At 36.8% G+C, this 144,179-nt stretch overlaps 4 protein-coding genes across 5 annotated transcripts; 3 read left to right on the top strand and 1 right to left on the bottom strand.

Annotated features, from left to right (window-relative positions):
- The first annotated feature begins 25,132 nt into the window (after positions 1 to 25,132).
- On the top strand, positions 25,133 to 29,598 carry LOC311089055 (potassium/sodium hyperpolarization-activated cyclic nucleotide-gated channel 1-like). The gene is made up of 5 exons (XM_084123491.1): positions 25,133 to 25,160; positions 25,277 to 25,408; positions 25,544 to 25,775; positions 27,324 to 27,491; positions 29,544 to 29,598. The coding sequence occupies exons 1-5, from the start codon at positions 25,140 to 25,142 to the stop codon at positions 29,588 to 29,590; spliced, it is 600 nt and encodes a 199-aa protein (XP_083979617.1). The 5' UTR covers positions 25,133 to 25,139; the 3' UTR covers positions 29,591 to 29,598.
- Positions 29,599 to 35,213: 5,615 nt separating this feature from the next.
- Positions 35,214 to 54,837, top strand: plin1 (perilipin 1). 2 transcript variants are annotated; one of them, XM_084124486.1, is made up of 8 exons: positions 35,214 to 35,440; positions 35,739 to 35,934; positions 38,828 to 38,910; positions 39,010 to 39,274; positions 42,587 to 42,777; positions 43,160 to 43,300; positions 44,985 to 45,176; positions 53,340 to 54,837. In XM_084124486.1, the coding sequence occupies exons 1-8, from the start codon at positions 35,408 to 35,410 to the stop codon at positions 53,538 to 53,540; spliced, it is 1,302 nt and encodes a 433-aa protein (XP_083980612.1). In that variant the 5' UTR covers positions 35,214 to 35,407; the 3' UTR covers positions 53,541 to 54,837. The 2 variants fall into 2 exon arrangements, with proteins under 2 accessions (XP_083980612.1, XP_083980613.1); XM_084124487.1 differs by lacking the exon at positions 44,985 to 45,176 and having other exon boundaries at positions 35,262 to 35,440.
- LOC311089629 (ras-related and estrogen-regulated growth inhibitor-like protein) lies at positions 54,826 to 57,398 on the bottom strand. The gene is made up of 4 exons (XM_084124492.1): positions 57,255 to 57,398; positions 57,074 to 57,127; positions 56,921 to 56,997; positions 54,826 to 56,097 (listed from the first exon to the last, which is right to left on the bottom strand). The coding sequence occupies exons 1-4, from the start codon at positions 57,325 to 57,327 to the stop codon at positions 55,672 to 55,674; spliced, it is 630 nt and encodes a 209-aa protein (XP_083980618.1). The 5' UTR covers positions 57,328 to 57,398; the 3' UTR covers positions 54,826 to 55,671.
- A 27,586-nt stretch (positions 57,399 to 84,984) lies between these two features.
- On the top strand, positions 84,985 to 143,526 carry slco3a1a (solute carrier organic anion transporter family member 3A1a). Its single transcript, XM_084124436.1, has 10 exons — positions 84,985 to 85,536; positions 97,132 to 97,570; positions 130,125 to 130,223; positions 130,887 to 131,162; positions 133,899 to 134,063; positions 135,952 to 136,150; positions 137,670 to 137,841; positions 138,489 to 138,661; positions 139,734 to 139,798; positions 141,230 to 143,526. Exons 1-10 carry the CDS (start codon positions 85,399 to 85,401, stop codon positions 141,604 to 141,606), a joined length of 2,103 nt encoding a protein of 700 aa, XP_083980562.1. The 5' UTR covers positions 84,985 to 85,398; the 3' UTR covers positions 141,607 to 143,526.
- Positions 143,527 to 144,179: the final 653 nt, after the last annotated feature.

Here is a 144,179-nt window from a genome sequence, read left to right as displayed (position 1 = left end):
ACAATTGTGAGTTTACATCTCGCAATTCAGACTTGCGTGATATAAAGTTGCAATTGCGAGTTATAAAGTCAGAATTGCATGATATAAAGTCACAACTGTGTGTTATAAACTCGCAATTGCGAGAAATAAACTCGAAATTCTGACTTTTTTTCTCAGAATTGCATGTTTATATCTCACAATTCTCGCAATTGGGAGAAGTCAGAATTACATGATATAAAGTCGCAATTGCGTGTTATGAAGTCAGAATTGTGAGATATAAACTCTGGAGTCTTTGTTTCCTTAGAATTAGACTTTCACAATTCTGAGGAAAGGTGTCAGAATTGCAAGATATAAACTCGCAATTGCGTATTATAGTCAAAATTGCGAGATACAAACTCGTAATTGAAAGAAATAAAGTCAGAATTGCGAGATGTAAACTCGCAATTGTGAGATAAAAAGCCGCAATTATCTTTTAAAATGTTTTATTCTGTGGTGGAAACAAGCTTCCATAAATGAATCAGCTTACTAAAATGAGCTTACTTCCATGTTGCAAAATAAGGTGGATAATATAATTACATATAAACACACATACGTAACTGGTCCTACACGACCTGCTCCGAGCAGCATTCGGACCGGGGTCTCCGGTGTTGGAGGCGGACACACTAAAAAAGGGCACTAAAGGCCGCAGTCTCTAGCGTCAGTCACTAGCACGCCTCTTGAGGCCAGGGGAGTGAGGTTTACACGCACAGCTCTTACTGGCTTACGTCCGTTACACGTGTATATGTGCTTACTATAGCCTCTGTGTTCACAAATCTGCACGTCCGTAGGGTGTCCCTTCCCTTGTAGTTTTAGGTTTCAGAAAGGTAATCAAAGGTAATCGACTCCTTTGTGGCCGAAGTGGCTTGTTTCACAATCACTGTGATGACAAAACATCACTTTATCTCTGTCGCTGGGGGACCATTCATCAAAAGCAGGACTCTTTTTCCAATGTTGTCCTGGCTTTCTGATGTCTCCATGTATCTCATTCAACTCTTCCTTACAAAAATACTGCAGCGTGAGCATAATATACTGTGCACATGTTTGAACAGACACACTCACACATATTTTGAATCAAAGGCTTCTGTCAGATCTTATACAGCAACATCAGTAAAATACAAATGTGTTTTTTTTTTCTTTCTTTTTTTTTTCTTCACCTACAATTTACTGTCGTTATTTTTCCTTGAGAGATCTGAAATTATGTTGTTGAAAAGTGGAAAATTGCTTTGTATACAATAGAAAGTGTAATTATATAAGTTTTCCTGGTCAGTAAATGATTCATCACAACAGGATATGAGCTTCTTTATGTTCGTTTTCACACATATGTGTTTTTATTTTTTTTATTTTTGCTTCAGTCAGTGCTGGTCTTTTATGCCAAGCAGCACATGCCCTACAATATTTTTTTATATATTATATTATAGTCACGTAACATAGTAATTAGAAACTCTCATGACGAGGAATACTTCAAGTAGACAGGCTTTAATATCAAATACTCAAGAAACAGGATAAAAGCAGGGGAAAAAACACATTTACGAGAACAGACCAACACTGAGGGAGAACACAGGGACTAAATACATGGAGCTAATAATGGAGCTTGATGGAATAATTAATGAACACAGGTGAGACGAATTAACTAATCAACAACAGGGAAACAACGTCACAGAGGGCAGAACTAAAAACACAATAAAAACACAGGAAAGACCTGGGGCCCGTTCTTCGTATGTCGCTAACTCAGTTAGCTGGATTTGATTGTTGACGATTTGGCCTGATCTTGGATTGTTTGGTTCTTCGAAGCTCATCCTGGACTTGCTGTCATAGCAACAGGTGCGCAAGCTTAAACCTGCTCGGGAGCAGGCTTATTTCATGTAAACAGGATTAGGACTGCGGCTTCATAAACGGAGCTGATACGGGAAGTCCAGCGCAGCGCGATAGTGCACTTTCTGAGATATATATTTTTTCTCGTGACTCGTGAGATTGTCATTTACATTATTAATTTGTTGGAAACGCACATTTATTTTTGACTTGTCGGAGTCTGGCTTTAACTACAGCACAAACTGTTTGCATTGCCCTAAGATTATTTGCGAGTGGCTCTTTCCTTTACACTATTGGAAATGTGGAGAACTTGATGGAAAGTGCTGTCTGTCGTGTCATTCGGAGTTTACCTGGCGCTTTTAGGTTTAAAAAACAGTTTTAGTTTTTTTGTGGCATTTCCAAGCCACTGAAGACCCAATGTTGTAAAGCAGTTTTTTTAAAGCAGTTTTTTTTATTTATTTTTTTTAGGCTATCATCATTTTTTATGAAGATCATGCAATCATGACCATGCCGATTACAGTATGTGTCACTCAGGCTTCACTAACGTGATTGGTACCATAGACTATAGGCTACCATAGACTGTCATCAAGGCCTCAATGAAGGGGATTATGTGAACAGAAAGGGGGTTCACAATGTAAATGTGCAGCCCATTTACTATTGGGATTCTTAATATTCCAGATTAATAATATTATATCAAATTTAAAAAAAGGCAGTTGACTAAAATCTTCCATATCACAAATGTGAAAGCAAATTGGCCAGGATCTGTGCATGACTTAAGAATTTTCAGAGATTCACATTTATGCACATTATTTGAAAGTGGTAAGAAAAGTTCCACAATTAAATATCAAGTTCACTGTATTACATACACTTATGCTGCTAATCCTAACAGAAGTGCATTTTTGCATAGGTGATTATGACACGTTCCTGCCTGCAGACAGGTGTTTTATGACCCCATTCCCTGACCCAAACCAGTTACAGTGCAGCTCTAGCCAGGACAAGGGCACACAATGAAATTAACTTTGGCTAACTAAAGGGAAGATTTCAGTGTCTGAAAAGTCTGAGGGGTTGCACACCTGACAGGGCCTGTGACATTGTTGCATGTGCCATATTACACAACACTGCCAAAAAAAAACAAAAAAAAAACTTTTCATTAAATGTTTAATAAAAGACAAATATGCTTAGTTCCTTGAGTTTTATTTCAATTGTTCTTTGTAAAGAAAAGCCAGTGGTCAAGTGCCTGCAACAAGAGATATTATACACATGCCTCATTCAACAAATAAAAAGGAAAAGTTGGCTATACACTGCCCAGCTGTAGGCCTATGTCTCCTCTGTCTGTGCAGACTCTTCTGTAGGCCTTTCTGTAGATGTGGAATCCTGCAACTTATATTGCAGCCATAAAGCATACAAGTATAAATTAAGTAAAGTTATTTATGCACTTGCAGTTAGGCTAGTTCCTCCATATGACAGTTATCTGAGAGGGTTTATTCACAGTCCAGTGCAATTGAAACAAATAGACATTACAAAGTCTTATACTTTCTTTCCTTTGGAAAGTTAGAAAATGTCCACTTACTGCACATGTTTCAGCAACCACTTTCTTGGGAACAGATACAAGTGTTGGTGTATTATGTAAAAGTGCACAAAAGAGGAAAACACAATGTCATTACAATGAACTACACTCTGGAAAAATGTGATCAATAACTCATGGCAAAATATTTTTACATTAACATAAGTTTATCAGTTTTCACTTTCACAAGTCAAAGCAATTCATCATTACTCAAGATTTAACAGTTGAAATGACTATACAGCCTTAATTTAATGCAGCAAAAATTATTTGACAGTGTAGGCTACTAAGATCTTTTCTTTTTTTTCAGCCTTTTTCTTGGTTGCTTTTATAAACAGACAACCATTTATTTAACAGTGCCTTTTATAGAAGAGAAGAGACTATAATATAACTAAAAATTACCATTATGTAGAATATTTTTGTACTTCACTTTTATTTGTTCCCATGTTCTAGTGTGGTGACTGACATTACAATGAACAAAGTAATTATGCAATTATTAAAATACAAATAAGGCTAATAAGTGATAAAAACATCTAACATGGCCACTTCTAACGGATTTTAATTGTCTGCTACTTTTTGCCAGCCCTCTCTCCTGGCTTTTGCAGACTTTGAGGTGTTCCCTGGCGTTTTGATTAAACATTAAAATTCCGAATAAACTTCGACTATTAGTTCTTGCTCTGCTGAGGAGAAAAACTGAGCGCGCTCTTTGGCCACACTGAGCGCGCTCTTTGGCCACGCTGAGCAGCCAATAGCAGCGTTGCTGATCAATGTTTCTACTATCGATACATATCCCCTTTTCAACCAGCGCATGAACGCGCAGTTATCTCAGATAACTCAATCCAGCGATACTAATCATAAACAACAGGTGTGTTCGAAGAACCCAATTAGCCGGATCATGATTAGCACGATGATATCATCTTGGATGTGTCATTTGATCTCGGATGTAATAAGCAACGTACGAAGAACGAGCCCCAGACATACAATATTATATTATATTATATTATTTTCCGTTCCATTCTGTCTGAGTACTCGATTCTGATTGGATGGAATCTGATTGGTGTGTGTTCAAACCGTGCACAGGTAGTCTATCAGGTAGAGTTGTAGCTGATACAAATAAAAATAATCATCATTTTAACACTTTCAGTCAAATTTTGTGTTGCTAACATTAATCCTAGCTTTAACTTTTCAGTGTTGGCAAGTGACCATGGTATAAGCAGGATAATCCATGGCTAGGTGTGAATTTCACGATTTTAATGCACAACTTGGAGGCAAAGAACCACTTGACATAAAGTGCATTAAAATCGTGAAATGCACACCTAGCCATGGATTATTATACCTTCATTATTTTATTCTTGTGATTATTAAATGGAGTATGTCCTGTAATAGATTGTTTTATTCGTAATATTTTTTACATTAACATTTTTAATTGACTCCACAAAGATGATTTCCAAAAACGTTTAGCCACTGACAGGTGGAGACTGCATTTTGCTTTATTATTATTATTTTGATTATTTAAAGGGTAACTCTCACAAAATTGCAACCTAGGCTATTTTTGTTAATCTACCGAGTCAAACATTCGTGTAAAAGCATAATTAGAATGGAAACGCCACTTTTAAGATTGACCGTATTTTCGGTTTCTGTCAAATTGCCTTTTGAATGGGAGTGCTTGCGGCACTACAATGATAGCATCAAAATCGCTATTTTTAAAACGCTAAGAAGGCTCGACACAACATGAAACTGTGCTTGAAGTATCACCAGGGGCTCTACACATGAACTTGAGCATTGACAACATTGTTTGTGTACACAAAGTTTACTAAAAAGAAAGGTTTTGTACGACTCGCTTTATCAGTTAGTGTTTCCGGTGGCTGGAATTTTGTCAGTCAAAAGTAGTCGATCTCCGAATGCAACGTAATGAACTGAGCTTTCCATCTTAACTCTCCTCATGTTACGTTGCATTCGTAGATCAACTACTTTTGACTGACACTAACTGATAAAGTGAGTCGTACAAAACCTTTCTTTTTAGTAAACTTCTGCGTTTTGACTGAAAACGAAAATACGGTCAATCTTAAAAGTGCCGTTTCCATTCTAATTATGCTTTTACACGAATGTTTGATTCGGATAGATTAACAAAAAATAGCCTAGGTCGCAATTTGGCGAGAGTTACCCTTTAAAGGAGGTCAGCACCATGGTCTTAGTAGGTAGCACACAAACTTTGGCATATTCCGCGTGTACACAAGTTCATATCCAGTTTGCATCACTTGCTGATCTTATTCTTTTCTAATTCCCTTCTCCATTGTCTTATCAATAACAAATAAAGGGATGGAGAGAGAAATAAAGAGAACAACCTTTACAGAATATTTATAGTGTTATCAACAGCCTTAAAAGGTGCATGGATGTATTTAAAAAAATAATAATAATAATTTTCCTATATGACTGTTTTTATCGTTTCTGCAAAGATTTAAAGACCACCTGTGGTGAAAATCAAATTTTTAATGTTGTTTATATGTCTATGTGGTGTTTTTAATATGCTTTAAGACAAACCATGTGCAAATTCATAAGTCAACACCATTGCTTAGTATTTTCTCCTAAAACTGCTTTGGAAAGAAAGACTGTTGATATGAAAAATCAGGTACTTTTAGCAATTTAGTGGGTGAATTATGCTATATGATGTATATTATGTTGTTATGATGAACTATATGCCTTTCTTCACTAACGTTCTAAGCTGTTCACAGTGTTTCTAAAGATGCTGAATTTTTAGAAGGAAGCTGTCTGACTCTGAGATGGTGAGCGGGAACATGCTTTGTGTAACATTAGCTGTTTGATCACGTAGTCAAGCAAAAGGCTAATCATATTTACTACCGGTATGTGTCCGATGTTGTAGAGAGCGATACATAAAACGCATTACCATTCTGATACATCGACATAGACGAGCCCATATGAGTGGAAGCGGGGCTCATTTGCATATGTATGGGTCTGCGTATACTAAATGAAGCAAGTGTGTAGAGTTACATTCAAGCTATTTTTAGGCATGAATAAAAAAAAACATTTCACAGGGTTGATCAAAGAGGAGTTTTAAGGGTATAAAATTATTGACTACAGGGGCACTTTAAATGAAAAGAAAGAACTGTTAACATTGTATTACAGTCAAATGAGCGCAACAAATGCAAATATAACTCATTATAATCAGTGATGCTGTCTACACTGGATGCAGTGCAACACGACACGACACGACACGACAAATCCCCAACAGTAAACTGATGCAGTCAGCCTCAAGCTGTTGTGGCAGTAGCGTTCGGTGTAGAAAGGGTGCAAAAATATATGATATAAATAAACAGCCCAGGGTTTAGCAAAAAGTGTGCACCTAAGCTAAACTGTCATGACAAATAACTGTGTATAAACTAGCAAGACATTCATTTGAAGATTTAGCAGAGTTGCAGTACAGTTTAAGTGTTTCTGGATAATGGAGTGGGTTAAAGGTCTTTTCAGAAAGCAGTAAAATATATTGAAAGCATCTTCCCTTGGAGCATGAGTGGTTTTGATGCACTAAATTGCTGTGAGGTACAAGATGTTCCATTATAATCAATGCAGACCCAAGTTGCAGTCATAAGTCTAAGCCTTTTAAGAGCTGGAAAACCAAAAAGAGTTTTTTTGTTTTACTGTATTCTGGATGTATGCCAGAGAAGATCATGAATAAAAGTTAGAGTAGAGACCTGAAGAGGGGATTTAGGAGGGATTTTAAATAGGACCATTTGGTATTAGAAACGTGAAAGAATTAAAAAATATACAGTATTTAAATTTGGATGACAAGGAGTACAGCATAAAAAACATTGTTAGAAGACCTGGTTTTCTACCCTGCACATCATATTGCTGTTTAGATCCAGTTTAAGAGACTCGCCTGAACTGCTGATGTTGCTGGTTTTAGGACAAAAGGGCAAAAAAAGTGCAGACACTATAGCAGAGGCATTAGACAGGCATCACAAAGAGTCAGTGTGGAAGTCAAGCAAGGTAAAGGTTAGATACAAATCAAGTGACATTAGGACAGAGGGACAGACATGGAGAGAAAAAGAAAAGGGACACAGATCTTGACTCAGATATCGGGGAAAAAATCTATGTGCTGGCTTCAGGAAAAATTGCATGCAAGCTACAATAACCTTGAGCTATTGGAAACCCAGCTTGATTTTGTTGCAAATAAACACTGTTTTTGTCAAACCTTCCGTCGTAGAATGAATTTCATTAAAGAATCCTCAGAAATGACAGCTTTGCCGACTTTAGGCATATAAGTCAGTTTATTATTCTTTTAAAAGGAAGATTCATGCATGTCTTCTCACTATCACTTCCCAATGACATGTCACCAATCCCCCTGCCATCGCCAATTTTACATTGAATTCATACCAAAAGAGTGATTTTTATTTCACATTTGTCAGTTCTGTGGTATTAAAAGACGAGATAATTACAGGTGTAGCAAATTAGCTCAAAGGGAAATATGAATAATTAATCATAACTTGTTAATTAATTATAAATATTTAGATCAGTTAATCGAATTAACTTCATGTAGCTGAATTAATATTACCATCAATTAATCTGTGTGTTCGTCCAGCGAACAGTAAGTATTGATCGTCTATCAACTCTTCAGAAAGGATATTTTCCGTGGCCATATAATTAATTAATTAATTAATTATAAATATTTGGATCTGTTAATCGAATTAACTTCATGTTGCTGAATTAATATTACCATCAATTAATCTATTCATCGAGCGAACACTCCGTATGATCGTCTATAAGCTCTTCGGAAAGGATATTTTCCATGGCCACAGAAAAATAACTTTCTTAGCATATAGCTGTGATCATAATCGTAAAATTGACATTGATTTATAAGCCGACCAGAATCAACTGGCGTGAATGTGCACAAAAGTTTTATTTAACTAAATCACGAACACATATCTAATCTAAACAAACACATACACACAATCATGCACACGTGATTAGAATGGAAAGTGAAAGGCACTGACAAACCAGAACAGAACAGAGGAATGAAGCTATGTAAAGAGTCATTTAACAACCTGGAAGAACCATCAGTTCCTTACTACAAAGCTCCTTTGTTAACAAAGGGGTTCACAACTTTAGCTAAACAGTGATTTAGCATATTGCACGATACTTGCAGTTGCCTTAACTGTAGAAGAGCGTCCGGACATAGAGTCGCAAGGAAAAAGTCTTGATAGTTCGGTCCGATAGTGCTGAAGTTGCAATCGATTTCTTCCGTGTTGAATGAAGAAGCGATGGTGAACTTGTGGAGTTAGTTCACTCTGTTATGGTTGAGGAAGGTACACATGGCTCGATGTGTGTGGAGCCTGTCGGCCATTGTGAAATTTGGTGTACCACAAGGCTCAGTACTAGGACCGTTGCTGTTCACTCTGTACATGCTACCCTTGGGAGATATCATTAGGAAGCACGGCATTAGTTTTCACTGTTATGCTGATGATACGCAGCTCTATATTTCTTGACACCCTGACGAAACTTACCAATTCACAAAATTAACGGAATGCATAGCTGATATAAAAAACTGGAACCGGGAACACTTCCCATAAATCCTGATGTACTTGTTACATCATAAGAAGGATGCCGTCTACGCTAATATTATTCTCTCTGTTTATCCAAGGTTTACCGCTGTCCGCCGGATCCAGGCCGTATCCAGATCTGATGAAGGACCTGCGCCTGGACGCGATGACAACGCAGTCCTGATGTGTCAACCAGTCCCTCCCCTGTGAAGGCTTCCTTCCCTTCCCTTTACCTCAGTACAGATAAAATGTTGTCGGGATAATTCCGGTTTGTGTGGCTACGCAGACGTGACAAAAAATTCTGTATTTTTAAGGCCAGACAAGTAGTTTATTGAGGGTTGATTTGTAAAGAAGGACTACATGCCTGCGCACTTAATATATTCAAACGCGCATACCTTTGGACTAAACACGTAATGCGCATGTGCGCGACGTCTGCATTTTCGCTGGTTTGCGTTTGACTTTGAGCAGAGCGCATTAAGGATTTTCCTGTTAGAATGGTGTTGTGTTTGCGGCCCCTATGCTAATAACTAATGATCTTCGCAACGGAAGTGAATCAATCAATCAAAACTAACTTTAGCTGGATGATAACTTTATCCTAGAGCTGTTGTAAAGCCTAAACAATCTGTTATGGTAATTTCCTATTATCACTGTAAAGCTGCTTTGAAACAATCCATATTGTTAAAAGTGCTATATAAATGAAGGTGACTTGACTTGACTAGGCTTTTTTTTATGTTCCACAGAGTTTTGGCTTGACCAATGAGAAAAGTTCAAATTTTTTGGTTTGAAAAGCTGACTCATTTGCATAATTGGCGTAAGATGGCAGTTTGTGTCCATTTATACTCTGATAAATACAACAAACACACACAGCATTATGAGAAGGTGAGTTCCACCAAAGTATGAGTCATTAAACAAGGGATAATTTGATAGGAGACACCACCTATATGGGGCTACATTAACTAGTAGTCCTATCATCAGGCATGCATAGCACTAGACAATTTAAAAAGACAATATACAAACAGTAATAATACACAAAATGTACTGGGGAAATGCATGTTCATTCATTAGACAGATTTGTCAGAATTCCATTTCTAGGAATTCCAGAGAATTCCATTTCTATGGGACTGCATGTCAGTTTCCTGTAGCCTGTACTGTTCTCTCATTGAGAACAATCAATGTCCCAAGTGTCTTTGAAGTGTATGAGTGGAGCAAAAGGGTGATAATTCACAGCGGGGGAATCAGACATCATGTAGCCTGCCTGGGTGAGGGGTTTGAAGATTAAGTGAAACAATAGTGTGTTTGATCGGTCCAGTCGTTACACAAGGCATGGAATGACAGTTAGCATTGTTTCCATGACAACATTTATAACATCAAGCAAGGTAGTTTTCATGTAGTATATGGATGATTATTGGTTACATATTTCTTTTTCAGCTTTATCTTTTTGTGTTTTTTGGCAATAAAGAATTGTCAGCTAAGTCCTATAACAATGTTTGTTATTATTGCTAATTTTCAGACAACAGCTATGGAACAATAGGATAGCCATTTGTTTCATAGACAGACAGACAGACAGACAGACAGATAGATATACAGTAGATACTGTAGATAAAATGTGTTACGCTGCACAATAAACGCAGCAACATAGGACTTTGCTTTGTGTGTGTACTGTGGATGTACTGTAAATGTGTGTAGATAGATAGATAGATAGATAGATAGATGGATAGATAGATAGATAGATAGATAGATAGATAGATAGATAGATAGATAGATAGATAGATAGATAGATAGATAGATAGATAAATAGATAGATAGATAGATAAGTGTAATTCTTTAAAGCATGACATGTTTTTATAATATAACAAATACTTTTTAAAAATGTGTTAAGAAACATATTCATGAACGTACTCTTTTCAAGTACAATTAAGTGGCATTTTATTTCATTCACATTATTTTATCTGCAAGTACAGTTTTTATATACCTTTAAGATTTGAAGACTACTAGTGCACATTCAATAAAATTAAGCACACATATTTTTCACAAGAGAAATTACAGTTTCCTTAAAGTTTGTGCTCCTTATTGCAGGTTATGTGAATGTTATGTTGTTTAGTGTGTACTGATTCTGCCTACTGACGACCTGACGCATTTTTCATACTAGAGACTCTGTTGTTCTTGTCTCTTCTTGTTTGGCATCTGGGCCGTCCACTTCTCTCTCTGTCCTGATGTCTGATCCAGTTTGATCTTCTCTCAAGACAGAAGCGCACACCCATGCCTGGAATGGAAACGCTAGTGTAATCAAATAATATTTTGTAATTTCCACACTTTATTAAGTAGAAGTGAACCGTTCAACTCTGCAAAGGCGATAAGAAAGGTGTTTCTAGCACATTGCAGCAATTTTAAAAGATGTGGTGATGGAGTCTTTCAATGGTGGACTGGAGTAACTGTCACGTTTAGTCTGAGTTTGAGTTTTGTTTGAGCTGTATTCTTGGGGCCTATAACATGAAGCCGGTTTAGGTGGATAGCCAGATATGTTTCAGCTTAGTGAATGCCAACCCTAGGGTTTAGACACCATGAAAGTGGCTCAGCTTTTAGTGGTGTTCATCGCCATTGTTACATGTTCAAGTCTCCTTATACCTACATTTAACTATATAAGCTAACTTCACAACTTTCACTTGCACAATATATTTCGTCTTGCTGTGCAAGTGCATTTATATATACTGCTCAAAAAAATTAAAGGAACACTTTGAAAACACATCAGATCTCAATGGGGAAAAATATCATGCTGGATATCTATACTAATATGGACTGGGTAATGTGTTATGAACGAAAGGATGCCACATCGTTTGATGGAAATGAAAATGATCAACCTACAGAGGATTGAATTCAAAGACACCCCGAAAATCTAAGTGAAAAAATGATGCAGCAGGCTTGTCAATTTTGCTGAAATTTCATTGCAGCAACTCAAAATGGTACAACGTGATGTCAGATGGACCGAAACACAATGTCCCAGAGGTGTTCTATTGGATGTAGGTCAGGTGAGCGTGGTGGCCCTTCAATGGTATCATTCCTTCATCCTCCAGGAACTGCCTGCATGCTCTCGCCACATGAGGCCGGGCATTGTTGTGCACCAGGAGGAACCCAGGACCCACTGCACCAGCATAGGGTCTGACAATGTATCCAAGGATTTCATCCCGATACCTAATGGCAGTCAGGGTGCCATTGTTTAGCCTGCAGACCCAGGTGAAAAAGACTTCCTATTAAATATATAAAAAATGTACTTGAGTATGTTTTTAGTACAATACAAATATACTTTAATGCATTTTTAATACATTTAACAGTACGTCTTTTTCACCTGGGGAGGTCTGTGCGTCCCTCCATGGATATGCCTCCCCAGACCATCACTGACCCACCACCAAACCGGTCATGCTGAACGATGTTACAGGCAGCATAACATTCTCCACGGCTTCTCCAGACCCTTTCCTGTCTGTCACGTGCTCAGGGTGAACCTGCTCTCATTTGTGAAAACCACAGGGCACCAGTGGCGGACCTGCCAATTCTGGTGTTCAATGGGAAATGCCAATCGAGCTCCCTGGTGCTGGGCAGTGAGCACAGGGCCCACTAGAGGACGTCAGGCCCTCAGGCCACCCTCATGAAGTCTGTTTCTGATTGTTTGGTCAGAGACATTCACACCAGTGGCCTGCTGGAGGTCATTTTGTAGGGCTCTGGCAGTGCTCATCATGTTCCTCCTCGCACAAAAGAGCAGATACCGGTCCTGCTGATGGGTTAAGGACCTTCTATGGCCCTGTCCAGCTCTCCTAGAGTAGTTGTTTGTCTTCCTGGAATCTCCTCCATGCTCTTGAGACTGTGCTGGGAGACACAGCAAACCTTCTGGCAATGGCACGTATTGATGAGCCATCCTGAAGGAGCTGGACTGCCTGCGCAACCTCTGTAGGGTCCAGGTATCGCCTCATGCTACCAGTAGTGACACTGACCCTAGCCAAATGCAAAACTGGTGAAAAACAGTCCGAAAAGATGAGTATGGAAAAAATGTCAGTGGCCTCCACCTGTAAAACCATTCCTGTTTTGGGGGTTGTCTCACTGTTGCCCATCTAGTGCACCTGCTGTTAATTTAATTAACACTAAAGCAGCTGAAACTGATTACCAACCCCCTCTGTTACTTAACTGACCAGATCAATATCCCAGGAGTTTAACTTGACTTGATGCTATTCTCTGATTAACAAGTGTTCCCTTTATTTTTTTGAGCAGTGTATTTTATATTCTTCAATCTTTGGCAGAATAGAGAATTGAATCATGCGGACTGTCGCAAAAAAATGAATTGCATCTTTCAAGGCATTTGATAGGCTGTTTTCTACTGATGTCACACTTTCATGTGCGCACACTCCGGATCAAAGCCTGAGTCGACAGAAAAAGCTGATGATTAAAGTCATGGTACCAACGAAGCTTGATTGGATTGGTTTGGTTTTATCAACTTGAAACTAATCCTGTAACCCCGAGTTTGCCCCCAAACTACCATCAATGGTATGAGCAGCAGATTTTATTCTTTCCTGTTTTGTTTCCTGTGCTAGTATTTGTTACCAAGGTTATTCATTGTTTGATTAATGCACTGCACCTGTTTCTCATTTCTTTTCATTGGTCTACGTTTGTATATATAGCCTTGTGTTTGTAGTGTCCTTCGTCTGATCTTCAAAGTTAAGAGGTTGTTCTTTTTGCTGAGTTTTTGTATTTTGAGATTCTGAGTTTGTCTTTATCTCAACTGTTGCGACTAGATCCAGCCTTTATTTTGAAACTCAATATCTTATTTTTATCTTCAACCAGCTGTGACAGTAACAGTAAAATAGGACTTTTCTTTGTGTATGTGTGTATACATGAATATAGATAGACAGGGTCACCATGATTTTGCCAAGAAAGACATGTTCCTTTGTCAACATATTGTAGCCGGGCTTGGGGAAAAAGGAGAGAAAACACGCAAGTGGAGGGTGCACTTTATTTCTTGTGCAAAAGTGAGGATTGAAGAAGTATTGGTGCTCTTGTGCTTCTGTTGTGAGAGTGCTGGAGAAAGTGGAGTGAAGACCGCAAACTTCAGCCAGACAGCAGGGAGTTAGCTTGACCAGCAGAGAGTTCTATCAAGGCTTCTAGGTTCCTTCTCATTAATCACTCTCTGAAAGACATTAGTGAATGTCTGGGAGAGCATAAAGGCTCTACTGGCCTTTCTTCACTGGTGTTTATATGGCCGCAGTGATGAGTTGGTCGATGGCCGTCAGGTGTGTGCATTGATTGCTGGTCAGCTGCTCTGTATGTGTTGCCTGGGTGACTGATGTCAGGATGAAGGGAGATAGCTGTCAGGTGTGTGTGTTGATTGCTGGTCAGCTGCTCTGTGTGTGTTGCCAGGGGCGACTGATGTCGGAACGATGGTAGTCCGCCACATTATATTGTAATTATTTAGTCCTAACCATATCCCTACCCATAATTTATCCCTAAAATCAGTGAGAAATGATAGGTGAATAACACTGATGTTGAAGCACTAACCTGATGGTAAGCCTAAACTTGACATAAACTGTAAACCTTTCCCTCAAATCTGATTGGTTGTTTGGAATGTTAGTCCAGGATCAAGAAAGATGTTGATCCAGGAACATGTTGAACTTGGTGAAATCACAACAGACAGAAAGACAATTTGTACAAAACAAACATAGAGGGCAGAGGTCATGATGAGATGGGATGTTTGGAATAGAGACTGAGTAGTACTTACCTGGTGATTGTAATCTCTGGGGAAATTGGTTTTTATACCCATAAAAAAAAAAATATATATATATATATTGAAATATATTTTAAAGTGTCAAAAATATATGTGGCATATATTCCAAATACATTGAAATATATTTGCATTGTTGTTCACTTATATTTATCATTTTGAAATATATTCTGAAATATAACAAAAATATATGATGTTAAGTGTGAAATATATTTACATTTATAACATGTAATGTAAAATATATGACAAAATATATTCTGAAAATATATTTCAAATATATTTCTTTTGTGTATGGGTAAGAAGATATTACCACAGAATACAATGCCCTCTTTATGTCCGTCTATTATTTCCATCATCAGAACTTTCTCACCCACTCACACTGTCCTCCTGTCTCCCTCTCAATGTAGTTTGTCTTTTTTTATTTAAAGCTCTCAGAGAGTTCACTGCAATCCACCCTCCAAGAAGGTGTTCACTATTCTTTGGTGAAAACTAGGAAACAAGCAAATGACACAATATCAATTAGGTTTAGTGTATGTGGAGGTGGGCGATGTATTCATGTTCACCTCAGCTAAACATTTAGTCTTGTGTGATGCACAGAGGTTTGTGAAAAAATAGCTTTAATGATGAGAAAAAAATGCCTAGAATTCCTGATTAGTTCCTCTGACCATGAAATGAACTACAAATGAAAAAATTCCCGTTATATTTTTTTGCTCATTATCACCAAGGAGTGGGTTTCAACCTGCGGCAAATATGAATTGTGAATTTTTTCCGGTAAACACGGCCATTTGTAATTTGAATGTGTCTAGCTTCCGGTGTCATTCGCTTCCAGTTATTTTTAGCAGTACAAAACAGCTCGTTATGCTGCTTGATATTGCAAACTGGTATTTCTTACCATTTTATTTAAATGTATTGTCTAAATTATAAAACACGCTTGTTTGTAGCACAAACAGTTTTCTGCACTTTGATGCATTCTTCTCGTTATTTATCTACACTCTCAGAAAAAAAGGTACAAAAGCTGTCACTGTGGCGGTACCTTTTCAAAAGGTACACCTTTGTACCTAAAGAGTGAATTTAAGTCCCTCAAAGGTACATATTGGTACCAAACATGTACATATTAGTACCTAAATGGTACATTTAGAACCCTTTTGAAGGGTACTGTCCCAGTGACAGCTTTTGTACCTTTTTTTCCTGAGAGTGTATAGCGGCTAATAAATTGGAAGTCTCGCACATTCACAGAATACACCACGTCGGTGTATGAATGAGTGAATGTGAGACAATATGTAAAGCGCTTTGGTGGCCATGGGTCTGTTGAAAGCGCTATATAAATGCAGTCCATTTACTTTCGCATTGAAAAATAAGGTGGATTGGTGACTCTTTTTTCAGAGAGGTTTTTTGTTGTTTAAAGGAATAATTATAACTGTACATCATCTGACAGCTGCTACTCAAGGTTGATAATTTGCACAAGCTGGATCCTTTGTGGCAAATGCCATCCTCCCATTTCCAGCACCTGCCTGCCATTAATGCATAAAACTGCCGAACAGTCATAAGCAGTGAAATTACTATTTTCAAAATCTATTACTTGTGAATTTCCAGCTTTGAAAGTTGCACTTTTCCTCACATCCAACACATAGCAGTAATTGTCAGGATACAGGCAAGGAGACAGAGGTAAGTGAATCCAAACACAGCTTTATTCAAGTTGACAATAGTGCAAGGTGAGTATTCAGTGAGTTCAAATGCAGATTCAGTGAAGATCACTTGGTGCAGGGCAGACAGCAGGTAAGCATGTTCACTTCAGGTTTGTAGATACCAAACAGTCACAGTTCATAAATACTTGTCTTTTCTCTTTCAGATGCAGTCAATAGCAAGCTCGGAGGAAACACTGGAAGCTCGGGAGAATAACGGATCACAGGCAATAGGAAATCGAACAGGATTCCTGGAGTTAGCAGAACAATGACACAGAGGTTAGTGTTTCACAGGTGAGTATACGTTACATCTTGGACACATCAGATGTTCAGGAGACAACGGATCATGGTCTGTTCCTGTTGGAGGCTTGACAAAGAACTACTTCTTCTTCTTCTTCTTCTTCTTCTTCTTCTTGTTGTTGAGTTTTTTGGCGGTTGGCACACAACGTAATGGTGCATTACTGCCACCGACTGGTATGGAGTGTGGATCTGAATGTCTATTATTTACTTTATTCTAAACAAAAATAAATAAATAAATGATAACAATTGACAAAGAACTGGGGCTATGGTGAGTGTTTTATAGTGCTGGATAATGACTGTGCTGATTGGGAACAGGTGCGAGTGATTAGTAATCCGGAGAAAGTGAGTGCAGGTGCGCCAAAGAGGATCCTGGGTATTGTAGTGTATGACAGAGCCAGGGAGAACCAGGGAAACCGTGACAGTAATTTTGTGATATATTATTATAATTTTAAACAACTGTTTTATGTTTCAATATATTTTAAAGTTTTATTCTTGTGATGGTAAGCTGAATTTTCAGCATCATTACTCCAGTTTTCAGTCATCACCCCACAAAGAAAAGGCAATGAAATCTGAACAAAACCTTTTCTTTTTTTTCTGTTACAATACAGGTTTCTCTTAGTGTAGGAAACCAATTATGAGCAGAGAATCAAGACTGTATGGGTTTATATTTACATTAAATTGGCAGCACTAAAAAACTAATTACATTCACACAGTGAAAGAATTACATTTAAATTGTTAACATTGTTACAATTTTTTTTTTTTTTTTTTTTTTTTTGGAAATGTTCCACTGGCCTTGGTTAACACCTAAAATCATGTCATCTTTTTATATAGCTCCAAGCATCAACAATGGCCCTAGCTGAAATATATATATTATTCAGCATCTAACAAAACTCTCCTGTACTGTTTTTTTTTTTTAAACAGAGTAAGATATTTCTTTAAATACGCTGAAAGATCACTCAGTGTGATTGAGTCAGCACCAAAAATGAGAAAAGACAGTTATGTTTATGTATACAAATAGTATCAAATTGAAGACGACTCAAAATAATGATCCACGTCATGACATTATCTGGGTGCATTGGTGCATATGTTATTTGACATATCTTATTTGCATATGTGAGTGAATATACACAAACAGTGGGAACAAGCCTGGGAAATCCTGACTTAAAGCTACACTGTGTAAGATTTTCTCCCATCTAGCGGTGAAATTGTTTATGACTACCAACTGAATATTACTTTCTAGCCCCTCCCATTCCGAGGGCGTTTTAACTCCTACGGTGGCCGTATTATTTCAAATCTGCCGGCAGTCATGAGTAATCTCCCCCTTGCATTCGTCACGGTGCCACTGAGTGTAAAAACGCAAAAGACGAAGCTTGAATTTCCAGGTATGTCCCTCTTTGGCTAATGTATTTTCAAGATGGAGGCGCAACATGGCTGCCGCCATTCGAGCGACTCGCTCATATATTCTAAATGGCAGATTCTACGCTTACGAGAATACTTGATTAGTTGGTAGAAGTAATTACACTTTAATGAGCACATATAATTTTGAAAGAACAAAGTGTTTTTTTCTAAGAATCAACTTAAAAAACACTTCATGTTGTTGATAACAAAGAATGGAATATATTTTCTTTCTCTTTTATATCATTATGATATAAGATTATATCCTATTCAAATCAATGTGCTAAACGAGTTTGGTCAAAAGTAATCTAAAAGTAATCAAAATAGCTAGATTATTAACTGAAGTGTGTAATGTAATGGATTACGTTATTAACTACAATATTTGTCATGTAATTTGGCATCAGTAATGGACAACAATTTGTAAGAAATCTACCCAGCACTGTAGTGTATTTACTGGGAAATAAATGTCCCAAGTATCCTGAATTAAAGAATGAGAAGAAGTTTAATGAAAATCTTGTCAATCATGTAAGATTTGGGCCAAATTTTTCATCCGTATCTCAGTTTATATATAATGACAGACTTATTTTTGATGCTCTGGGGGGATGTTTTCCCTGCATGCCAACAGCCTGCATGCCTCAGGACTTACTGATAAAAGTGCAGATCTTAAGCTCTCCGGTATCAAGTAAAAAAAGATATTCAACAGCTAGATTGAAGGAGAGGGAATGGCAGGCCAGGAAGGTAATTTGTGTGAGGTGAACCTCTCATATATGATGACTACATGGTGAGGGCAGATATGATCCCATAGGGAGTGTGGTCTGGAGTACTGTGTTGTGTCTCTAGTGGTAGGAATAAAAGGTCATGAATTTCAGAAGGAGAGAAGTGTCATTTATGGGCTTCTTGTGATATAGCGTTGACGGATCCCCTGCTGACTGACATGAGCTGTTCCGCTTGTTAGGCTATGTGTTATTTCTAAGAACACATCATCATTTGCCAATACCATTTGCCAGTGACAATTTCACCTTCACCGTTTTCACTGTGGGGCTTATCCTCAATGATGCTCTAAAATCTGTAAAAGAACATCTAAGAAAATGTTTTTTGTTGTTGTTGGTATTTTGTTTATAAACAGTTACCCATATACTGTATATGAAGGATTTAGATGGACAGATTTCCCCTGGCTTCACATTGAAAATTCTGTGTAGATGCACATTGCTAGATATGGTCTATATATGGCTTCTGTGGTACGTTGCTGTCATTTGGTGTAATCTCTCGCATCAAGGGTTCAGAACTGGTTACATAAAAAAAAAAAAAAGTTTTTGTTGTGTGGTTCCGTTCCATCTTTCTGTCCTTTTAAATGTCCATGTTAAAAATGCACATGCAAAATCAACTGTTGGTAACAGTCAAATCACTAGCCAATTTGGCGTGATACTTACTATGTTTACTCACTTTGCTGGGGAAGTTTGTGTAAGCCAAATCTGCGCAGATTTAGTGCAAATATCATGATATATGAAATACAGCGTATTGCGCAGAATCTGCGCATATCTGGTTAACTTGAACATCCCCGTCACTACGCAACAAATAACGGGGCGCTTGTACATTTGCACTGAAACAATAGCAAAGATTAAAAAGCATTTGGTTAATAGGAAAGACATTGTTATTTTCCTGCATTCTACATTTGTTTTATGTTCTTTGTACTGTATTGATCTTTCCACCTAAAATACATTTTTGGTAAAAAATTATGGATCTTGTTTGAATAAGAAATGAATGTATGAAATCCAATTTTATAATATAAACTGTGACGTAGTTAATCTAGTTTATCTTTTTTTTCCTTTTGTGGATATATGTTCTGAATGGCCAGTATCTTAAAAATTTAGTAGCCAAATTGGCAGTTAATTTCAAACCCTGCACCTAATGTACGTCTCTACGATGATTGGTTGATATATACCAAGGGAGGCTAGGATGAAAGCGAAATACTCGATGGTGATTGGCTAATTTTTTTTAACCAAAAGTATCCAGCTATGGATTTGCCTTCAGACTCGCCCCTCAGCACAGTTTTTATATTGGCACATTCAAGGAAGAGTTCTGATGGTGAAATTACATAAAGAAAATACAAATTCTGTGACATGACATGAAATTAATAACTGGAAATTTGATTTACTTTAGTCAGTACTACTAGCCAATTTTATGAGGGGAAAAAAAGGATTTCACCTGTTTGTTTAAAACCATTACTTATTAAGGGCAATCATTGGATCACATTTATGCCATTAAAAACTTCCTTAAATGTACTAAAAGAATCACTAATGAAAGGGTTATAAATTCAATTAAATGATTCTCATCCCTAGTCAGACTAAATGATTTTCGCAGTGCAGTGGACCCATAAAAAAGCAATAATTCAGATATGTCAATTGAAATGAGTTTGTGCATCAATCACACCACACTTTCTGGTAGACTTTCTCCTGTGGCTGTTGTAGATGTGAGATAGAAGCAAGATGGCCCCTCTTAACCCCTGCTTTGTTCACTTCACAAGAGTCTCGAATGATGGTATACAGGAGTTTAGTGAGTCACATCAGCTTTCTGTGCCCGTGGGAAGCAAGCTCAGAGGTGGGTTTGTATTAGCTTCATTATTATTCAATGACAAAGTACTGCTCTGTTAATAGGCTTGCAGTCATCAGATGACCTCTCTTTGACGGCAGCTGGGACTTATATATTCCAGGAAAAGTTGTTGTTTTTTTTGTTCTATGTTCATATATGTTCGTGGAATTGATAATTGCATTCAGGGCCGTTTGAAGGAATTTGGGGGTCCCAAGCAAAATGGACATTGAGGCCCCACGCACGCACGCAAAGCCTACAGGAACCACAGCATAGCCATACAGTTCACCCACACTTTATATAAATAATTTTTTACAGTGCAAATACTGCTGTTGCATATACTGTGCATGAAATTTTAACATTTTCAACAATTGAACATTTGCAGTAACCTTGAAGTAACTGTTCAAGATCCATTGGTAACTTATAAAAATAATGTCATATTTGCATAAACTGTCACTACCGTATATCCCGACACTAGCACATTAAGATGAAAAAATCATGTTCCTCTGCCTCTTTCTGGTTAAATAATGTTTATAGATGGGTTACAAAGTATTTATTAAGTAAAAAGACTGTTTGCTAACAGTTAAATGACAACTAACTAAAGATTAAATAACAATTTACCATCTATTAATGATGGTTATTATAAAGTGTTACCGAAAAGATATGTTAGCATTTCCATATTTTGATATTAGAAGGGAAGGGATGCAGCTGCTTTCACAACTACCAATGCTTAAAAACATCCCGAGCTAATGTTTGATATGCACGGAATTTATTGTGTGGTTTTCCTAACCCCCATTTGGTAAATAGATTATCACGGTGGAATAGTTAGTATAGCATGCTATGCCACTTTCATCAAAACCTATTACAAAGCTATAGCAATGTCATGTCATTAAATACGATAAACAGTGATTCTGGAACAGATCTGCGTCTTCCTTATCCCGTTAAAAAAAAAACATATTACAGTATGTAACCATATTCCGTCCGTTCGAAAAAAAAGTTGCACTAAAGGCTGATTTATACTTCTGCGTCGGACCTACGCCGGAGCCTCTATGCTGTAGGCAACGCGTTGGTTTTCATTTATACTTCTGCGTCGTTGTCCACGTTGCGCAGAGGGAGCATGTGAAACCCGAGGGAGCGGTCCTAGCAGACCAATCACAGCGCTTGCGTCCGCGTAGAGTTGACGCGCTGTTACATTTTTGGAGAGGTGCACGTCAGGGTACGCCGAAGGGTACGCGCGCTACACACAGCCTACGACGTACCTACGGCGTAAGTTCGACGCAGAAGTATAAATTGGGCTTAACTGTTCGTTACAGCAGCATTTGCCGTCAGGCAGGTAGCTAACATAAACATATTTTTGCTAGCCTACATGCTGCAAAATTACACCATTTGTACAAGACAAGTAGAGCTATTTTATCCAGTGTAATTTATCACTTACCACTATCTTGTTTTACTTGCATAATTCCGCTTCATGATTACTGCCGAGGAGGTTTTGTATTTTGCCGGCAGCAGAGACGCGTGGTTGGCTGGCTGCTGTCAGCGACTACTGAGGGGGGATCCCGATAACAGTGTCATTGCACTTTACTGCATTGACTATCAAAGGGGCGCTCACACAGTTTGTCGTTGCATTTTATTCTTAACCAGTCGTTGTCTTGGCCCCAGGCCAGCTTGGTTTGCTTGCCTTGTCGCGACGGGCCTGATTGCATTGATAGGCAATCACTAAATACAAATACTCTCACTGCGATCAGATCCTGGATTACATTTTTATTCTATTTTTATTATTTTAGTTATCAGTTCTGCACATTTAGGTGTTTCATGTTACATTTTATGTAACATTGAGTATACAGGCCCCAAAATGCCATCTTGTAATGCCTTAAAAAGGTAACTGCAACAGTTAATGTAACAGCATGTTTTTAATAAACATTCCGTGTTTGGTGTTGGAGGTTACGATGTTCAAATAGCTAAAGATAAAGAAAACTGGCTTTTGCAACCTTAATGACTAGAAGGAGAAGTCTCCTTGACAGGTTGTCCCGCTCTTGTACCAGTAAACACATCATCAGAGAAGAGATGTCACTGCAAGCAGGAGGGGAGTTATTTTGATTAAAGAGGTACAGATGAATCATTTATAATAAACACTGCAATATTCAATTAAAAAAAATGTAATTATCCATTTTGATTTCATGGTGACTTTAAATTAGTTTTCCCCAAAATCATCTCTGTTTTAACTCTAAGCTAATGCTATTTTGTATCTCCAAAATCAGGCTTGCACAAAAAAACATTTCTGCATGTTTTTAGACTTTAACTGTGACCTAATTTACTAATTAGTAGGCATTAGTTGAATTCCTCATTGATGGGGACCGTATAGAATGCTCTCCACAATGCAACTGATTTCAGGTTGTAATGTCCTTTGTGGGAATATTTGAAGAGTTCAGATGCAAAAGCCTCTAAGTGCCATCTGAATTTTTTTTCTAGGATGATCATTTTTATCAAGCTTGTATATTTAAGTTCAGTAATTTCACTTAAAGGACAATTAATAGGTCATTTTCATTGCCATTTAAGTGAAATTACTGAAATTAAATGTATACGAGCTTGATAAAAAAAAAAGCTTGAAAGAAAATTTCAGATGGCACTTAGAGGCTTTTGCATCTGAACTCTTCATTTGATCATACGATACAGGCAAAACCTGACCACACCACGGCTCAACCCTTCATTAGTGACACATTTACTGCTCATTCATGTAAAAGCATTTTCATTTAGGACCTACATTACAATCCAAAACAATCCTTCTGCATTTGCATTTGCAACCATTTAGAGACTGACAATGGGATAAGGTTAATTAATTTTTTCCCCTTTTGGAACCAAAAAAGCAGATATCAGGCTCTCTGGATATCTGTTCATGGTGTTTTTAATGCAATTTTTTTTATTTATTTTTTTATATCAATGTCAGTCATACATGTTAGGAAGTTTAAAAGACATCTAATTTTTTTCACTCATTGTTAATGCTGAAAAAATGTCTAACAATTTCAGGATAATTTCTTAATATATTGCAACACATCAATCAGTCCAATGAAAGCAATCCAGTGAACGAACGAGGTTTTAAAAAAGTGTAATTTGCCATCACTGCTCGACTGTCACGCGCCGGTTCGCAATATCGCAGCATTCTAAAATTAATAAATGAAAGAAGGCACAATTTGTTATGAAACTTAAAAAAGGAACTTCCAAATGATCACATATGGAATTTAAGATATTATTTATGTACAGTAGCACTTTACTGCAAATAAAGGCTCCAATAAAAAGGCTGTCATATTAAATGTTATACCAAGAAGGACTTTTCAGAAAACTATCTATGATCGGATCATTTAAAGGTCACCCATAAAGGAAAACTTTGTCATAATTTACTCACCCTCATGTTGTTCCATAGTATTATTTTCCTACTATTGAAGTCAATGGGTGCCGTCAATGGGTGTCTGGTTACCAACATTCTAAAATATAAAAATAATATAGCAACTCAAGGACCCCAAACTGCCTAAAATAGTATTTAATAATACGATTTAAAAAAAAGAAAAAAAGATGAAAGGATTTTTTATATAATTTTTGTAGTATTTTCTCACATTTTTCCTCCTGTGTCATAACACAATAAACCAGCAAGCAACAGGACATTTTTGGTTGGATTTTGTACACCCTTACTGTTCTATGGATAGTACTTTATGTTTTATTATCTATCATTTTAGATGTCTGATGTACAGCTTGAAGAAGTCAAGAATTTATTCAGGGTTGTCTTAGCTTTCCTGATGATGGTCCTCATTTGGCACTGGAACACTTGCGTACAGTACTTCATATCTGCAATGGAAGAGTTTCCCCAAGACTGCTGGGTTATAAAAGAGAAAATTGAGGTATGTCTCATTTTTTATTGCTTATGCAGGCATTTGTTTGACATGATGTGTTCAACATGTCTTCCTTTTTTTCTGTTACATTTTGCAGAATACCTCGATCGGGGAAAAATACTTCTTTGCTTCCAGCTTTCTCTCAAATGGTCTGGAGATCAACTGACTTTTCAACACATATGCCGCACAATATTCTTTCCACATTAATTATTTTTTGAGAAATTATAATCAATCTGATAATCAGTCTTTGGTGCAGAAAAATGTCTCCTGAAATCTTTTTAAAACCTGTGATACAAAGTTAGTTAATCTATGATGTGCTGTTACTTTTAAGTGATCAGACATATGATTTCCATCTGCCAGACGAAAACAAAAAGGCAATGCCTTGGCACCCTAGCATTGTGGCATAAGGTTTTGCATGAGCTAACACCACTGAAGAACTGAAAAGAAAAAAAAGTAGTTTACATTGAACTAAAGTGATTCCCTTTTTTTTTTTTTTTTTTGGATGAACGGTGGATAGCTATTGCAAGTATGGTGATTGGATATGTAATGTGTTGTGCATTTATTTCTTGGGTGATCACAGCATTTGGGAGCATGTCTGTGAATCCATACAAGGTAAAGATGAATTTTAAGAGTTAAAATTAAAGCTGTTTGTATTTAAGTTTGTTTATTCAACAAATAAATACAAGGCGGCTCTGATGATATTATGCCATGATATATAAATATTTCAGATAAACCAGGTACAATCCTCCGCAATGTTCCAAAAGCTGACCAGAGTGTTGCGCCAGCGCACCACTGCCGAGTACAAGTGGCACTGGGATAAGGAGAACATCCTCAACATCGTGTCAGAACAGCTCAGAAAGGTTTCTAAGTGATTCATAAATATAAACTTCAGATAACACACAATATGTTTTTCTGCTGTTCAAACAATCATTTGGCTCAGACGGTATTTTTTTATAGAAATAATTCTTAATAGTGCTATGTTTTCTGTTTCAAAGGATATCATGGCAGAAATATGCTCCAACCTGTTGAACAAGGGCATGTTTTTGTCGCTTAAAGAGTTCACCGAAGCCATCTTGATGAAATTGAATAAAGAGTTCTTCAGTGCTGGTGATATTATCATTCATCAGAATGCTCAACCGGACAATATGTTCTTCATTGACTGTGGACGGGTACTTGTGAAGAACGAGGCTTTCCAGGTGGAGCTGTGTGATGGAGATTACTTTGGAGGTGATGTATGAGAAACTTGAAACTTACTGTTGTGTGATTCAGTTGAGAAGTAGTCTTGTGTAGAGTAACGGCATGAAGTCTGGTCCACATTGCAGTGCTAGTCAAGTCAAATTTAGCGCTTTTCAAATACACATTGTTTCAAAGCAGCTTTACAGAAAATCATGTTAAAGGACAAGTTCGGTATTTTACACTTAAAGCCCTGTTTTCAGATCGTTTCTGATGAAATAGAACGGTTAAGATTGAAATTTGGACACATGCTGCTGGCCCGAGAATTTTCGGTTTTTGTGGTAGCACCCCCCCACCTCCACAATGGCTGCATAGGTGCACTGGAACAATCCTTCCTAAAATGCATTAAACTTTTGTTTACAAAGACGTGAAACTCACAGAGTGGTGAGTGTTCACTGATATGCTTACACAAAAATCGCTGCAAAAGATGCTTTCCAACAGGTGTTTTACCATTCGTTGTAAAACTGTGGACCTATTTTTCCAAACGCCTCACACCCGTACATTCTTCCGTTGAGAGCTTGAATAATAGACAGTAATACCGTACCTCACAGCACATCCAATACAAGTCAATGGAGTTGGACAAAAACTACGATAAAACCTGTTGAAAAGCATCTTTTGCAGCGATTTTTGTGTGAGCATATCAGTGAACACCCCTGACCACTCGGACCACCCTAACCCTAACCCTAACCCATTGTGGAGGTGGGGGGGTGCTACCACAAAAACCGAAAATTCTCGGGCCAGCAGCATGTGTCCAAATTTCAATCTTAACCGTTCTATTTCATCAGAAACGATCTGAAAACAGGGCTTTAAGTGTAAAATACCGAACTTGTCCTTTAATGTTTAAAATATCTGAATTTCTGCATGCCTCTGATAGTCACATTTATCAGATAATATAGGCGATAATATAGTTTACATTTTGCAACAATACAAGCAATCAAGCAGTTGAGATCTGCTGTATACATTATGCTGATACTGTATGAATGCGAATAAAGTTGGACATGATTAAATATCCAACCTTTTGCAATGAAATAAAAAATCAGGCACCTGAGACTATTTAATTAGTTTCAGCTGCCCGATTTTTATATATATACATACACACACATAATAGATATATATATAATATACTATATACATGTTAATATATATTTTATATGTTTAAAAACAAGAACATTTGGACATCAAAACATGCACACTTAGAGCGGGTGTTTAAACTTTTGCCTTAAATGCAATTTGTTTCATATCAAAAGGAACCTCTTATCTGTCGCTACGTTGTCAGTGTCCTCTTTACTCCGCAATGTTTTTCACTGCATGAGAAAACAGACGTGTGGTGTGAGAGCGTGAGAACAGCGTCAATTACATGAGTTTCACACTCAGAAATGCTCAAAATTAGATTACAGAGCTTGCCAGATCAAGAAAATGTTTTCCCAGTTTTGTGTGCAGTATTGATCAGATGTTCAGTCAGATAATCTTTGCTGTGAAACTCCAGTGTGTTTTAGACAACCAGCCTCATACTCACCATTTTAAGTTTTTGTGTTTCTGCAGAGATCAGCTTCCTGATTGGTGGAAGGCAGTCGGCCACAGTTTCTGCGCTGACCACCTGCAGCCTTTTCACCCTGTCATTACGAGAGTTTCAGGAGATTGAGGAAGAGTTCCCACATGTTGTGAACGAACTGAGGGGAGCAGTTCAACAGCATAAAAATGATCTAGAAAGTAAGTCTTGCATTATCAGTTGCTTTCAGAGCCGGCCCAAGGCATAAGCGAACTAAGCGGCTGCTTAGGGCCCAATCGAGTTTTTTTTTTTTTTTTTTTTAACATATTAATTAACTTAAACAAGTGACATAAATGAATGATTTAATGACAAAATCAAGACAAGAAAATTCTGATTTCATGATCAATATACCTGCCTACAACTGCTGCTGTGTCTGCCAGTGTTTGAGTCATGCGCATAACCTCGCGTGCATAGACAATTCGTGCGCAAAGTCACGGTAATGTTAAGCCATATCACAAAAATTTGATTTGATCAGTGATTGATGATTGACATTTAAATCAATGATTTATTCTTTAAATGTAATAATATTCAGAACAGAACAAGAATAAAAAATAACTATAAACAAGCCAAAACAAAATAATTTAAAGTGAAAGTAAGCGGCGTTGGGCTCACGTATCTCTCTCATTAGAATCAAAATGTTTCAACATTCGCGATGTATTTGGATGGTAAACTATTCTTTATTATAGGCTTTGTACTTCACTCACGTTCCAATATCGACGGAAAAAATCATCCTCTTCACACGCGCAAAAATGTGCTTGGAAACATCACAGTGGAGAGGTGCTTACGCTGAATGTACGAAGTGTATTACTGACTATTTAAACAGAGCAGTGTAATTTTTATATGTTAGGTTGACTGCCGCGACGGCGACACGCGACGTTTCTATTTTTTTGCGACGTCGCACTGGAACAACAAACACAAAGTGTGGCAATGATAATCACAGGTAGGCTACTATTTATGTGCTTAATTTAATGTTAAAAGCATACAATGTGACTTTGAATACCATTTAGTGCTCCCAGCTTTGTAGCTGTAAAAGCAACAATGGATTCACCTCAGATCTCGAAATTAAACAAGTGGAAACAAGAACGTTCAAACTGTGAACAAACAAGTATATTCTTTGTTACGGCATAAGCCTTATGAGTGTTGTATTTGTATTTTGTGTATCTGTTTCTGTGCTCTGATTAGTTTCTTTCTCTTGTTCGGCTCCGCCCCTGCGCACCTGTGCCCCGTTGCTCTAAAGGCTCCTGTTGAGAATACAAGCGAAGTGTGAATGAGGCACACAGCACGGCTGTAATTAGTCGTATAATAACTGTTTAAACTGCACTTTGCCTCATGTCCTTTTGTTGCTTACCCCTTTTCCAACGAGCATTTTAAAAACAGGGGTTCGTAACATCTTTGACAGAGATTGTTTTAGTAACTCAGCCTATGTATTTTTTTATAATGTTTAAATGGTGTAATATTTGTGAAAAATGTTGTTCTCTCAACATAGGATCTCGAAGCCACGACATAAGGATGTCGTGGCTTCGAGATCCTATGTTGAGAGAACAACATTTTTGAACAATATGAGAACAATATGACGTTCCCACAAATTAATATCTCACGGCCAGGACAAAACTAATGGCGCTTTTCCATTGCATGGTACGGCTTGGTACGGTTCGCTTAAATAGTGCCACGTCAGTTGAGGATCCAAGTGAGCCGTACCGATACTAAAATGTGATGTGTAAAACACTGATTGGTCAGAGAGAATCGTCACTACCAGCATCATTGGATTTGCGACACGAGACACCAAACCCTCTAGAAACAAACTTGCATCCATCCACATGCCGAGAATCGATATGCTCCATTGCTTCTGCGTTGTGGGTTTATTTGTGTCGAGTTTGCAATGATGTCATGCAACTATAACAATCAGTCTATAATCCCACCCACTTTGAAGCGGTACTAAACTGCAGACTGGAAAAAGCAAACCATGCCAAAGTAAAGCTAGCCGAGTCGTACTACGCAGTGGAAAAGCGCCATATGTCCCCTCCCGGTCACCGTAGCTTTAATATACACGATAGAATCTTGACTTCTGTAATGTTACATATTTCCTTTCATAGAAATTTATTTCATAGAGAAAAAAAGTAGGATGTGACGAAATGACGAAGACTAATAACTGAAGCAAATCTAGAACATTTCGATGTCAGAATGATTTTAAGGCTTATGTTTGTTTATTAAAGGTGATGCGCTGTGTCTCCAAGTTACAGCAACAACGAGCAGTGTGTGAGAAGACAGACCAGCACACAGTGTTTTTGTTTATCATTTAATATTTGTTGAATTAGATTATTTTATTGTTTCATAATTTATTTATTTTTTAATAATATTTAAACTGCGTTTATAATTTTAGTTCTGTATCATTAAACAACATTATCTGTGCGCTTTTGGGATCTCTATTATATTCACACAGTCCTTTGGACACAAAGATGTCCGTTGAGAGATGTTGATAGAATATTTAACCCAAAATGAAACCACACTTGTCTCTGTCAAGCTCCAAAAAGGACAACAAGGCACCCTAAAAGTAGTTCTTACAACTAATCTACTGAAAATATAAAAGTATTTGAGATTTGCTTGCTACAGTACAGAGCTGTGTAACTATCTCTGAGTAAGGTTGATTAATTCATTCATCAAGTTATTAATTTGTTTTGTGATGATATCGCAAATTATGAAACCTGCAAGGTTTTGTTCAGTTTCTAACAATTTGGTGTGGCAAGCCGAATTACTTTTTGGCCATGAACCGTTTCACAGACAGGAAAAGGAATGTGAAGTGACCGTGTTATGTGCAATTTAGGGAAGGTTTTATCTGAAAGAGATAGAGCCACAATATTAGAACAGTAAGAAGAATAAAAAATGAAATAATTCAGATAACGGTGATCAGAAATTCAGAGAAACAAAGTGAACACTGCACCTGATTTTGGCAACGATTTTACCATCTGAGGAAAAACAATCTCGATGGCTCTGAACTCACCCTTTGGTTGTCAGCTGATCAAGGTGTTTGCAATCACAGCATTCTGATTGGTTGTGCTGTTGGAAGCAGCATCGTTGATGCTACATGAATGCTTGAATATTTGTTTATAGGCCTACACACACACACGTGTATAATAATTCGCATTTCGGGGTGCGGGTCCCTCTTGGTGTAAAAACTTGAAAAAAGAAAACTTGAAAAAAAAGCTTGAAAAAAACTGGAATGGTATCGAGTGACTTGATTGGAAATAGCAAATAGAGGTGAGCACATTTGCACTAATGGATTTGAAACACCACTTAGATTACTGGAGAAAAGCTTTCTGCTCTCAATAGTGTTAATTATAGTCAATGATGAGCACCTTTTAGAAGAGGGATAATGACGGAGGTTTCTGTATTTGAGAGTGTGTGAAGATTTCTCTATTATGTGCATTTTACAATAAAGGTTACAAAAAAGTATAGGACACGCTCATTCAGTTGATAAAGATGAAACAAAAAGCTACTGTTTATTATGTTCTCAATGTTCAAATGACCAATCATTTCAGCAATATGTATTATTTTCATAACAGGAATAAATATAGCTGCATTCGATTCTGCCGTATTTATACACACACATTACTGTTCAAAATGTTGAGTTTTTTTATGTTTTGAAACGAGTCTCTTATGTAATTTAAGTAATTAAAAAAAATAATAATAATCTATCTATTTTAATATATTTAAAAATATAATTTATTCCTGTTGTCAAAGCTGAATTTTCAGCATCATTACTCCAGTCTTCACATGATCCTTCCGAAATCATTCTAATATGCTGATTTGGTGCTCAAGAAAAGGTCACTTTTTAATTTTTTATTTCATGCCACTTTAAAAATCTCTTGCGGTACAACAGATCAGCATAAGAGTTGACTAAGATGCAGTACACAGCATTTTCTGGATACCTTTGAAATGATCATCCTGCTCTTAATTCTTGTCTTGCAATCTATTTTTCATCTCTGCGGTATGATGATAATTTGTTTCTTCCTTTGATCTCCCACTTCTTCTTTGGTTTTTGTGTTTTGTGTACCTTGTTAAGCTCCTTAGTGAGTGTTGTTTCATTTCAAGTTGTTTTGTTGGCCTATCCTTTGGTGTTGTTTCTAATTTTATCAGCATTGGTATCACTATTGATAATATCGGCCTTAATGGTATCAGACTCTTTATATACAGTCTTCCATATCTGTGTTTATTGGCAAAAAACACTTTGCTTTTCTCACCATCAGCTCCCAATGTGGCTGCTCCAGGGACTGTCAACACATTTCAGATGCTATTAGAAACAGATGGATCCACATCATTGAGAGAGACACAGTCACACACAGAGTGTGTGTATCAGCACAATCACTCCTGTTCACCTCTGTCACGATGTGTCCCTGAAATGCAAATCATAATTACTTAGTTGGCATAATGGACAAAGTCTTTTTGCCTGGATCTATACCCATTTAGATTGGATTGACACATGTATTACAGGCAATCGAGCAAAGTCTAAACTAATAAAAGTGTTCTGTGGATAAGCTAATCCTAGGAGTCGATCCCAATTGAAATAACTAATTCAAGGTGTTTTCCTTTCATATATGCAATGCAGTGAGTCATAATTTCCAAGCTGAATCACATTGAGGGTTTTTTGTATGGCTGTATTCATCATTCAACACATTTGAATATTATTGAGCTGAACTATTAGGAAGGTAAAGTTTTGATAACCTCCTCTACAGCAATGAAATATGAAGGTTTTCATACTAATAGAGCACTTTAATATAATGCAAATTAGCTACTGCTTTTTTTTATTGGAAAAACTATAAACATGGTTATTATATAAAAAAAAATATTAAACTAAAACCATAAAAACAGTTTTGATACTTTAAACAAAAAAAGTAAACTGAAATAAAATCAATTATAAAAAAATCTTGAAAGGCCTAAGAATTTGCATGTATTAATGTTTTTTTTTTTTTTTTGCCAATGTGTTAACAGCTTGTAACGAAACTTAAAAAAAACTAAACCAAGACCTTCCCCCACTTCCTTTGCATATTTTAGTATCATTGATATAGTATCACTGATATGGTTTTTGTTAGTATTTTTTTTTCTTCTGTTTTCAGTTTTTATTAGTGTTTCTAATATTTTTCAATATAGATTTTATTAACATTTTAAGCTTATTTGGTTTTAGTTATTTTAGTATTTAAACAAAAATGAGAAATGTTGTCTTTGCATCTAGATGAAATAAAATAACTTTAAAAGGGCTATATGTTTACTGAACAAAATTATAAACGCAACACTTTTGTTTTTGCCCCCATTTTTCATGAGCTGAACTCAAAGATCTAAGACTTTTTCTATGTACACAAAAGGCCTATATCTCTCAAATATTGTTCACAAATCTGTCTAAATCTGTGTTAGGGAGCACCTCTCCTCTGCCGAGATAATCCATCCACCTCACAGGTGTGGCATATCAAGATGCTGATTAGACAGTGTGATTATTGCACAGGTGTGCCTTAGGCTGGCCACAATAAAAGGTCACTCTTAAATGTGCAGTTTTATCACACAGCACAATGCCACAGATGTCGCAAATTTTGAGGGAGCGTGTAATTGGCATGCTGACTGCAGGAATGTCCACCAGAGCTGTTGCCCGTGAATTGAATGTTCATTTCTCTACCATAAGCGGCGTTTCAGAGAATTTGGCAACAATCAGTTTGCATAACCAAAGAATTTCTGCACAAACTGTCAGAAACCATCTCAGGGAAGCTCATCTGCATGCTCGTAGTCCTCATCGGGGTCTCGACCTGACTGCAGTTCGTCATCGTAACCGACTTGAGTGGGCAAATGCTCACATTCGATGACGTCTGGCACTTTGGAGAGGTGTTCTCTTCACGGATGAATCACGGTTTTCACTGTACAGGGCAGATGGCAGACAGCGTGTGGGTGAGCGGTTTGCTGATGTCAGTGTTGTGGATCGAGTGGCCCATGGTGGCGGTGGGGTTATGGTATGGGCAGGCGTATGTAATGGACAACGAACACAGGTGCATTTTATTGATGGCATCTTGAATGCACAGAGATACCATGACGAGATCCTGAGGCCCATTGTTGTGCCATTCATCCACGACCATCACCTCATGTTGCAGCATGATAATGCACGGCCCCATGTTGCAAGGATCTGTACACAATTCCTGGAAGCTGAAAACATCCCAGTTCTTGCATGGCCAGCATACTCACCGGACATGTCACCCATTGAGCATGTTTGGGATGCTCTGGATCGGCGTATACGACAGCGTGTTCCAGGTCCTGCCAATATCCAGCAACTTCGCACAGCCATTGAAGAGGAGTGGACCAGCATTCCACAGGCCACAATCAACAACCTGACCAACTCTATAGGAAGGAGATGTGTTGACAGATGAGGTCATTAAAATTACACTGTGATGACAGTTTGATAAAGTAAATTTGAGACTATAGATCTGGCTATGTAAGACTATAGTTTGAATTAATCTCTTTGCATAGCTACACATTAAAGGGATTGTTCACCCAAAAATGAAAATTAGCCCATGATTTACTCACCCTCAAGCCATCCTAGGTGTAGCAATGAGACATTCTTCTTTCAGACGAATACAATAAGAATTATAATAATAAAAAAGGTCCTGGCTCTTCCAAGCTTTATAATGGAAATGAATGGCCGTTTATGTTTTGAAGTCCATAAAAGTGCATCCATCCATGATTTAAAAAAAAAAAAGCCATTCACTCCCATTATCAAGCTTGGAAGAGCCAGGACAATTAATATAACTCTGATTGTATTCGTCTGAAAGAAGAATGCCATATACTCATAGGATGGCTTCAGGGTGAGTAAATCATGGGCTAATTTTCATTTTTGGGTGAACTATCCCTACAATACAGTACAGAATAGCTCTTTCAGCATTATCCTGAACAACAAGCAATTTCATGTGTCAAAGAATGGAAGAGAGGTTCTCAGGAGTGCGCGTAAAGGTCACATCCTTTTCATCCTTTTCCCGGCAAAAACGTCCCGAGTCCGTCACATGAAAAATCAGTCTACAACAAGCTTTCCACTGCTATGAATACACCAATACATCAATCACTCATACTTATGTGAATCTGTTTGGCAAAACTTTATTTTTAAGACAATTTACACTCACAACTGTCAGCCTCTATAAACATTTCTCTTTGTGAAAACATTTCAAATCCTAGAAAGCTAATATAGAAAACATTCCTTTCATGTGCAAAAACTTTCAACCATCGTTTTATAGTTTGCGCCATTGTCTGAAAAGTATAATTGGCTCATTATCAGGGTGAATGTTGTAGAAGCTGGAGAAATTCTGACATCTAGTGGCAAAAATTATATAGCGAAAGTAACAGGTGCTTGTGGAACACTGACATCTAGTGGTTCTAGATGTTAGTACATCACAGAACATACTAGCGGAAAATGTGCAACATGAGTAAAAAACAAGCAAAAATAACGGTGAGTAGTTAGTGTTAACATGACCTTAATATTTAGGCTTAATATGCTGCATATTTCCATGAAATGTAGCCCTGTGGTGGTCACATTTCAGCCATCTTTGACTTTGCAACCCACTATCAAATAGTTGACCACTGCATTTACCCTGCTAAAAAACAACAACAACATCCGAAACCAGTTTAAGATGGTCTGGTCTTAGTTAGCCTTGTTAGGCTGGTTTCTCTTCAAACAGTTTTCATGGTAAGGCTAGGAGACCAGGTTTTTTTAGACAGGTGGGGTTTTTTTTTTTTTTTTGGTCTGTTGCAGGCCTAAATTGAGTTCAGTTTATCATGGTAAATACAGACTTTGGGATTTAGCAATAAACAACACATTTGCATAATTTCGGGAGAGATTTTGAAATCATGACAGGGTTGCCAGTGTTCAGTGGGTGTAGTTCATTTCAGACTCGGAGTAGAACTGTGATTTGTTCTTATATACTGAGCTTTACTCTGAGACATACACATACTCATGATCTAATAATTCTGTCACGAGATTGTTGTGTACATGTGGGATTAGGCCAGCTAAAGTTTCTCTCCACATATTTCACCAGCTCATTGAAGACTATTGGAGATGGCGTCTGAAAAAAAGGACACCGGTGATCAGGTACTGTTTCAAATTTGTGACAGGTGGTGTCCTCCTGCTGATAGCTCAGTTTTTCTTTTTTAAGGTTATTGTCTTTCACTTTTTTATATGAATGCATGTGTTCTTTTTGAGGGTCACTGCTGTTTATCAGCAGTTGTGTAGGCTATGAAAAGGTAGGGCTAAAAAAGTTCAACTGGATTAAAAACTGTGAAAGCTAAATAAGAAACTATCGTTTATATGCATGATTGTACTGTTGTAATGCACTTTTTCAAGTGAGAGTACAAAAGTGAACAAGAAGCATGACAAGTTTTCCTTACAGAATGTATTTCTTCGAATCCTCAATCTTCGATCTGTCAATGCTGCTCTCGAATCCATCGAGAAGACCTACATCAGTACGAAACAGTCTCATTCCATCATAAGTTGTGTGTGTGGGCTGTATGAGAAAGGTGTGAGTAAGGCTGGCAGCTTGGCTGTATGGAGTTTGCAACCTGCCCTCGATTTACTGGAGCCCCAGCGTAAGTCTTCAAATCTTCTGTAATATTATTAAAAGTCATTATGCTATTAAACTGGTTTAATCCTCCTAAAGCATTACAAACTTTATACACCTTTTGCATTCCAGGGTCTGTTTGGACCCGGTGGAACGTAAGCTTATAAAACAGTCTTTCTTTCTTTCTTTCTTTCTTTATTTATATAGCACAAGTAAACACAACCAACGTTGACCACTGTGCTTTACATAAAATACACAGAAAACAGAAAGACAGAAACATAATATAATATAATATAAAACCTCGTCAAAAAAAAAATCAAGGAAATGCCTGTTCGAGAAGATATAACTTTAGTTTGTGTTTAAACTCAAGTAAGGAGGTCAGTGTTCTCAGGGAAATTGGGAGGGTATTCCACAGCCTAGGACCCACAACAGCAAAAGCACGATCACCTCGCGACTTCAATCGAGAGAGGCTGGGACAGATTTCGACTGCTGGAGGAACGTAAACACCTAACAGACACGTTTGCTGTCAAAAGTTCAGATAAATATGAAGGGGCGATACCATTTAAGGTTTTAAAAACAAACAGCAATATTTTAAAATCGACCCTATAACGCACCGGCAGCCAGTTTAGCGACCGTAAAATTGGCGTGATGTGTTCACGTTTGCGGAGCCCGGTTAAGAATCTGGCAGCAGCGTTTTGGACCATTTGCAGTCTAGTAATAGAAAACTGCGGCAATCCCACATATAAGGAATTGCAATAATCAAGGCGGGATAGCACGAAGGCATTTAGTACTCTTTCAAGCTCGTTCGACGATAGAAAAGACTTGGCCCTGGATAACAACTTTAGGTGGTAAAAACAGGATTTAACCACTGTGTTAATATGTTTATCAAGCTTAAGGGCGGAATCTAGGGTAATTCCTAAACTCTTAACAGTAGGTTTGATCTCAAAATAAATATTTTCCGCATTAAGCAATGTTTTCTCATTTTCTACTGGAGGCCCAAATACAATAGCTTCCGTTTTACTAGCATTTAAGAGTAGAAAATTAGTAGACATCCAGGACTTTATCTCATTTAAGCACAAATAAAGGTTTTCTAGACCCTTTGTGTCAGTACGTTTAAAAGGCAGATAGATTTGAGTGTCGTCTGCATATAGATGAAAAGACACTCCGTGTTTCCTAAAAATAGAGCCAAGTGGCAACATGTATAATGAGAACAGAGTAGAGAGTCAATGCAAGAAAATATATTTTATTTTAATAATATATTAGCCTACATGAAATTTATCAGAACATATAGTAACATTATAGTTATAGTAATATTAGTAACCAAACATTATTACTCTGACATATTTTCAAACAAAATATATTCATTTTACTTGCATACTCTTTTGCATTCATATAAAATGTAATGAATATAATGAATGAATGATGATGAAAAACAGTTTGAATTTATTGTTTTAAAACAACATTTTATTTATATATATATATATATATATATATATATATATATATATATATATATATATATATATATATATATATATATATATATATATAAATAAAATGTTGTTACAGGCCAGCGCACATATGTCCAATACAAATGATTTAAAGGAATGGAGTCTGCAGTTCAGATTCTAGTTTGGCAATAAATCAGTCAGAATATATGAAGAACAAAACAAATTGAGCAGGATAATATCTTATTTTTGTATTGCAATCAAGTCTGTTTTAGTGAGACCCAGCAAAATAAGTAATCTGGTGAGTCTATAATGGTCTTTAAAAAAATGTGGATATTGATGCTCCGGTGGGGGAGAGTCTGTCTTCTGTCATGTCCACTATAGTGGATGCTGTGCTTTCAGGTCAATGCTAAATCTATCAGTTTAGTGACCTGTTTATTGCACTGCATGGATGTCCCTTACTTGACAAATTCATTTACATTTAATAGTGATCTTAATTGATATTAAAAGATAACAGTAACAGATCATTTAACTTGAACAGTAGGCTACTAATACATTTTTTCCTGTTTTTTCCTCCTGTGTATTTTGAACAAATATATTTATTACATGAATTCAAATACAAGTTGAGAAATGCAATGCAGCCAGGGTTATAGTCTGGAATTGCAAAACTGAACTCTGGTTTGTGATCAGATCAATAATTGGGCAATCATGTTAAATATTTGAACCCTTCAAGGACCAACTTCAGCATTACACAAGACTAATCTGCCGAGAGACGTAATTACATGTTACTAGCACTCTGACTCACCAGTGATTTCCTTTTTGCAATGAGCTAATGATTTGATATTCTGTAGCCTGTGTATGGCATAATACACTTTCAGTATATGTAACTGCAGCATTATCAAAAATTTGTATGTTATATATAGGCCTACAGTATTTAAACTAAATATGTTAGTTTTGTTGAGAGTAACAAAAAAAATCATAGACACCATAAATGAAATCACACACTACTGTTCAAAAGTTTGGGGTCATTAATACTGTTATTCAGCAATGATGCATTCAATTGATCAATAATGAATTTTATGAAGAATTGAAGAATTCATGAAGAATTAATTCACAGGAATGAATTATGTTCTGAAAACACTGAAAACAGTTACTGGAAATCGTACAAATATTTCACAATATTTACTGTATTTGTAAATAAATGCAGCCTTGGTGAGCATAAAAGCCTATATCAAGTTCCAGATCAGTTCAGCATTGATTTCAGAAATGAAAGGTCAACCTCATGATTTCTGGAGGAGTTGGGAAGGCTTAGTATTATCTAGGGAAACATTCTGAAAGAGCCATTTTCATCAAATGAATCAGCATATGCTTGCAATAATGAAAGATGTGTTAGTAGCCTATGTTTGAGTGTTTCACTCTCAAGTTATAAAACGTAAAACACATTTTTCTTTTTAATTTTTTTATTATTCATAGTTGTAGCAGCCAATTCAATGGCCTGCAGAGGACTGGACCGCCTGGAGGAGAAGGTACCGGCCTTGCAGTCTCAGCCAACTGAGGTAATGTGGTTAAAACTGCTCACTAAGTTGTTAACTAGATTCCCTTTCTGTTGGCAGACATTTAAAATGCAGGTACTTTGTTTGCTTGTCCCACAACAGCTGGCAGCAAATATCAAGGAACTGATGTCTTCAACTTTGGAAACCGCCAAAGATGGTATCGCCTGTCCGATCAAACAAACCTCTATCGTTGTGTTGGGCAAGGTATCTTCTGGGTACCAGCAGAGCAAGAATGCCATAAGGGACGGCATACAGTATGTCCTTAACAGCAAGCTTGTGTACCTGGCCGAGCAGAGAGCCAACAGGGCTCTAAGTCTGACGGAGAACCTGGTCGAATATGTCCTTCCTGAATCTTCAGCTGAGACAGGTATTCAAATAATGTTATATGCTTATTAAAAGAAAATCATATATAAAATAATTTCAAAGCAGCAAAGTGCATGTGCTTTTATAGCTAGACACTAGATGTCGCCGAAACGTTATTGTTAAAGTCCCCGAACATGACTTTGTATGTGCATTATCATTTGGACTACATTGCTTTCACTCTATTTTTCTCTCTATTATTGAACCATGTCTATATGGAAGGTCATTACTGTTTTGGTAAATTATGATTATGAAACGATGACAAAATGACAAGAAGTTCTTAAAGTGACAAGAAGTGATTCTAACATAAAAAGTAAAAAAAAAAAAAAAAAAAAAAAATGTATGCCATAATTATGACTTCTTATCTCATAATTTTTACTTTGATGACATAATTTCGATTCTCCAAAGCATTGTTCTCTTATGTGGCAGAAATATGCTTCCATACTAGTTAAACCATGCATTTAGCAATTGTATCTATTCTGTTAAATGTAAACATTGTCTTTGCAATTCTATTTTTCCTATCAACTATAGTCATATAAAAATGTTTTATTGTGTTGTGGACTCTATTGTTGTGTTTCAAGTCATAGAGCCACAGATAAAGTTAATATAGAGCTCTGGATTGAATAAGTGTTGATCTATAGTGACTCATTGCCTGGAAGAACTACTATATAGTAGTGTTGTTTCCTCTTTGCTCTCTATTTATTGTAATATTTCATCTTTAAGTGTCCACCGTGTGTCTGTTCCTCTACAGAGATGTGTCCGGACTGGAGGCACGTGTTCGCATTTATGGCTTCAAATTGCATAATTTGTCTAATATATATATATATATATATATATATATATATATATATATATATATATATATATATATATATACAGACACACACACACACACACACACACACACACACACATATATACACATATATAGATATATTAAAAAATTACTGAAAAATATAACAATAAAAGCTGTTTCAAAATATAATAGTATGTACATAATTTTAAAATTACACTAAAAAGGAGAACCGTCACCTCTCTAAAGACAAAGTGTGCATTACATGTGCTCCTGACCAGTGTTAAGGGATGTTACTTTTAAAAGTAATGCGTTATAATAATGTATTTCTTTCTGAAAAAAGCAAGCCATTGCGTCTTAATGGAAAATATTGTATTCCATTATTTTGCTTTACTTTTTCTCACCTATGCTTGGCTTGCTTGCTTGTTTTTTAAAGCTTTTGGCACATTTAAATGACCTTTCACACCAAAAGCGTGAAAGACTTCAGATTTTGGCCCAGGATCAGAGAAATCTTTTAGGATTTTCAAAATTTGTCTCAGATGGCCGAATCGTGGCCAAAATCGAACAGTGTGAACCCGACTTTAGACACCTTTCTGCTCAGAGGCAATGATTCCTTTAATTCCTTAGAAACAGAAACGTTTCCTGTGAGCTCTTTTTGGTTATCCTTTGTTTATCAGTGTCTGTAAAAGTGTGTCGAATGTGCTAATTCCTTCCTCACGAGGCCCTAAAGAAGAAGCACGTTGCCGGTTATTTCTATCCCAATATAGTTTTCATGGTTATGTCTTTCTGGGGCCATGTTTAATGGTACATTCAGCAGAGGGAATCTGTTTAGTGTGTGTTTTGTCTGCCTTTGTAAATTGAATTGGATTGCATTTAATGTTGGTTATTGAGCGAGAAGGCCTGAATGCTTCTGTAGCCTGGAGCTTACTGGTTATGTGTGTCATTATTACATTGGGTGATGTTTGTTTTGTTTATATAGAGGAAGTGCTTCCTGAGGAATTTCTCTTTTTAACCCTTACATCATCTATGACCTGAAGATTTAGTGCTACCGCCATCTTTTTGTTTTTGTAATTTTCTAGCCCGGAGGAATTCATTTCCCCCACTATATCGGAAACTGGTGCCAGTTATTACAGTGTTGTCACCATAGACTTTAAAAAAATAGGTTGTCACATACCGGGTAAAATGTCACAGTGAAGCCTGCACAAAACAATTCATGGGAAAGCAACAGTGTAAAAGAAAATATGGAAAAAATATGGAGAAAAAAAAAAGAATAAAATCAAAGCATTGTTATAGACCTTATGCGCCAGAGAAACGAGGGCGCCGCCATCTTTAGAATATTGTCTTTGAACTTCCGTTTTTGCGGTCGCTCTGTATATTTCTATGGCATTGCTGTCCAGGGGTAATTAGCTTTTGAAGTGGATTTAATTAATGTAAAGTTAACGAAAGTTATCATGAGGATTGTAATGTTTAAAGCCGATGTCTCAACAAATGTCAGTAGACCGGGAAGATTTTAAAACGAGCCGTTCATTCATAAATACGCAAGATCGCTGTGAAAATACAGACCGGAAGTCAAAAGACAACGAGCGCAGCGCTGAAAAGGGGCGGGGCTACATAAGGTCTATAGTTGACAAAAATTAAGTTATTAGTAATTATAGATATTTATTTAAAATACAGTAAAAACAGTAACAATGTGAAATATTATTACAATTAGAAATAACAGTTTAATATATTTTAAAATGTAATTTATTCCTGTGATCAAAGCTGAATTTTGAGCATCATTACTCCAGTCTTCAGTGTCACATGATCCTTCAGAAATCATTCTAATATGCTGATTTGATGTTCAATTATTAATAATTGTTATATTATTAAATAATATATATAATATTATTTCATACAGTAATAATATTATATCAAATGTTTTATTAGGATTATTTGATAAATAGAAAGATCAATGAACAACCTGTATTTGAAACAGAAATCTTTTGTAACATTATAAATGTCTTTACCCACATTTTGATCAATTTAATGCATTCTTACTTTTCTTTTACTAACCCCAAACTTTTAAATGGTATCAAGGTTTCCACAAAAATATTAAACAGCACATCCATTCTCAACATTGATAATAAGAACTGTTTCTTGAGGAAATCAGCATATTCAGCTTTGCCATCACAGAAATTAATTACATTTTAAAATAAAAAAGTCATTTTAAATTTACATCATGTTTTTACTGTAGTTTAGATCAAAAATAAATACAGCCTTGGTGAGCATAAGAGACTTCTTTCAAAAACATTTAAAATCTTGCTGACCCCAAACCTTTTCAATATCTTATTCTGTCTATTCATTCCATTGTTGTTTTTTATTTCTGCTGCATAAAGGAATTGTAATCCTTTTCGCAGTCTATTGTCACAGAGAGTGAGCGAATAAGATGTGTGTGTTTGAATCTCTATAAAAGAACATGAAAGCAATATAAATACCACCCTTCCGCTTATTATGTCCTCACATAAGATTTTATTTAATTTTTTGCAGAGGATGATGGGAGTATGAGAGAGAAGGAGCCTGATGTTGGATCCTCTGGCCAGAATCCCAGTTTCAGCAGGCTGAGAGCGCTGGCCGACACCATCTGCAGACGTGCCTTTGAGAAGACCGCGGCACAGCTCCAGCGCTCCAAACGTCAAGGTCAGGAACTGGTCACACAGATCCCTGGCGTGAGTCCCCTGGTAAGCAGCAAACAGTATTCAAGTGTTAGTTTGTCCTTCCAACAAGTACAAAATGTGGCTTCAGTGTTGAGCACATGTTTCCTTTTGAAGTGTTTGAAGTGTACAACTCTTCACAGAGCCCACAGCAAATTAAGGGCCCTCGTTTTGGAAACCACAGTTGTGCATACAGCTCGCTCAATTAGCACACTTAGTACGCCAAATTACTACACACTGCCAATCCAGTAGACTCAAACAGAGAGCCCAGTAAATCGGGCACATGCATTTTATTTGCATTAAAGTATATACAAAATCTATCGTCTTTACTAAAACTAAAAAATGTATAAGCAATAAACAAACCAAAAAAGATGTCTGTGGTGTAAATGTTGATTTTGTGTTCTTTAAGGTTGAATATACCATGAAGACAATGAAGACTATAGGCGGTGTGATACTAGGACTCCCGAGCTCTATAGCAGCATTTCTGAAAGATGGCCAACAGCACGGTCCTCATGTGGAGATGACCAATAATGAGCATGAGAAGCTCCAGGTGAGTGGATCTTTTCAGCATCACTAGTTCTAGTAATGTAAGACCATTGTAAATATTTGCCACTTACATAAACTTAAAGGAACACTCCACCCATTTGCATTAAGCTTTGCATTGTTAGAAACCCAGTCATACTATTGAATGGTCGTGCAACACTCTCTCATTTTCCCCTGAGATGGGAGAAATCCGTATTTACCTCTTAACACTTCCTCCCACAATGACGCAAAAATCGTCATTTTGCGTCATTGTCGGAGGAAGTGTAAGAGGGGGGGATTTCTGTTGAGACTACAAGCACTAGTTCCCACCCTTTCAAACCCGCCCATAGGGGGTTGGACCTAATGCGCTAACAGACCTATCACAGATCAGTGCCAGTGCGTTTGATTTCCAATGCCATCCTCTTTTTTCCGGACATGTCCAGCCGTCGAGATCGTCCAAAATGTCCGGGATTCGGCTTTTGCTTTCTGCAGTCGCCATTCATTGTTTACATGCACACCTTTTGTTTCTATCTAGCTGAATTCATTCCGATTCGTGAATCTGAATGTAGTGTTTACATGAACGCTAAACAAGTGATCGGTTGATGTGCGTTTTAACATTGCTAAGAAAATTCCCGCTCCTCCGTGAGAGATGCGAGACCGGTGCGTCTCAGTAATGACGCCACCGGCCTCGCGCCGTTCTCCTGCGCCCCTCAGCCTCGTCCTGCTCGCCACAGTAAACATGATGAATGGCGACTGTAGAACGCAAAAGCCGAATCCCGGACATTTTGAGCGATCTCGAAATCCAGGGCAAACTCATCACGGAGACTCGCTAGTAGCTTAGCTTTGTTGTTGTCAATTGCCCTCTCTTACCGGTAGGCGTGGCTTGGGAGTGGCCTCCTAGGGCAGCGAAGCAAGTGCATTCTGGGAGTTGTTGTCTTTCATCCACATAAGCCAAAAATACATTTTCTGGCTTTTCTTAGTCTATTTCACATTTCTTCTACATAAATGACCTATTTTAAATACACATTCATCTTTCCAGAGGTAAAGTGTCCCTTTAAAATATTGACCTTTTATTGACCAAATATTTTCTGGCTAGCTATTTATGTCCCGCGATTTACTGTAATACCATAAACATTCATACGCCCCATTGAACTTCCCAATTTCACTATTTGACCTAGATTGTTTGTTTGAGTGTGTAGGCATTTATAGTCTTAAGGTGCGGTCACATTTACCATTGTAAATGTTGGGGGTGAAACCTAGTCATTTTAACAGGAATCTGTGCAATCAGGAGTTTCATGTAAGGGCAAAAAAGTTCCCCACGCAGTTCAAGTTGCTCACTATTCGAGTGCATTGACCAACAGAAAGCTGCATGGTTTTAAAGTGACTTCTGTTTGCGCAGTGCTTCATACACGCTACACTATTGACAATAGACTGTGGACCTTTTTTTTTTACCAATGTCACCACACCTTTAAAAATGCACCAGAAAAATTACATTGTCAATGGTCATTTTTATTGATGGGCATGGAGATTTAAGCAATATTACACAACACTTTAATTTGCAGTCCTGGCAGGATACCATTCTGTATAGTATTTTTACTACACATTTGGAGAGTAATAAACAGATCTCCATAAAAGCGTAAGAAAAATGTTGGATTGTTTGTTTGCTTAATCATTTTAGCACACTTATATTAAGATGCTATTTTTTCTTGCAGAGTAATGGGCTGCTGAGTCTGGTCAGTGGATTAGGGCAGCAGTTACTTAAAGTCAATGAATCTGTACTGGGTAATGTAAAGAAAACCCCTCAAACCAGTTTCAACCTGGCTAAGGATGGAGTCAACATGGTCCTGGGTTCCTTTGGTGCAGTCAGGGAGCGAGCGCTGCACAACCTTTCTTATTATGGGCTGGTGAGTGAGTCCTCAGGTTTGATTTGATTTGGCTCCTCACGTGCTTTGACGCGTCTGACATCTAGTTCACGTGGACTCTTCGCATGTGAATGGACCTTCAATACATACAGACACAAACAAACTCACACACCTCAACCTCATCACCAACGCCTGCTGTGATCACACACACAGCTCTGCATAGCAGGGGAATATTTCCTTCATGGATTCTGTCTAGACTGAGAGCGACATTGAATTATTTTAATAGTGTTTAATGTTCACAAATGTTTTAAATCACCTTGGATACATCACTTTAGAAAATGGTTAATTAAAGAGGTTCATAATTTAAGAAGTTAGTCGTTTTACTTCACAGAGCCGAATTTAAGCATAGTTCCAGTTCTCAGATTTGATTAGTCGAGTAGCTGAAATACAGTACAATATTGTACGTGGATTATTCAGTTATCTGGATTTTACGGTTGATGGTTTTACATGATTCCGGATTGTTAGGCTCTTCGAAGCTCATCCCGGAGTTGCTGTCATGGCAACAGGTCCATAAGCTTAGGATTAGATTGCTTCTTTTTTAAGCGGAGGTGACACTTAAAGTCTGTCCCAGCCACTGCTACTTAAGTACAACTTAAGTAGCCTACTACAAGAGTAGCCTACCCTATTCCCTATTGAACTACGGACAATAGACACAGCCAAATTTACTCATTGAGAGATTTATTAGTGAGGGAATAATCACCTAATCATTTTATTTGAGTCTTCCACACATGAAGTACAGTTAGTGTAAGCCGTGCATTAATTTAAACAGCTATTATGGGAGTGGCTTGATGCTGCACAGGAGATGCAGATAACTTGCTGTCTGTAATAAAAATGATGTCTGCATTGCCATTAGAAAAATGTTCTTGACCCTTAAGAAACTTTAATGCTGTCACTCAAATCTGCTTCACAGGTCAAATTAAATGAATTGCTAATTACAAAATTGAAATAAAAATGTAAAGCTTTTACAAACAGGCTACTAGAAATCGTGAAATAATGGAAATAATTGTAATCTTAAAGCCACACTAAGTAGAATTTGTGTTTTTGTCAAACAGCGACCCCTAGAGTCGCTGTGGAGTACTTGCACTGTCGTAAATATATAAGCCTATATTATAACGTTATTACATGATTGCAGCTAAATCACAAGTAAATAGTCTATAGTCTAGGCCTACTGTATAATTTAATTTCTGTTGTTTTTATTGGAATGTAAACATTACAAAATGCCAGATAACATCAATTAAGTTAAATGTAAGTCGCATTATTTCATAACATTGGCCGTTATGATGTCATTAGACATGATTATTGCAATTTATCATAATACAGTAGTTTGCAAATTGTGCTCGTTTATACTATTTACAACCTCTACGTTAGGCTTATTTATGTCCTGATAATTATGTGAGATATTGAAAGCTGTTCTCATGATAATCGCAGGAATCAACGTCAACAGCATCGTCTGATATCCCTCAGGACTACGTGATAAATACACCTCACAACACCTGTTAAGCTGGCAAACTAATTTGTGAGGCATATCTATCTGATTTATCAAAACGATTACATTTACACCTGGTCACATAAATGTATTTTTGCGAAACGGATTTAAATACGATCTTCAATTCTCGCGCTATATGCAGAGTGCACGTCACCGAAAGCAACAGATATGAGCTGCATTTTGTAGATCATCAGCTAAAATTTCAAAATCAAAGACCGCAATAAGAGAGAGCAGTAAGCCTCGTAAGATCATTTTGTTTCTTTACTTTTAATGATGAAGATTGTGTGTTAAGCGTCTGTGACTTACTTTCACTTTGATTTGCGATAGTTTGCACGTTGGCTTGATGCAGTTGCTCATCTGTGGTGATGCGTGTTCCAGCGCGTCGTCATATCTGGATATAACATATAGCCTATAACACGCTCTCACACGTTTTTATTTATTATTTTTTTAGTATTTTTTGGAAGAAGTACAATTTGGTTTCTTTCAACAACTATATGCATTTACACTTGTCCAGTTTCGTCTGGAATGCGTCTCAGATCTCCTGAAGTGGTTTGAGGGATCGGATTCAAATCCGTCTCGAATGCATTTCGGAGGGCATTTACACCTGGTCTTTTCACGATCGGATAGCTATCAGATCTGAGAAAACGCATGAAGTGGCATAAACAGCCCCCATGACAAAAACATACGCACGAAAGCCGAAAACAAACGCTGGTTGGCCGCTCACGTCCAAATTTGACGAAGTGGTGGGGGAAGTGACGTCGTAAAGCAGTCGAATTTTGTAGTTCTTTTTGTGCTCTGGTCACTACCCGAACCCTGAAGTTACATAGTGCCAGTAAAAGCGATACAGACCCCGTCAGGCTCTGGCAGACGTGTCATTCAACCTATTGTAAGTCGATGTACCATCACAAGGATCTTGGAAATATATTATGAAGGTTGAAAAGTTCCATGTTGTTGCTTTAAAGCTACACTGTGTAATTTTTTTAAGTTGATTCTTAGCAAAAAACACTTTGTTCTTTCAAAATGATATGTGCTCATTAATGTGTAATTACTTCTACCAACTAATCAAGTATTCTCGTAAGCGTAGAATCTGCCATTTAGAATACATACGAGCGAGTCGCTCGAATGGCGGCAGCCATGTTGCGCCTCCATCTTGAAAGTACATTAGCCAAAGAGGGACATACCTGGAAATTCAAGCTTCGCCTTTTGCGTTTTTACACTCAGTGGCACCGTGAAGAATGCGAGGGGGAGATTACTCGCGACTGCCGGCAGATTTGAAATAATACGGCCACCGTAGGAGTTAAAAGGCCATCGGAATGGGAGGGGCTAGAAAGTAATATTCAGTTGGTAGTCATAAACAATTTCACCGCTAGATGGGAGAAAATCCTACACAGTGTAGCTTTAATAATTGTAATTATAATCTATAACTTTTATGTTGTTTTGGTCGCTTGGCTGTTTCCTTATAAAGCTCCAGAAATGTTTTCGTCAGGTGTGTGATGTTCTTTTTAAATAATGTCATTATGTTGCTGTCTTACCGCCAGCCAATTAATTGCTGCTGAAATTACTGACAACTCATTTCGCAGTTCAGAATCGGTTCTTTCTTTCAGGAGACATGCACTTTGAATTTTGCAGACATTTTACATTTGCAAACAGCTATGTAACTCACTGCATGAAAGATAATATCTGAAAAAGCATAATAGGAGCACTTTAAGTCTATAATTCAACAATTGGTGAAATTTAATTGAAATACATTTTAATCCTGCTTGTATTTTATAGTTTATTGTCAAGCAGGTTAAGTTTTACTTTCTTTGAGAAGACAGGGCACCCGGCGCAGCACAAGCACGTGTGCAGACATGTTTTCGACCCATTTGTGAAGTATTGTGTGAAGAGGAGATGCACACATAAGGATTTAATCAAAAACAGATGAGTCTAGATTATAGAGCTGATCTGACTATTTTTGCAGGCAGACGAGGGGCTACTGTTCCTGTCTGGGTTTAACAACTTTTAATAATGCTTTAAACTTAAGTAGTAATTGAATAACAGTTTATTTATTTTAGTTTCTTTCTATTTTTTATTGTTTTATTAATACTATATTCAAAATAGGGTCAGTAATTTTTTTTAAAGAAATGCATACTTTTATTCAGCAAGAATGTATTAAATGGATCAATTTCAGTTTCTCAGTTTTCAACATTGATAATAATCAGAAATGTTTCTTGAGCACCATATCAGAATGATTTCTGAAGGATCATGTGACACTGAAGACTGGAGTAATGATGCTGAAAATTCAGCTTTTCCATCACAGGAATAAATTACATTTTAAAATAGAAAACACTTATAATAATATTACTGTGGCTGTGGTGTACTCAGGAACAGGCTGAAGATGAAATAATAATAACACTCAAGAATCATCTAACAAGCAGGGAAACACTTAACACTACAGTGTAGATATTACAGTGACCGGACAAGGAGTGCAGGAGAAGGAACAACTCAAGTAGCGAACACTACGAGGATAATTACTAAACACAGCTGTGCGTACATTATTCATATTCAATTATATTCAATTAATATATATATACACACACACACACACACACACACACACACACATATATATATATATATATATAATTTTTTTTTTATATATATTTTTTTATATATATTTTTATTTAAACAATAGTGTTTGTATATTTGACAAAGCTTGACAAAGTCTTTATGTGAAAATCAATGTAAGATTGTCACAGTGTGCCCTCAATGGTATTTAATATTTTATCATGAGGGCACCCTGTGAAAATTGTATATACTGACTTTCATATTGACTTATTTACTTTAAAATTAGACTTTCTGTGGTCTGGTAAATAGTAATATTCAAAATGTTTTTGCTTTTATAACAAGCAAATCTCTTTTGTTGACCGTTATCTTCAATGTTATCCATTCATCAGTTATTTGGTTTTTCTTTTTCTTCAATGCACAAAGAGAGTCAGTGGCAAACATGTAGGTAATGACAATGCCACACAACCACATATCCGAGAAGTCAGTTGACATGGAGACACATCATTTAAATCGTGACTAATCAGTGCGTTCTTGGATGTTCTTTTGGTGACTTGTCAAACGTGGACGGATGTTATTCAGGGAATCGGGGTGTATGAATGACGGTCTGGCATTGTCTAATTGTCCTCAGTCTAACCATAAGTCAAGTTTATGCTTATGCTTTCATTTAAATATTAACAGCAGCTCAACTATTTTTAACATTGATAACAATAATAAATGTTTCTTGACCAAATCAGCATGTATTAGAATGAATTTTGAAGGATCATGCGACACTGAAGACTGGAGTAATGATGCTGAAAATTCAGCTTTGCATCACAGGAATAAATTACATTTTATAAAATATTAAGATATCAAACAGGTATTTAAATTTTAATAATATTTCATAATATAACTGTTTTTACTGTACTTCTAATCAAATAAATACAGCATTTGTGCACATAAGAGACTTTAAAAAAAATCCTCATTAAGAAAATAATACAAATAAAAAGAATATAGAATTAATAGAACGAATTTGATTTTAGTGTCAAGCTTCTCTGAGCTTAAGTAGAATTGATTTTATTTTTGATTTTATTTTGACGGTATGAAGTATTTTTTATGTTTATGTAACTGCTCTTATGCAGGTCAAACTGAAATGTTCAAATTAATTCAGCCATAAAATAATACATTCTCATTCTTTATCATTCATATTTTGAATAATTGCACAGTTTGACACTTGGCTTTGTGTCACTGCAAAATATATTATACAAAGACTCTAATCCCTAGTTTCACAGACAAGGTTTAAGGCTAGTCACTGACTAAAACTCATGTTTGATCTGTTTTAACTAAAAGCAACTCGCACTGACATCAAAATATGTGACAATGTGTATACCAGATGAGATCAGAGAGAAACGTAATGAATCATTCAAAGTTCCCCATCGCTCTTCTTGCCATATTGGTCTGGGATTCCTTGAAAAACAGCAGGCGAGTCTTGTTGGAAGATGTCCACCAGTACAAACCCTACTGGTTGCTTCTGGGAAACAAGGTCTGATATTGTAATTAGCCACAGACCATTTGCACAAACACGTGAAGTGAAAGGACTGGGCACAGAGGTGTTGACGATTACATCACAATACCCAGAAAGCAGCTGGAAGATGACGTCTGTCATACAGCGAATTGCATAAAAGCAATTTGACTCAATGCTTGTGAGTGCAGTTGCATAATGTCAGGATTCTATCACTTCAGTCTGGTTTATTCTTAGATTGGTAACTTAGCGTGCGGTTCAGAGTTAGCTTGAACCATGCGCTCTTTTGTCTGTATGATACGTTGTATGTTCGGATCCTGACACTTCTATCTAGCTCGGGTTCGGTTCAGTGTTGGGGTTCGGACATTCATGCTCCATGTTTTGTCTCTTGTTGCGAGGCACGGATTGAGTGTTCATTCACTCGCTGTGCGCTCTTGTCTTGTGTGTGCTCTTGTCTTGAGTGCCTGGTTTATGTTTTCATTGGCCAGGCATTCTTGTGTTGTCATTTTCTACGTAGCTTGTGTAACGGAGGCCAGCTAGTGAGAGTTGTGCGAGTAAACCTCACTCCCCTGATCTCAAGAGGTGCTGTAGTGACTGATGTTAGAGACTGTGGTCTTTAGCCTCTTTGTTAGGGTGCCCGCCTACCATGTCGGAGACCCGGGTTCGAGGCCCGCACAAAGAGGTGCAAAACAAGTGCTTTGTTTGAAAATTTTATTTTGACAAAATAATACTATCCAAAGCGTATTCACGTAACAATTTCCGGTCTCGAGTCAACACAACACGCATGCGTTGTTGTGCTCCCCCTACTGGATTGCAGGTCAATATTTTCATAAATAAAGTGGTAAATTATGTTTTTTTTGTGCGAACAGAACACTTGTTTTGCTTCCTAAAATTGAGGTTAAACCACTGGAGGCACATGGATTACCTTAATTATATCTTTCCTATCGTCTGGACCTTGGAGGTCTGATGGAGGGACTGAAAGCTCTCGGATTTCATCAAAAATATATTCATTTGTGTTCTAAAGATGAACGAAGGTCTTACAGGTGTGGAACGACATGAGGATGAGTAATTAATATCCCTTATCACTTACCTGAAACAAGACAGGAATTCAGGTTTATTAATCCTTTCCCCAGCAATTAACTCGCAAAATGCATTGATTTTGCTTTAGCGTTGTATTAAAACACATTTAGAGAGTTTTGGGAACACTTTACTACCTTGGTATCTTTGTTAAACATTATGTTGTTTAAAAATGTGTGTAGACTGAGAAGTGAGTCACGTCTCACAGATGATCTTATCATTCTAAAGAGATCTGGGTTGTTTTGTCTGTTGTTGTTTTTGTTCATGAGCTTATCTGTAGAAGTGAGAGGGAGAGATACGTTGACGCTTGCGTCTGCGTGTTTTATAAGGATCTGGGTGAGTTTAACTGAGTAGAAAGTCTGGAGTGGAAGATTTCTGATAGCACCACAGTGTTAAGAGCGCAGAGGCCACACGTTACTTCACGTTCTAGCAGTAGATATAGGTGCTCTTCTCTGCCTGGCTACAGAACATTTCACAAAAACTTTCTTTGGCCTTTCTTTTCCAATTTTTGTGCCAGAACCACTCATTTAGGCGCTGTGCCATAAACCTTTGCCTAGTGTACGATTTTGTTGTTTTTGTGTTTTGTTTGGTTTTTTTTTGTTTGTTTGCTGTTCCAATTTCTTTACCAGAAACTTGCCAATTAGGCCCCTGTGCCATAATACCTTTTCTTTCCTTTTTCTTTTTGCAATTTCTTTTTGTTTATATTTGGCTGTGTTATCTTTTGTTATTATGTTTTCCAATATCTCTTTACACAAGTAGAAACGAGAAGAAAGTCCTACAGGTTTGGAACAACTTGAAGGTGAATAAATAATGACAGAAGTTTCATTTTTGGGTGAACTATTCCTTTAATGAGGTGGATCTTAAGCCTTCACTGTTGCTCAGAGCTCAGTCACTTAGACTTTGGAGGCAATGGAGGTCAGGGAACGTGACAAAGAGTTGTAATTGGCCACAGACAGACCCATCCCTCCCTAATTAACCCCTGGCCTGGGACTGTTTGGGATCCCATAAAATAGCTAGACAAAAAGAGGAGACTCCAATAGGTCTGGCACCAAAGTTACTCTGCCCTATAGCAGCTGGCTGTCAGTCCACATATGGGGAGATGTTGTGTGACTTGTTCCTTCCTGATGGTATTTTCAGGGACTTTTTGTATTTTAGAGAATCGTTATTCCCCAAATACTAGGTTTACAGTGTTGTAGTCAAAAATGATTTTGTGTTTGAAACTAGTAAAAGAGACATTCCAACCGCATTTAGGCCTAGCCATTGAAAACAAAGCTATTATTCCACAATATTCCACATACAAGTCCTCATTGTGAAGTAGCACTCTTTGGCTTTCATTATCATTAATGTCTGACAAAGAATACTTGATGGTTTTCATTTCAGCTATACAGCTCTAGTATAGGACATTTGCCAGTTTTTACTACTCATGCGTTCATGTGAATGAACAATACTTGACTGCCAAATTCCATAATCTCTGCTACCTTTGAGATCCTTCACATGCGGAAAACTAAAGAATGGCTTTTGTTTTCTTTCATAACAGATACCTAGGCGATCTTCCAAGCCAGGAGGTTCCCAATTGGCTGGGAAAGATGGAGCAGAAGAATGTCTGAGTGGCTCCCTGGTGCTGGAGTCTAGTTTAGGAGACCACATGCACAGTCCCAGTGACATTTCTGAAAAGCCACCTCTTAAGACTAAAGAGCCCAAAGAGATATCGGAGGAAACCCGTCAGCTGAAGAAGTAGTTAGTAAAGCAGATTCCTATGCAGCAGAAAGTAGTTCTTGGGGGTAGTAGCAACAAGAAATCCTCCAACCACTGATCCTCTAGGAAGAGTCTGACAGATTACACCAAGATCTCCTCCTCCTCTTCTAACATTCACACAGTGCCAAACGGCAGGAACGGCGAACGAAAACAAAAAAACGTACTTCGTTTTTGCATTTCTTTTTTATAATAAAGCAAATGTATTTTGTTGTGCACATAAATCATTCTGGAGAACTAATATACAGTACTATTGTTTAAAAGTTTGCGGTCAGTAATATTTTACTATACTATGATCTAATATGCTGATTTGCTCAGAAAACTTTTTTTTATTATCAATGTTGAACAGTTGTTCTGCTTAAGATTTCTGTAGAAACCGTGCTTTTGTTCAGGAGTCTTTAACTGATGTTCAATAGAATAGCGTTTAATTTAAAATGACAGTATTTTAAAACATTATATAAGCCTTTACTGTAACTTCTGACCATTTTAATGCATCCTTGCTAGATTAAAATATTGATTTTTCAATAACAAAAAATCTTCCTGAGCTCAAACTTTTAGCTATAGCTGTAGCTAAGAAAAATATCTTTAGTAATAATAAAATGTGTGTTGTAAGGAATATACAAATATCTTGTGTTATTTGTGACTGATTATATAATACTAACTGTAATTGCAGAGATGGTGCAGATATCATTAATGACACAGGGCAAATCCAGACTAATTTACAATGATATTTTATTGTAACAGTCACAGCAATTGGTGATCATACACTTTTTCCAAAAGATTCCCTTGCAAAACCAAGATGTGAGGAATGAGATTTTATCATTACACAACAGGTTCATTAAACAAAAACTGCACAGTTGTGACTCATTAAGTACCAGTATAAATTATTTACGTCATAATAATTTTTTGTTGTTGTTGTTGCCATGTCACTGCCTCTATTAAGTTTTTGAGTGGACAATGTGCTTGATGAAAAAGTCCTCAGTTTTTTATGTAATGACAGTTACAGCAAACCATTACAGCAAAGGTTATTCAGTTCTTTTAGATGATTTATGCAACACATACAGCATAATAATTGAAGAAAATAGCCTGTGACTGTTTTGAGCCTGAATTTTTCCATATTTTAATATGAATAACAGGAATAATTACAACATTTGCTGAGCTAATCCTCTTTAGTCATTATATCAGAATGAAAGCGCAGATCAAAATGTTTACATGCATACTTGTGATGTCTGTGTGGTCTTTGAATATATGACAAATAAATACACATTTATCTGTCAGCTGCACACCATGTATTCACTCCATTTGTTTCACTTCAGATTTCTATTGGCAATCTTTCATCAACTGAAGTTAACATACTTTGAAATCGAATACATGATTTTGGTGTAACAATGTATTCAATACAAAAACAGCATAACATTGCACTGTGCGTTGGCATTCAGGGGAAGTCTTTATGTGATTTATTATATTTTGTAGCACAATTACACAGTGTGGTCTGTTCTTCATAAAGCACTTGACCAGCCTCAGAAAAGAAGCTGGCAAAAAACACATTGTGCTGTTATCTGAATGCATATAGACGTCCATTGTGATTAAACTGCAAGACGGCCTTGAGCTGACGACAACTCCTCGGTATGATAATACTGTGGGAGACTTTTGTATTTGATAAATGTAGCAGAAGACATTGTCGTCTTGCGTCTGCTTATATTTTTAGAACACAGCACTGAATCATGAATGACTCCCACGGCCGTCATCACCAGAGTGTTTTTACCTGTTGCCAACACTCGTCATGATTATTTGCAGAAGCACTGAAATCTTTCCTGCTTAAAGTAAGCAAATGAGATCATGCTATGGAATATTAACTCCACTTTTTGATTGCTATAATCTGCTACCACATAGCATCTTAAGCATTGTATTGAGAACCCTCCACCTTCAACACATTCTCAATGGATGAGAATGCAGACAAACTAAGACAATCTCATTGAGGAAGGTCCAGCTGTAGTCATGTGAGAGATCCCGGACTCTCATAGGAGCCACAGCAATAGTTCGTCCCTCTCGATGGTTCAAAATAGGTCATATCAGACCACATACAGTAAGCTTTATTTCCAGAGCTCTCACCAGCTTCACAACGAATCCGTTCGCTTGCGGGCGAACACTGCAGACATGCTCTTCACAATGCCCTTGATGCCTGCTAACTTTTTCACAGACACCCTGGACTCCCTGATGCGATCCACCAGCCCGTGGAAAACCATGAGGACGCTGTGGTAGTTCTCAGCAGCCGAGACCTCATAAAACTGACAGTCGGCAGAGAGCGCCAGCAGCCTGCCCTCCTCGCTGAGGACTGTGCGGCGATGGTGCAGGTCTCTCTTGTTTCCCACAATAACTATGGGCATCTTCTCAAAGCCCAGAAAGTCCTTAGTGGTTTTGATTGTTTGGATGAGTCTGGAGACTGCGTTGAAACTGGCTCGGTCACAGATGCTGTAGATCAGCACAAAGCCATCTGCCCACTGGACTCTTTTCTCACACATCAAGGACTCGAAGGACAGGTCCTGATGAGAAGACAACCACCGCACATTTATTCAACATTTCAGATGGTTTATTTATGATTTTTTTATTGACTAACAGTAGAACAGTTGATAAAAGTAGAAACCAGCCTAATCTGAATTGATGGTCTTAGCTGGTTTAAAATGGTTTCCCTAGCCTGACAAGGTCCTAACTACTTCTAAGAGTGTGTTCACACTTGTAGTTTGGTTCGCTTGGTTAATTTGCTCCGGATCAAGAAATAAATAAATTTAGTCCTGGCCCGCTTAGCATTCAGATTGGCGTTTTTATCACCAAACCTAAAGACAAAGGGATGCGTTCACAACCTGATAGGTCAGCTTTTATGACGTATTGCCTATTTTGAGATGGAATTTACCGAACATCCAAAACAATGCTGTGTTCTGGGCTAAATGCGCTTCTTGTATGTGTCTAGCCTACATATGATGGTATTTTGACCATGCTAAGAACTTGTGAAGAGCTTATAAAATGTGTAAAGGAGTCAGAACAGCAGCTGGAATCCCTCCATCACACACACACAAATGAAGATCTGCTGCGAGGAGATTCGGTTCTGATGCCTACACCCTTGACGAGTTCTCAGCTGGTTAAATACCATCATATGCACGCTGTATGTTAAAATGCCAATGTGAGCACTAAGCAGACCAGGACTAAATTTATTTATTTTTTGGTCCGGACCAAACTAGGCCAGCTAAGACCAGCACGTCATCTAAGAGGTTTATGCTGTTTTCTTCACTGGGGATAATTGAAAAGATTAAATAGTTGACAAAAAAGTTAACTTGAATGTTTACAACAGTTTCTGAAACACTGAATCACCTGTGAATATGGTGCATCCCATATATTCAGAGTTTGCTCTCGTCCATCCACAACGACATTGTGAGTGTAAAGGGACTCTGTAGAGAAAGCATAGAAGTTAGTAAAAATGTAAAAAATATTAAAAGTAACGTATTAGTGAATAGGGTAACATACCAATATCCCCATATTCCCCGATGAATCTACGAGTCAGGAATCGGACGATAAGTGCTACAAAACAAACTTGTATGAGCATTTGCTTATATGGCTGTTAAAAAAGTTACAAAAGATGACTAAAGAAAATGAAATGCATTTTATGGATGTATATTATAGTATATAATAATAATAAAAAACGTACCAGATTTTCCAACATTGTCTGTGCCGAGTACCACGACGTTTGCATCCATTCTCTGTCCGTTTAGTCTAGTCATGTCCTTCGGAAAGATGCTGCGAGTCGAGTGATCCGATCTGGCGCGCGTCCGCAGAGACAACAAAGTTGAGGAGAAGGCGGAGCTTAGACGTGCTCGCTCCCGTGACGCTGATGTTCCCGACGGTGAGTTTGTTTCATGAACTGAAAAGTCTCAAAACAAACACAACATCAAATATCCTATTGCATGACCGTTGGCTTGAATGATATAAAAGAGATGAGTGACGATAACTGGAATTTACATACTTTGCTTAAACGGAACTGTCAATATTTTTTGCTGTCATTTTGTTTACATCGTTCAGAAATTGAACCTGTTTAAGGCCACAAGGTGGTGCGAGTAGGCTATTGAAAACAATTGCTTTTACTTTTATGTGAAAACACCTGGTAGGTTTTTGTATATAAACTGTATTAGAGTTCTGAGTCAAAAGTCTCAGGCCTATAATAATGTTTGTGTATTCTACAAATTAAATCTAAAATAGCATCATATTTTTGTTATAGCTTGCTATAGTAGGCCTACTTTAATATCCTCCTGGGACCCAGGAATAGACTTTTGTCCACTGTAGTGGACATTATATTTGAGTGAATTTCTCTGACACCATACATGTCACATGTCACAAGCTGGGTGTCCTGTAATGAGCACATTCAGGACTTTTCAGAGATACCAAATGTTTGGAGGTTTCACCATGAAAACAACTTATCCTTGGTCTTTAAAAATGTCTGACATTAATTTAGTGATCAAATGTAGCACTCTAATGGAAATATGATAATATATTGTAATAATAATTTAAATCGGACTACTTTTCAAATTGTATTTCATAAACCAACATCTCAGGAAAACGTTATGGGGTTTCAAATCAAAAATTACTTTCTGTTACAGAACAGGGCATTGATTTCATGCATGTCCACTGTAGAGGACATCAGGACATAAATCATGTTTATCAGACATTTTGGGAGACACAACAACTGAATATGGATATAAGTTATACATCAATATTCCTATGAAATATTAGATATTATTATTAAAATGATGCTAATTATTACTCCAATTATTACACTTCTTTTTTCATTAAATGATGCTCCAAGAAAACATTAATGTGCAAATTAGATACAGTGTATAGATACATTGCATTCAATGGGAATATTAATTTATGGCCATTTTACCCACATATTGCATAAAGTAAAATGGTGTATCAATTCATTCCGTTATATCTTTCATAACATAGTTGAGAATCATCTTTATACAAATTTTAGTTAAAATAAATTCTGAAACCCCAACATTTATTGGTGATTGAAAAAAAATCCCATTGTTTTTGCCTATACATATAATTTCATGTCATTTTATTTTTTAAACAACTGAGTCCTGGTGTCCACTACAGAGGACATAGCATAACATATGAATAAAACATATTTTTACCATTTGTTTCTTATGCTCTAAACAATGTGATGACATGGAAAAAAACTAAATTCAAAAAAAAAAATTTTCTGGGTCTCAGGAGGATATTACTGTGGATAAAAAGGGAATACAATAAAAAAAAAACTTTTCTCCTGGGTAATATGATTGAAATGTTCAATATTAGTTATTATAATTAATTATAGCCAAGGCAGGAAACAGAAGTTGTGTTGTGTGACGTATATCCGGGTGAAATGGCGTCTTGAACAAGAAAAAAATATAGGGCGGGACTTGATTCTGATTTCAGGAATTGATTGGATGGTCATGGTTTGCTATTGGTGGATCTCGTGATTGACAGGTTGTCCCGCCCTCACGCCAGTAAATAGGTCATCAGAGAAGAGATTTCGCTGCAAGAGGGAGGGGAAGTTATTTTGATTAAAGATTACGATTGCATGTAAATTTAATTTAAAAAAATATGCATGGATAAATAATTTATAATAAACATTATAATAATATTCCATTAAAAAAATAAGAATTGTCATTTTTATTTCATGGTGAATTTAAGGCCCATTCACAACAAGAACGATAACCATAACTTATTTTTTAATCTTTGAAAAGAAAATAGTATAGTCCACACCATAACTATAACAATAACAACACAGAGGACCAAAATCGTTGGATTCATTTTCAGAACTTTTTTTTTTTTTTTTTTTTTGGCTGATGAATGACAAAAACATTGAAGGCTAATCAGAACCCCAACATTAACAAGATCAAGCATTTAAAGTGGCAGAGACATAACATCAGTGTGCACTTATAATAAACAGAACGTCATTGCACATTGGCATAAACACTAATATAGTTATTGTTGTTAGCATTATTGTCTTTATTCTTGGTGTGAACTGGTCTTAAAGTCACCATGAAATCAAAATGGACAATTCTTATATTTTTATGGAATATTGCTGTGCTTATTATGATTTATCCATGCACATCATTTAAAATGAATGTTCCCTTGTAATCTTTAATCAAAATAACTTCTCCTCTCACTTCCAACAAAATCTCTCCTCTTCTCTGATGACGTGTTTACTGTTGTGAGGGTGAGACAACCTGTCACTCACATGAGATCACAGCAATAGCAAACCACAATGATCCAATGAATTCCTGTTGGACCTGGTATGTTTCATGATACTTAAATTATCTGTGGATCACCACTGACATTTTTTTAGTTTGATAAAATCATTATGGAAAGGTAAAAATGAAATGCAAAATAAAATGTATTGTCCATATCTGACCACTAGAGTTCAGTATGATCAAAACAATTTGACAGTCACCATGACAGAATTGGCATAGGACGAAAAAAGTCTACAGAATTTAGATAAAATTAGTTAAAACAGTGCAGCTCTAAGGAGTGAAGTGCGTGAGGTCATCTCATATGTGTTTGAGTGTTTTTGTGTCATTTTTTCTGTGTACAAGACAATAGAAAAAAAATCTCTCCATCAATTTCATCAATATACACTCACCTAAAGGATTATTAGGAACACCATACTAATACTGTGTTTGACCCCCTTTCGCCTTCAGAACTGCCTTAATTCTACGTGGCATTGATTCAACAAGGTGCTGAAAGCATTCTTTAGAAATGTTGGCCCATATTGATAGGATAGCATCTTGCAGTTGATGGAGATTTGTGGGATGCACATCCAGGGCACAAAGCTCCCGTTCCACCACATCCCAAAGATGCTCTATTGGGTTGAGATCTGGTGACTGTGGGGGCCATTTTAGTACAGTGAACTCATTGTCATGTTCAAGAAACCAATTTGAAATGATTCGAGCTTTGTGACATGGTGCATTATCCTGCTGGAAGTAGCCATCAGAGGATGGGTACATGGTGGTCATAAAGGGATGGACATGGTCAGAAACAATGCTCAGGTAGGCCGTGGCATTTAAACGATGCCCAATTGGCACTAAGGGGCCTAAAGTGTGCCAAGAACACATCCCCTACACCATTACACCACCACCACCAGCACCAGCCTGCACAGTGGTAACAAGGCATGATGGATCCATGTTCTCATTCTGTTTACGCCAAATTCTGACTCTACCATCTGAATGTCTCAACAGAAATCGAGACTCATCAGACCAGGCAACATTTTTCCAGTCTTCAACTGTCCAATTTTGGTGAGCTCGTGCAAATTGTTGCCTCTTTTTCCTATTTGTAGTGGAGATGAGTGGTACACGGTGGGGTCTTCTGCTGTTGTAGCCCATCCGCCTCAAGGTTGTGCGTGTTGTGGCTCCACAAATGCTTTGCTGCATACCTCGGTTGTAACGAGTGGTTATTTCAGTCAAAGTTGCTCTTCTATCAGCTTGAATCAGTCGGCCCATTCTCCTCTGACCTCTAGCATCAACAAGGCATTTTCGCCCACAGGACTGCCGCATACTGGATGTTTTTCCCTTTTCACACCATTCTTTGTAAACCCTAGAAATGGTTGTGCGTGAAAATCCCAGTAACTGGGCAGATTGTAAAATACTCAGACCGGCCCGTCTGGCACCAACAACCATGCCACACTCAAAATTGCTTAAATCACCTTTCTTTCCCATTCTGACATTCAGTTTGGAGTTCAGGAGATTGTCTTGACCAGGACCACACCCCTAAATGCATTGAAGCAACTGCCATGTGATTGGTTGATTAGATAATTGCATTAATGAGAAATTGAACAGGTGTTCCTAATAATCCTTTAGGTGAGTGTATGTCCCTAAATAATATTACCAAAAATCAATTAAAATACAAAATTGATAATAATGATACATTATATTTATTCTAAAATAGCACACTGAATCTGTTCTGTCTAAATTGCGCAGGGATAAATATATGCAAACAAAATTTTGAATGAATAATAATAAGCATTTGTATGCTAAGCAGTGGCATACTGATGAAGGTGCTCATCGAGTTTATAGTTTGTGTGTGGCAGCCGTGCTGTGTCCTCAATAAAGATATGAGTGGCCTGAAGGAAGCAGATCAACGATTGATTTATTGACCCTAAAGATGTGGTACAGCAGTAGAACAGGCTATTGTTTGAGTGGCTGGGATCCTTAACAATGATCTTATGCTTACAAAGGCTGCGTTTATTTGATCAAAAATACAGTAAAAACAATAATATTGTGAAATATTATTACAATTTGAAATAACAGTTTTTTATTTGAATATATATTTTAAGTATAATTTATTTCTGTGATGCAAAGCTGAATTTTCTCCAGCATGATACTGATTTGGTGCTCAGTTATTAACAATTATTATTGGTGCTCAGATAAATATTATTATCAATGTTGGAAAGGTTTCTACACAGGCACTATTTAAAGCATCCCATCAGGTTACAGCCTGGCATGGAAGCAGAAGAACTCAGGACAGCAGAGACGTGCAGCTGTTTCATATGCTCGCCCAGGCTGAATTTATATGTGAAATAGTAATAGTGCTGGCAGAGGTGTACTGTACGTCAACAACTTCACCAATATGAAACTCAACAGTCAGCGATTTACAAATAGTTATACATATGGAGTCTCTAAATGGTGTTTTTGCATTTATTGTCTATAGTAAAGCATAGTTATTTTGATGTGCATATCATTCTGGAGGACTATTTTTGAGAAGTTCGGGGTCGGTAAGATTTAATAAAAATGTTTTTTAAAAGAAGACTGTAAAACGTAATTTATTCCAGTGATGCAAAGCTGAATTTTCAGCATCATTACTCCAGTCTTCAGTGTCACATGATCCTTCAGGAATCATTCTAATATGCTGATTCGGTTCAAGAAATGTTTCTTTTTGCTGTATTCCAAACGTGTCACACAAACACTCAGCTGATCATCTGCACACATACGTGTCACACATACACTCATCTGATCATCTGCACACATACGTGTCACACATACACTCAGCTGATCATCTGCACGTCTCTGCCGTCCCGAGTTCTTCTGCTCTCATGCCAGTGATCCGACTTGATAGGATGTACTGATAGTGCCTGTGTAGAAACTTTTCATTAGGGGGTCCTCATAAACTTCCCCTGATCCTGAAGCTGTACCACCCTGACTGAGCTGTGTGTGTGATTCATGTCATCCATGTGTGAAGTTTCTCACATGTACCAGAAATGAATATTATATGTTGATTAATATTACTCAGTAATGACACCTTAAAATAAAGCGAAGCCAAATTTTCCATTAAGGGTACATCAGCTTGTCACTGGGACAGTCCCCTTGGACAACTTTGTACCTTATATCTTCCCCTAAAAGGTGCATATTAGTACCTTATAGTAAGGTACTATAAACTAAATAGGCAATAGGCAGTGATTACATGTAATCTGTTTCATTTTAAAATGCTCATAGTCAGATTACAGTTGCTTTTTTATGGATTACATATTATTCACACCATGGCGGTAAACTATTTACAATTTATTGATTCTCCAGAATTCTTCTAAAAAATCCTATGTTGGATGTCATGCCGTTTAGCTTTGACTATATTCACAATACAGAATGGCCATGTAAATAATTTGTGATGCTTCTAAATTTGGGGACAAAAGCATCTCTCAATTAATCCAGTGACCTTCACTAATTATTGATCTGGAGCTGCTTTAAAAAGTTCATGCCACATCACATGTTTCATGTTTTTAAACCATGAATGGATTATAGTTATGAGTAATTAAGGCTAACATATGGAATCGGTCAAAACATGGTATGGCTTGTTAATTATTCATCATAGCTAATTAGCAATTTATTATTAACATCCCTTCATTTTGTTTTTTATACATAATTATTATTTGGGGATTTTTAAAGCTATTTATTTGTGATTTTTTGTTTCATGCAATTGTAACTTTTTAATCTAAAAGAGAAATGTTATCTCAAATTATATACTTACTCATGTTATTAACTCCATAACTGACCTCATAAAAAAACATTATCAACCTAATTTGAGTGATCCACAGCTTAGTCTCACCTGAATTGTTGAATGTTTCCATTTTTAGCCATCTATATTTTAAAACAAATCTGGAAAAGTCAAAGCAATGTCAAGAAATGGGCCATATGAGCACATAGACAATGTGACAGCTCATTACATGCTTGACAGACAGTAAAATGTGGTTCTCTGTTCTGCCCTCTCGCTGCAGGGTTAGAAGAGCACAGCACGGAAGGCCATTACCATTCTCTTAGGACAATGTTTTAATGTCTTATGAAATGAAATAGAGATATTGTATGCTGGTGGCACCAAAGGGAATATAGATAATATTATATGTACCCTAGGGTCAGTTCCTCAATTTCTGAGCTGTCAGGGGTTATATTTGCTATAATTGCCACACACATGTGAAATACTGCAGGAGTGTCTTAGAAACATCATCCTGCACATGTGAGCTAGTGTAATTTACTTTTACTCTTTATGAAATACAGTATGTGTGCATCTATGAATCAACTTTAGGTGAAGGCTGAACTTAACACTTATAATGCAGTTATATACATAGTGTGTTAATATTATTATGATCATTATTATTATATTGTTCATCGTTAATATTAATGTGATATATCTATGCATTTTATTAAAAATATATATTTAAGGAAATTAATAAACAATATATATTATTTAAATATAAATATTGTAGTTCAGCCCTCATATATGCTATAGACGTTGGAGTAACACAATTCGGAGTTACAAATCTTTATTAATAATCCAAAAGGCACACGCAGGATATCACTGGGAGGATAACGCAAACATGCTTAAATGAGAACCGACAAAGAAGAACTAAAACACAGGGCTACAAATACTGGGTTAGAACAAAGGAAACCAAAATAGACACAGGTGAAACTTATATGTAACCAAGGAAACCGAAACTAAACAGAGCAAGTAAACAGGAACTAAAGGAAGCAAAACAGATAAGAGTACCTAGAACGAAACATAAACCTGACAATAGTTATTTAATCTTAAGTTCTACCTTGTGTGCCCCACATGTCCTGAAAAGTGCAGCCAAAGCATTTCTATCGCCCCCTGGTGGCTGGCTGCAGTATCGGTCATGAACCCTGCCCTCTCCATGTAATCGAATGGGACGCGAGCCAAACTAAAAAATCAACTACAAATACTTTTTTTTTCCAAAGATGGTTCCTCAGTCTATGCGTTATACACAAGATTTTTATTTAATTTTCTTTACAAAGTCTCATGCATGCAAACTCAAACACCTAAAAAAAATGATTTGTCCATTTTATATTTCATGTCATTTTACTTGAGAGCATCAGTTGTAATAAAACAACATTTGAGAAAATGTTGGGCATTGAATTTTATAACAGACATCAGACTAATGATTCACAGTGGGTGGATTTTCATATCTAGTTACAAACCCAATACTTCTAAACCTCCGCTTATTGTGCATTTATTCATGTAAAGTACAGCAGCTGAGTCTCTGTGTGTGTTTATGCAAATTAACCTCTTCATGGACTAATAATCTAAACCCTCTTCCATGTTTGATAATTCCAGTCTTTCCTGATTCAAGCTTATAGCATACTGTGTGAGCAAAGGTGTGGGATTAGACCATTCTTGCTGAAGGCCTGTCTGAAATTTACATTGGATTTGCAATTCCTCATTCAGATGAACTGTCCAAAAGAGCGACTTTAATTACTTACAGCTTCTTGTATACATGAAACATTATTATGTTCAATTTATTTAAAGTCACACAATCGGAGAGAATCAGTTTTGCAATATCCAAATGTGAGGGAAACACAAGAAATACTAAAATTGCCATCAGTAATTGATGATTTTACATTTTGAATTTATTTAATGTGTCTAACAAATTGATAAAAAATGTTTTTTTTTTAAAAATCATTAGAATTGCTTTTAAACACATGCTTTTAAATATTTTTGCATATTAAACTAATCAAATAGGTCAACATGCTGGATAAAACTGCTGCATGCTTATTACAAGCAGTGGCACACATATATTCACATTCAATTCAATTTATATTTATTTGTATAGCGCTTTTCACAATATATATCGTTTCAAAGCAACTTTACAGAAAATGCATGTTTCTACTTTACAATTAAAGTAATTGGTTATCAGAGTTGACTGTGTCCAAGTACGTCCATATGTCCAGAAATGTACAGTTCTAAGATAATGCGTAATAAGTCATTGAGTTAGCTAACATCATGTATTCATTTAGGCAGAAACAATGATCTCATTAAAGCAGTTTATTACAAGTTGATCATAATGATTACAATATATAGAAAATTTAGCAGTTGTGTATGTTGAATCATAGTTGGCTTCATCTGAAGTCCTCGATATCTTGCAATCAGCCTTAGCACATTAAACTTGATTCGATTTTATTTCATTTCAGTAATACCCTTCATGGTGAGGCAGAGGTCTTCAGCGCTCTACAATGAGTGTTTCTTCCTCTGCAACCCAGATGTGCTGTTGAATCCCAGAGGAGGCCGGAGGAAGAGAGAGGTTGAGACACTTTGATTCCCTTCTTGCATATTCATGGATGGTTTTCAGACACGTCAATTATTCAGCTGGATGGATTTTCTTAAGGAACCTCCCACTGAACTGCTCACCTTGAACTGTGAGTGATTTAATGCCACTTCAGTAGCCAATAGGATAATCTTCAAAGGAATGTGTTTGGCTCTTTCTGAACAAAGGCCACTGAATCTCTCTTTTTTCTCATCTCTCTTTTTTTTTTCTTCAAACCATTCTGCTATTTTACAGTTGGTTCATGGTTGTCTCGCAGACATGCCATGTGGAAATATGAGTTAATACCTGTTTGTTATTGCCGTGTGATATCATGTCAAGCTTAAGGCAAAATTCAGTATGCAAAAGATCGTCGTTAAAAAATATATTAATTATTTTCAATTAGCCCTACCCAGCAAACGTGGCTCAACCAATGGTGTTGGGGCTATCCTACAGTTTTTACTCTAAGGAGCTATACTTAATAAAAAATAAACGTTTTTCGAAGTTGTAAATAAAACAAAGATTATTGGAGTATGTTTTTACAAGAAAATACTACTTCCGTATTCAATATTTCATAGTTTGATTCAGTGATTTTAAATAATATTTTTGACTTAAATACTGTAAATCAATTTTTTTCAGTGCATAATTGTATGACTATTGAACACTTGTCACTGCAGTGCAAAAACATTCTAAATTTCTAAGTTTAGTAAACTTGAAATGTGAAGTTATATTAAAGTGACATTATTTTGATATTTGAGTTATCTCAGCAAATGAAATCTGGGAGAGTTATTCTATTGCGAAATTTTAAGTTGTGATAGCTAATTGAAAAAAAAAAAGTTTTTACAGGCAGTAACTTTAAGGGACAACTTTGTATGTACCATTAATAAAAGACAAAGCTATTCCTAAATGTACACATTTTTTTGCATTTATAGAGTGGTGCAGGTATGACATATTTTTGTAGGCCACCCGTTAGCATCACCCTGGTTCCCTTGACAAAAACCCAGTTTTTTTTTTAATAATTATTATTATTTATTTATTTTTCACAATCTATCACAAATTACCACACATGAATTTTAAGCATAAATACAATTGACAAAAAACCCCATTTTTTTATATAATTATTATTATTTTTTTCTTTCACAATCGATCACAAATTACCACAACTTGAATTTTAAACATAAATACAATTGACAAAAAATACAATTAAGTAAAAAGCGAAGCGCAGTCTATAAACAAACTACACCACGATCAAATGACTTCAACGTCGCCATATCTAAGCTTCCGTCAAGCACCAGCGGACTAGTTTTCCTTTTACCTGTTCGGTCGGATGGTCCCTGCAACTTCTGTAGTTCTATTTAGCCACTTGTTAGAAACTGCCATTTACAAGACCAGTAAAAGCTTTAGCAGTAAAGCTTCACAAGAGATGTATTTTTGATCGTAGAATAAATCATTATTTCAAGCATTTAACCAAAAACCCATAAAAACCCCATGACTTCAGGACGATGGAACAAAGTGCTATTAATGCTAACTGGTTTCCTGGTTTCGGCCTACAAAAATACGTCATCCCTGCACCACTCTATTATGACAGTGAATAGACGTGCGTTTAGCAATCTGTCTTGAGATGGTATAACCACTGTCCTTTGTGAGACCCAGCTTTCATTAGACATCATTAGACATCTGCGGAGGAACCGTTACAAAAGGGAAAGATGAGACCATTACTTTTTCATATTCCCTTCAGGAAGGAAACGCTTGAGCTACTTTGCTGTAGAGCCACAAGCTGTGCAGCGAGAAGGCAGAATCAAACTCCCCAGCCTTTCACAAACAGCTGCTTGTAGTGCCACTAGATGATTTTTGGTGGGAAGGGGGTGGAAACTGCTCCTTGCATTTCTCAATGTGCTTGAAAATGTTATCAGTTCAGCGTTAATGCATGTGTCTCACTTTCCATTACCCGTCCCTTTATCGCTGTGTGTATATCAACGAGAAACCGCCGCTGAATTTAAATGAGACGTCCTGTTGCTTGTTGCTTATGTCTGTTAGTGGGAATTTTCTGAAAGGGTAATCTGTACTTTTCATCCCTTGTTTGGAAGGGATGAACCTTTTTTTCTCTCATGACTGAATCGTAAAAAAAAGAAATATGAACACTTTACAATAAGGTTCAAATTCGTTAATAGTACATTAGGTATCAAAAAATGAATTATGGAGAACGATTTTACAGCATTTATTAATATAGTGTTCATTTAAATATGAATCATTTGCAAACTCATATTCGTTCATAATGTTAACTTGAAATGTAAAAAGAAAAATATTAATATAGCCTACATTGCAGTTCAAAAGATTTATTTTCTAAAGAAATTATTACATTTATTCAGCACAGATGGATCCATTTGACAGTAAAAATTACAGTAAAGAAGACTAAATTGTTACAGAAGATTTCTGCTTCAAATAAATTATCCTCTTTTTGGGGGGGGGAAATATATCCTGGAAATCATAGTTTCCACCAAAATGCTGCAGCAATGTTTCTTGAGCATCAAATCAGCATATTATAATAATTTCTGAAGGATCATGTGACACTGAAGACTGGAGTAATGATGCTGAAAATTCAGCTGTGACATCACTTAAAATATATGGTAACACTTTACATTAAGGTTCATTAGTTAACATTAGTTAATGTATTAACACTAACAATGATTTACAGTATTTATTCATCTTTGTTAATGTTAGTTATTAAAAATCCTCATGTTCATGTTAGTCACAGTGTAACTAATGTTAACAAATACAACCTTTGATTTTAATAGTGTATTAGTAAATGTTGAAATTAACATTAACTCACATTAATTAATGCTGTTGAAGTATTTTTCATTCTTAGTTCATGTTAACTAAGGTTGTTAACTAATGAAACCTAAAACTTATAATAATTTAAATTAGAATATTATTATTTTTTTAAGTTTTACTGTTTTTTTTTTTTTTTTTTATGTGGGTGAGCATAAGAGATCCGGTTACACTTAATTTTACAGTGTCCTTGTTACATACTGAATGTTACATGTACTTAACAGAAAATTATGCATAAATTGAGTACATGCAACTAACCCTAAACCCAACCATAATCCTAACCCTAACAATATAGTAAGTACATGTTGTTAATTAATATTACTCAGTACTTAAATGTAAAATTACGCTGTAACAAGTTAAAGTGTAACCAGAGGTTCTTTCAAAAACATGACGTCAGGATGTCAGATTGTAATAAAGTTCTGTAGATGCCCCCACTTTAGTCTGTCATTAAACTATTATAGCATGAATATGCAGCCAATCGATTGTCGGTAGACTTTAATTTTCGTTTGTCTGTGACTGTGATTTCATGCTTTGCTTTTATATGTGAGCTGAATTTGACTCTAGATATTTGGCATATGTGCATGCTTGAGGGAAAAGAAACAAATGAATAATTCATGGCATAAATATGGTAAGTGCTTTCAAATGGTCCCTAAGCTACTGCAATTCCCCTGCTCCCTTACTTAATACTCACTCGTATGTACGTTTCATGCTTGATTGATTCACTACAATACTGCCATTATTTTATTATTAAAGGGATAGTTTACCCCAAAACATTAATAACTCACCCTCATGTACTTCCGAACACAAATGAAAATCTTTTTCTCTCAATATTGTTTTTATTAAATCTGAGAGCTTTCTGTCCCTCCATTGACAGCTTTACGCAACTGACACTTTGACGCTTCAAAAGTAATACATATTAAAGGTCCCGTATTATGCCCCTTTTCACAAGATGTAAAATAAGTCTCTGATGTCTGATGTGTGTGTATGTGAAGTTTCAGCTCAAAATACCCAACAGATCATTTTTTACAGCATGTTTAAATTGTCATTTTTTGGGGCTCAGAAAAACGCGCTGTTTTAGTGTGTGCCCTTTAAATGCAAATAAGCTGCTGCTGGACGACACAGGGGGCGGAGCTTCATGAGCTCGCGCTCAGTCTCTCAGGACAATCTCATCTCACGGAATGATGATAATATCAGAAACTCTCAGTAACTGTACGTTCACACCGCCGCCGGCGAGAGCGGCAAAATTCGCTCTCGCCGCCCTGCCACCGACGCCGTAGAAAGATTCGGGGACGCTCTGACGTAGATTAGATTAGAATGCGTGATTTAAAAAAAAAACTTTATTTAAAGGGGCCGCAAAAACCGTAGCTGCAATTGGTCAAAATCATTATTATTTTGAGCCAATGAATTGCATTCCCGCTGAAAAAACAAGCGTTTTTAGTTCAAAGAAGTTCTAGCGCGAAAATGTTGCCTATAAATAGTGTTGCGCGGCTTTTTCTAATCAAACTGACAACACTATGGATGACAAGTCGTACAATAACGGGAAACCCGCAACAGAAATTATGAATTTTTCCTCCATTTTGCTTAGGAACCAAAGTTTACAGGATTGTGTTCTCTTGTATCCTCTCAGGCGGAGGACTTCTACATTCCGATTGGTTGCCGCTGGTTGCCGCCGAACCGCGTCATAGCTTATTACCATAAAGTTGACTTGATTTCAACTCTTCTCGCCGCTCTCGCCGTCCAAGATGCGCCGCGCCGCCCTCGCCGGAGGTCGCCGCCGGCTCTCATTGAAAATGAATGGCTTCCGGCCACTTTGACGCTCTCGCCGCCGGCGGTGTGAACGCACAGTTACGATGTTCATTTCGAGTCGGACAATAACGCCTACAGAGTCAGAGTGCTGTATAGAGATGAAACAGGTATAGTTTAGTAGTTTAATTACGGTTATTATAACGTATTTGTCATCTGCTTGTATGTGTCCATTATTTATTAATAGCCTACAAGTCTGCTGTCAGAATGATGCTCAGACATATACTGATGAGTTTAATAAAGTTTATTGTACATCACGCATTGAACTTTGAGCTTTGTAATTTTACAGATATTATTTATGCTCTAACAGCAACATTACACACTAACTAAAGTTTGAAACATGGGATCACGAAGAACGGGACCTTTAATTGAGCGGATTAGTCAAAATTTTCTGAAGAGTCTTGATCGCTTTATATGATGAACAGATCGAATTTAGTTTTTTTTTTCACACATAAACATTCATCAACTCACATCAGGTGTCGTAAACTGAAGCTCAAGCATGTTCGCTTGACGTGCGAGAACCAATGAGATTCATTCTTTTGTTACGCAGCACGTTTGAGCTTCAGCAAGAACCAATGAGGTTCACTCTCGTGTGTTAAGCAGGTTCGGTTGAGCTTCTGTTTATGTTCGCTGATCAATGTTCATACTGTATGTGAATAAAAGCCTAAATTCAATTGTTTCATCATATAGTAAAGCGATCAAGTCTGTTCAGAAAATTTGGACTAAACCTCTCAATCCATATGGATTAGTTTTATACACTCTCTTTATGAACTTTTTGAAGCGTCACAGTGGTAGTTGCGTAGCTGTCAATGGAGGGACAGAAATCGCTCAGATTTCATCAAAAAGATCTTCATTTGTGTTCCAAAGATGAATGAAAGTCTTATGGGTGAGTAATTAGAATTTTTATTTTTGAGTGAACTATCCCTTTAAACACTGTAAATTAATGCAGACATGCAACATGATGAGGTCAACACACAAGCTTTAACAAAGGAGGGAAAATCTCGTTCACATTGTTGGAATTGCGAGATCTTTAACAGATCACTCGGAGACTTTTTTTCCCTTTTAACCTGCCAGTAAAACTTGTGACCAGGAATTGGCTGGACGGTTTCAGATTTATCTTTCTCTGGTCAGATGAATACAGGAATGCATTTAGCAGTGCTGTTCATTATAATGTAGAGTGGAGCAACTTTTGTATTTTCTACATTTCTCTCAGAGGACACATTTACCCTATTTGAATTGCAATGTCCCTGACTGTATCCACAGAGAGAACTATTTAACATTTATAAATATCTCTAGAATGTCACTGGTTGAATGAGAGCCGAGGCAGTTGCCATGACAGAAGGGCGAGTACATGTCTGGCTTGCATTGTTTTAAAAGACAAATGAAATCAAGGAGCCTTTTCCTTCTTTAGAGCTGCACAGGATGTGAGCCAATGGGTGTATGCAAAATGCCAAATACAAACTAGCAAAACAATTTCAAAAACAAACTACAGGAGTATTTTCTAACTATGCTGAAAACATATAATAAGCTTTAATAATAATAAAATGTTATAATAATAAAATGTATTATAATCTTTTTCCGTGTCGTTAGAAAATGCAACAATATAGGACACACACATAATAGATACACAGACACATGTGTATAAAATAATAAATAAAATAAAATAGTTATTTCTAAAGCTACTTTTTGTAATGTCCATTTGATGCTTTTCTCATTTAACACAATGATGACTTTAAATGATCTTTGGGGGGTAAATATGATGTGATTAATTTGCAATTAATTAGATTAATTAATCTTCATATAATGTAATTAATTAGATTAAACATTTTAATCACTTGAGACACACACACATGCACACACACACACACATATATATATATACATTCAACATAGAATTTATTACACATGCCTCAATTTATACTTGCCTCAATAATCTGGCCTTGATGATTCCAGGTAGCTTTATAGCACTTTTTAAGTTGCACTGCTTACAACTGTGTCACTTTGAGTAAAAGATGTGGCTCCTGTCATGACCTGACAGAAATGTATGTTTGCCCTTCAATGCATTCTTGTGTACCCATTCTACCAATGGGTTTGTAATGAATTGAGAGGTGGCACGGCACCCTGTCTCCAAACTGCTGTCACAGTCAGGCCTGTGAAAGCACCGTCAGCAGCTTTTCAACTCTAGCTCAATTTATTGGGGTTTTCCAGAGCGAGACCCTCTGAATTGCTAAACATGCAGTTTATTTTCTCCATCGCTATCCATGATGGTAAACTCACCAATCTGTGCCAGCAGAAAGAACAGAGGCCTTTTAGTGCATTTTATGTGCTCTTGAAAGGAGGTTATGGCATTGTCTGTCCCTTGCTATAAAATCAATCATGCCCATAAAGCTGTATCAGTCAGGGAGAGGACAGCATACATACAGTGAGGAAAATAAGTATTTGAACACCCTGCTATTTTGCAAGTTCTCCCACTTGGAAATCATGGAGGGGTCTGAAATTGTCATCGTAGGTGCATGTCCACTGTGAGAGACATAATCTAAAAAAAAAAATCCAGAAATCACAATATATGATTTTTTAACTATTTATTTGTATGATACAGCTGCAAATAAGTATTTGAACACCTGTCTATCAGCTAGAATTCTGACCCTCAAAGACCTGTTAGTCTGCCTTTAAAATGTCCACCTCCAATCCATTTATTATCCTAAATTAGATGCACCTGTTTGAGGTCGTTAGCTGCATAAAGACACCTGTCCACCCCATACAATCAGTAAGAATCCAACTACTAACATGGCCAAGACCAAAGAGCTGTCCAAAGACACTAGAGACAAAATTGTACACCTCCACAAGGCTGGAAAGGGCTACGGGGAAATTGCCAAGCAGCTTGGTGAAAAAAGGTCCACTGTTGGAGCAATCATTAGAAAATGGAAGAAGCTAAACATGACTGTCAATCTCCCTCGGACTGGGGCTCCATGCAAGATCTCACCTTGTGGGGTCTCAATGATCCTAAGAAAGGTGAGAAATCAGCCCAGAACTACACGGGAGGAGCTGGTCAATGACCTGAAAAGAATTGGGACCACCGTTTCCAAGGTTACTGTTGGTAATACACTAAGACGTCATGGTTTGAAATCATGCATGGCACCGAAGGTTCCCCTGCTTAAACCAGCACATGTCAAGGCCCGTCTTAAGTTTGCCAATGACCATTTGGATGATCCAGAGGAGTCATGGGAGAAAGTCATGTGGTCAGATGAGACCAAAATATAACTTTTTGGTCATAATTCCACTAAACGTGTTTGGAGGAAGAAGAATGATGAGTACCATCCCAAGAACACCATCCCTACTGTGAAGCATGGGGGTGGTAGCATCATGCTTTGGGGGTGTTTTTCTGCACATGGGACAGGGCGACTGCACTGCATTAAGGAGAGGATGACCGGGGCCATGTATTGCGAGATTTTGGGGAACAACCTCCTTCCCTCAGTTAGAGCATTGAAGATGGGTCGAGGCTGGGTCTTCCAACATGACAATGACCCGAAGCACACAGCCAGGATGGAGTGGCTCTGTAAGAAACATATCAAGGTTCTGGCGTGGCCTAGCCAGTCTCCAAACCTAAACCCAATAGAGAATCTTTGGAGGGAGCTCAAACTCCGTGTTTCTCAGCGACAGCCCAGAAACCTGACTGATCTAGAGAAGATCTGTGTGGAGGAGTGGGCCAAAATCCCTCCTGCAGTGTGTGCAAACCTGGTGAAAAACTACAGGAAACGTTTGACCTCTGTAATTGCAAACAAAGGCTACTGTACCAAATATTAACATTGATTTTCTCAGGTGTTTAAATACTTATTTGCAGCTGTATCATACAAATAAATAGTTAAAAAATCATACATTGTGATTTCTGGATTTTTTTTTTTAGATTATGTCTCTCACAGTGGACATGCACCTACGATGACAATTTCAGACCCCTCCATGATTTCTAAGTGGGAGAACTTGCAAAATAGCAGAGTGTTCAAATACTTATTTTCCTCACTGTATGTAGTATCAAGCTCTCAGAATAAACTTTAGATGTGGTCAGTAATAACAGTATATGATTTGTCTGAACTGTTTGGTTTTCTCTCTGTTTTAAAGGGTTATGTAAATTTTCATGCTCCATAATATTTGAAATATAGACTAGATACAATTTTTATTCAAAATATCAATTATTTTTTATTACAATGTCTTGATTATATGTAGTATTATATTATGCATATTCACATCACAGCATATTTCTAAAAGTCAGGTATACAGTTTTGATAGGAATTACATCACACAAGCCCAAGCATTTTTTAAGGTTTACGAAGGTTTTCAAAAGGTGCATCTGAAATGACCCACATAGATTAAGTTTAGTTATTTTATTACTCTAAAAAAACACATTCTATATTGAACCTTAGGGCTTTTGACTCAATTTAAAAGAACACTTTATGCCAGAAATCCATAAAATGATGGAATGATGGCCATAATGGGAACCCCGAAAATATGAAGCGCCTGACAGAACCTTTCTAAGAATGAATCACAGCAATAAACCGACAAGTCATTTGGATCTACAGTACATACCCTTATGAATTTTTAAGCAGCCTATTGCTTGCGCTTTGGCACTTCTCCATTTTGAACTCTTAATTACAGGTAGAAATAAACAGAGGGAGAATTTCAATCATTCTGAATGGCAAAATAACTCCATGTGTAAAGTTTAAGATTCCTGTGAGTAGGCCCTTGTGTGAAGATATTTGACAGCATGTCTGTTTATTTCTTGTTGCCAGCTTTTACAACGCCTGGGTGGGAAAGTTTAATTAAAGGGATTACTTACCCAGTGAAATTTAAAACTGGGGATTGATCCAGCACTCGCAGTATGGCAATGCAAGAGTGCAGAAGCACCAACGGTGACAGCTCAGCGCTAGTCTTTTTCTACCAGCTTTTCATCATTCATGAAGTTTCATTACCCAAATCTTTTAATCATAAAGTGCAATTTTAGACTGTCAGTGCTTGGAAATCAAAGCACAAATCACGCTCATGAGAAAGTGCCCAGCTAATGATCGCTAATCCTGTGTCACTTCTATGGTCATGATACAGACATCACATCAAAATCTGGATTATTAAAGTCAGTTTGCAGTGTAAGGGACAGGGCATTATACAGTGGCGTTGGGCTTTAAAGGCTGTCATTTTGAGGACAGTTTAGCTGTCAAACGATGCATCAAACCAAGTAAATCGCTCCCGGATATGGATGGTGATTTGTGTGCTAAATTAGCAATGTGCAGAATCTGCAGACTTTTTGCATTATCTGTCCTGATTTAGAGGGATATTCTGTGGATTGGGTTTAAAGTGTGTTAAATGAAGCTACTCGATAATGTTTACATGACAGATTGACCATGTAATCGGGTTTCATAAGTAAAAACTCAATCATTTTCTCTGTAAGGAAATTGATTTTGAACAATAACTTACAAACTTTTAAAGTCAGCCCTGCTGTGAGCTACAAGGTTGTTAATCGATGATATTTGCTTCCCGTTAGCCCACATTATTCCAACTTATTTTTAAAATAATCATGTTGACTGAACAGCATGGTGAAAATCCACCAATCAGAGAGTCTAAAAAAGCTAGCTCCGCCTACTCCCATGAAGCACTTCGAATGACGTAATCAAGTTGATCTTCCTATATGCTCTCAAAATACTTAGATATATATATGTATATTTGTATATACAGACCCTTTCCAAAAAATTTGAATATCATGGAAAAGTTTATTTATTTCCATAATTCCATTCAAAACGTTAAACTTCCATAGATTATAGATTCATTACATTTACATTTAGTCATTTAGCAGACGCTTTTGTCCAAAGCGACGTACAGATTAGGACTAAATTAAATACTTGAATACTTGATTCAGGGCCCACAACTTAAACGATTTCAAGTATTTAGTTGTTTATTTGTACATAATTTGGGCTTCCAGCTCATAAAACCCACGAAAACAGGATTTCAAAAAATTAGAATATTACATGAAATCACACAGTAATTACACAGTGATACCATGGTCATTGAACCTGGTTTTGGTTCTTTTGGCAGTGTGGGCAGGTGCAAATCCTGCTGGAAAATGAAGGAAGCATCTCCATAAAGCTTGTCTGCTGAAGGAAGCATGAAGTGCTCTGAAAATGTCCTGGTAGACGGCTGCGTTGACTCTGGATTTAATAAAGCACAGTGGACCAAAGTCCTCTTTTCTGATGAGAGCAAATTTTGCATCTCATTTGGAAACCAAGGTCCCAGAGTCTGGAGGAAGAATGGAGAGGCGCACAATCCAAGATGCTTGAAGTCCAGTGTGAAGTTTTCACAGTCTGTGTTGGTTTGGGGAGCCATGTCATCGGCTGGTGTTGGTCCACTGTGCTGTCCACTCAACGCAGCCGTCTACCAGGACATTTCCAGAGCACTTCATGCTTCCTTCAGCAGACAAGCTTTATGGAGATGCTTCCTTCATTTTCCAGCAGGATTTGCACCTGCCCACACTGCCAAAATAACCAAAACCAGGTTCAATGACCATGGTATCACTGTGTAATTACTGTGATTTCATGTAATATTCTAATTTTTTGAAATCCTGTTTTCGTGGGTTTTATGAGCTGGAAGCCCAAATTATGTACAAATAAACAACTAAATACTTGAAATCGTTTAAGTTGTGGGCCCTGAATCTATAATCTATAGAAGTTTAACGTTTTGAATGGAATTATGGAAATAAATAAACTTCTCCATGATATTCACATTTTTTGGAAAGGGTCTGTATATATGTGCATATTTTACTTGAAATATATAGTTTTTACATAAAATCAGCTTTTTAAAAAGAGTATACTTGTATATTTCTTCACAGTTTTTAATTCGATTATTAAAAAAATAATAATAATAGTTCTTTCTTCACTGATTCACAGCTCTATTTTAAATATGTGGCAGTTATAGTTGCTGGTGGTTTGTTGTGTTTGTTTGTTGCAGAAATAATGCTACTTCCTCCCAACTGGTAACAAAATTAATAACTTGAACAGTCCAGAAGAGGGATTTGAAACTAATGCCACATGTCCAATAACTTCAGTTGCAGATTTCATAGAAATAGGAGATTGGGAGGATTATGGGAATATGTGACACTATGACATGTCAGTCTGTTGCTGCGTGTCAGTTTATATTAATGTTTGTGCTATTTGTGTTGCTGCGGCTTTTCTCCCTCTTACTTGCAGATGGTGAGTTCACATATAATAAATAGCTTTATTAGACAATGGCTAAACTTGTCCGGCCTGTTTTGTAGCATAAAACCGCACCTGTAGAAGATTCCTTGTCACTTTTCAATGACACCTTTCAGTTTAGTCTTTTCTGCTTTTGCTGGTTTACTGAGGGAATCAATAGGCAGAGGCCTTCCCATCCCTTTTAAGCTTGTGTTGCTTGCTTGCACCAGTGTGTGGCTTTATTGTTTTTCCCAGAAGTAAAGGTGCAGATCCTGCTCTGAGTCAACAATTTGGTATGCATGGTAGGAGCTTCCAGGAAAGCAGTTTGTTCCAGTTTATTGAACCCCTGAATACATACTACATAACACCCACAGAACTACCGATGCCATTTTGGATTGTGAATGTTTAATGTCATTCTTTCTTTCTGAGAGCATGAGACAGCATAACCCATCACTTTACATGTGGAAGGCTCTATATTTGAAACCCTCTCGCTATAGTGCCACTGAAGTTTTAAAGCACATGGTCTGTCTATTGATACTGGGGTAAAATTAGATGGCAGAGGTCTCAGTGTGTGTGTGTGTGTGTGTGAGTAAGTGTTGAACACAGAACAGATACTGATGCTCTATTAATAGCTAGGACAGTAAAACTGAAAAAAGAGCGTTGTCTGACATTTTCTCAGTCAACATCTGCTAAGCCTTTAAATGCCAGTGTGATATCTTTATAATCATTGTTTCCCAAGGGTGCTGTTGCTTTTTTGCAGAGGTATTAGCATGTCTGTTTGGGAGTACAAGGCTGGACCCTGAGGTTATTAGACCTCGTGTATTTTTTTTTTTTATATGGTATTTTTTTTTATTTGTTTGTGTGTGTGTGTGTGTGTGTGTGTGTGTGTGTGTGTGTGTGTGTGTGTGTGTGTGAAGTTGTACTTGTTGATTTTTCTTTCAACCCTCAGACACATGAGGAGGTTCTAGAGTGGCATACATATTGAAGTACAAGAGGCAGAAGCTAATCAATGAGATCTACTTAATATCATTCTCTAATAACTGAATTATTTGCATATATATATGTGCACAGAAAAAGTTCTCGTGCACAGTTTCCATCAAATTCGCTATTTAATATATATATTTTTATTTTATTTTTATTAATGAAACTGCCTTCCAGCAGTTAGTATTTTGCAAAAAACACATGCACACCTGGTCATTATAAGGGCTTTCTATACAATCTAACAATTGTGTAGCTTAACTGCCATTCCCAACTCTTTTCCATCATGGGATAGTAAGCGGTTACACTTTATTTGAATGTGTCCCTGATACAGTGTAATTTTAAGTACTGAGCAATAATACTTAACTATGTATGTAATGTACTTACTATATGGATTAGGGTTTGGTTTAGGGTTAGTTGCATGTAATTATGCCTAATTTATAGTTATTACTATAGTAAATACATGTAACATGTAACATACTACTCTTTTCACATACTGTTTTTCTCCTACCACGTATGTAGGGAAGTATGCATATATTCAGTGCTGATTCAGTTCCGTTGTAAAGATCATCAATTATTAAATTAGTTAATTTCATCTATAAAGCAGTTCTGCAAAAAATTATGTCATTGTCCAGCTCAGTTCAGTTTCTAATACAACAGCGTCAGTACAGTCAGATCAATAATATTAAGTGTCCCCAAATAAGCAAGCCAGAGGTGACAGTGGCAAGGAACCTAAACACCAGGCTCAGTTCTTCTCTGGCCAATGGGCAAACTTGGTGTGATTTATTCAGGCTGCATCACAAGTCAAAATTCAGATCGGAATTTAGATCGGAATCGGTAGCATTCAAATATTCATCCCAGTTTCAAGACACAATATTTGTTTCAAGGCCACCACTAGCATGCGTTTTACACATGGTTTCATTTGGTTCCAAATGTTTCACTATAACTTGTGAAAATGTGGCTTATGCGTTCATGATCAATGGAATCTAGGGATCTTGCAAGTTGCAACAAGGTATCTACTAAATGCTGGCATCTGGAGACATCACATATGTTCTGTCTCCAGGTGAAACTCCAGCCTGCTGGTTAGAGTAATTATGTTGCGCCACGGGTCACATTCCTCTGCACCTGCCTGACAGCTTCAAGTATACAGCACTGAAATATTGAGAAATCTAGACCAGGCAGTGTTTCCTAACATTTTTTTGTCTCATATATACAGTCTGCGCCCACAAGCCCATGAGTAAGACTCAAATTAGGCACAATGATGCCAAACCATCAATTTGTTCCTGTTATAATTTGTTCCCATTTGTACCAAAACAGTGCATTTATTTGAAAACTACAGTGCCACTTTTCATTATGAAGCAAAAGACAGGCCATTTAATTAAATGTAAATTGATTTTAGCTGTGGGAGCGTGTTTTTCATTTGTGCTTACCAATAAAATATAGGGCCACTGGTGTTGTCATAATATCATGCAGTTTGTGCACCATAAAGCACATTAGTGTAATGAGCAAGCCTTCGTTGTGCATGGAGAAGTCATTAGAGCCGATAGAGCCCGCTGCTGACTGCCTTCCCCATAATGTGTGCTGTCAATGAAGTGCTTAGATATGTACTAATGTATCTGGAAACACATTGCATTCTTCTGATTTTGTTATCTCTCAACTGCCAACCTGTAAAATATTAAGATATGACAAAGTCTATAGAATGTTTCAATTTAATGTGAAGATTCTATAAATATAAGAAAACCTATTGGAATTTTGCTGTTAAATAATTTACTAATCATTAAAAAAAAAAAATGCTGTTCAATAATATTGAATTGGTTATCTCTGAAAAGGAAACAGAATCTGTAAAAATATGTATATATTAATATGTGCAGACATAATATAATCAGTTCTATGAGAACGGAAACATGTCAAGTATTTTGTATCTCTTTGTTTGTATAAAGGGAGTTTCCATGGAATGCAGCGTGGAAATAACTTCAGGAGAGCAGGGAGTGTGTGTGTATCTGTTATTTTGGTCACTTGGCGGTCATCATTTTATGCATGCAGTAATAGATGCATATTTGCCTTGCCAAATAATATAGGGTCTTTTGATACAGTTTATGTAATGTAATTACATAGACACACCTTTAATTCTTTAGGAGACATCAGTTTCAAATCACAGACTCAGAGCTGGTCTGATTAGTATATTGTGCATTTAGTGAGATGTAGTGGTAATTTGTAGGTTAACTAATGTATATGTTGACGTTTACATCACATAACCAGCTCTAAATGTATAGGTTTTTTTTAGCATAGTAAAATTCTCAATAGGAGCACTCGGGTACGAATCCCGTAAAACATGAGTCATGATTAACAAACTCAAATTTAAAAAAAATTGGTTGCTTAAGCAAATGCATTTTTATCTCACGTTTGCTTTTGTTAACACAAAAAGATTTAGTGTATGTGGTAGGCTATATAGGTTGCATGCCATACAGCAACCAACTTAATAAAACGTTGCCAGATTCACGTTCAGATTCTGTTTCGAATTAAACTGAAAAAGCCTTTTTGAGCACTAATTTTACGACTGTGCAAAAAGCAATGTAATGTCGTTTTGCAGAAATGTCGCCACTGGCGACATGTTTTTCCAATGAGCCTTGGTTTCACTTGTGTCTTTTTAGTTGAAAACACGCTAAATCTCACCTTTCAGACTGATCCAGCTAATGTGCATAAGCATTCAAGACTATACAAACAGGCAATGACTTTATGAAAAAGGCAGTAAGCTATTTTCATCTGCCATTTTCATTTTTATGAGTGGCCCATATAAAAACATAGGCTAATTGTTGATAGTAGCTTTTGCAATATAATTTCTACGATAGTTCCCAACAAAAAATTAATGCAGGTTTTTTTTTTTTTTATCACATTTCTTCTCAAATCCACATGAAAAATGCATGGGCCATATGGAACGTTGTCAGAGGGGTTGCTTATACTGTAAAGATGCTCCCCCCCCCCCCCAGCAAGTCACTTTAATGCATGTTTTGCATCTACTAATGGATGCTAACATGTCAAGTCTCTGCCTATGATTTAGAGTTTTTTCCATGATGCACTATGTGTGCATGAAAGAATTGCATGGTGAATCTATGCATATGTTATGCAATTGGGGGAAAATCTGTTTTTTTGGGGATTATATTCAGTTTTAAAGCTGTATTTTGATGCTTTTTTGTCCTATTAGGGTTGAACCCACAGTGGTTTAATCAGAATCAGAATCAGAATGAGTGCCAAGTATATTTGCACATACGAGGAATGACAACGACAGTTGACGGTAGCCATTGACTTCCATAGTAGGAAAGAAAAAATACTGGAAGTCAATGGCTATCAACTGTCTGGTTACCAACATTCTTCAAAATATCTTCTTTACAACAGAAGAAAGAAACTCATACAGGTTTGGAACAACATGGTGAGTAAATGATGCCTTTAACTATTCGACTCTTTACCATTGATTCTACCTAAACAAGACATCCATGCATGTTAAATAATCATAAAAGTTGAGCAAAGAAAACAGGTCTTCATAACTTAACAGCTGCTGTATGTTTGCCATGGCAACCAAACACCGCAGTGTGTGAGTGTGAAAAGCATCAGCCTCTTCTCTAGCACTGTACCTAGAATGCGTCAGAATTTCACACTCTTCTTCCTCAAAATTCTGACCAGAACAGTGTTCACACAGTCCCCACAGCTGAGAAAAAAAAAGCTTGTCCCTCAAAACTTTAGCTGAGTCATGAAGTAAGCTGTTAAACATGTTAAGTCAACTTGAAATTAAATAGCTTAATATATTTATGATGAATCATCTTCACATCCTGTTGATAATAATTCAGCATAAAAAGTTTAAAGGTTGCAAACCCATTAGGCAATACAGTATGTGAACTGGTTATACAATCTTACAACGTAGGCTATCACTATGATTCCACTGAGAACTTAGTTCAAAAGAAGGATTTTCAGTCTTTTAGTCTACGTATCCCCAAATATGATCTTCCTCATGCCAGGGACCCCAGTTAAAGACAGCTATCATCATGTATAAAGGTCAAATTTAGACAGTTTAGACTATAAAAATTATATTATAAACACACAAAAAATATTATTTGGAAAATACTTAGTTTCTACTTGCTAGTTCTGTTAAATGTATTAGTTTTTTGTTTGATTTTTTAATTTTTTTAATCAACATGCAACATGCAGAGTTTGCAAATGTCCCTTGGCAGGCATGTCACATGACATATCCAAACAAATATATCTTGTTCTTCTAACCTCAACTTTTAATTTAATTTGTGCTTGCTCAGTTTGCCTGTACTTGATAGAGTTCTAAGCAGAAACATGTAGATGGCTGTATGACATGTATGACCACCACACTTGCGCCTGTATTAGCTGTTTCAGCAAGTACGTGCTCTTAGACAGCTTTAAATGCAGCAGCCGCAAAAGGTCAGTTTAAGAGTGATGTAAAACTAACATTTTTTTATTATTTATTTAAATCAAATTATTTGAAGTCAAAAGCATTCATTAATTTTGCCAGTTTTTGTATCGACACTTTTCTATGTTTAGACACCAGTATGGAAACCCATGGTTTAAAAATGAAAAATTAGTAGTTGTCTTTATTTATTCATGTTATTTCATACCCATGCGCTGTTATTGTTTTTTTGTTTTTTTTGTAAAGCACCAAACATTTTTAAAACAAAAACTTTTCCTTGAAGAAAATGGCCATTAAAAGTATGTGTAGGCTTACTGTAAATATGTTTGTACTGTATGTATTGTATGTATGTAGGCATGTTTGTACTTTATGTATGAACTGTAGTATGTACTGTAGGCTACTATCTACTGTATGCATGTATGTATTTAAAGGCAGGGTAGGTAGAAATGGTCTAAAAATTTTATTTTTCAAATTTGTTTAAACTTTATGTACATATCAATACATAATTAAAATGTAAGTACTCTGAAAAAGAAAGTATCAAAATCGAGTGTCTGTAGACCTCTCACGACTGTTTTAAAGACATCTCATTATTTCCATTCACTCCAACCCCTCATTTCTGTGCTTCTTCCAAAGCCACGCCCCCAAAACACATGAACGCGCGACTCCGACCGCTGAGCTAGAGGACGCATTATTTACCTGAGACAAGCGGAGGGGAAGGGGCATTTTTTTGCCTGGTTTGCCTTCACTAACTGCATATGCCGGTACTGTAAATTTAGATTGCTCTTTCTCTGCCATTGTTTTGGTATTCCTAGGTTCAGTGCCTTCTTCTTCTTCTTCGATAGATTTTATTGGCAGCTTGCAAACATAGTGCATTACCGCCATCTACTGGACGGAGGTGTGATCAGGTTCCGTGCCTCTCGCACTCCTCAAATCAAACGGTCGCGCGCAAGTGGGCAGGTGCTGTGTGGCAAAAGGGTGGTTGCCATGGTTGCGAGAGAGTGACAGTCGCCTAAGCCAATCCTTTGATTCGTCCCGAATCGAAATAATGAGCTGTGTTTAATACAGATTAAACGGTCTAGAGTCACTTGATTTTTATACTCTTTTTTTCAGAGTTCTTACATTTTAATTATGTATTGATATATATAGAAAGTTTTAACAAATTTGGATCTTTAATTTTTAATAAATCCTACCTACCCTGCCTTTAACTGGGTTTCCACAGGATTTTCAAAATGTTGCACTAATGCTTACAGTTCACGGTGTCAAACAGAATGAAATCGCATGTTACGTGATAAAATCCAAGTTATTGACATTTATTGATCATTTTATGTTGTATTAACACATCAAAAATATATCACAGAAATCGTTAGTGTTTTGTTTACATATTTAAGATAAGTTAAGAAAAGCTATGATCGCCAAAAACCAATGTTGTGTTGCGCGTAACGATCCGAATTCACCCAGAAAATTACTGACATGAATGATTTAACACATGTTTTTGCCATTCAATGTGCCTTTATTTTGAATATACGAGTCAGTAAAGCATTCAGCTGATGCCTGCATCACAGCGCCTCCCGTGTGTCTTTACTGTACAAGACCGACCGGTATGTGAGAAACGCTCGCTTGAATCAGTCGTAATGACAGAGGCGGAGAATCAAGCATGCGGACTCGAGCGATGGTGACGGAATACGAGCAAACACTACGCGACGGGGGCTCGGACAGTCTCAGAGGGAAAGAAACATGTTTGGAGTAAAAAACAGCGACCTTTTATCCTCCGTTTCCGCGATACAGCGCATAGGAGGAGAGTTTAGTTCGTCTTCATTCATCGGCGGAGTTTCAATGAAAAGTCTGTCACACGGCACTGAGTCTGACTGTAAACAACAGCAGTTATAGTAGCTACATTAGATATATCAAGACACGCTTGATTTAGCGTTTATTCTCCGTTTACAATAGTTTATAGCTGCGTTTCTTGGCGGTTGGACTGTTCAGGATGCTGGTGAAAAAGCAGAGGAGCTCCGAGGACCCTCAGCGGGATGATAAGAAACCCTCGTGTTTCTCAAATATTAAGATATTTTTAGTGGCGGAATGTGCTCTGATGTTGGCACAGGGCACAGTGGGGGCATACTTGGTAAGTAAATCGATGCGTTTCATTTGGCTTTGGTTAAGTTATACACTTTAGGCTCTGGAAATGACTGTTTGTTCTTATTGAACTCACAGAACTTGTTTGACTCCAAGTTTGACTCGTCGTTAATCCGTATCTTCAGTCTTCTTGAGTGCAGTTTAGTGCATGAAGCGTGATGGATTTATCATAGCCTAATCATGTAATGAAGTGAACACATACAGTAGTGTTATAGTAACGTTAGCCTAAAGCATAGCTGCCTTAGCAGTCATAAGATTAGCTGTCAGGCTGTGAGAAATAAGATGCCTGGCAAACTGTGGGCTAGTATGACAGAAAACCTTGGGTCTATGTGGATCACTTTAATCTCCATCATCAATATAAAACACCATTAATCAATATCACACGAGCAAAAAGTACAGTTGGAAGGTGAACTGCTGTAATTCTGCGGCAGGTGCCTTCTGATATTCGCTTCTGATCGCGCGTGATATTGATTTCAACAGTTCTATGAAAATTAATCTAGAATAACTTGTTTCAAACAACTGATAGTTTAGATATTTCCTTCCTACCAACGAAAATAGTTCCCAAAGGAGCATCAGCATCAAGCTTTGTGTGTGAAGTTCTGTACTGTAGCGTTGGCTATATTGTGGAACGGAGAGACAGACACTTTCACTAGCGACTGTAAAGTGTTGCTCTAGATCCACTCCTGGTTTTACATTTATTGCACCAGCTATCTCACTAGACTAGAGAGACCCGCTCCTGTGATGGAGTAAAAAAGAGCCTTCAATTGTAAAAAAAAAAAAAAAAAAAAAAGTTATTTTATTAAGTAGCTTATTATAACTCAAATATACAGTCCCTGACAAAACCAGTGTTACTATGAAACAAAAATAATGATGGAGGACAATCTGTTTTAGATATCTGAGAGATATTTTTGATTATAACCTTTTTAATATTTTGCTTACTGGAACCTGAGAATGTCAAAGTCTTTATCTTGTCATTATTTATTTTATTAAATGGCGTCTTAAATATACCCCTAACTAAACAAGTGTTACTATGCAGCAAGATAATGTCAATATTTTGGCGATTATTCAAGATTTGATTGCTTTTGACAACTCTGCTTATAAATGGTAAACACAACAAAGCTGCTTTGTGGTTGTCTCTGGTTTGTGTCCGATGTCTAAAAGAAAATTCTCACATTGCTTGGTGTCGTGAGTTGGATACCTCACTATATAGCTTCTTTGATAAGAACGAGATTTGTCCAGCCATGTCCTCCATACCCATGGGACGTCTCTGATGTCTGTGCAAGCTCAGACCATATTTGGAAAGGAAACAATCATTTGCTCTCTGCCAGAAAGCCACAATACATCATGGGAACAGTCTCAAAGGGGTGCACTTGTTGTGGACTGGATTTGTTCCCAGCTTATGGAAATTGTGATGTTTGGAAACCAAATCAACACTCTGCCATTTAAAAAAGAAAAAGAAAAAACTTTGTGGGACTGGAAAATGTAGAGATTGCCCAGATTTATTTTGACAGATAAATAGGGCATTAAACTAAACTTATCCTCCCTGAGGTTTTTCCATAGACAAATCAGCCATCAAATTGCTTTAGAATATTTCCAAATATGTCTTACCAAAGCAAACATTTGTGTGAAACAGTACAAGTTTGTATATTTACAGTGATTGTTTAACGTCTAGGTTATTTATACAGAATGCAAGAGATCAATGAAAATGTTTTGTTTAGACCCACTTTTATTTGTTCAAGGTTAAAAATATAATACAGTTTATCAGCATGCAGGTCATGTTGTACCATTTGAAATTTTCCATGTAATATTGGACTGAATTATTTAGATTATATCAGAAGCAACTGTAATTCTTGTCCATTTTGAGATAGAGTCTCCACCCTCCTTCACAGAATGACTCAGTGACTCATTCCTGGACATTGTGTCAGTTTCCTAAGTTTAGCCCCAGCCCTGATCTTGACTTTGGCAGTCTGGACTTTCCCCATGTGCTAAGAGAGCTAGTCTTGTGTCTTTTTTTTAATCTCCTGAAAGCTCTCCCAACTTGTGTTAATCTTTGTATAGATTCCAATATGCATAGTTAAGTAGCTACTCTGACTGTGATGCAAAATGCTGGGACAGAGTTTGCAAATGTCCCTTGGCAGGCATGCCACGTGACATATCCAAACAAATATATCTTGTTCTAACCTCAACTCATTTAATTTGTGCTTGCTCAGTTTGCCTGTACTTGATAGAGTTCTAAGCAGAAACATGTAGACATGTATGACCACCACACTTGCGCCTGTATTAGCTGTTTCAGCAAGTACGTGCTCTTAGACAGCTTTAAATACAGCAGCCGCAAAAGGTCAGTTTAAGAGTGATGTAAAACTAAATGGTGCATTGTACATTATATGTAGTCTGTCCATAGTTAATATTCTTCTGTTAGGAATTAAGAGAACTATTAAAGTCAGCATGAAATGAAAATTCACCCTGTTTATTTTCTAAATGCATATTATATATTTTATTGTGAACAATTCATCTGTGCATATGTTTAATTTTTTATTTTTTATTTCTCACCTCATAATGTTTAATCATAACTGGATTTTCTGGTGAAAACGTCAGACTTCTCTCTGGTATTTAGGACTTCCCAAACCATTTAGTATGTTAAAGCAACAATAAGGAACTTTTCCTCTTCGGTCGCCCTACAGGTTGGAAGCGGAATTTTCCATTACCGCTGTCGTAAATAATTTCGCCGCCCGCAGCCTACTGTCGCAAAGTATGATGTATTGCGACATCAGAAACAAAGAAAAACTAAATAATGACTATTGTAACACTTGCCGTAAAGCAAGTCAAATTTGTAGTTTTCTTATGTCTCATTCGAACTACAGAAACGCGACCCAGTTTGGCAAACTTGCATAGTGTGGTTAAAGGGACACCAGGCAAGTCTGAGTGTTTTTTCTCTACGTAGCTCCCCCCAGTGTCTGGTAGTAAATGCTTTCAAACACTCTGTCGTGAAAACGAACTGTTGTCCCTCCCCCCCTCGCCACGAGCAACCCAGCTGATCAGCTGTCAACCCAGCTGAGCAGAGGAACCGGCTATTTCAAAACCAGTTAGGTCTACCGAGGCAAGTAAAGCAATATTTTCTTTCCAACTGATGGCGATTTTTTTATTATTATTTTTTTATTGTGTTGTCATGCATACTATTATTTTTACCGGGAACGAACGATATGAACGAGGCGAACTACTGCTTTGGTGTTTGTTTGTTTTTGGGAGAATGGGCATGAGCATAAATATATATATATTTATACTACAGGGCCGTTGAATGCTTGAATCTGATTGGTTGACGAACGTTCTAAGGTGTGCATTATTTTCAGGGAAACGCACAGCTAAAGTAGTTCCAGGCAGGTCTTGACCGCATTACAGTTCCATATCACTTCGCGTAGTCAACTGTAATAACGGAAGATAGGATACAATTCATAACAAGAAAAAACATTTAGCCCCATGCGCTTGATCTGCAATTTTCAATGTCTAGCTTCACAATCAATGGAAACATGCAGTTTAATTTTAATAAATTAAGTATATAGTCCTATATAATCAATAGAAAATTAAACTGAATATAGGCTAAATAAATGGATAGTCCTGCAGTACGGATTTTTATTGCAGATAATTTAACAAATAAATAATTATTGATTGGCCTACTTGTTAAAAGGGCTTTGTGTTTCATTTATTTGGCTAGTCTAGGCTACTGTCATCTGTCAATAATAGAAACAAAAGAATAAATAAACGAATTAATTAAAACGAATTGAATTAATAAATAAATAATAATATTGACGCACATGCTTTTCTGTCTCATTATTGCAACATCTCTCTCTAATAACTGCATTAATAACTGCATAAAGCCGGGGACACACTTTAAGGCCGGTTATGAATGTTATTTGTTTCTTATGACTTATCATGTCCAAACGCGTGTTCAGCGCATTCAGTCTGTGTTTAAAGTCGGTTTTTAAAATATGCTGCGATGAAAACAGTCAGAGAGTGTGTCAGCTAGTCGTGTGTCCCCAGCATTAGTCTGCTATCAGTGGCTCAAACCTCCGTTACTAACTCTAAAATGACGTTTTGGAATTAGCAACGGAGGCAGGGGATTAGATGCGTAAGAAATTAGTCCTACATACAAGAGCGTTTTAATGACAAAAACTTTACAAACGTCTTGAAATACATAATCTGAACAATGTTTCGAGGTGTGGTAACTGTAGTATAAGCGGAATAATTGACTTCAGGCCGTTGAATTATTAGAAAAATAATGCACACCCGAGGTGAACGGCCACTCCGCTTCGCGTCGTGACCGCATTACCACCTCGGGTGTGCATTATTTTTCTAATAATTCAACGGCCTGTCGTCAATTATTCCTTACATATATATATATATATATCTCGGAGGCTAATATTTGTTAAATTTCTAAATTTTCTATATTTCTAAAGTTATATTAGTAAGGTCTATAAGTTAATCTGGTAGAATGACGGTTTACCTTTGCTTGTCTAAGAAAACATCAGAACGTTTTTTCTAGCTCGATCATGATATGTGCAACATGTTTATTGCCTCTTATCAGACGCGTTGACTTAGTGACATAAAATAAAAGTGTAAGTTACACAAATAAAACCGACAGAGGAACGGCCAAACAACTACAGAAATCAAACGTGTTTGCTAATGACAATGCTAACATCAAAGTTATAGTATCTAGCGTACTAGTAAGCCCGTAACAGACAGCGATCATAATAAAAACCTTTACAGACAATAGCAAACATCCTGAGGTCGCAATTACTTGAAATTTAAATATTAAACACAGTTTATTCCAAAGATACTTACAAGTGCAACAGCAGGATCAGCATCCGTTTTGCAGGCTTCTGTTTCTCTCAGCTCTCCCCATTCTGAAAAAGCCGGTCCGATATTTACTCGAGTCTGACTTGCTCGGTCAGTCTCCCGTTTCCTCTTTCATTGGTCCTCCGACAAAGATTTCCTAGCTTTCTGCATCTTTTTTTACAGCCTCAGCCATAACTCAATCTATCGTTGCCCTTTGCTTATAGCTAGCCGGTGCTTGAATGGGGGCGTGTACGTGTGCAGTGCCCTCAAGCAATTCGTTACATCGCGAGACCTGATATCACACGATACTTCCTGACGCCGACCCGCCGGCCCAAAGTTGCAAGTGAGTTTTTTCCGCTCTCGGGCACCAGGGGGGTGCGAAACCACCACCATTCAACTCGAAATAAGTAATATAACCATTCCACTGACTCCAAAGCTGCTCAGTTAAGGTTAAAAAGTTACCTAGAGCACCTTTAAAGCAGATATAGGGTTGCAAAGCGAATCCAGAAGTGCCTTTCACCCTGTTATGACTTGATGAACCACTGATACGATTTTGGAAACATCATTTTAAGGTAAAAAATGTTCCTTAGTGTTGCTTTAAAACCCACCTCTGCAGGCTCGCATTCATCTGCCCCAACATTTACCATTATCAGGAAGATTTTTGCAAGAAATGTGCACGATAGAGAGTTTCACATGAGGGTAAAAAAGTTCCCCATGAAGATCTGAAAGATAAAAAATGTACTTCTGTGTAAGTCTTTTTTCTTTTTCTTTTCTCAGGGTTACCGAGATGAGTGATATCAAAGTCCCTTTAAGACAAGTCATTTCACTCGGCGGCCATCTTTAAAACGCCTCTCGGCTCCTATCTCTTTGAGTGGGGAAACATCAAATTCTCCAAAACTGTTCTCCAAGCTTACGATTAAATTTCATATTTGAAATCTGTAATCACCAATGAAATCTGACAACAACTGTCTCATGAATTGTTTCTAAACGCTCTAATCATGACAGAAAATGGCATTTTTCAGCTGGATCAAGATAATGCGGATGCGCGGTGGAAGCGCTCGTCTGACTGTTTCTATAGGAACCAGAGCTTCCGCCATATTGAGCGTTGCACATTTCCCCATTCAAAACAATACGAGTTACGCTGACGTGCGTCTTGTGTTATTATAGTCTTTGGTGATATTCAGCAGGTCATGTGATCTCAACATGGCGGCCTTCATGGGGCGACTCACTCCAAGTTAAATTAATCAGCTTTTTTAGGATTCTAATATGAGCAGACATTTCATCTCATGTGAGTGCACTTAAATATGTTTTTCAAAAGTGCAGTTCATTTCTGTATGGGTGAAATGTTTTAATGATGAAAAAGAATGTGTTTATGTTGACAGTGCAGGACTCGAAATCAATCCCCGCCTGACAGCAAACAATGGGCTGAACCTGTAAATGACATCCCTCGTTTATATTCCCATCACATTTTCTTTTGAACTGTTGGTATGGATGCTTTGAGCAGTTATACCAGCCAGCTATCTCTCATTCTTTGAAATTATTGTATTCAATAATCAGACATGCTTTGTAATAATACCAATATTATAACTGTTTTGATTTTCTTACTGGTACAGTCTTCTGCTTTAATTTGTTCTAAAGAACATTCCCTCTGTATTTAAAATCAACAACTGTGGTTTATGCCATACAGAATAATTAATTTATCAAAAGTTACTGTTTTCTATTGGTCCACCATCTCTTCTCAGAAACCTCAATTCATGGAACGTACTTCGAATCTGTTGTTCTGCATCCTGTCATACTGATAAGGCAATGCTGCGTCTCTCTCATGTTCAAAATCAAACACAGATTGCTGAAGGATGCCTGGTAGCCGCACATGTTCTTGAAAACATTTCACGCTTGAATGATGCAGACTGGTTGTTCTGCACAATTTGTCATTGCTTATTATGTAAGCTTGACTTGACTCAACAATAACATGATAGACACTTTTGTCTCATTGTTCAATAATTCATCGCCTTGCTATAATGATGGGGTTTCATGCTGAAGGATTAGAGGGCAATGGGTGTGAGCATGTCAGGATAGAGATTTGGCATTAGCTGATGCTGCTGACTTGTTGAATGTGTCTTGGCATTAAAGTTATCAGCCTATGTGCCCTATTGCAGTGGAACTGGCACCGATGTATGTATGCAGTGAGACCCAGCTATTTAATCAACAGGTTTCAGCAGGTTTTGCACAAACTCTGAGGCAAGCAGAAAGTGGAGGCAGGTGGGGGATGTGGCCTATCCTGTCCTTTTGCTATGCTTCCAGAACCTGTAGGCTGGCAGCCTGGCACATATCTTTGGGTCTGGCAACTGACCAGAGCCAGTGTGAATAGTACAAAAGCACACACACATATTTTATTACACAAGAGAATTAAAAAAAAATCTGGGGGACGCCGCTGGCAAAACCAGCAATGCAGGTTTGAGAGGTGGCGCCCCGACAAGTCTTGCGAGAATCACGACTTGCTTGCGGCATGACGTCACATACATCAACAACATATGAAGCAGCCTCTATGGAAGACACTAGCACGCGTTTCAGACGTGATCATGGCAGAGTCGACGAAGAAAGCGCGGTTGGAAGAGTGCAGAGACGGCTCTGCGTGAGTGGTATTTACGACCGTAGCGTTAAATACAAATACTCCACAGCGACTCTAGGGGTCGCTGTTTGAGAAAAACGGAAACTACATAGTATTACCCCAACAAGCATTTTTACATTTATTCCAAAATAATAACTAAAGGAAGGCAGTAACAATTTAAACAATTTAATGTTTTTGGATATTGAAAATCCAATGTTAAAATGAGGGGGCCACAATACCACTTTCCAAAACTGTCCAATACCGATACTTTCATTTTTAGCAGGGCTCCAGACTAACTTTTCCACTGGTTGCACTGGTGCTACCAACTTTCTCAGTTGGTCGCTCCAGCATATGATTTGGTTGCACTTTTTTTTTTTTTGATACATGCCATGGGATTAATCAATGCATGCTGATGAATAGTGGTCTTGGTTAGCAAAATGTTTTAATCTTTTAACTCTAAAAAAAAAACTAATAAAAAACATATATGTTCTTTAATGTTTGATTAAAATTTTACTGTCTTCACATAGGGATGGGAATTGATAAGATTTTATCAATAATAATGCCACTGACGATTCTGATTATCGATCCGATTCTTTAACGATTCTCTTATTGATTCTTGATAGCACTGTGTGGAAAAATGTAGTCAAATGCTTTTCAAAAAAACAAGTGGTTTTATTTATTTTAAAGCTTAAGCTTGAGTAGGCAAACTGTACTTTTTATGTAATTTATGTAATAAATAGAACCTTATTGTAAAGTGTTACTGATTAGTTATACACCGATTCAGACGTCTCCTGAGTTCAGTGTTGGAAAGATCAGTTGTTTTAACCATTCATTAAAATGAATCGGTTCAAATGAGTCATTAGTTCGCGAATTGGACATGTCGTGCGCGTTGTGTGATTATCCCAGCAGTTAGGACATGGACATCCAAGATTTGTGTCAACACAGAAAACATTTCATCACTGGATAGTTTTTTTCGTTTAATTAAAGTGTTTTTTTTATGTCAGCTGAATGTCCGGAACGCTTTTCAGAGAAGATAAGGCAACTTATTTAGCACAATTCACACCCAGCGGTAATTCAGGAAAAAAAAAAAAATCTCTGAATGCTCCACGGAAACTCTTCCGACCTTTTACCACCGTGTCGATTTTTATTGATTAATATGCGCGCGGGAGAGAGAGCATGACAGCGTTTAGTTTGGAGACGGTGAAGTCTTGTTTACACTTTCGCCGTCTCTCTCTCTCTGCTCGTTCCTTCAGTTAAACATGCGCCCTGTCACAAGCGCAGCAGTTCATCTACATTACTCACCGATCAAATAAGACTTTGGCGGGCGCTAAAACAAGTTCAATGCAGGAAAATTCATGCGTGAATTTAACTGAGTAGTACATGACCATTTACTCGCACAAATGCGACCACATCAAATTTTAACTCGCACATTCTCAAAAAATGGTCGCAGTCTGGAACCCTGTTTAGTATTAGCATTTAGTATCGATACTTGTAGTTTCAATGCATTTTTAAAAATAGTGGTCTGAGAAACCAAAAGAATGATTTGGCTTAACAAATAGATATTTCCTTCAGTTATTTTCATTCCTAATTATGCATTGTAGGAAATGTTTTGTAGGAGCTGCTGCTGTTACTTTCATTGTTCATATTATTGCTCTATCATTTTTTATCTTTAATTCAATAGCAGCAAAGTGAATATTTAGAGTTGCTCCAGCGGGGCTCAACTAGTCAAGAGCAGTGGCTGATTTTCTCTTTGTCTTTTGTTGTTAAGATTAACATTGAGGATAAAGGTAGCAGAAGGTTTATTAGGCTGCTGTCACTTTAAGAGCTGCGCATATCCAACACACTGTTGCACATGCGTTTTCCTTTCAACTGTTTACGTTCACTTATGACAAAACCTACTACAAGGATACTTGCCTATACAGGCATTATGACATAATTTTGTGTGAAATGGTCCACATGTAAGAGAACTCGATTTAATAGGCTGTTCACGCGCTGTCTGAGAAGCAGCTTCTGGGCGCTACAGTTTCGTTCATATTTTATTATGACACACACAGTATATTAAGACAGAGCTTGTATAGTGGTCTTCTCTAACCCTTTTTGTTAGAAAGATATTCAAAATGTAAAGCATGATTATGGACAATGGCCAAGTAACTATGATATTCAAAATGTGTCAACAGTATGCATGAACAGTATTTTGTTTCTTGCAGTTTATCTAGACTAAGTCATACTGTATACCAGCTGTTTAACAGTGAGTGTGATGCATTTTGCATGTTTCATATTACTAACTGAAACACAAGACAACTTTTAAGTCAGGCTTGTAGTGGACTGCAAATGTGTCACGAACATCAGTTGTACACAAAACAAAGTGGTCTGTTAGACTGTCCAAGGTTTCCAATTAAATTGCACCACGCTAACTACAGGAAACTGAGTTAGAGCAAATCGAATTAGCAGAGAGTTATGACAGCAACATCACTGCTGTATAAGGCTCACATTAAACTCATTATTCACATCAGGCATTTTAACTGTTAAGGAATATCTTCCTCTGGACAGAATGTTACAGTTTTATGCTATACCAATGATTTGGTAGCAGAAATTGTGCTTCACACAGTTATGTCAATCCATTCATTGAACTGTGTTAATCAGAAGTTCAATTATTCACAAAAAGGTCTATAAATAACCCTGGATAGACTAGTAAAGACAACTATCAAGCACATTTTGGATGCTATCTTATTTGGACAAATGTGTTAATTGGATGTACATTCTTCATCTTTTTACATGGCTAGTTACCAAATAAATAAATTTATGATTACCAAAAAAAGGAATAAATGAACCATAAAAAAGGCTGTAAATTATCTTAAGGCTTTAGCCTTAGAAATGTAATTAATTGCAATGAAAACAAGACAAATATAATAATTGTTATCTCCACCTGTCTAGATCTGCTATGGGATTTATGTATGTCTGATCTATTCATGTAGCAGCAGCATATCTTACATGCTCACAGCAGCGTGTCAATGTATCTATTAGCAGCAGCAGAAAATGGCAACATTTAGCTATCTAACATCCGTTGATATACAGTAGGAGAAAGGAGAAAGCATTGTTATGTTTCCATGGACAACATAGTGAATATTGTCTTATCCATCAAATTGAAATGATCTCTCCAGTCAAAGGAATCTGTCGTGCAGTAAGGGGAGATTTGCAAAGACCAGTATGTGCAGCATCTGAGAGAGGCCTGGAGTTGGCTCGCTCTAGAGGAATAGGATTATAGTAAAGAGCGTGGCCTCAGTAACATGCTCTTTTCACAGCCATGGCATATTTGTTGCCCCAGCTCAAAGCTGCTTCATTAAAGTCCTGTGGTTCCTCTTCAAGGCTGCCTGGTGGCATTATTTCCCTTCCACTAGCTATTTCTGTCATAGGCCTTGATAATTAATGTGTGACAAGTAGCATGACGATGATTGAACGAATTTGTCAAAACAGTTGTTTTACTGTGTCATTAGTTCTCTTCTTTGACTTGGGTTCAGTATGCTTTTATTCCACCCTTGTTGGAATAGCTGTGTTTGGTTTGATTTTATTACTTTAATCTGACTTGTCATTTCCATGTAGCATGCAGCATAACTGTATCTCATTTTGTGTTATCTTGTGTAAATATTAGCAAATATAAAGACAGTTTCTTCACTGATCTTTACCGCCACGTGTTACCTCTCCAAGATGACTCTTAGTTTAAATTAGATTTGTTATGTTGTTTAAGGTGGAATTTGACTTCAGTACAATACAATATATATACAGTATATATATATATTCTTCTCTTCATCAAAGAATCCTGAAAAAAATCTAAATGAGCAGCAAATCATCCTATTAGAATAATTTCTGAAGGATCATGTGACATTGAAGACTGGAGTAATGATGCTGAAAATTCAGCTTTGCATCACAGGAATAAATTACATTGTAAAATATATTAGAACAGAAAACAGTTATTTGAAATTGTAAAAATGTTTCACGGTATTACTGTTTTTACTGAATTTATGATCAAATAAATGCAGCCTTGGTGAGAATAAAAGACTTCTTTAAAAAATGCCTAAAAATTTACCTAAAACTCCAATATTGTCAGATTAACATTACAGTAATTCTTCTGCTTTGTTTATTTCTTAGGTGAGCGTGCTGACCACACTGGAGCGGCGCTTCAATCTTCAGAGCGCTGATGTGGGCGTCATTGCCAGCAGCTTTGAGATCGGCAACCTGGCCCTCATTCTCTTTGTTAGTTATTTTGGTGCTAAAGCCCACCGTCCTCGGTTAATTGGCTGCGGAGGCATTGTCATGGCTTTGGGAGCGCTGCTCTCCGCATTACCTGAATTCCTCACCAGTCAATACTTGATCACAGACACATGGAGCAAGGAATTGGGACGAGACGTGTGCACCAACACCTCTAAAACCGATGAAACGTGTGGGAATAGAGCCAACACCAACATGATGTACTTGCTTCTGATTGGAGCCCAAGTGCTGCTGGGTATCGGTGCAACACCTGTTCAGCCCCTGGGTGTGTCCTACATAGATGATCATGTGCGAAAGAAAGACTCCTCTCTCTATATAGGTAAGTAAGCGTAATGTTTCCTACGAGCTGGGGTTTTAATTCATTTTGTTTACATAGCCACAGGCACTTGTTTTTACACAAGTAAATTGCAACAGAATTATTTAAGGAAAAGCATGTATCTCCTCTAGGGCATAGTAAGTAAAAAGTAGATGATTATCAGGGTGATTTTTTTTGTGGTTTCAGGCCTTCCGATGGGAAGCCAAAAACCATTGATGTATTAAAGTGGAACAGCAAATAAGAAAAGGTTGAGCTGTTGTGTGCCAGAAAGCAGCATGTGCACAAAAGTCAATAAGAAAACAACAAAAAAAGCATGTGCGTGTGTGCAAGCGTGTTTTGTTTTATATTGTTTGTGACCACAGCTTTCACAATTATGATCAGCAGGTGAGCAGCGCTGAGAGGGTTTTTAACATAATTACTTTTATTTTGTATGTGTGGGGAAGAAGGTCATGGAAAAAGAGCTTGACACACAATATAATGACGTCTATGGGAGCAGTACAGTATATGCACATACACAGTGTGTATATAGTCTCATTTACACTGCTGTTTGTGGTCAGTAAGAGTTTTTTTTAAAAGAAATTCTTACTTTTGTGACTTTCAAATTATTACAAAAAAAAAAAACTATTTCAGATAAATGCTTCTCCCTTGACATTTCTATTCATCATGGAAAAAACAGTTTCACAGTTTCCACAAAAACATTAAAGGGGTGGTTGATTATGATTTCACCTTTCTAACTTTAGTTAGTGTGTAATGTTGCTGTTTGAGCATAAACAACATCTGCAAAGTTACAATGCTCAAAGTTCAAAGCAAAAGGAGATATTTGCTTTTAAAGAAATGGCTTTTTAAGGACTACAACAAACGGCTGGTAGGGACTACAGGACATTCCTCCCGGGTTAGTGACATCACCAACCGTAAAATTTACATAAACCCCGCCCCCGGAACACGATTTATAGATTATCAAGACAGAATATGCTTATCAATGACTAGAAGATAACTACACATAAGCTACATAAATTCATCAACTAACCAAATGTCCTGTTGCATTCTACATGTTGTCACTTCGTCTTGAGTCTCTCCATCATTGTCTGAATCCGGTTTGAATATAAAAGGCTAAAAGTTTTTGAAATTTTCAGTGCATGTCTGTGTGAGGTAATCGAAGCTGCTAAGGACAAGAGCTGTTGAAGCTCCGCCCTCTGTGCCGGGAGCAGCAGCTCATTTGCATTTAAAGGAACAGACACAAAACGGTGCTTTTTTGCTCACCCTCAAAAATTGACAACTTGCATGCTATATAAAAATATCTGTGGGGTATTTTGAGCTAAAACTTCACATACACACTCTGGGGACATCAAAGACTTATTTTACATCTTGTGAAAAGGGCATTATACCACCCCTTTAAGCAGCATAACTGTTGACAACAATAATAATAAGAACTGGTATCAGCATTTGAATTATTTTTCAAAGGATCATTTTGATGCTGAATACTTGAGTAATGGCTGTCATCACAAGAATAAATGGTATTTTAAAGCATAATAAAATCTAAAAAAACAGTTAGGCTACTTCAAATTTTAATATTTCACAATATGACTTATTTTAGTGAAATAGTATTCAAATTTAATTTAAATTAAAAATGTAATTTGTTCAAATAAATGTAGCCCGAGTGGGCATAAAACGCTTCAAAAAAACATTAAAAAAAGATCTTACTGACCATGACTGAACTTTTGAACAGCAGTGTGTGTACACCACTGATCTATATAATGAATATAAATCCTGTCATTCTATATAGAGCCGTGGTGTATACCCATTCTGGGACTTGCAGTTCCAGAGAATTCTGATAGACAATCTTAGAATCTTAGTGAATAAAAAACAAGACAGAACATGATTTTAATATTGTCTTCAGAAGAAAAGCGTGTGACTTTAGCTCACTTGGTTGATTTTGCAGTTGTCAGGGTAACAAGAACAAGACAAATTTAATGTTCACAAATAACAAGTAACATATCTCATAGGTAAAGCGAATCTTATCAAATCACACAGATTTCACAGAAGTCTCAAAGAAGCCGGGCCTTGGTTTGTTTCACAGTGATGAGGGAGAGTAGATAAGTGCTGAAAAGGAAAAAGTGTCCCTGTTTGATGCTGTGATGCATCACAGGTTCCACGTCGAAAGGGATGTGGAATTCAAAATGATAGATTTTATGACACAGTTGAAATATATGATATATCATTGCATTAGATGCAAAATATCACATCTAGTGACATTTGCAAACAAACGATCATAGCATTTTCATGTTCTGCTAATACTTGACAATCATCATTTTGAACATTTATAATTTAAACTTCAAGTTCTATGTGCTTGTACTGTCCTGCTTTAAAAAATAAATTCCTCTTGCTTTAATAGTTTGTCATGTAATTTATATAAAACATACATTTAAGTTTGACATAAAGGTCCACTTCTAATACAGTTATAGAGTGTTTAAGGCATTGCTTGTGTTTTTCTGTAAGGTTTATTCTCAAGTTGTGTAAGTTGTCTTCCTTTTCCCATTCATCTCTGTTTCTTACCTCAGCTCCTGTTCAAAGTTCAAACCAGCATTTCAAAAGGCGTTTTGGCAAGCGTAGTGCTTGTTTGACGGTGTGCAGTGCAGTATAGGAAATGGACACACACTGATTTCAGTTTGCAAGCTCAGAGGGAGATTTGGAGCTGTGCTCCCCTGATAAGCCGCACAGCAGAGTTTGAAGGCAAACAAGCAACGTTTCGTTTGAGAACAATGTTGTATTGTAGTGGAGGCTGCACTCAGCTGATCGTCTAAATCCCTGTGCTGCAGGCATGGCATGTGCTGCATGAATGGGCCAGATTGTTCAGACATCACCCAAGTTTTTTTTTTTTTTTTACACGTACTGCTAATATATTCTCCATTTGCAACATAGCTTGTGTAATTGTTTTTCCTCTTGTTGTTCAGTGTCGTTTGCAATGCACAAACTAAAAGCTTCCTTTTTAATGACACATGTTTTACTGTGTCATTAGTTCTCTTCTTTGACATTGGTTTAATATCCTTGTATTCCACCCTTGTTGGAATAGCTGTGTTTGGTCTGATTGGGGATTTGATTACTTTAATCTGTCATGCTATTTCCATGTAGATCCCATTTTTTATCTTGTGTAATATTAACAAATATAAAGACAGTTTCTCCAATGAACACATATTTCAAATAGACTAGTCGATCTCTAGAAGTCTAACAAGACACATTGATAGGTGGTGCAGAAAAAGCACATGAAGCAATGCATTTTGATCTATGTTATTAATGTTTGTGGTTTATGTCACATGTTTGATGGTCTACCATTTGGCACAGATAATTATAGAGTAGCTGCTGTTAGGTGAGCCTTCATTCAGTGTTTGAGAGAGCTCTGGACTAGAGCCAGACGATTTATTGAAAATAGTTTATATATATTATATTGATTAGAATATTATACATTCGATATTATTCAGTTAGTTAACACATAGTTAAATAAGTTCTATTTTGTTTATTATTTATATGAAAAATTAAAGAGAATATTTCTTTAGCTATATCACCCAGCTGTTTTCTGTATTCACAAAGGCCTTATAATAGCCTGTTAACTTTCAATAACCCTTTACCTTTAATGAGTTCAGACAAACCGCATCATTGTGTCTTTTATTGCCTGTCAGCATCATTGAATGTGGCTTCCAGTTCAGCCTAAACTCAATATTCTTATCTGCACTCCTGCGGCCTGAACTTCACATTGCACTCATGTGTTTCTGTACGCCTATGCACTCTCCACAGTGAAAAGCCTTTATTAGTGGAGCGCACTGTGAGACCTTATTGAACATTTTCATTAGTAGATTCAGTGTTGTAACGCTCTAAAAAAAAAAACAAGGAAAGAAAAGAGTCTTAATGAAAGATGTTTTGTTACACACCTTCGTTTTCGGTGTCTCTGTTATTATCCATCAAGTGCTATAGCCTACTTAAAATAAGTGCTAGCCACTAAATGGAGCCTTTATCCTCAGGAAAGCTGTTTGAGAAATATGTTAATGTTAGATGAGACAATTAGCACCTGTTGGCCATAGCAAGCAGAGAAATTATATGATGCATCTTGTTGCATATTCATATGAAGTTGTTTATCGAAGGATAAGCAACTTCACATGAATATGCAACAAGATGCATGCAGGAGTTTTCTAATAGTGAATTAGGGCAATTTGTGTCCATATCGTGTATACGTCTTTGCATACCCAGAAAAGTATGTTGCTCTGGTGTGTGATGTTCTGGGAAATGTTCTGCTGGGAAACCCTGGGTTCGGCCATTCAAATTTGACACGTGCCATACACATTGTTGCGGACCAGGTATACCCCTTCATGACAATAGCCGCTTTCCGACCAAGTTACAGGAACTTAGTTATAGGAACTGTCCACTTCTAAACAGTTCTATGAACTACTCTCCCCCAAACTCGGTTTTGCTGTTTGCGTTCGCACTGGCCAAGTGGCCATAGGAACTGGTAGGAGGGGTAAGGGAGTGACGCAAGCACGGTGACTTTTATTTTGATGGCGCGACGGACCTTTATTTTGGCGGCGCTGAGAACGCCAGAGCAAACAATGCTCGCATCCTCTGTGTTTATTAGTTAGCGATCTGTCTAACAGTACTGTTTAATATGTTATTAGATAGAACTGTTATAGAAAGTAGACAGTATATGAAAAAAAGGTTATTAGCCTATGCCGTGTGGTTGATGTCCAGTGTTGCTAGCTAAACATAATCATGTTTGGCTTGGTCCCCTCAAAGTTGCGTTGGATTTTCTCTTCAGCATAAAGGTTTAGAGACCCATCTATCACTGTTTTCCATGTTTGTATAGTTAGTTTCTGGAGTAAATATATAGGCTATAATCTGTGTGTTTACATTATAGCTGTTTTAAGCTATTTTGTTCCGCGTGCGTTCGGTCAATCAGCGTACACTAACATCACGGGTAGTTACTATAGTGCTGGTTTAGACCCTACTCTGAAGTAGGACCTAAATTAGTTCCTCCAAATGGAGTTCCTAGAACTAAAATCGTTCCTAGTTCCTGCGGTGCGAACACGCCGACATCCGGGTACTTTAGCCAATGGTTCTAGGAACTGTGAAAAGGTTCCTCCGGTCGGAAAGCAGCTAATGGTGTTCCCTGGTGGAAGTGGCCTCTTTCACAGATTAGTCAGGAGTGGTTTAAGGACCATGATGAAGTGTTCAAGAGTTGCCCTGGCCTCCAAATTCCCCAGATCTCAATCCAATTGTGCATGCGTGGGATGGGCTGGAGCAAAAAGTTCGATCCACGTAAATTCCACCTTGCAAACTACCGGACTTGTAGGATCTTCTGCTAACGCCAGATACCACAGGACAACTTCAGGGGTCTTGTAAAACCCATGCCTTGGTGGGTTGGCGCTGTTTTGGCAGCACACAGTGGACCAACCGCATATTAGGCAGGTGGTCTTTATATTTTGGCTCATATTTGTATGGTTGATGTCACTGTAGCAGTCATTTTTAAAGTATTATTTATGTACAATCAACCATCCTGAATGGCAAGTCCGTATGGAATACACAAGCACTTTGTTTTACACATCTCTGTTGTTCATATGACTGACATGGAGGATTCTGGAGGATCTCTGTAGGAGTGGAGACGTAATTACAGAATGAGGTAGGAATGCTAACCAGCCAGCCAAGAGGTTGGTCTGAACTGGCCCAGCAGCACATGCATACCGCACAGCCCTATGAAAAACAACTCCCACGGGGGGAGCTTGGCTTTTCCTGCTTCCTTACAGTAAGCCTCCCACAAATCTGCCCGCCGTGCAAAGGGCTTTTCATCAGCAAACGCACAGATTTAAGCTATTAGGTCACTATTAGCCTTGCTACTCGTTTTAGCTGTTGAATACATGAAGAGACTGTGTATGCGGAGCGGTGTGTTAGTAGCCACCTTTAATAGGACCCCAGAATGCTAGAGGTCATCTGTTACACCAACAACTGCATCAAACATACTTCACATCTCACAACTGCAGCTCTATTTATCGTAATGTTGAGTTTTTATCTGACATTGTGACTGCAAGTTTTATTTCTCACAGAACTATTGGCGCTTTTCCACTGCATGGTACGGCTCGGTTCGGCTCGGTACGGTTCGACTCGGCGCGGAACGGTTCGGCTCGCTTCGCTTTTCCACTGCGTGGTACGACTCGACTCGGTACGGCACGGTTCGGTTCGCTTTAGCTCGGTTGCTTTTCCACTGCAGTTAGTACCGCTTCAGAGTGGGTGGGACTGATCGTTATAGTTGCCGTCTCTACTGCCATGACATCATCATATTAAATGCGAATTTTTCATTCCGTGTTTCCCCATCCACTCCTCGACAACCAACGAGAGGAACGTCTGCACCTCGTCCACTGACCACGATTCAGCCATTTCTTTTTTGAAGTTTATACTCTTTTTTTTTTTTTTTAAAGCAAATACTTTTAAAACAGGCGCTACAGTGTTGGCTGTTGTCTACTGGCTATTTAAATCTAGCGGGTTTAGTGTCTCGTGTCGTAAATAATGACGCTGGTAGTGATGATTCTGTCTGACCAATCAGTGATCTGCAGTGTTTTAGTATCGGTACGGTACGCTTGGAACCTCAACAGAGGTGGTACCATTTAAAGCGAGCCGAAGCGAGCCGTACCGTACCGTACCATGCAGTGGAAATGCGCCATAAGTGAGCCGTACCGAACCGAGCCGTACCGTACCGTACCATGCAGTGGAAAAGCGCCAAAGCGTGCCGTACCGAACCGAGCAGTACCGTACCATGCAGTGGAAAAGCGCCATATTTCTCTTAATTATGACTTTTTAATCTAAAAATGTAGTATATCTATGAATTGCAACTTTGATTCTCAAAACTGGGACCTTTAATATTAGTTTTTTGGTAACACTTTACAATAAGGTTCCTTTATTAAACATTAGTAAATGTATTAACTAACATGAACTAACAATGAGCAATACATTTACTACTGTTTTTGTTAATCTTTGTTAATGTTAGTTAATGAAAATAAAGCTGTTCATGTTAGTTCACAGTGCATTACCTAATGTTAACAAGATTTTAATAAAGTATTAGTAAATGTTGAAATTAACATTAACAAAGATGAACAAATTCTGTATAAGTGCAGTTCATTATTAGTTAATGTTAACTAATGTAGTTAACTAATGAACCTTATTGTAAAGTGTTACCAGTTTTTTTGTATTATGACTATATCTCAAAATGTATCTTTATATCTCTAAATTTAAAAATTATTACTATATCTTGCTATTGCAATATTTTTTTCATCTCACAATGTGACATCACTTTATATCTCAAAATGATATAATCTCACAATTCCAACTTTTGTTTCTTGCCATTTTGACTATGTCTCACATTTACAATAATTTTTCATAATCAAGACACAAGACATGTCATATTGTCTGTATATCTGCTCAGTGTTGGGGGTAACACATTACAAGTAACGCAAATTATGTAATCAGATTACATTTTTTCAAGTAACAAGTAAAGTAACATTACTTTTACTGTGAAAAATAAAACTTTTTTTATTTGTTTTTAAAAACAAACAAGCAAGCCCATCCCAGGTAACACAAAAATTACGTAACACATTACTTTCCGTAAAAAGTAACTAAGTAACTCGATTAGGAGTAAAGCAAAAAAGTTATGCATTACTTTTAAAAGTAATGTTCCCCAACACTGTATCTACTCTATCAACTGCTATTTTATTTCTCATAACTAGGAAGTCATACCTTGCCATTGTGACATTGTTTTTTGTATTGTGATTTTATGTCTCAAATTATGACTAAATATCTCACAAAATTGCTTTATATCTTGCAATTTCATGTTTATTATAAGTATGACTTTATATCTCGCAAATGCAGCTTTTATTTCTTGCAATTTTGACTTTATATCTCACAATTACAATTATTTCTCATAACTATGAGTTTCTATCTCACAATATCTATCAATGGCAACTTTATTTCTCATAATTATTACTATATCTCTCAACTTTATTTCTTGCATTTTTTTGCATTGTGACTATATCTCACAATTCTTTATAATTCTGATTTTATATTTATATGTCTGACAATTACGACAGTTTTTGTCTTGTGACTTTACCTCAAAATGGAACTTATATCTTGCAATTGAAACTTATTTCTTGCAATTTTGTAATTTATCCCACAATTTCTTTTATTTTTTAATAATTCTGATTTTATATCTTACAAAACCTGATTTCATATCTTTCAGTTGCAACTTTATTTCATGTAATTGTGACTTTATATGTGATAATGTGACTTTATATTTCACAATGAGACTTAATATTCTGCAGTTGTGACACTTTTTAAAGCAGATCTGCATGTAAACAAAGCATTTGTATGAAAATCTTGTTTTAGTGCCTCAACATTTGGGCATTTGACTAAAGCATTCAAATACAGACAGGACTCAAAATTAAACGCTGTTCCCAGAGCTCCTGTAACCTTTTGCAGTCCATTTCTAATTTTGGGTCTTCCCACAGGGGCTTGACTGCAGGAATTCACAGCATGTTCATACAGGGATCAGGGTATTGCCATGACTGAACGCCACTGAACTGGCTCTCCATGCTTTACAAGCTTTTACAGTGTCAGTAACATGATTCCTGTATGTTGACTCAGATGATTGGATTCCTGTAGCCCAAAGACAGTGAGGGGACAGCAGCTGCAGACAGAGCTTATTCAAACACATTAGCCCGCTTATGTTTGAATATTACATTTCTAGGTACTGATGAAAATCCATAAATTCACAGAAATTTCCAGACAAATCTGAACTGTGGGTTCTGAAACTGATTTGCTGATGAGAATCAGCAAAACAGGAAAAAATCCTTATACTATAGGGTTCAGGAAGACAGAAGGTAAAATAAGTCAGCAATAAAAAACTGAAATATGTCATTTTATGTATTCAAGTGCAGACTTTAACTATCGGGAATGCTGTTTGTTTTTGTCTCTGGTTAGGAAGACTTAACCCAGACCTGCTCTGGGCTTCGTTACACCTCCCAGGCTGAAGTAAATATGACAGAAAAGTGGCTGATAGAGGCAAAGTTCTTGCTTTATTCTGCTGGTTCAGATCCAGGACACTGCCAATGTCTTTAGAATACAAAACACAGTCATCATATTCACATTGTGAACATTTATTATTGACATAACACAATTTGTTGAAGCATGTCTAATTTACATAAAAGATACATTTTGTGCCTTTTGTTAAAAATCTAACACGTGTGTCCTTTTTAAATAGTAATCATTTTACTTATGGGTAATCTCAGTAATTTTTGCTAATTACAAAATACACTGCCCGGCCAAAAAAAGTTGCAGTTTGGATTTAAATAGGCAAATGCTTGGATGATTGGATCATTATTGCAGTGATTATTATGTTTTTAGCATGTTGTTTGGCAACAGTTCTTCTAACCCTAATTGATGGAGTGTGTAGCTTTTCTTAAACATCCATGTAGGATGACACATCATGGTCATATTCCATGACAATGTCAAGATTCATCAGGGTCAAATTGTGAAAGAATGGTTGTGAGGATCATGAAGAATCATTTTTTTTAAACATGAATCGGCTCCTCTGAGTCCAGAGCTTAAATACATTGGAAGTCTTTGGGATGTGCTGGAGGAGACAGAGTGCTGGACTCTTGCATTTCCAATACAAGATCTTGAGCAAAAATGTATGCACGTCTTAATGGAAATAAATGTTGTGAAGTTATTTCCCAACCATTCTTTCACAATTTGAGCCTGATGAATCTTGACATTCTCATCCTTAAATATGACCATGATGTGTCTTCCTAAATGGTTGTTTAAGAAATGAAAAGCTACACACTCCATCAATTAGGGTTAGAAGAACTGTATCCAAACATATAACATGCTAGAAACATAATAATCACTGCAATAATGATCCAATCATAGACTCTTAACCATTTGCTTAATTGAATCTAAACAGCAACTTTTTTGGGCCGGACAGTGTTTTTACCCCTTAAGACATGAAAATGAAAGCTATTAAATATTTACATTTGTCATATAGTTTGATATAGGGTGTTTATACAACAGCATTAGAAACTGAAAACCTTTGTGTGATCCATGCTAAAAATCCAATATGGCGATTCCGGGCAGCGCAACATAAACAAAAAAATTCTGAGTGCACTTTTAAAGTCACCATAAAAACAAAATTGACCATTCTTATTTTTTATGGAATTTTCAACGCTATCTCACGACCAATTCGCACGAATTCGTACGAGTGATAAAAAGGTGGCTAATTCGTATGAATTCGTACGACCTCACTCGTACGACCTCACTCGTACGAATTTGTACGATTTGTCTAAACCAACGTGATGGGTAGGTGACGAGTGAGGTCGTATGAATTCGTACGAATTAGCCACCTCGTAGAATTCGTATGAATTGCTGTGAGATCAGGCTGGAATTTTCCAGAATTTGTTAATAATGATTTATCTGTGTATTTAAAAAAAAAAAAAAAAAATGTTTTAATTCATGTGCCCTCATAATCTTTAATTAAAATATTTCTTGCAGCAACATCTCTTCTCTGATGGCGTGTTTATTTGCGTGAGGGCGGGACAACCTGTCACTCACATGAGATCACAGAAATAACAAACCACATCCATCCAATCAATTCCCGCCCTACATTTTTTCTCATTCAGGAAGCCGTTTTCACATACGGCACAATAGGGAAGAAAAGACTATATCAACAACCGTTTGTGCCGACTTTAACTTTCATTTCAAATCACTGTCATCATGGTAATAATGTTGTCCATAAATCTTTAAAGGTTCAGTTGCTTCTCTCTGAAGTCAAAGATACCCATGGTAATAATTAACAACATTGATAAATGCAATAATATACAATCTTTTGAACATTGAACTTTATACTCCAGTGTCGATATTTGTCAGAGTGATGATGTTTATCTGAAGCCACTGAGAGATCTCAGATGCATCCTTAAGAGACACTTCAGCATGGCTTCATGCAGTGCTTCGACTTCACCCCCTGCCGTCAGCCACGCATGCTCATAAGCCACTTAAACGCTGCGCATGTAATGACATCTTGAAGGATTAGATTCTAAATGGGTTTTTCCATCTCGCCAATAAGCTCCTTGCCAAGACCGCGCCTTACCAACTCCTGTTTGTTTAATTTGAGAACAATGAACGTTGTCATCTCTCTCGACGGGGGTGAGAGAACAGACTTTATCAGTCCTCGCTCCAAGACAAACCTATTCTTTTCAGTGTCCTGTCAGCTCCTGCATTATTCTGCAAGATAAATCTAACCAACCCTCTCTTTAAGTTAGTCTCAGGTTCTTTAGCTCTTACTTTTTCTGAATACTTGACAGTGCTGTCAAGTTGATTAATCGCATGTAACATAAACGTTTTTTACGGAATATATGTGTCGTGCATATATTATATATTATATATGTCTGTGTGTGTATAAAAATACTGTATACACACACACTCACACACACAATATATAATATATATATATATATATATATATATATATATATATATATATATATATATATATATATATATATATATATAATATAATATATCTAAATATAATATATACACACACACATATATTATGTAAACCAAAACTTTTATATATAGCATTATAAATTATTTGGATTTAACTACATATTATTTAAAGATTTATATATATATATATATATATAGTTCCATAAGTTTTAAGTGACGTGGGAGGTCAGACGAGGACAAAGCAAATGATCTGCGACTCAAATGGACAGAGCAAATTATACATGAATGTGCTATATACAGTGTTTTAGACAAAACATTTTGACCTACAAGGAAATATTTGTGCTACTTAATTATCAAAAATGCTAATACTTTTTGGGGAGAGTTGTGTTATAAAACCACTTGGCTCAGTAGGTAGTGTGAATGATGTCTGTATGATGCAGACAGATACTAGCAGGTAAAGAAGAGATGTATCCTACTTAGAGAGAAACTAATCACGTGGGCTGAAAGTGGCGCTAAGATGATTATGTTGAGGAGAGTGTGTCCAACCTTTAGTGAAGCCTGAGAGAAGGCACTGCCTTTGAACTTGGATGAAACTGTGATTAATTTAAATGGAACAAGGGCAGACTTCAAGATGAGCTTTAAGACTGCATTAAAATGAGGCTGAGTAATATCACTGGAGTCATCTGGCGTCGCTCACTCACTTAATCCTATCAACGGTCAATCCTGCTCGCCAATCAGACTAAACAAATCCTGGGTAATAGAAAAGAGCTACTTTCCTTTCCAAACAATCGACCACAAACTGCCATTCGGCCATGTAGGGAGGAACAGGAAAGAGCATTTGAATCGCAAGAGCATGTTGTGTTCAATAACCACTTTAACCATTTAATTTGTTATTAATTATAATACTGTTTTAAAAATTTAAAACAGAGTATTATTATGAGAAAAAAATTCTTGCAAGACTTTTCCACATTGATTTCCATTCATTTCTTCCATCCTACTCTACTAGCCATCGTAGGAAACGATGTCAAGTGTTGTTACATGCAGACAAAAGCCAGACTTGCTGGCTGATTGTCTGTTTACATGCTCTACAATGCTTGAAGCCCTTTCCAAAATGTTTTTCTGGAGATGTTTTATGAGATGTGATGACCTACAGTAGTCCAGAAACCTACTTGTATACGCTTTAAGCAACTCCAATCGAATGAATGTCATATTGCATGAGGATTTTTTGCATTGGCTTTTAACCATTAACTAACATGTTCTACTAACGTTTGAAATCCACAAAATGTCCAAATGCCCTTTGTCTTAATTATGAACAGTTTTAGTATTTATAATCAGTTGTATTATGTATTTTGTGAAGTTTAACGTGCATTATGTGCATAAATGTGTGTAAGGGTTACATGTCAGGGACATGGGATGATTTATTTTAACCACATAGGAATGTATATACAATGTAGCATATGTTCTCCACTGATGCATATGTCGACTAAAGTATTCTCTATAAGGAAGGATTGTGTAGCATGATGAATACATCTATTTTGAACATCTATTTTAAACATGAACATCATGTTTCTCTACCTTGTAATAATAATGTAAGTTATTTTGGTCAGCATAAACGGCCAGTCTTTGTGTACGAACTCAGAGAAACCTGGGCATGAAGACCAAGGGCCCTATTTTAATGGTCTAAGCGCATGGTCTAAAGCGCAATGCGCAAGTGCACTTAGGGATCCGCTTTTGCTAGTTTAACGACAGGAAAAATGGTCGGCGCGCCCAGCGCATGGTCTAAAAGGGTTATCTCTATTCTCTCAATGAGTAATGGGTGTGTTTTGGGTGTAACATGCAAAAAAACAATCAGTGTAATTTCCCTTTCCCTTTAAAAGCCAGTTGCGCTCGCGCCATGGTGGATTAATCTTTTACATTTAATCCTTTTATTTTTAATATTTGGCATGTGTGTGTGCTGCTGCGCATCCCTGTGTTTTTAATAAGGAGAGTGTACACGCGTTGTGGACCCGCCTATAGGCGCACATTACTAGCGCGCTCTTTAAATATCAAAAAAATATTGTGCCATTGACTTTAGACCAGGTTTTTGTTGGTCAATGGCGCAGTCTATTTCAGTTGCCTCAAAATAGCAACGGGTCAGCAATGTGCCTGAACGCACCTCGTTTTCAGACTAGCTTGCCCATGGGCGCACAAATAGGCGCAAATGCATTTGGTATTTAAACAACGTGGCGCAGGATGTGAAAATGTTAACTGCGTCAGGCTGAAACTAGCAAAAACACTGCTAGTCGCGCTTGGAGCTGCATTGTGTATGGGAGTATGATAGGGCCCCTAGTCTCCTATGACTTGACATATGTGACCCTGGACCACAAAACCAGTCGGGTCAATTTTTTTAAATTGAGATCTATACACCATCTGAAAGCTGAATAAATAAGCTTTCCATTGATATGGTTTGTTAGGATAGGACAATATTTGGCCGAGATACAACTATTTGAAAATCTGGAATCTGAGGGTGCAAAAATATCGAAACATTGAGAAAATCGCCTTTAAAGTTGTCCATTTATGTTCGCGATTGTGCTGCATTCACTCACAAAAATATATTTTTTTATATATTTACGGTAGGAAATTTACAAAATATCTTCATGGAACATGATCTTTACTTAATGTCCTAATGATTTTTGGCATAAAAGAAAAATCGATAATTTTGACCCATACAATGTATTGTTGGCTATTGCCACAAATATACCCGTGCGACTTATGACTGGTTTTGTGATCCAGGGTCACATATAATAATGAATATGAGATCTTTTGTGGAAAACTAGTGTTCGCTACCGTGATTCAACAACAACAGGGATAAAAAAAATTCCAAGTCTACAATCATTAAAAACCTAACAAGCTAATTTTGAGATGCTCAGCTTAAATTGACTGATTGATTGATTGATTGGTTTTTTGAAATGCCTGTTGGTTTGATATTATGTACCTCGTGCAATGACATTGATATATAGTTTTTGAAGTACATTATGTGACTAGACAGACTTCCAGACACAAATCACAGATTTTTTTTTTTGTAAGGTGAACCTACAATATAGAGCACTTGGCCTATGTGCAGCTACGTCACAGGAGATAGCATTTTGGAAAGTTCTAAAATTGGACCTGTTTCAAGCGGGGCAGCTCTGAATATCTCATGAGGTCCAGTGAGCTGAATCTTGGTGGTCCTCAAGCTGCATCATCTTCCACTACCTCACCAATCCCCATGACCTTCATAGCCCGTCGCTGCTGAAATCTGGGTCACAAGACTGGGTCTCTACTGTTTACAAAGCGGATTTTTTTTTTGGTGCTGGTGAAAAACATAGGGGGAGGGTGGCATTATAAAATACAACACATCAGTGGCTTGTCTGATCTGCAATCTGGCCTTGAAACTATCGGATGGAGATGCTCAGTGCCTCCTAAGGCACGACATCTCTCATTGTCTTTCACTGGAACATTGGCACTTCAAATCAGGGATGATTTGATTAAAATAGCCTGTTCTTACAGATTCATGCTGCCCCTGGCATTAGTGTAAATACCTGGACTCATTGATTGAGTGGTTTGTAAGTAGTAGCTCTCTAAACCCGCTTCTGTGTGTTCAGCACTTTTATTTGAGGTGCCGGACAAGATTGTCTAATTAAATGGGTGTGGATCAATAAGGGTTGGCTGTAATTATTACATTCAGTGTTCTCTTATTTTATTGATTGGTAGGAGATGTCCTCCATTTTGCTATGCTCTGAAAGAAACACAGGCTCTTTGTTCCAGAATGGGATTGCACATTATGCACCTCTGAGATAATACACAGCTCAGGTTTCCTACCACAGTCCAATTTATCCACAGTTTAAGTATTTAGAGTGATTGAAAATCAATACTGACCATGGCTAAATTGAAATATGAATGTATTGAAATATTGGTCAGGCCAATAAATCAAGAATACTTTGGCCATTTTGGCATTATAAAAAGCTGAGATTCTCGGATACACTTCCATTGGAAAAATTGGGTCTCTTATGCTCACCAAGGCTGCATCTATTTTAATATATTTTGAATTGTAGATGTCTTATTTGTTTTCATTAAAGTACTATGGTTATATAGCCATTTTAGCAGTGATGTGCCACACTCATATTTAGATATCAGCAATGGCATCTGGCAATAAAAATCCCATATCAGACCTCATTAGTCATGACATCACATAGTATTTACAATTCATCCTTAAAGGGATAGTTCACTTTAAAATGAAAATTCTGTCATCATATACTCACCCTCATGTTGTTTCAAACCTGTATGAGTTTCTTTCTTCTGCTGAACACAAAGGAAGATATTTAGAAGAATATCAGTAACCAGGCAGTTTCTGGGTCCCATTGACTTCCATAGTAGGAAAAAAATATACTATGGAAGTCAATGGGACCCAGAAACTGCCTGGTTACTGATATTCTTCTAAATATCTTCCTTTGTGTTCAGCAGAAGAAAGAAACTCATACAGGTTTGAAACAACATGAGGGTGAGTATATGATGACAGAATTTTCATTTTAAAGTGAACTATCCCTTTAATTCAGTTTATCGCAATCATGTTTATTTGAAAGCTCAGTACTGCAGCTTTATACCAATACTAAAGTTTATACTTCGCAGATCTGTTCTGTTTACCACTTCCCTTCCGGACGCTGTACAATTAGCGCCTAATTCAGATAGCAGGCGTGCTTTGCTCTAAGGGGCTTCTTTATCCAGTGGCCTGGTTCTTCTCTGAGTGCAGCTTGGAAGTCTGGAGACCCGCTGTTGGCACCGTCATACTGGTAATTAGGCCAAGGCACATGCTTAAGAAAGGTGGACCAGCTGTAGTCAATACTCCTCCAGTGCAGCTGCAGCTCTTCACCAATAGGCCCATGGAGACTTCATGCCTGCTTCTGCTTCAAGGCCTCGGTCTGCTTATCTGCTCTCAGGGCTCTTTGTGTTTCTGGCTCTTAGCCCAAAGGAAACATCTGACACAGCAGCCAAAGTATGGTAGTTTTGCCAGTGGCCAAGACATAACTGTTGGCCTTATCTCTCTCTCTCTACTGTATCCGTCACTTCTTCTTTCTCTATGTCTTTTCCATTTTTTGTTCTCTCTCTCTCTCTCTCTCTCTCTGCCCTTGTTGTGCAATATAAACAGTCAGAAAGGTCTGTTTGCAAACATGCCAGCCCTGGTTTTATAATTTTATCTTATTTGTGGTTATGTGAAACTGCCACAAGCTAATATTATACAACTGCTACAAAAAAAGTGCAATGATGCAGAAGATGCAGAGAAATTCATTATCAGTTCTCTTTTACTGAACTGCATTTAGACAAAAGAAATGTAATGCTTGACCATCATCTTTGATTGGTCAGCATGGTTCAGGTTTTTGTATTTATTTCAATCAAAACAAAAAAAAAATTTTTTTGGGGGGGGGTGTATTGTTTTTGTTCGGTTTGGTATTTTGCTTTGTTTTGAAAATTAAATGAGGCATTTATATAGAAATTGATCAACTGTCCGTTTTCTCCACTTATTATCCCTGGAAAAAATTGAATCACATGGTATGAATCTTGACCACATCATCATTCACAAAAAAATAAATAATAATAATTCCACAAGAGCATGTTTCATTTATTCATTTATTCATTTAGCCATCTGTTTGTGTGTGAACATACCTGCATTTTGTTGGTTTTTGCCACCCCAGGGTAGTTTAGGATCTTTTGAAGTGAGTCAAAGAAAGAGCACAGTTGCAGATTTCTATCTTTCTTCAAAAGGCAGGCTTATCTTATTCCTGCGAACACTGACTTAAGGTTAACATTGGACTGCGATGTTGGTGGCACACTGCGTCTTTTCCAAGAGTGTGTGCCAAGCTGATGAAGATGTTGGAGATTTGTAATACTGATAAGCCAGGATCAGCACATAGCTGTATTTTTTCAGTCCGACTGATTAAATATAGATAATATGAGCTGTAGTAAAAAAGCAAATGAGGGTTCAAAGCAGGGTATTTACAATAGGGTTTTTTTTCTTCCTCTGGACCATTCAGAGAGGTTTAGCCTATATAGTAACGCTTAAAAGGGTGCATAGTGTTTTTAATAATGTTTTCTTTTTTAGGTGATCCATCTTAACTGTATAATCACATTATATGTTTATATGTTGTTCAAACATATCCTTCTTATATTTGCATTCAAAATATCCTCGAATGAAACACTCAGGCCGGAATTTAATAAAAGAATAGTTTTTGTTCATTTTAAACAGTGTTTTCTTTGGATGCGCAGAGCACTTGTGGTCCTAACCATATCTTCTGTCCTGGAAAGACCCCATTTCTCAAGTATAATTGCTGTTACTATTATATGCTTGCCTGCAGCAATATAGACTGTGTGCTATTTGTTGCGGTTTCAGGCTACAGTGCTTAGCACTGAAGTGGCAATGCATTAAAGAGCCATCAGCTTTCATTCCAAAGTCTAATGTGAGGTCTCGACCTTAAAATAGGTTTATATCCCCACCAAGACATTAGTCCAGAAATGTTAAACTGCATGAATAAGAACAGTACACCTTAGTATATATAATGTAAAAAGATTTCCTAATCCTTAAATCTCTGGAATATACAGTACATACATTTCACTAAACAGTTATTGGTTTCTTGGTAATATTTCCTGGCTTTTACTGCACAATATGTTGCTTCTTTTAGGATTAAAAGTGGTCAATTTTAAGTATTATACGGTATGTTGTAACGCGTGCATTTTGCTCTCGGCTTTGTTCCCACATAATTGGTTCAGGAAGCACTATTTGTTTGCTTGGCATTGTCTTTAAGTTTATAGCAGTAAGCATTTAACTGAATTCGGCTCCTGCTTTCACTCTCTTTGGCTTTGTGATGATTATTTAGGTCAATATGGTGGAGAACAGAAACACTGTCGATTTAATGAGAGGAAGTTAATTAACATATGATCCCTGATAGCCCACAATGTTCCAAAAAAGACACTCGCTCTAAGCGTCTTATGCTGCCTCATAGTTGAGATTGGTTTTGAGTCACAGTAGAATATCCAACTTGTTGTTTATTGCCAACTAATCTAGTCATGTTGCAATACAGAACCTTATTTTGTTAGATCTTTAGATCTTCATTTTTGACCTCTTTTAACCTCCTTTTAAAATACTAAATTGTTGTCGTTTCATGTCAGATGTTTCATTACAATTCACCCATGGCATAATCATCAGCAATAATGAAACACAGCATAATCTATAAGCATCTACTCCCATTTTGGCTGTTGGGAGGACCCTAAATTCTGTGGCTCAAATAGATTAAAGGATTATTTGACTTATCAAAGCTTTTTTTGTCCTCCTCATGTGTGTTCTGTATATAACCATATATGGGTGTTTCTTCAGCTATGGCCAAAACAGTCTTTCTATTTTATTTACTTTGTCCAGTAAGTTCAACAGTGCACATACACTACCATATCATGATTTTAATGTTTTTGAACCATGAGGGCTGCATTTATTTGATCAAAATATGTATTGATGTATTGTGTTTAATGGAATTCTGATGTGAATGATTGAAATGACGGTGAATAATTACATTTAAAACATTTTTGGAATAAATAGCACATGCTCTTTTCTTGCTAAGGTTAATTTAATAGCTGTCACTTTATGTTTTATGCACAAAAGTGTTTCAGTTGTAGTGTGATCTTCATTTAACAAAAATAAAAAGCTGAAAAAGCTGTTAACAAGGAAAGGTTAAATGTTAATAATAAAACAACCACCACCGTGGGTCACAAAAGAAGCTGAAGTTGAAGAAACACCCATTTTTAGCCATATGTGTACTGTTTTTGCTTTTTCTGGTACATTTATATCCATAAAGACACTTAAGCCATAATATCTTGTTGTCTTAAAGGTGCAGTAAGTGATTTCTGAGACACTGTTGATATTTTAAATCAACCCAAACAATCACACCCCTCCCTTCATTGCTCCGCCCCCAAAATGCACAAACATGCAATCCAAGAGTGGATGTCTCTTTATTATGGCTGAAGCGAAGCAAAATAATGCTTCACAAAAAATAAAGCAAAGAGGATAAACAACAAAGGAAGAACAAAAAATAAACACACACCCGCATTAATATTCGAAAAGTTAATATATATATGAAAACGGATGCCGAGGTTGGGTTGTAATGCTGTTAGTGATTAACAACGAACTCTTGCTTATATATATACACACATATATAAATATATGTGAACTTTTCTAATATTAATGCAGGTCCTAAAGCTCTTGCCTGATCGCAACCCTTCTTTTTTCAGTGATATTCCTCTGAGCTTTTCTCTTTTGTAATGTCTTTCAGCCATCTCTCTTTCTATAGTTTCTTCAAATCCCTCTTGCTCACTCTCTCTCCTCTCCCATCATGAGTGGACACGCCCTCTACTGCTGATTGGCCACAAGTGTATTGTGCTGCTCTTTCAACTGCGTTTCTCTGAAATCGCTTACTGCACCTTAAGTACAGATTGTATTACAATGCTCTAGTAAGATATAGTTTGTGGTAAGTCTGTAAAAGTGATTCAGATGTTCGGGTGTGTTTTCTTGTGTACCTCTTGGAAACAAGTTAGAATAGCAAAGACGAAGGAGCCCACAGATGCTGTCACAGTGACTGGTTGTTAAAATAAAACGTGGGAAGTGACCTTAAGCATGTCTTCCCAGGACTGGTTAAAGAGGAGCACATTCAGTGACCCCTCGCAATCTCTCGGATGGACAATAAACTCTGATTCCCCTGCAGAGAATACATTTCTATTTTGAATGCCAACATTCATTCCTCGCTGTCGCTTTGATAATATGAGGCATGTCGATCAAACACTGACAAGCAGTGGACAGGTTCACCTTATCTGACTAGAGCAAAATAATCTGTTGTTTTTCAGATCCATGTTTTGAGTCACATGACAAGCTATAGTTGCATAAACATACAATCATAATCATTATTATCATCTGTGGGCATTCAGGTTTTTTTATTTATAGATGGCTGACTCATAAATCTTTAAGCATCAAACAGCCTGGATAGTCTAAAATAGAAATCCATTTTCAGATAAAACCAGAATGTGTGTGTCAAGCAGGTTGTGAATTATATAATCTGAGGGATTGCTTATGCCTTTGCGCCTTTTTTCACTACGTGTTCCAGATGCCAGACGGAGAAAAGGTCTTAGACTAGGAATTTGAGAAAAGTCCTCCCATGCCCTGGGAAAACCAAACAGTTCTAACCACTTGGACAGAAACCAAAAGCCTCCTGGCCTCTGAACGTCCCTCGAAAAAGATGTGTGCGTGTGTTTTTTGTGCATTTGTGTGTAATGCACCATAGGTAAAGCACATATTTGCATTGGTTTCACCTTAAAATTATTTGTTTGCACTGGGTTGTTGGGTTTGACCAGTTTCGCTTTGACATGACTGTGACTCCATTACACACACAGATTTTCTTTATTTATACATATAGACTTAGTTTTTTTGCAAACAATCTAGTACAGTCTTTGATAGGTTTGTCAAAAACGCAGCGTCAACATCTGAGCTTAGATTCAGATTGACAGCCCTCTGGTCAGTGGCGTGTAGCATTAGTCTGTGATTGACAGACAGTTTGATGTATTTGAACAGCAGGGGAGACATCAAGAGAAGGGACACATACATTTGATCAGGAGGATATCATATAACAATTGTAAATGTTCTGTATTTTTGCTTTTATGATACTTTTTATTATTTCATTATTTGTTCATTATTTGTTCACTTTATTTATTTATTTATATACCCTAATTCATGCTACACCTGTTTCCTCTTCAACACTCTGCTTGCCTAGTTTCTCAGGCACATCTTTTACAGAGTTGCTTACTAGGGAGGTATCACGTATGAAAGCCACCATTTGCATGCTTGATCCCCTCCCAACAAGCTTATTTAAATCTTGTTTTAACTCTTTATGTCCGGCTGTTCTCAGCATTATTAATGACTCTCTGCGCTCTGGTGTTGTACCAGCAGCATTGAAAACTGCTGCTTTAACAACGGTTTCAAAAAATCTTAATGTTGATTTGGACAATTTAGATAATTTTCGCCTCATATCAAACCTCCCCTTTCCGGCAAAAACACTGTGGCTTTGCAGCTACACTATCATCTTACTGTTAATAATCTTTTGGAGCCCCTTCAGTCTGGTTTTTGTAACCTCCATAGTAACGTCAAGGTCACCAATGATCTGTTAATAGCTTCAGATTCTGGGTCTCTCTCCATCCTTATATTTCTTGATCTTAGTGCCGCTTTTGATACTGTCAATCACAACCTCTTACTCAACCGACTTGAAACTGTCTTTGGTGTTTCTGAGACTGTTTTAACCTAGTTTAGATCTTATCTCTCTGATCACCGCCAGTTTGTTTTTATGAATGGTTTCAGGTCTCAGATTGGCTCTGTCACTACTGGTGTCCCTCAGGGTTCAATTTTAGGCCCCTTACTTTTTCGCATTTATATATTTCTGCTTGGATTGCTCTTAAGATCACTTGGGCTTAATTATCACTTTTATGCAGATGATACTCAGATTTATGATACTCAGATACTCAGCCTGGTCAAAACGTGGATGTTTCTTTTCTCTAACATTGTATTTCTGAGATAAAAATATGGATGACCCAAAATTTTGGTGTCTTAATAGTGACAAGACAGGTCTTACTTAATGGCTCTCCTCATCAGCTTCATAAAGCTGGTTCAACTAATGTTAACCATTGATGTCTCTGTTTTGGTTTCCAAACTAAAATGTAGGGGTTACAGTATATTTGATTCGAGTTTGTCTTTTGACCCACATGTGCAATATACTGTTAAGAATTCCTTTTTTCATCTCTGAAATATTGCTAGACTTTGCCCTATGCTATCCTTTCCTGTGACTGAAAGGCTTATCAATGCTTTTTTTCTTTTTTTCCCGCATTGACTACTGCAATGCACTTCTTGCTGGGGTTCCTAAAACCACACTCAACAAATTGCAATGTGTGCAAAATCCTGCTGCTAGGATCCTGATTGGAGTCAGAAGAAATGAACGCATTTCTCCAATGCTGAAGTCCTTGCACTAGCTCCCAGTCAGGTTCGGCGTTGATTTTAAAATCCTTATGCTGTATATATTCCTAAGCGTCATTTGCGCTCCTCTCAAGCTGGTCTTTTGGCTGTTCCACAGACACGTTTGCGACCTGTAGGGGACAGGGCTTTCTCGTCCTATGCTCCTAGACTCTGGAGCGCACTTCCTTCTCATATTAAAGATGCACAAAATCTAAGCATTTTTAAGTCCAACCTAAAAACTCACTTTTTTAGGTTAGCGTTTTCCTATGTGTTCTTTTGTTTTTTGTATGCTTTGTATTTCTATCTGTGTATTTTTACTTTTTTATTATTATTTATTTTTCTCTTTGTATTTTTATTTTGTAAAGTGCTTTGAGAAGCTGCTTTAAAGGCGCTATATAAAATAAAGTTTATTATTATTATTATTATTATTATTATTAACATAAAAATAAGTTGGACATTGTTAAAAATTTCACCTTTATGTTCATGGTATGCTAGTCTATACATCAATTATATTTCTATGTAGATTTACAATGTATGTGCTCCCATCAGTGCTACTTAAATAAAATAGTGTCTATCTTTGTTCTATATATATATATATATATATATATATATATATATATATATTGTCAAGTTTATCAGACACACTGGCCATCTGCTGCTATCCTGCATGCTGTTTGCCTTTGAAACTGCTTGACCTGAACTTCTTACTATTAGTTTTCTTCTGTTAAGAGACTGACTGACTCTCCTTCAGCATTTAGCATCAGTCAATAGCTCTAAAAATAATAATGGTGGTCACTTACGTTTGAGTGTGATTTCATCCCTGTTGTTCATTGGTTGAACTGATGCTGTTACAAGTTGCAGCAATTTAGATTTCCCCTATACAGAAAATGAAAGTCTTGTGCACTCACATTCTGAAATGGAGAACAGAAAGTGAAAATTTGAGTGATGAAAAATGTTGGTGTAATTCTTGCGTTCCTTCGGTGCAAAAATGTCTAGTCCAATCGCTTCAGTGTCACTATGGATGTTTTTCTCAGTCTGTCAGCAGACTCTAAAGGGTACAAGTTACACACTGGAAAAATGAACAGGAAAGCACTCATTCACTTGCTCTTGTTTGCTTTCCATTTTTGACTACCTCGAAAACATTCTTGTATAGGTCAGACGCTTTGTCACCGGAGGGTTATATTTCAAGGCAACAGTTTGATTCCACACAATTCAGACTATTGCTTTTGAATGAAGGTAGAACACATTGATCAGTGTGTACATGTTTATCTGTTAACTGAATGCTTTTTAGCACTATCAGTATATCAGAAGCAACTGTACAGTATGTGCATGCTTACCCGTGTAATTTTGTGGGAGTGTGTGTGTGTGTGTGTGTTCATGCTGTGTAAGCTCAAGTGGAATTATACACAGGTGGAGTTGCTTTGTAAGCTCATTCTGGATTATACAGTATAGGTACTAAAAAGTCTGTTGCAGCAGGTTATAAGGAGCATTTTAAAAAACTCTTGACAGAAGCTCAACTAATTTATTTGTACTGTTAAGAAGTTGTAGTGTGATCTTACTTTAACAAAAAGAAAAAACTGAAATCTGTTAATATGTTAAACAACCCTATGGTCATAAAAGTACCTGAAGTTGAAGATGCTTGAAAAATCAGTTTTGGTTCAATCCAAATCATAGTATATAATAACACTCTGTTTTTGTTAGGGTTGCACCGAAATTAAAATCCTGGCCAATAGCAATAAGATGATGATTATGTTCATGTTATGGTCGATACATATTAAAAATAAAATACTTTTTTGTCTAAATAAATTAAATGTAAGAATTAAAATCAATTATTTTAAATGAGAGAATTTAGGCATTACAACATTATGAAAAAAAATTATTTTGACTTTCATTTTGAGATTTACTAAAGGTTACATTTAACAGTGTAATTAAATTATTTGTGTTTTTAAAAAGCAGTAGATCATGGCAACGATAAATAAAATATGATACATAAAAACTTAATATCAATTGATAATGTCATGGCACCCATATATATATCATGCAGACTTAGTTTTTACTAAAATCAGTTCAAGTATTGGTTTAATTCAAAATATATCACATATACAAGTTGTTGTTGCGGGTTAATTTTTTTTCCCGCGGGTTGGTTTCCACCCCCATACGTATGATTTCGGCATTCTAACACCCCCAGACATACAAATTCAGTGGAAAATTTGCCCGCCCGATGGAGAAAAACACTTTTGACTGGCCACTGGGCTACTTTTGTTGCACAGACCTGGCAGGAGAACTAGCATCACAATATTGTGTTAGACATTTTTCTTCATATTACTAACTCAGCAGGAACTGTATGAAACATACAACCAGAGAATGTATAGATCTTGGGTTAACAACTTTACAGCTGTTTCTAACACGTTTAGCAATATCATCAGTGTGAAACAGAAAAAAAAGAGTTTTCTCACTCTTTCTTTGAGAACGGCCTTAATTCTCTTCTTTGTTTTCTTTGCGCTTCGCATATTTATCTTTTCTGTCTCGCGCTGAAATTGAATTTATAACCGCTGAAGAACTGCTGGGACATGTGTTGCGTGCGTGCGGTCTGTTGTGTGATGTACAAAAAACAGCTTGTGTTCAAATCTTTATGAAATTGAGCAATTGTTTTGGATATTGATTAAGAATATTGAATATTATGGGTTATTAATCACCCTAAATGCAATACAGTGTTAGCTATGTATCTTAAAGTGTGATACGATCACATAATACTGTCCCGTAAGATAATTTAACACACTAAAGTGCTTTTTGCAGACATTTTACACCTCATTAACGTCTTCTAACTCCCATTGCCATATGTTTTTAATGCACTGACAAGAAAATTGTGTTATCACATATTATGGGAATTTCTGCTTTTAAAATAATGATTAGAAATATTGACATGTACGCATTTGCTGCCTGACTTGCATTTTTTAACAACTTTTTTCCAGATTTTGGTAACACTTCACAATAAGGTGTCATTAGTTAACATTAGTTAACATGATCTAATAATGAACTGTACTTCTACTGCATTTATTGATCTTTGTTAATGTTAATTTCAACATTTACTAACACATTCAAATCAGAAGTTGTTAACTTAAGTTAATGCACTGTGAACAAAGATGAATAAATACTGTAACATATGTATTGCTCATTGTTAGTTAATGTTAGTTAATACATTTACTAATATTAACAAGTGAAACCTTATTATAAAGTGTTACCCAGAATATTTTGAATTTATTACAAAGTATGCAGACACAATTTGCCTACTATTTTAATGCTTTTATAAAAAATGTCCTCCCTTAACATGGAGTATTGAAGGGTTGTCATATTTCATGAACACAGACACTTAGCTGATATATGTGTAATTATCAGTCAATATCATTATTTTCTGACATTTCAAGCAGTAAAAGGCAGAATTATCCCATTTTGTCGAGATTTTGCTGAAAGTGTGCTCTACAGGATGTTAAAACGTGCCGGTGGAATAGTCTACACATAAATGTTTTCCTTGGTACCCAAACAAGATTTCCTGGAAGAAAACCCAGTTTCAAAGGTATTTAAGTGAATCATGGGCCTTACCCAGCATGCAATTTTAATACCTGCTATTTGCTTTAATGAAGATTTAAGTCATAAATGTAAAAATACTTACCAAAGAATTTGTACTATGCTGTAAATTGTACTTAATTACCTGCACATTGACAATTAAAGGACAGGATGTAGGAAGTAGCCCATTCCTCCAGTGACTAAAGGCCCAGATTTGTGTTCACGGAAGTCAGGAGGTTTTTATTAACCCTATATATGTTACATGCCCCCATGAGAAATAAAAATGAAAGGACACTCAGAATAAGAGACAGTTTGGGAGATTCAGCAGAAAGGGATGGACAGATAAAGAAGAGTGATTGACATTATTTCCAACACCCTTTTTTTTTTTTTTTTGCCTTTAAACCATCAGATTATCCCCACTTAGACAGATCATGTGCCAAATTCTTATTAGGTATGTTTTTCTCTCTCTTATCACAACCATCTAACCTTACGGAGATCAATATTAGTTTTGTTTCCCAAGAAGTGATGCTTACCAATCACAGGAAACCTTTAACTGTTATCTTCCTGTATATATTGGAACTACATTCTGAAGCAGTTGATGGAAAGTTTTTCTCTTCTCACTGTGGTATGGTCCTCAGACCAAGCAAACTGTCACAATTCTTTAAAGGTGATTGCAAGATTTCTGCTGCTTTTTTTGAGGTTTCCTGTGAGGGTAGACAGTGCTGATCCGTTGCTAAGAGCAATCAGCATACATAGAAGCAAACATACAAACACAGTCTCTTAGGAAACACGGTGTAAAAACACTGCAGTGCTTTTTACTGGGCAGCACAACAGCTGGGATGGAAACTGTGCAGCGGTTTCTTGTGAATCCTCCATACTGGTTTTATTGGTGTTTTTATGCACAGCTTTTTCAATTACGTAAATCGCTGTGAAACACTACAGACTGATTATAGAGAGAGAGAGACAGACAGACAGAGAGAGAGAGAGAGAGAGACAGAGAGAGAGAGAGAGAGAGAGAGAGAGAGAGAGAGAGAGAGAGAGTGTGAGACTGTGAGACTGTGTTCTGGAACAATAGTCTTTGGCCAGACGAGACCAAAGTGGAGAAGTTTGGCCATAATGCACAGCGCCAAATTTTGCGAAAACTAAACACAGCATATCGGCACAAACTCAAACCAACGGTCAAGCACTGGGGTGGAGAGCTGATAGCTATATTTACACACACACTCACACACACATATATATATATATATATATATATATATATATATATATATATATATATATATATGTGTGTGTGTGTGTGTGTGTGTGTATATATATATGTGTGTGTGTGTGTGTGTGTGTATATATATATATTTGAGGAAGTGGTGGGGGAAGTGACGTATGCCGTAAAGCAGTCGAATTTTGTAGTTCTTTTTGTGCTCTGGTTACTACCCGAACCCCGAAGTTACATAGTGCCAGTAAAAGCGATACAGACCCCGTCAGGCTATGGCAGACGTGTCATTCAACCTATTGTAAGTCGATGTACCATCACAAGGGTCTTGGAAATATATTATGAAGGTTGAAAAGTTACACGGTGTGGCTTTAACACTGATTTAATTTAATTAAAAAAATTAAAAACATGCGTGTGTGCGCGTGTGTGTGTGTGCGCGCGCGTGTGTGTGTGTGTGTGTGTGTGTGTGTGTGTGTGTGTGTGTGTGTGTGCGTGCGTGCGTGCGTGCGTGCGTGCGTGTGTGTGCGTGCGTGTGTGTGTTTTACTATATATAAATGTGTCCACAGTTGGGTTAGCTGGCTGTCAGGAAGCAGTAATTTCGATCGAAGCTGATGGAAAACATTTCACAACAACCTGTTCCTATTTGAAACCTTGAAGATATTTTGTAAATCTAGAACAGACCTTGTGGTTGCGGTTTTCAGTGGGACTCGTGGTTTGCAGTGTGTACGTGTGTATGTTTGAGTACGCTCAGCTGGATGGCTAGAAGCTCAGGAAACCAGCCTCACAAACAAGCATTCATACACACATTTAAACTCTTGCTTTGATCTGAGGCGTTGTAATGTAGGGACTGGTGAAAGTGACTCATTTTTTCCAGAAAGACTCATTAACTGGTTGCTGGAGGATAGTGAGCCACATCTGTTGTAAGTGGTTCAAGCGTTGGTGTGTGGCCTCTTCCTCGGGCAACTGACCTGAATGTGGCTTCAGCTCCATCCATCTGACGCTGAAATGCCGAGGCTGTGCTCAGATATGACGTGTCTTTGTATGTGGGTTTGATTGTGGTTTTAGGGTGTGTGTCTCTTTAAGGATGCATAACCATTAAAATGTTTTGATGTGTGATCTACGATGTTTTCCAGTGAAGAAGCTGAGCATTTTCTCGGTATCAGACACATTAAGCAGCACTTGATGAATTCCAGCTCACTGATCAAAGGTCGCAAGTTGATGAGAGTGGTTTTCAGTGGTGTGATATAAATAAAATCCATTATAAATCTGTTTTAATATTTATCAATAATTTATTTGTATTTATTTTAAGACATTTTAAAAACATTAAGTCAAATTATTATCTAGTTTGTATGGAAGCTTGTTTCCGCCACAGAATAAAACATTTTAAAAGATAATTGCCACCTTTTATCTCACAATTGCGAGTTTGCATCTCGCAATACTGACTTTATTTCTGCGAGATAAACTATGTTATAAAGTCAGAATTGCGTGATATAAAGTTGCAATTGCATTATAAAGTCAGAATTGTAAGATTTAAACATGCAATTCTGAGAAAAAGTCATTTTTTTCTTCTTGAGTTTATTTGCAATTGTGAGTTTATAACACAATTCTGACTTTATATCTCGCAATTCTGACTTTATATCACGCAATTCTGACTTTATAACACACAATCCTGACTTTATATCACACAATTCTGACTTTATAACACACAATCCTGACTTTATATCACACAATTCTGACTTTATATCTCGCAATTCTGACTTTATATCACGCAATTCTGACTTTATAACACACAATCCTGACTTTATATCACACAATTCTGACTTTATAACACACAATCCTGACTTTATATCACGCAATTCTGACTTTATATCACACAATTCTGACTTTATAACACACAATCCTGACTTTATATCACACAATCCTGACTTTATATCATGCAATTCTGACTTTATATCTCGCAATTCTGACTTTATAACACACAATCCTGACTTTATATCACACAATCCTGACTTTATATCACGCAATTCTGACTTTATATCTCGCAATTCTGACTTTATAACACACAATCCTGACTTTATATCACACAATTCTGACTTTATATCACACAATTCTGACTTTATATCTCGCAATTCTGACTTAATAACACACAATCCTGACTTTATATCACACAATTCTGACTTTATAACACACAATCCTGACTTTATATCACACAATCCTGACTTTATATCACGCAATTCTGACTTTATATCTCGCAATTCTGACTTTATATCACACAATCCTGACTTTATATCACACAATTCTGACTTTATATCTCGCAATTCTGACTTTATATCACGCAATTCTGACTTTATAACACACAATCCTGACTTTATATCACGCAATTCTGACTTTATATCACGCAATATCACGCAATTCTGACTTTATATCACGCAATTCTGACTTTATAACACACAATCCTGACTTTATAACACACAATTGCGACTTTATATCACGCAATTCTGACTTTATATCACGCAATTCTGACTTTATATCACGCAATTCTGACTTTATAACACACAATCCTGCCTTTATAACACACAATTGCGACTTTATATCACGCAATTCTGACTTTATATCACGCAATTCTGACTTTATATCACGCAATTCTGACTTTATAACACACAATCCTGCCTTTATATCACACAATTCTGACTTTATATCTCGCAATTCTGACTTTATATCACGCAATTCTGACTTTATATCTCGCAATTCTGACTTTATAACGTGCAATTCTGACTTTATATCTCGCAATTCTGACTTTATATCTCGCAATTCTGACTTTATATCACGCAATTCTGACTTTATAACGTGCAATTCTGACTTTATATCTCGCAATTCTGACTTCATATCACGCAATTCTGACTTTAACGTGCAATTCTGACTTTATATATCGCAATTCTGACTTTATAACACACAATTGCAACTTTATATCACACAATTCTGACTTTATATCACGCAATTCTGACTTTATATCTCGCAATTCTGACTTTATATCTCGCAATTATGACTTTATAACGTGCAATTCTGACTTTATATCACACAATTCTGACTTTATAATGTGCAATTCTGACTTTATAACACACAATTGCGACTTTATATCTCACAATTCTGACTTTATAACACAATTGCGACTTTATATCACGCAATTCTGACTTTATAACGTGCAATTCTGACTTTATAACACAATTTCGACTTTATATCACGCAAAAAAGGCAGAATTGTGTGATTAAAAAGTCGCAATTACCTTTTGATTTTTTATTCTGTGGCAGAAACAGGCTTCCATAAGTTTGTTTTAAATAGGGCTGTGTAAAAAAATAAAGTAATTAATTAAAACTTCTTTTACCCCAAAAAAATTTAAATCACAATTTAAGCCCTCGGTTTCTCCAGTCCTTTGTCTTGCGTTGATGTTGATATTGTAAGCTAGTGTGTCACTGTCTGTTCCCATGCTCATTAAAACTCTCATTTCCTCTCATCTTTTGGATTATATACACAGCAAGTGTGACAATTACATTATCCTATTTATTCATAAATGAGTCACTGTCAAGACAGATCGTAAAACAACATGCTTAGAACTCTTTTATATTTAAAAATATGCAAAAAGTCACTGATTTGAAAAGTTAATAAAATGAACAACAAAGTGACACATTACATAGAAAAAGTGGCAGGTCTATTATTTTGCATGTACACTCCAACACTTAATGCACAGATCATTTGACACACGGGATCAGATTGTTTTGTTCCGCCCGTCGCTCACTGTCCATTGCCTATTTATCACTGTCAGTCAGATTCAATCGCGCATTTAAATACGCATTTAAATGTCAGTCCAGAAACTTTGAGAAATGTGTGCTTAGATGACACAAGCAACCATTTGTGTTTTTCAGCTCTGTTCATCGACTCCCCGTTGACTCCGAGGTGTCATATATTACAACTGAATTGAGTGTCAGTCCTGCTACGCTGTCGAATCACAGTTCTGCTTTACTCTTTTTCTTTGCTGAATAATTTTGGTAGGAACATTTTCAGAGGGGAAGACCAGTTTTTGGGATAGCACAGGCACACGTTGCTTAATGAAACAATATTGTATGTGTTTTAATAAGAGAATGGCTGAGGATGGGGAAAGCTGATGAGAGTGCCTGGATAAAGGCTTCATAATCTCAGAAGCTGCATGTGACCCACAGGGCTATTGCTGGGCCGCTGTCACACTTTTTGACAGCATATTAATAGGGATTTGTGCCCCAGATGTCTGCCAGCACAGCATCGTCTGTCCGTAGCTCTGTCACTCCATTCTGCCATTCTTGCTTTGTATGCAAAGCTGTCAGGAACTGGTGAATTACTCTGGCTATGTGGAATTTAGTTCTCATTCTTCACTTGGAATATTTGTTCAGGCAGCTTGAGCTGATAGTTTGGCAAGGTTTTGTTTAAATGATCCTCCTTATTATATTGTATTTTAAGTATTACTAAATATTCATAGTCTTCATTAAACTTCTTTTTAATAAATTATCATGAAGTAATCTTGGAACCTTTAAAATCCTCAAATAACAGCATATAACTGTTTCATTGGCATCATGGAGTAGACGTGTGACCCTCTGCATGTTTGAATGTTATTTTGAGGAAAAACATAAAGGGAAATATGAAAACTTCACACTGTATAAACACTGCAACATTTGAAAACATTTCCTTCATGTATTTCTGATGGCTAATGAGATGAGACTTTTCCTTGGGTTGAGAGCGCCACCTTGTGGCTGCAAAAAAAATAAAATTTTCCTGCTATTGTAATAGTGGATTTTATAATAATAATTTGGATAATGGATAATTTACTAATAATATTTTTTTAAATTGATCATTAAATATTTACATTTATTTATATTTTATATAATATTGTTTAATTATTTTTTATAATACATTTATATTATATTTATTTTATATATTTAAATAATATTATTTTATATAATTGTAATTTTAATTAAATTTTATATTATTTGTTTACAATATATATTTATATCATATTTATTTAATATAATTGTAAATAATTATAAACAACTTTAACTACAATTGTGGAACTTACTTTGTAATTGTTGTATGGTATAATGAGCATCAGTTTATGTATGTTTAATTTACTATTCTATGTTTCCGAAATAAGATTCCTGATCGTTTTTATTGTTGTATTTCAGGTATACTCTTTTCCACACTAGTGTTTGGACCTGCGTGTGGTTTCATCCTGGGATCTGTCTGTACCAACTTTTATGTGGATGTTTTGCTCATCGACACAAGTGAGTTTCAGTTATAAAGTAAACTGTTTTTAAATATAAAAAGTAAACTATAAGTATGATATTAAGTTCAATTAAAGTATACTTGCAGTATAAAACTACAAAACTAGTAGTTTACTGAGAGTATACTTCAATGTGTACTTTCTAAAAAATGTGCTACAGGTATTAAACTAGTACACTATAAGTATACCTATAAGTTCACTTTAGTATAGTTGCAGAACGAACGAAAAATATTTACTGTTACACTTAAAGTATACTTTTATAAACTAAAAAGTGGACCAATTTAGTCGCACATATTGAAATAGTACACTTACAAGTATAACAGTACATTGACATTAGTATACTTATACAAAGTATACTAAAAATAAACGTAATAAACTGAACTTGAAGTGTACTTATTTTTTGTAAGGGATTCAGCTACACCCGACCCATTGCATCAAAAATAGCCATGAAACCTCTTTAGACAAAAGTTTGTAGCAGAATAAGACACACTGAATAGCTCAATGGCCCAGTTTTGATGTCTGATTTCTGTGAATTGCATCATGTAGTTTGTTTTGCTGTTTTAGAAGTGGATTTTCACAAATGTGACTGCATTTGTGAGAGAATTTCCATTCCTCTACATATTATTTATGCAATTATTTACCATCCTGTATTTGCTTTTCTCAGCTGCGCTGAACATCACTCCTGATGACCCCCGCTGGATCGGTGCATGGTGGGGCGGCTTTCTCCTCTGCGGTGCCTTACTCTTCTTCTCGTCCATCTTCATGTTTGGTTTCCCCCAGTCTCTGCCCAGCTTGGAGGTGGAGGGAGTTCTTGAGATTGAACAGGCCATGCTGCCCTCATCTTTACCCCTGGATTATGAGAAATCCAAGCCCAGCAATGGAGTCCTGCAGAACCACCAGCCGAACAGCAACAACCTGTCCTGCTGCCAACAGCTCCGAGGTCTCAGTGCCAGTAACTCACTATACACAATTACACAACCAAATGCACCATGTGATGTTCTATGCACTCATACTGAGATTAGTCTGCTTTAGCTGAGTAAGGCTACTTTTGTCTTTAAAGAATAAGAAGAAATGCTAGTGACAAACACTGATGGTGGTCTTTTTCCTGAATAGCATGCATATGTTAAATTGAAGGCTTGGTCTGCTTTGATCCGTTTAATTGTACCGGACATGTTCCTCTATTTAAAAGTCTAATTATACTTAATGGTACACTGAAGAGGCAATTAGACAATTAGAGTTAAATCTTACGTATTAGCAGGCCCACACGGAATCTACGCCCGCAGGAGTTTGTAGAAAACCACAGATTTCCACAGAATTGTGTAGAGAATTAGTTGGCTTGTGGAAAGTGGCCGTTACATACCAGAATGAAGCCAGGTGGTTGGAGCACTGTGTGTTCTGAAGAGTGTTTTTGCAGAATTTTCTTGAAACAAGAAGTAACACTGCGTGAGATATTAAAGGTACACTATGTAACTTTTGGCCCTCTAGCAGTTAAAAAACAAAACTGGTCCAGGTCTGTGTGACTGTGTGGATGAATATGTTTTTTTTGGAAATATGGAAAAGGAGAGAGAGATTATCCTGCTGCTCATAAAACATTCACTACTAGGCTTAATAGATAAAACCAGTTTAAAAGGAAAGGAACTCATGCTGACTAGCTGAAGACTTTACTGTAGCTTTACCCATTAAAAGATACGGTATTCCCTTGAAATTAAATTCCAGCGCTACAACCATAATAAATGACCCTTCACAATAGATAATGCTTCCCTATGCACTCTGTTAGAGAGCTACATATGTTCAATAAAGTCCCTTACTCGCCTGTTGAGCACTTTTACAACATTTCAAATCCCTCAGTTCTCGCCATCTCTGAAAAGCCAATCCAATGTTGATTCTTGTTTTATTACGAGCTCTGTCGTTCTCTTTTTGCCAGCTGACTCTCCTCTGTTCGGTGTTTGTTTTAAACGGGTGATTCCTGGAGGTGCCTCGTTGTGGCAACTAGGGCTGTCACTTTACGTTCGAAAATCAATTGCACAGTCGATCGGACCAATCAACACAAGTTTCGAAAACGAAAATAGGGAATCGATTTTAACGGCCTTCTCTCGGAGCGCGTCCAGCTCGTCACGATACGCCCGCAGCGAACACGCGTCACACAGCAACTGCAGGCTCTGACAAACACACATAACAGCAAATTATACTTCTGCATAATGTGTCTCTTTTTACTACAAAAATGTGAATTCTGCCAGTATTCAGACAGTCTCATGCATACAGATACAGATTCGGGCTACAATCGCCTACGTAGGCGAAATTTGTTTGACATTTCTAATCGTAAACAGCCATGTTGAAGCCTGCAGTGATGTTTTTCATTGATGTTATGGCAGTCCACTCTGCTTATTGTTTTTCGAGAAAGTTTGTCATTGTGCACGAAACTTCACGCCAATAAATCATCAGGATTATTGCTGACTTGTGCGCGTCTCAAGCGCCCTCTTTACGTTCGTCCAAATGCCTGTTAGTTGTCTGTGGATTTGCCCATATTTGGCATTTAAAATGGAAACCTCTTTAGACATGGAAAATCGATTTTACAATCGATTCAATGAACACTTATGTCTCAAAAATCGAACAGGATTTTTTCACACAAAAGTGACAGCCCTAGTGGCAACCAATATAGCCCAAAGTAGCCGGAGCAGCATTTCTCTAATTACGAATATGACGAGACACACAAGGGTGAGCGACTTATGTCCCTCGAAAACCATCATGTCAGGACTAAAATATAAACACTTATAATAGGCTTACCATAGTGAATCAGGGTAAGACAGAAACATGTTTTGGAAGAAGGATTGATGATGCATTGACTTGTTAATTTTTAACCAAAAATGTTACTGTTGATTGTAAAAGATTATTAATTTTAATTTTTTTGGAGTAACATGCATGGATTAAGCATGTGCAATAAGAATAGGAACATGAATTAAGAAAGCGAATATGGTCAAAATTTATTTAAATTCCAGATTTCCCCCCAAAATCAGCATCAGTGTTATTTTAGTATAATTGATATACTATTATAGTTTTTGTTCAGAGGCTTTCAGCCTGAAAGACTTTTTACATGCTAACTGTCACTCTCTGGGTCCATACTGCCGTTCTTGTGTCTCGTCTGTTTGTCTGTAAATAGAGTAATTGTTATGCTGGTATTGTTCTATACTTGTAAGGCTCTCATTTCGTACAACAGCAGCCATCAGTCATGTAAGATCTGATTAAATACTAGCTAACATGATGCATTACTAGCACAGTAGCCATGGCAGCACAAGCTAAAGGCATACTTTCAAGACAATAATCTAGGCAGCTGTTCTGTCCAACATGGCTGATGCATTTTTCAAGGTTTTGCCATCTGGTACGAATGCAGTCTCAGTCATGCTGTTTCAGACACATCTGTCAAATAAATCCATCAAAATGACGGCTCCTCAGAATGTAGCCACAACTCTGCAGCACTTTAGACATGGAGCTGGAAATTAGAGGGTGAATGTCTGTTGATTGCATCATAAATCTTCAGTTTCTTCATTCAAGTCCAACTAAGGTCAATCTTAACATTTAGTGGATGGTTTAGACTAGACTAGTCTGTCATTACTCTGTATTTTGGACTCACTTATAGAACTCTCTCTGTCTCTTTCTGTCTCTTCCTTTTTCACTCCAGTTATTCCCAAGGTGACGAAGCACCTGCTGTCAAACCCAGTGTTCACGTGTATTGTCTTAGCTGCCTGTATGGAGATTGCCGTTGTCGCTGGTTTTGCTGCCTTCCTGGGCAAATATTTGGAGCAGCAGTTCAACCTCACCACCTCCTCTGCTAACCAGCTGTTGGGTGTGTATAAAACACACACTGGATGCCCAGTGATTTCACCAAGTACAACATGTTCCTGGATCAACATCTTTGTTGATCCTGGAACAATGTTTCAGTCAGCCAATCAGATTTGAGTGACAAGTTTACAGTTTATGTCAAGTTTAGGCTTACAACCAGGGTTCGGTGCTTCTACATCAGTGTTATTCATAAGATAAGTTATGGGTAGGGATAGGACAACATTTTTGGACAGGGAATTTGTAATCAACAAAACATGTTGATCCAGGAACATGTCTTACTTGGCAAAATCATGGTGGCCCTGCACATACACATACATTGGGCTTCAAAATTCTGAGAAAATGCTTCTTTCTTTCTTTTTTAAATTGCAAAAAAAAAAATTATTTTATTATAATACAATTATTCTAATTCTACAATTACTTTTTCATTGCAAAGTATTAGCAGAATTTTTTTATTTTATTTTTTTTATTATTTATTTTTTCTAATTTAATTTTCAATACAATAAAATGATTTGTACTATTTTGCAAATTATTAACAGAAAAAAAATGGCTATTTTCCCCTATTTTTATTATAATTATTTACTAGTGCTGTCAAATCGATTAATCGCATCTAACATGAAAGTTTGTAAATATATTTGTGTGCATGTGTGAAAACATTTATTTCATAATGTGATTTCCCCCCCACTTTCAATTCTTTTACTTAAATAGTCCAGGCAAAGTAACTCATTTTGGAGCCAAAAATAGAACTAATTGTAAAAGAATTTTTTGCAGCTTAGATCATTTCTATGAGGTGTCCATAACAACATACTAAGTCCTAAGAAATCCTAGTTGAGGAAATATGTTAAATTCTCATCAATCCGAGATGTGTGCCAGTAAGGCCAGGCAACAATACACCCCAATGGGGCTATTTTTTTCCTTTACTCCTATCAAAATGAAACTTTACACAATGAAAGTACCTATGAAAAGTAAAAAAAATTGTATTACAAGTTTCTTTGAAAATGAATTTGAATATGCAAATGAGCTATACACTAATCGAATATGCCCAAAATACACCCAAATAGGCTTAATTTTTTCCTTTACTCCTACCACAATAAAACTTTTCAAAATGAAAGTCTACAAGAAAAGTAAAACATTTTGTATTAGAAGTTTGTATTGTAAAATTCTTTTACAATTAGTCTGTCGTAAAACGCTACTTTGCCTGGACTAAAATGAAAGGTTAGATTTTTGCAAATTTTTTGAATAAAAGATCAAAAGGATAAACAATGCAGATTTATTTTTTACAGCCATTTTTGATCATATTTACCAGGGGTGCCATTGATTCTGACCACAACTGTATATATATATGTATATATATATATATATATATTATATGTTTACAAACTTTCATGTTATATGCGATTAATCAATTTGCCAGCACTATTAATAACTTATTTAATATAATTTTTCCCAAATATTTAGTAGAATTTTGTTTCTATTTATTTATTTCATAAAATTTAATTCATTCATCTAATTTAATAGTTTTATTTCAAATTATTAGCAGAACAATTTTTGCGACAACAATTTTTCTGAAAACAATTTTTAGCAAATTTGTTTTTGAATCCCAGATTTTGAATCTCATACTTTTGGAACCTCCTTTATCTTGACACATTTATCTTTGCCACATACAGAGTAAACCTGAAATTATGCAAATTATAGTTTAAAATGAAAGCAAATGCAGTTATTTATTTATTTAGCAAAAGCTTTCATCCAAAGTGACTTACAAATGAGGAATTATACAACAAAAGTGCTTTATCAACATCAGAAGTTCCGCAATACAAGATGAAAGCACTAAAATAAAGGGTACTGACAGCAAAGTGTTATTTTTATATAACACATTCTTCTCTCTTCTTAAACAGGGATGACAGCCATCCCGTGTGCCTGTCTGGGCATATTCTTAGGAGGTTTGCTGGTGAAGAAGCTGAACCTGTCTGCTCTGGGAGCCATACGAATGGCCATGCTGGTCAATCTGATCTCCACTGCGTGTTACGTGTCCTTCCTCTTCCTGGGCTGTGACACAGGACCTGTCGCTGGGGTGACCGTCGCCTATGGCAACGAGTACGGACGGCTCAGCTGCTTTTTTCTCCTCGCAGCCTTGTTATTTTTCTGCCATTTATTCTGTCTTTGCAGAGAGGGTAGAGGATGACATGTCTGCATGCTGAAACCTCTGTTTATGTGTAGTATGTATGTATGGTCAGGGTTTGCATTTATAGAATTCACTACTTTTGAGTATTTCAGGGGAATAGGAGAGAACGGATAAGTAATACATCCCGATTTATTTTCCAGGCCCACATGGAATCTGTGCTTAGTGAATTCCACAGATTTACTTATTTCATACACCCGTCACTCACAATAATGGTGTGGATTTTGATTAATCTCACTGACTGTAATGTTTTTAATCTGGTTATCATGATCCTCTAAAAAAAAAAGAAGAAAAAAAGTATATTTTTTAATTGGAAATTATTAGCAGAAAAAATAATTTTATTATTATTTTTGTAATTTAATTTTAATACAAATAAAAGTTTTCCCTAATATTATTATTATTATTATTATTATATACTTTAATACAATTTTGGATTATTTTATTTGTATTATTATTATAATTACTATTCAATCTGTCTGTCTATCTGTCTGTCTGTCTATCTATCTATCTATCTATCTATCTATCTATTTGTCTGTCTTATACAGATTTTCAAATTTTAGCAGAAAAGTTGTCTATTTGACCCCCTATTTTTTATTATATTTATTAATGTAATAGATTGTAGTTGTTTTTTTAATCATTAGCCGGATATTTGCATATGTTTGTTTTTCTAATCTAAAGTTATGGTAACACTTTATTTCGATAGTCCACTTTAGACATTTTACTAACTACAAGTAACTTTGCAACTACATGTCAACTAATTCTCAATAGATTATTAGTCGACTGCATGCTTGATATCTGCTAACACTTTATTTTGATGCTCCCCCAACAGATATTCTACTGACTATAAGTATATATAAGTAACTTATTCTCCTAACTCGAACCCTAACACCTAACCATAACCTAATACCTAACAGTCTACTAATACTCTATTGAGAGTTAGTTGACATGTAGTTGCAAAGTTACTTATAGTTAGTAGAATGTCTAAAGTGGACTATCGAAATAAAGTGAAATTTATTCTATTTTTGTGAAAACAGTTTTTAGTGAATTCTAGATGTTTCATTCATTCAGTTTGTTCACAAACAAGATATCAGTGCTGCTCCAATTTGTTCAGACCTCAAACACAGACTCATTTAGTATGTTTTTGTGTATAATATTGCACTTTAATTGCACCCTCAAAATGAGAAGAAAATACAAAGAAAAGTCAACCAATTCCATCTGGGCTGTATGTTAAACAAACAGGGGTGTAAATCCTGAAGCATAGTCAGTGCTTAGATGAACTCAGTGACAGTAAATATATAGAAAGTAACTCTATTCAAACAGGTGAGTGTGTGTGTGTGTGTGTGTGTGTGTGTGTGTGTGTGTGTGTGTGTGTGTGTGTGTGTGTGTGTGTGTGTGTGTGTGTGTGTGTGAGTGTGTGTGTGTGTGTGTATATAGGACACTGCAAGTAGGCCAGAAGCCGGAAGCCCCCTGCATGAGTCATTGCAACTGCTACACTTCATCCGTTAGCCCCGTTTGTGGCTCCAATGGTGTGACCTACTTGTCCTCCTGTTTCGCCGGCTGCACCAGAGCCATCGGTACCGGACTGCCACCACCTCCTCGCTTTCAGGTCATTACCCATCTCATTTTCAACTCTCTTTCTTTCCTATTCGCTGACACATGCTCTCTGTATGGCTGCTTTTCTCGCTCTCCGCTCATTTCCTGGACAGCACATGTCCAGCGTGGGTCATTAGAACTGAAGCCCACATCGCTCATCAGATATACAGTATGTTGAAGAGGACACAGCGTTCTGCCTGCCAGGCATCTTAATGGCCACTGCACTCATTACCATACAAAGAGAATGGTTCAAACTGGAATAGATGATTCCAAGACAACTATTATCATAATTGAACACTGGCTCACGACATTAATATATACCGACCGCTGGGTTTAATGAGCCTGTTCGTGCCAGGGTTCATGGGTGCATCAGTTCTCTGTAGATAAAAGTGACTTTAGTACGTTTAGACGGCTAATAATGGCTCATTTATTTTATACCAATCCATTTAATATTTTCATTATTTTTAAATAAACCCTCATTTTATTTCGATGTTGAATGGTGTCATATACAGTGTAGGACGTTTTAATATAGATTGTTATTATACTATAATATTTGCACATATTTTGCATTATTACTTTTTTATTTTATGATTCAAATATGAACACACAAGTATTTGCTGGCTTTGTAGTGAACATGATCATGTGTTTTTACACTGGCAGAACCTGACGAGATGCTCGTGCATCTCTGAATACAATGACTATGCCACGGCTGTGCCAGGGAAATGCCCGCGCCCCGGCTGCAAGGAAGCCTTCCTCACATTCCTGTGTGTGATCTGTGCCTGCAGTATGATCGGAGCGATGGCCCAGACGCCCTCCGTCATCATCCTCATCAGGTGTATATCTATAAAGATAAATCTCTAGATAAATCTATATATTTATCTGTCTTTGTATCTGTCTATCTGTGTCTATCTATCAATATGTCTATCTATCTGTCTATCTATGTGTCTATCTGTCTGTCTGTCTATCAATCTTCCATCTATCTATCTATCTATCTATCTATCTATCTATCTATCTGTCTATATCTCTGTATGTCTGTCTGTCTGTCTCTCTATCTATCTATCTATCTATCTATCTATCTATCTATCTATCTATCTATCTATCTATGTCTCTGTCTGTCTATATCTCTGTCTGTCTGTCTGTCTGTCTGTCTGTCTATCTATCTGTCTCTCTATCTATCTATCTATCTATCTATCTATCTATCTATCTATCTATCTATCTATCTATCTATCTATCTATCTATCTATGTGTCTATGTGTCTATCTGTCTGTCTGTCTTCCATCTATCTATCTATCTATCTATCTATCTATCTATCTATCTATCTATCTATCTATCTATCTATCTATCTATCTATCTATCTCTCTGTCTGTCTATATCTCTGTCTGTCTGTCTGTCTGTCTGTCTGTCTGTCTGTCTGTCTGTCTGTCTGTCTGTCTGTCTGTCTGTCTATCTATCTATCTATCTATCTATCTATCTATCTATCTGTCTGTCTGTCTATCTATCTATCTATCTCTCTATCTCTCTGTCTGTCTGTCTATCTCTCTCTGTCTCTCTGTCTATCTATCTATCTATCTGTCTGTCTGTCTATCTGATTATATTTTTTACAATACCATTCAAAAGTCTGGGATTGGCAAGATTTGTAATGTTTTTGAAAGAAAACATTTATGCTCACCAAGGCTGCATTTATTTGAGCAAAAATACAGTAAAACAATAATATTGTGAAATATTATTACTTTTTTAAAATAACTGTTTATATTTTAAAATGTAATTTATTCCTGTGATGCAAAGCTGAATTTTCAGCATCATTACTCCAGTCTTCAGTGTCACATGATCCTTCAGAAATCATTCTATGCTGGTTTGATGCTCAAGAAAAAAAAATGTTTTATTTGTTATCTCTGTCTCTTTTAGAACTGTGAGCCCAGAGCTGAAGTCATATGCCCTTGGAGTTCTTTTTCTGTTACTGCGACTATTAGGTGAGATATCACAGCACAGCACAATCACATTTACAACTGAAACAGTATACTCAGCAGGGGAATATGTTTGTCTCACTGAAATCGAAAGTTGGCTAAAAGAAGCATATTAAAGACTCAATTTCCTTGCTATCCAAACGTTGTGAAACAAGGAGCGTGTTTATTTGCCACTTCTGTTCAAAAAAACAGTAGTTTTCTATCAGTAAAAGTTCTCCAATTGCTATATTATTAGAAAGATTAAGACTTTGTTCATTCCTTTAACACATACATGATATTGCAAAATACAAAATATGTGTGGAAGGGTGTGTTCACGCCTGTAGTTCAGTTCTCTTGGTTCTTTTGGTCCGGACTAAAAAAGAAAATCTCCTGGTTCACACTGACATCAACAATGCTGTGTGCTAAACGTGGTCATTTTATGGCTTGTAAAGAAGTCAAAAAAGCACCAGGAATTCCTCCATTGCACACACAAGCGAAGATCAGTTCTGACGCCTGTACCAAACTGCATTGGGCAACATGATGAGAAGAAACAGCTATCCTTGAGCATTCTGTCCTTTATAGGGTCACATCTTGAGACATCACATCCTGTTTTTGGTTCGTTTAGATGTCTTTTGTCCATGCTGCTTTCATATCTCAGCCAAACCGCATCAACAGTAAGTTTAGAAGCTCTGAAAAGGTGGGTCTCAGTCCGCTTGTTTGATGCACACCAGGGTTCAGTTAACTCTTCAAGGGTTAGTTCACCCAAAAATGAAAATTCTGTCAGTAATCACTCACCCTCATGTTGTTCCAACCCCGTAAGACCTTCGTTCCTCTTCGGAACACAAATTAACGTCTGTGTTGCACGTCACCACGTAGGCTCACTATTGGCTGACGCTGGTCACGTGTGTGATGCGTGTGACGTACAACACAGACGCGCTACGCTTAAACACTACGTGAAAAAACTTGAGGCCCAGAGAGAAGGAAATGAAAAGTAGAATAAAGTCGGGTTTTTTTCGCACAAAAAGTATTCTCGTCACTTGATAAACTTAAGATTGAGCCACTGTAGTCACTTGGACTATATTAACGATCTCTTTAATAACTTTTCTGGGCCAGCAAGTTATAACGTCTTTAGAAGCCTATGGAGGAGTGATCCAGCTCTCAGATTTAATCAAAAATATCTTAATTTGAGTTCCGAAGATGAACGAAGGTCTTACAGGGTTGGAACAACATGAGGGTGAGTAATTACTGACAGAATTTTCATTTTTGGGTGAACTAACCCTTTAAGCCACGAGCCACATTAACAGAGCAATCGCACCAGAGTTTGTTTTAATCCAACCAAACCTGCCAAGTGTGAACACACCCTAAGTGAAGTTAAAATGTAATAATAAAATGTTATTTTGTCTTCAAAATCAATTACGCATATGATAGATTATCACAGCAGCTCAATCCATCTTGCAGGGTTCATTCCCCCTCCTTTGATATTTGGTGCGGGGATTGACTCTACATGCCTTTTCTGGAGCACCGAGTGCGGGGAGAGAGGCGCCTGTCTGCTGTACGACAACGTGACCTACCGCCACCTGTACGTCGGCATGGCCATCGTTCTCAAAATCGTGGCGTTCCTCCTCTACGCAACCACCTGGCAATGCTTGCGCAGAAACTACAAGAAATACATTAAAAACCACGAGGGATATGTCACGCCCACAGAAATGTTCTCGTCCAGCGTGAATCTGGAGAGTCTCGGAAAGGACAGCAGTCAAAGCCAAGTCAACAGGACTAAATTTATATACAACCTGGAGGATCATGAGTGGTGTGAAAACATGGAGTCCGTTTTATAGAGGGTTCAGACACACACATGCTAATTCAAGCATCATTCTACTGAACGATGGTCCTTATTATTCCAGGATGTGCAGGACTGTCGTTGCACTTTATTGTAAACTCATTCAAACTCTTCTACTGGGTCCATCTTGTTTTTAGAAGTACTGTTTCTCCAGTGCCAGTAAAATGTTGTAGTAGTTAGTTGAAGGCTTCTACTTCGTTGCCTGACTGTTTCATTGACTGGTAGCTGGTTTGTTAAATTAGCAGACATCATACTCAAATGCAGCCACAAAATGACTGTTTTTACAATTTTTCAAGTAAAAAGCTAACTAAAGTGAACAAGTTTAACTTGTTATCCATCATCAAGCTAGTTGATTATGTTCATGTTCTTGGGCTCCATCCAATCTGGTATTATGGGGATAATTTAATGCATCACAATTATCAATACTAATATACAGTATAATTCTATTGTATACATACTGAGATTTTCTATATGAAAATTATATCAATTATTTCTTAAAACATTCAAAAGGGTGTTTGAGAGATGTTTTTTTTCTAAGTGCTTTTTGCAGCATTTGCTTTCTGCTGTTAATTTATATTATTAAAGGGGCTACATGTAATTTTCATGTATTAATCGTTTTTATTGCCAATGTGTGAACAGCTTGTAATCAAACTTAAAAAACGAGACGTCTATGAAAGCCTGTAGACTGATTTTTATGTGGGCTCGGACCGGTTTCACCGGGAAAATCTAAAGGATGTGACAGTTACGCGCTCCTGAGAACCTCTTTTCTGTTTAATGACACATGAAATTAATGTTTATACAATAATACGAAAGAGCTACTCTGTACTGTAATGTCAATGTGTCATGCAAATAAAAGGTATTAATTCAAACTAAATAGTCTCACATATCCAGATCTATATGGTCTATAGTCTTAAATATACTTTATAATCAAACTATCATAACAGTGTAATTTTAATTACCTCACCTGTCGTCGACTGGAGCTGGTTCAAACATATCCACATCGCTATGATCAGATACTCTCTTAACTGCTGCCATTTTAGTTGTGTGTTTATTGTGTTATTGAGAGGAAAGCGCGCAGCACATATTTACATATGAATCTAAACGTCTCTAAATTGAATCACGTTCAGTCGATAAGCAATAAGCTGCTGGCTGCAGTTCACTTAACGGCCACCGATGTCGCTAGTGAGGGTTTCTGAATTCTACATATAGCCCCTTTAAGGCCTAAAATGTCTTAATTTGTAAAGGTTATTGATACTGTACATTATTGGCATCTTTATACATATGTGCAATAGTGGGAGAGCATATTTGAAAAACTTTTTTTTTTTGTCTATTATGAATATATGTTTTTTCTTTGTAAGATGTTTGTCATTAGATTTTGTTTTGGATTATGAAGACAAATATAGAGAATGAGACTGTTTATGCATAGTTTTATTAATGAATATAAGAATGCCTCTTTATTCAGATGACAATAATGGCATGTTTGTGACTAGAGGAAGAGGAATATTGTGACAGCATGACTGACATCAGAGGAGAAGTTTTGGGGGAAAGGTCATTTTATTAAATGGCAGAAGATCAATGTCATTCAAGTATTGCTCTGATCTCGCTGTAAGGCAAATAACATTCAGGCTGGGCCTTGGTATTTATGAGTTAGATGAAGAATGACATTTTATACACTCATAATATTACATGTAAAGTGTGTTTTAGCTTTGGGTTGAGATTAAACGATTTTTTTTTTTTTTTTTTCACTTCACTTCACTGCAATAAGACATGGCACTGTGCGCATGCTGTTTCTTCAGCAGTTTAATAATAGTGCTGTATTCAAAAGACACAGTGCAAAAAAAGCAGTGTACTTTTCGTATCATTTTTTATGCCAAAATAACTTTTATTTTATTCTGCAAATAAATTATTTTTCAGAGAATCTCAGATTTGTCTTTGTTTTTTTTTCTGTATACTTTTCCAAAGCGTTAACAAAAGGCTTCTTACAATTAAAGGTATACGTTTTTCAAAGAGGAATATTCAAATCTCTTTGGTTCTTTTTGAACTAAGTATTTAGACTTGATAAATAGATGCTCTTCTGTGTAAGATTAATTTTTAAAATATTACTTAAACAAACTACTACAGCCCTATTTTTATTTTATTTTTTATAGTAACATACTGAATGTGCGGAATCTACTCTGATATATATATATATAAAAAACGATATCAATATTAATATCCACTAGGATTTTTTTCTCTGAATTTTTGAACATTACAATAATAATAAGAGGATGTATTATACTAGATGTATATGGACCCAATTTGGTTATTTATAAAAATCTAGGTCAAAATGAAGAGATGATGACTATAAGCCATTTGACTGCTCGTGTGAGGTTTCCACTTTATGGAAAAAAGAGTGCATTTGCATTTCTGTTTTTCTGCTTCTTCTATTATAGTCCTTGCTTTACCTTCTCCTTATAAGCTACAACCAGCATCTCCACCTAGGTGTTATTAAGGACACATTTTTTTCCATACAACCTTAAGCTGGTCCTGAAAAAAAGAAACTGCTTGATTTATTGTGGATATTAAAGTGAA

This window comes from Abramis brama (genome assembly GCF_963993115.1).
Source record: "Abramis brama genome assembly, chromosome: 9".
In the NCBI taxonomy this organism is placed as follows: Eukaryota; Metazoa; Chordata; class Actinopteri; order Cypriniformes; family Leuciscidae; genus Abramis; species Abramis brama.
Note: the sequence above shows the minus strand (reverse complement) of the source record. Positions and strands in the feature narration are given on the sequence as shown.

What these genes read in the sequence shown, in the direction of transcription:
- LOC311089629 (XM_084124492.1), bottom strand. Translation starts at nt 57,327, where the DNA reads ATGACTAGACTAAACGGACAGAGAATGGATGCAAACGTCGTGGTACTC. An exon ending in AGACAATGTTGGAAAATCTG is followed by an intron (nt 57,128 to 57,254) that starts GTACGTTTTTTA and finishes TTTGTTTTGTAG; the next exon opens with CACTTATCGTCCGATTCCTG. An exon ending in GGGATGCACCATATTCACAG is followed by an intron (nt 56,098 to 56,920) that starts GTGATTCAGTGT and finishes TCTTCTCATCAG; the next exon opens with GACCTGTCCTTCGAGTCCTT.
- LOC311089055 (XM_084123491.1), top strand. Translation starts at nt 25,140, where the DNA reads ATGTCTGTGAATCCATACAAG. An exon ending in TGTCAGAACAGCTCAGAAAG is followed by an intron (nt 25,409 to 25,543) that starts GTTTCTAAGTGA and finishes TCTGTTTCAAAG; the next exon opens with GATATCATGGCAGAAATATG. An exon ending in GCATAAAAATGATCTAGAAA is followed by an intron (nt 27,492 to 29,543) that starts GTAAGTCTTGCA and finishes TGTTTATTAAAG; the next exon opens with GTGATGCGCTGTGTCTCCAA.
- slco3a1a (XM_084124436.1), top strand. Translation starts at nt 85,399, where the DNA reads ATGCTGGTGAAAAAGCAGAGGAGCTCCGAGGACCCTCAGCGGGATGAT. An exon ending in AGACTCCTCTCTCTATATAG is followed by an intron (nt 97,571 to 130,124) that starts GTAAGTAAGCGT and finishes GTTGTATTTCAG; the next exon opens with GTATACTCTTTTCCACACTA. An exon ending in CACCACCTCCTCGCTTTCAG is followed by an intron (nt 137,842 to 138,488) that starts GTCATTACCCAT and finishes TTACACTGGCAG; the next exon opens with AACCTGACGAGATGCTCGTG.
- plin1 (XM_084124486.1), top strand. Translation starts at nt 35,408, where the DNA reads ATGGCGTCTGAAAAAAAGGACACCGGTGATCAG. An exon ending in AAAAGGACACCGGTGATCAG is followed by an intron (nt 35,441 to 35,738) that starts GTACTGTTTCAA and finishes TTTTCCTTACAG; the next exon opens with AATGTATTTCTTCGAATCCT. An exon ending in TCCCTGGCGTGAGTCCCCTG is followed by an intron (nt 42,778 to 43,159) that starts GTAAGCAGCAAA and finishes GTGTTCTTTAAG; the next exon opens with GTTGAATATACCATGAAGAC.